General features: G+C 46.4%; 1 long non-coding RNA gene across 2 annotated transcripts; it reads right to left on the bottom strand.

The window, feature by feature from the left end:
* Positions 1 to 13561: 13561 nt before the first annotated feature.
* Positions 13562 to 89382, bottom strand: LOC146817736 (uncharacterized). 2 transcript variants are annotated; one of them, XR_014962577.1, is made up of 4 exons: positions 89293 to 89382; positions 84637 to 84723; positions 16749 to 17005; positions 13562 to 15233 (listed from the first exon to the last, which is right to left on the bottom strand). It is a non-coding gene; the product is annotated as an uncharacterized LOC146817736 (long non-coding RNA). The 2 variants fall into 2 exon arrangements; XR_014962578.1 differs by lacking the exon at positions 84637 to 84723.
* Positions 89383 to 144179: the final 54797 nt, after the last annotated feature.

A 144179-nucleotide genomic window follows, 5' to 3' on the forward strand; every position in this document is an offset into this window, starting at 1 on the left:
ACTGCAACAACTATTACTGTGGAGTATAGTTACCCTGACATGCAAGTGATACTGACACCCCTGGAGTGCACCCGCTGAGGCTAAAGAAGTCCAGGGGTAATTTACCATGGAAAAATAGTTTGGAAAAATGCCGCCTGGTAGGATCAACAACAGACGTGCACAAACCCAGGGAAAACCTCTGGTAAACTCCAATCTCACACTGCAGAAGAGACGAGGCATCACAAACGACTAATTAGGTCACCCTTTTAAATAGGAAACCCTTCACCACTTACTGATAAACCAGCAGGGAAGCTCTCTCCACTTAAACAGAAAGCACGAGGATCGCGCTGGCCCGAGGAATAACTCTTCTCCTTGGACCCGACTTGGCTGCAGAATATGTGCAGTCTAATTTCTGCTCTGGCTCGGAAACTATTTGGACCAGGGCTGCGCTGCTCGTCTGGGATATTGTGCTGCAGCTGGCACTGGGGTGAAAGGCACATTTAAAAGGCCCGCTGTACTAGGTCACATGATAAGAGAAAGAGCAGTGTTGCCATCTTGAAAGGTGTTCTTGCCTATGCATAAATATAACAGCCTGCCCTCCGAGAACAGCGCCTCTGACATCGAAGCGCCAAACAAATTACAAGCATTGGCATAGCCAATAGGTCTTGCCTTTGGGACCATGTAAGTGGTTAGCCATGCTGCACATTATCCTGGGTGCTCTGCCGTTCTGCAGAAATAGCGATCAGAGTGACGGTGTGGGACGGCTGAGAGAGGAAAGGAAATGCAGACAACGGGACGGGGACGGGAGCATGGTGAACACGGCGGGAAGGGGGGGTGGGAGCAGAGTGAACACGGCGGGAAGGGGGCAGGAGCAAAGTAGAAAACTGGAACCGGAAGTACAGCGGGAGAGGGGCGGGAGCAAAGGAAATGCAGACAACGGGACGGGGGGCGGTATCATGAGCATGAAAAAAAATTATATTCCGAATGACTTTTCTACATACATTCAAAAAATCCTTCTCTGCGGCATGTATAAAAGAGTAAAAACCGAGCAGCCCTGTGACGGCAGTCAGAGCAGGCACGGATCTGTGCACAGCTCAAGCCTCCCTGCTCTGGGTGGGTGTGCACTGGCGGTCCTTGACTAGGAGGCAGCAGTGACTGTGGCAGAGAACATCCTGCCGTGTGACGCGCCCCTAGAGCAGTCTCAGCCATCTTGAGGCACTTCGGAAGGGGTCGTTAACATGATGCAAGACTCATATTTTCCAGTCGACGGAGGCGAAATGAAAACGCCAATTAAGAACATTTAGTAACAGCAGCCTTTCCTCGCTGTTACGGCGCAGCAATCCGAGATGGCCCCGGCGTGACCTCTCCGTGCTGTTGTGCAGCGTGTGGATGTCATGCTGAAGTAGCCGAGGAACAGTGCGTACATATTAAACATGCACGCCTGCCAGATCGATGCGAGGCACTGTGTAAATGTATGTAGAATACACGAGAACGCCTGAGTGCGTTAATTAAAAAAAAAAACATGAAACTGAACGCTGTGGTTGGGAGAGTGGCTCGCAAGTACGTTAATTTAAACAAGCATTGGCCGCACGCGCGCCTCGCGCTTGAAGTTAAAAAGAAAAACAAAGCAAGCCCGGCGGAGCGTGGCGCGCGCGCTTGGGGGCGGGGGAGCGGACCCTTTGAAGTGCTCCCAAAAGGCGGATTGCATGGCGGCACGATGCGCGTGATTGTGCGCGTGCTAGCCATGCAATCCGCTTTTTGGGAGCATTTTTCAAACCCGCTTTCTATAGTCTCGGTTAGCGATCGCTTACGCGATAGCAAGGTCGAGACCTAAACAGTAGTAAGTCCAGCACTACACTCAGCTAAAAAGTAGTAGTGCAACACCCTCCCAGAGAAAACAATGGAGATCGCAGTATCAGTGGTTGGCCATGTTTAGGGGTGGACTTTCTCAAAAGTGCAGTTTGTAAATCAGACCCTATAATTTTGTGACAGCATAACTTATAATGTGTTTAATACACTTTTAAAATAATGACTTACATATTCACGGTGCTTTCTGTCACAGGCTGGGACCTCAAAGCACTATAAATACATAACTCACTATTCCTTGTTGCACCAACCAAGATTCAAATCTGTGGCTCTCTGGTCACACATAGAGACTTCTGCAGTGATCACATTACCCAATTGTGGTTTCATAAGATAAAAGAAAGGATTTCCCAAAGATTAGTTTAACTTTTAGTTTATTTTAAATTTAAGGTATGTTGGTATTTTATATGCAGTAACCTGAAAGAGCAACATAATAGTTACGGGATATTTTGATCTTTTTAGCCAGTCTCTGACCCTGCCACCACACTCAATAACCTATCTACTTCCATGGCATTCCGGATCACTGTTTCTAAGCCTTTTCCTGCACTTCAACCACTGTAAATGAAGGCAGCCTGGAAACGGGAATATAAACATGGTCACGCTTCTAGGCCATCTATATCTACAAGTACTTACAGAAGACCCCCCCTGGAGGCGTGTCCCACAGTTTCATGACCTTTGATCTAATGGCTTTATACATGTTACCCTCAAATCACATGAGATGTCAGTGGAGAGCTGTAACTCAATGACAGTCAGAAGGTTTTGTTTTAGTGAATCTGCCTGTCAGTGGTTAGTTTCTTTGCAGAGACGGGAACCATAGGCATTCAGAAAATGGCTGAAACCTGCCATTTTGGTCAGTAAATACCTTTTTCGCTGATTCAATCCAGAGTTTTCTAACCAGCTATGCAAATTCTTCAAATGGTTAGAAACATGGGACATGAGTCTCAAAGGGTCTCCTCATTTCGGAGATTGTGTCTCTAGTGCGGAGACTCCCCCCACGACTGCGGGCCTCCCCCACGAGTGCGGGGGGGCCTTTGTGAAACAGGCCCATGGGGGCTATGGTGAGTATTAATTAGAGCAAGCTATATTCATTATTTGCACAGTGACAGCTCAGTCTGTGTGACCTTGAACGCTTATGCTGCGTACCACCCAGGCATGCTGACCACAAAGGTACTTCTTACTGAACATGAGGCAGATATCCAAATGCAGGGTCGGATTGTCTGTAGAGGGCATTGGGCGTTTCCTTGGCAGGCTGGATGGGTGGGGGCCGATTTTACTGCGGTGGGAGCCGGTTTTGTTACTCAGGGTCAGTTTTGCGGAGGTGCTGATTTATCGGCCCCCAGTAACAAAAGCAACAAGCAAGCATTTCCAGCCTCCCAGGGGCATAAAGTGCTTCACTCAGGGGCAGGTCAAAGAAAATTGCCAGGGCTGCTTTGGGTTCCCAGTCAGGCCCTGTCCAAATGTAATGAATAACTTTTGGTGATTTACAGCCTGAATGTGAGTGCCCCCGTGTTGGAGAGAATATAATCCGACAGCTGTGTTTGAAAATTATCGGGTGCAATCATTGTCTCCTGTTCTGAGTGTTGCCTTGATAATGGGGCATAAAATGCGGATTTCGGTGTTTACCGCACCAAAAACTACATGTCCCATTTTTTCTGCCACTTTTTCACTTATAAAATTTTGGAAGATTTGACCTGCCAAAATTACCCGGAGTGCAAATTTTATGACACCCAGCAATTTTTGGGTGGCATATCAAACAATGCATCACTTGGTCCCTGCACAAACAGGTCTTCATGCACCGATTGAAATTAATCTGGCCCTTAGCCTTTTGGAAATTATTTTACCAACTGGAGTGACAGTGAGTCAATCACAAATTAATCAGCCCCATGTTTAATTTCTTTACTAGGAACTGACAAAGAATTATTGTCAGAAATGACGCATGTTAACATTGACTACAGATTGTCGACACTTGCTTCGGATTCTGCTACCGTCTGGGAGATTTACTCTTGGAAGGATAGCTTTGTATTTTAATTTCCAAGTCAGGTAGGTACACTTCGTCCCTCTAGCAAAGTTTCCAGACTTACTAATTAGCTAAACCAGTAGAGCAGGTAATACAAAATTACAAAGCCAAGGTTTTTAATAATCGGAATGCGGTTATATTTTTTTAATTTGGGTAGTAGGCATGTCAGTCTCCTCTGACTCCTTGATGCATTGCTCAATGCAATTCGAGAACAGTGACAATAACAAAAAGTAAAACTCCATCATGACGAATCAAATACAGGACAGAAAACAAAACTTAACAGAGAAGAAAACAATGAAACAAAGGGGAAGTGTGATAACACAAAAACAATAACATTAAACATCGCAATTATACATTAAGCACAGAATAAAAATATTCTTCCTTCACTGAAGCACCTCGATTCACTGAATCAGTTCCTCTGATAAATCAATATTGCACCTAATTAGGATATTTTAGCTTCACATAAGGTTTTGTTCAATTGTGTACTGGCTTTTCTGGATGATACCTTCCCGGCACTTCTGGGCATCCCACCCAAGAGTTGACACTGCGTGTCGTCCTGTATAATGTATCTACTTGTTTTTATCCAAATGGTATCCTCCCCTCCTAAGTCTTTTGTATACCACCCCTCAATCCTGTAAAGCATTCTGATGCCCTCACGGGTCTGGTTCGCGCTCTATAAAACTTTCAAATAAATAAAATAAAACATGCAAATTGAAATTCGGATACTCACTGCTCTAACAGAGCAGGGTCAAAATCGTCTGTGAAGTCGATACTTGATGAATGCAGATATGTCACCTTCCCTGTGCCATTAGAAACCAGTTCAATGCAGTGGAATGGCTGTGACAAGGAAGTTAGGGAAGCCAGTGAAAATCTTGCTCCCCCAACCCCCGCATTCCTTGTCAACCATGGGTCTATGCAGACCATCAGCTGACATGAGACCCGCAGCTGACATGAGTCTGTGCTCCAAAGTGCCTCTAAGAGAGCCGCTGGCAGCATGGTGCCAGCTCTATGCTCTCATATTAAGAGCAAAGAGTACAATCTTGATAGGGAACAGTAGTAAAAATGCAGAAGCTAGTGAGATTGGAGTGTGTGGTGAGAAACCAGGCATTGCTTTTTCTTAAACATTAGGGGCCAGATTTACTATTTGGGAGACGTCTGGAAGGGCTCAAAGATGATAGAATTCCGAACCCTGCAGACAGACAATCACATGCCAGGCACCGAATAGTTACGATACATAGAATTGAAACACGCCATGAAAGCACACGTGACAGCTGGAACAGAAATACCCGAAAGTGCATCATTAGAAGATAGAGAACACCTAGACCCACTCACTGAGAAGGCTACCTCCCTTATATATAAAACACGTATGAATAACGCAGCTGATCCACTAGTGACTCTGAGGGAGGCATGGGAGAATGACGTGGGGACAATAGAAGACGACGACTGGCAAGAGGCAATACAGAGCACTAGGTAGCCGTAAGAGCACAATTTCACCTCATACCACTTAGAATCCTTCACAGGTCATACACAATGAGAACCAGACAACACAGGATGAGTAAAAGAGATTCGAACATATGCATAAGAGGATGTAAAGAAGAGGATGTAAAGAAGAGGGTACTTTTTACCACATGCTGTGGGAATGCACAAGTCTGCAATGATACTGGAGCAAAATCACACAGGTGATGTCTACAGCTACGAGGCAACCAGTCTCATTAGACGCTAGAAGGCACATACTATGCATCACCGGAGAGACCAAATGGCCTCGGCATACTAGGACATGGTTGCTACTAGCTGCTGTGATTGCCAAACAGAACATTGCTAGGGCACGGGGGCACTACATCCACCCAAAGTTACTGACTGGGAGAACAATCTCGACTAGTGATGGTCAGACAAAAAAGTAGTCTATCAAAGCCAGGGACGCCCTGAGAAATGGGGTAAAATATGGAATAAGTGGATGGAATATAGAGGAATTTGAAAGGAGACATTGAATGAAAAAGAGGTTGGACATGCAAGAATAAGTGGGGGGTGCCTGGGCCTGCTCGAGGTACAATATCTACCCACATGTAAACTGCAGGGGAAGAAGCGTGTGTTAAAAATCTATTGGGTATATTATATAACCTTTAAATGTGAATACTGCATGGTGATATCTACAATGCATCTGAACTTTTAAAAAAAATATCAGGGTAGTGGAGATTTTCATTGAGAATGGTATATGAAGATTGCAGGACTACCAATTTTTGTGTGTACTTGACAGAAAGGAAATTATTGGCAAAGGTAATAGGGAAGCCTGGCAGAAGACCAAGTATTACTTAAACAAGCATTGGCATAGCCAATAGGTCTCACCTTTGGGACCTTATAAGTGTTTAGCCATGCAACAGTTGCATAACTAAATACTTATAAGGTCCCAAAAGCGAGACCTATTGGCCATGCCAAGCGGCCGTGCGACCGCAAAAGTGATCACGATCAAACATCAAAGCAACCGTGCGGCCGCGAAAGTGAAAGTAATCCCTGTCAAGCACGGCGCGCGCGCCCGCGCACATGCACTGTAGCTCTAGGCTGGCCTGGTAGCACTTTTTGGAGCCCTCTCAAAAAGTCTCGGCAGACCAACGCATGCGCTGGGTCAGGCGAGACCTAACAAACAAAATATTCAGAGGGAGTGGAAGAGAGTGTTATCGAGGGTGGTGTGAGAGTGTAGCAAGAAGATCAAATGTTTTTTGAGTATTTGTTAGAAGGGAGAGCATTGTCAAGGGTGATGGGGAAGGACAGAAGTATGGCAAGTATTTTTTTATGGTTTGGATCAGGGACAGAAATAAATGTCCTGAGTGTAGTGATGGTCATTGGCCAAACAACAACGAGGCCTGTTTCTGAGGCCTGTTGCATTGCTCCTGCACCACACAACGAGGTGTAGGAGCAACGCAAACCTTAAGACAGATTTAAAAGCCGCGCAAAGCCACTTTGCATGACTCTGAGTGGCTCCAAAAATCTGGACAAATGCATTGCAGCATAAATCACTGTGTTGTGTTACTCTGCATTGGGAAGGTATTCCATGGGTGTTGCTTGGGTGTTTCCACGCAACTCCCATGGATTTTGACACATCCCCAGATTTACAAGAACTTGGAGATGCGTCTAAATCTTACACCTTGCAGGGGAGGCGTAACAAGTAGAAATATCTAAATGTCTCCTTGTTGTTTCCTCTTTCTCTGTGTGCTGCATTTTGCACTTGAGAAAGAACAGGAATGCACTGACTTCCATTAAATAAGGCACATTCCTGCCCTTTCCCTGTCAGGCAGTGTAGCGCAGAACAGCAAGGTGACGCTGCACTACATTTCATCACAAAGCTCATAAATCAGCCCTCAGGTGTAAATGATTTTACAGCTAGTGGGAGGGTAGCTGATGGAGCTGAGTATGATTACTTACCCGGGCATAGCTTATCAATGAATTCACAAGACAATGGGAAAAGACAAAGCAGTAGGGTCATACACTTTTTTTCATTTTATTGAAGCAAAGATAGTATATAACGCAACCATACAATTAACAGTAGACGATAATAAAGAAATAACAAATGTACATTTTTCACCTAAGAAATCTCCTATATAGTTCTGTCAAAAATTAAATGTGACTAAGGTTCCTGTTATAGATTCCTGGTCCACTCTTGAAAAACTGTTTAAAGCATTCTTAAATGTATACAGACTATATAAATGCAAATAGAATGTTTTTTAAGAACCATAGCCCAGATGTACATATAACTAGTTGTAAAATATTGGTTGCAATTTGCAACCAGTGTGGTAATTTAAGAAACTACATATGTACTAATAGGTGGGTTTGCAAATTACCGATTCGTAGAGGGTCACTATTCAACCTAACTTATGAATTAATGAGGTATGTCACAAATTGTGACCAACTGTGAATCGCAGCCATTACAGGGAAGGCGGACTGCTGAGGTCAATTGACCACCATGGTTGTGATTGCTTTTAAAAAAACATATTTTTTCTTTAAATCTAACCTGGTTTCCTTAAAGGAAAATTGGGTGTATTTAAAGAAAAGAAAAAGTGAAAAGTGTAATCTTAAAAATATTTTTTCTCCATATTCACCTATGGGCCCATAAGCATGTCGGGCAGATCGCCACTGCCTGCGTGGCGGTGGCGATCCGCCCGATATTTGTGCCCGCCCGCATGCCAATTCCCCCCGCCATATTACTATGGCGGGGGGAGCCCGGCGGACGGAAAGACCGTCCGCCGGTTTTCCACCGGTAGGCAATCCACCAGATTGCCTACCAAGCAGGAAAGCAGTTTATATGGTGGCGGTGTCTGCTAGACACCGCCATCCATGTTATGATGCATACGGGGTGTTGCCGTTGCTGCCACGGAAAGGCAGGCGGTTCTCGCCATTGGGGGCCCGTAGCGGGCCCCCAGGGATTCTGGGGGTTGGGGGTGCACATGGGGGGCACCTATGGTACCCCCCTCAAGTTCCATGCACAACATGGCAGGCACTTCGCGGTGCTTGCCACGTTGTGCATGGAACTGCACGACATGCCTTTTTGGCATTGCGGCGTGACAAAGTTCGCCCGCCATCCTAATGATGCCCCTAGTTTGGAAGGGGTACCTCGGGGTCCCTTTCCTGTGTGTACATAGCTTACCACAGAGGAGGTGGTAAAATATTCATGTTTTATGTCCGGAATTTGGTTACAAAACATTAATACATAACATTTGATTCCGGTATTTGGAAGGGGCGCCCTAAATACACACCTTCAAAATACTAAATCGACATTAGGCCTTCACTATCACCTGGCAAAAGTGCCCCTCATCTCTCCATAGCTGCTCTCTCACATACATGTAATTTGTTTTAAAGCTCTGGTAAAGACTGCCTGTACTAATTCGCTCAGCTATCAACATAAAATACACATCTGTTCTTTGCAGCAGGCATATTATCCTCTGTGCTACTTTATGGCAAGTAAAAACTGCCACTAGACAAAACTCCAATCTCTCTCTGTCTCTAGCAGGAACATTAATCACAAGAGTTATCTTGACATTTCTTTTGGTGCCTGAAAGTTAGTCGCACAAGGAATTCTGCAACAATTACTTTTTAAATCATAACACACTGCCCCTTCTGAGGCCATTGCCCCACCACTCCAGGTCAGCACCCATTGCGGCCACACGGTCCTAGAGCTGGCTCTGTCCATATAATAATAATAATAATAATCTTTATTCAGCATATATAAAAAATATGACCATAAAAGATGCACGTTCATCAGCACAACACTACAGTACATTTGATCATCATATAATAAAATTAGAGAAGACAGGGAAATCAGGGCACCGCGTGAACATAAGGAGCAATGCTCAGAAGCATCTTGAAACGTTAAAAAACAATAAAAGGTGTTGCACGCACACTCCCCACTAATGCTTCAGGTACTTAAAGGTCTCCTCCTTTTATGTTCCCCTCGTGTTTCTTAGCTTTAAAGCAGATCTTAAGAAATTCGTGACACGTGATAATGTAAAAGCATCAGGGGACAGTTTTAAGAAGAATAAGGCCACCCGGGCCTGCCTAAAATGATGCTTCCTTAAAACCCCCTTAAGAAACGCTCTTCTCAGGAATGAGTAATACGGAAACAAAAGAACAAAGAGGAGGGTATCCTGTGGAGACCTATTGTTGCAGCCACATGGCCCTTTTTGTTCTGAAGGTGCCGTATACCCCGCCGGTACGGCTAGTAAGGAGTGTAACAAGTTCAGTCTGAACCGTGTGATTAAAAATCTATCATGAGCGCTGGTTAAAATAGTTAAGTACAGTTCTATACTTTGGGGCCGATTCCAATCCAAGTCGGACAGCTCTCCGAGAGCTGTCCGTAGCCTTGCCGTGCAACCGACACGTACCCGTAGCCGGTCCATCCTGTAGATGAAGTACGATGCGCATAACTGCCAAAAACACGACCGACACGTAGGATGTGATTCAAGCTTCATACTCCGTCCGAGCCGTAACCCTGAACGCCGAACCGAGTCGCCCGGAAGCAGTATCCATCGCAGTTTCCGCCCTGACAAGTACAATGCGTACTTCCTACGCACCGGATGGGTCGCCACGTACGGCACGTCACAGCATCCGGAAAACAAGCATATCAGCTACGATTCGCGCCACAACTCAATCCACGGCTACGAGACGGACCAGCTTGCAACGGGTTCGAGACGGAGCAACAAGCAGCGTGTACGACACGAACACATCATGAATCCCATCGCGCAGGTCATACCAGTACTCTACATCTATGACCGGATCAGGAACCGACGCCGACAGCGCAGACGGTAAGTCAGACACCTATCAAACAAACAAATGACACGTACCCGCAAAATGGCACACACACACAGGGGATCCACATCCTGGCTACTAACAGGCCACCATATGGGCTGTATGGCCAGCACCACTACCACACCCACTCATACGGGACCTGTTGCCCATCACCCCTGCCACCCCCACTCATAGGGGACCTGTTGCTCAGCACTACTGCCACCCCCACCCCTAGGGGACCTGTTGCCCATCACTACTACCACCCAGACCCCTAGGGCTTATGTTGCCCATCACCCCTGCCACCCCCACTCATAGGGGACCTGTTGCCCAGCACTACTGCCACCCCCACTCATGGGCACCTGTTGCCCATCACCCCTGCCACCCCCACTCATAGGGGACCTGTTGCCCAGCACTACTGCCACCCCCACCCCTAGGGCTTATGTTGCCCAGCACCCCTGCCACCCCCACTCATAGGGGACCTGTTGCCCAGCACTACTGCCACCTCCACCCTAGGGCTTATGTTGCCCATCACCCCTGCCACCCCCACTCATAGGAGACCTGTTGCCCATCACTACTGCCACCCCCACCCATAGGGGACTTGTTGCCCATCACTCCTGCCACCCCCAACCCTAGGGCTTATGTTGCTTATCACCCCTGCCACCCCCACTCAAAGGGGGTTTGTTGCCCATCACTATTGCCACCGCCAACCATAAGGGACCTATTGCCCATCACTACTGCCACCCCCACCCCTAGGGCTTATGTTGCCATCACCCATGCCACCCCCACTCATATGGGACCTGTTGCCCATCACCCCTGCCACCCCCACTCATAGGGGACCTGTTGCCCAGCACTACTGCCACCCCCACCCCTAGGGCTTATGTTGCCCATCACCCCTTCCGCCCCCACTCATAGGGGACCTGTTGCCCATCACTACTGCCACCCCCACCCATAGGATGGGTGATGCGCTACACATCCATCATACTCCAACATTATGTATGTCAGCAAAATACATCCCCCCTAACATCATGACAACAGTGTGGAGTCTGTGACAAATGCCCACAACAGTGATTATGACTTTGAACATACAATGTAGCTAACAGCACATGTGTGACCAACAAATGAGTGTTCCCTACACAAGGCAAGCATCACTATAGCACTGTGTCAATGTAAAACTAACACCCCCTCACTGTGTAGAACACAAGTTAAGTGTGGGGTCCAAACTGCAGCAGATGTTGAGCATTGTGGTGATGGGGTCTAAACCCCCCCTCATCACAGTGACCAAAAGGTAAGTGTCATCATGGTCAAAGCTGAAAATAACAAACAGCATGTATGATCCCTGCTCCCAACACATTAAACACTTCTGGGGCAAACTAGTGGTTGTGTCCCATACCCACAGAGATGTGGTGAGGCTAACAGTGCTGTGAAAGCAAAAAATATCTCGGCCATGTGCAGACAAGCACCACACATGGGGGCTGACAATGCATACAGTGTACAATGACACAAGAGCAGAAGTGACCATCACAAAGCATACACACATCTCGAAAATAGACACACCAATCAAAAGAACCTGTGTAGACTGTAGGTGTCAGCTCACAAACTCCCATTCCATGCCAGCAATGGCACCTAACAACCAGGATGAATGTGCACAATGATGTGATATGACTCACAGGGACTGCAGGGAAAATCACAGAAACAGCATCCAGACAATGGCCCACAACAGCAATAACAATGCACTGATGCAGATGCACAAACACAAACAGGCAACCTCACACTGCACATCTGACACAACATGTGTGTGTGTGTCTCAGTATCCCCACGCAAATACACAACACATGAGGGGGGCTGAACCACAGTCACACAGATGTGTGCCATACAAAAGTAAACCATCATTGGGACACCCTTAGTGGGCAATCAGGCTTTGTGAGATGAGAGGGAGCACAACAGACACATGTGACACAAGCTGGAATGAACACAAACTAACACAGCAAGAGACTGACACACAACAGCACTACCCCCAGGGACCAGACATTGGGGCGACACAAGCATGCATGACACCTCCACTGTGATGACAAAGGTAGATGTCGTACAAACTGGGAAACCCAGACATGTGTCCTGTGCCACAAACGTACATCACACCCACACAAACACAAATCACTCAGCATGGCCCGTCATCCATGGACAAACGGGAGCTAGGGGCACATCCATGCAAACATTTACATCAGTCCACCCTCAACACCACACACCCTGAACTGCAACAATGTGCATCTGTGAAGCCCACATGGAAATCTGACATTGCACATGCACCCATGATAAACACAGGAATGTTGGGAGGAACTAAGGTGCACAGACTCATCACACAAGGACAGTTTACAAGCCTTGTGAATGACAGACATACTGCACAGTATGCGGTACATGGCCATGACGTCAAAGCTCACGTAACCTTCTGAATACCTGCCACAGTCCCAGTGCAATGCAGAACCCAGGGAGAACCACAAGGCACACATGCTGACACCTGCAAACATTAGAGCCCTGAACCCGACAAGTGGGATCAGTCACACACACATACACATGTCTCAATCACTGAAAGGTACCACCTAGGGACAACTACATGATATTGCGAACAAACAAGTGCCTTGGGGAACCCTGACTGTGTCCCATCTGCGTCTGACCACATCATCACCACTCAGAACAGACAAATCCCAATGATGAACCACCAATTAACAGTAGGGAACACTGCCTGTGTATGAAAAGGGATGTGAACACACACACACATGCTCATACAACACACACCATGGACCCAGGCTATGTCACGGGACAACACATCCGTGACATAGCCTGAAGGGACCCAACTCCTGTGTAAGTCCAGCTGTGCCAAACATAGTCACAGCACGTCCCACTCATGTCAGCAGAACACTTGGTCAGTCAGCCATGTTACCACACAATGAAGGCTCTGGTCACAACAGCCTGGGTACGTGAGTCTCCCCTAAGTCATCTGCACATACTCAGCACATATGTACAGCAAGTTGCACAGAGGACCCAGTTGCTCCTATACCAATGATGCCCACACCTGTAGGTCCAGTGGAGATGCGCCCAAAGTCAGAGAAATAGACAAATTGGACAATGGGAAGCACATCATATGTGCATGGGTGTAAGCCACAGATGTGACCATGCAAATGAAATGTTCACAGATATGTTCTCAAATTGTTAATCATGACACACCCAGTTAGCTGCAAAGGATGACATGGATACCGATCAGAATAGGATACATGTCTCATGGACCACATGGAGTACCTCACATCAACACCTCAGTATTCAACATTGGAAACCAAGCATTACAGGTGCAAGGGCATGCTAAACATCATCAACCTAATGTACAGCTAAATCAAGTTCACAAGGATAAAGAAAAAAGCTTTATTCAGCAGATGAAAATTGAAACGTCCCTTCAAACAAAAGGCCAATGGCCAGTCCATCATCAAATTACAAGGAGTGAACTTGAGTGACAACTGTCACACGTTGCTTGCCTGCACTGAAAGGACAGGGGACATCACCTCGGAGGGGCATACATGGGGGCAGGCCAGGCACCGCAGGGACAGGATCAGGGCGCAGCAGAAAGAGGCAGTGAAGGGGTGGTGGATGCAGGAGAGTCAATTGCAACTACAGTGGAGCTGACTGGTGGGTGCAGTCACAACTGTGGGGCAGAAGTCAGATGGGGTGGGTGCCGGCACAACTTCAGTGGGCAGGTCAGATGGAGTGGATTGGGTCCCCACTGCAGTGCCCAAGTCAGACGGGGTGCTCGTGGACTCCACTGCAGTGCCTAAATCCATGTGAGCGGAATGGGGTCCCGGTGAATTCGGCAGGACAGAGGGGGGGACACGGTCCCCGCATCATTAGCATTAACCGTCTGACCAGTTGTGGAGGAGCAAGTAGTCTCAGCATTTTGGGGATGGGGATGGGGTATCTGTGGGTGGGGGAACCCGGGGAAGGGTGTGGCGGGGGAACCTCTGGAGTGGTGGCCTGGGGGATGGAGGATGGAGACTTTGCCTTGGAGCTGCGTGGCGGCAGTGGGTTCTTGCTCTTCTGGCTCCGGGGGGACTTGCGGGTGGGGGTCTCAGTCTGAAAGTGCCTAGGGGAGGGTGTCCGGGTGTGAGGGGCACTCCCCTCTGTGTGTGGGGACTTCCTCTTCCCCTTGTAATCTGGATCTGCTGGGTCGGTGGGGAAGAGGCCAAGGTCACAGAGGAAGAGCTTCTGGGGAGATGGGGTTGCAGGTGAGGCAAGGGAAGGGGGCTGGGAGGAAGAGGTTTCGGAGGACTGCGGAGTGGTTGGGGATGACTGTGTGTTTGTCTGCAAACCATCCCCTGTGAGTGTGGTATCAGTCCCCTGCGCTTGCTTGTGTGCACGTCTAGCCCTTGGTTTGGGTGTTTGTGTGCTGCCCGTGTCTGTGGCTTTGTGAGAATGTGCAGGTGTGTGTGTGCTTGGGATAGGTAGGTGGCTAGGAATTGTAGGTGATGCAGGGGTAGGAGGGGTGCGGGACTGTTGGAGGAGGAACACTACTGCCGTCAGGGAGGAGTCCACAGACCGATTGGTCCTCTGAAGGGCAGACATGCCCGATGAAATGCCCTCCATGAACAACACCAGTTTCGTCAACAGAGTGGTGTGTGCATGTAGGACACTCAGCATCGATGTCTGCCCTACATGGATCTGTCTAAGTAAGTCCACAGACTCCTACCTCAGGGCAGCAGGGGACACAGGGGCAGGGGGTGCGGTGCCTGGCACAAAGGAGACATGCTCCCGAACACGGGAGCCTCCACGGACCTCTGGGATGGGAGCCGATGGGAGGGTGGTGATAGTGGTGGTGGGGGCAGTGGCGGGGACAGCCTCACTAGCTGGGGTTTGGTGGCTGCTGACACCCGCCTCCACAAGGGATTCATCCTCAGAGCTGCTGTGGCCCTCAGCTGGGGGGGATGGTGCTGATGACTCCTCGGTGTGGCTCCACTCGCCCTCCATGCCACTGGGTCCCCCAACTCCTCTCCCTCTGTCCCTGTCAGGCTCTGTGGCTCCTCCTGGTCCGTGGGGCTGTCCCCTCCTGTGGTCGTGGATGTATCTGGATAGGAATAGGAAGAAAGAGAACAACATCAGTCACCCGCACTGACTGCACACACCACAGTGAGTACATAACATCACAGGGCAAACCCTGGCATCATCAGCTAATCACTGCTCAAAGTGCCAACACTGTTTAGAATAAGCCAATTGTCACTCTCAACATCAACCATGGCACACATATCCCTCCTTGACTTGCACCCATATGTCTGTTGCATGTTGGATGCTAATACCCCAATGTCCCAACATGCACCACCCACACATCAGTTGGACATGCAAGTGAACATGTAGGAGTATGTCACTATACACACAGCACATCTCTTGCCACTGACTCAGTACAGGTGTCAGATGAAGGGATGGGCAGAGACTCATTTCACATGCTTGTGATGCATGCCAGCAACACACACTATGATGTTCTCATGTCCTGATAGTCAATGCCACAATGGGGTGCATGGTGCACACTTGAACACAATGCAGGATCACTCATAGCAAATTAAATGCCATGGCACTGGCATGCCTGGAAAGTCAGTCAACACTGTCTCCTGTCACAGGGGCAGGGCATCCAGACAACAACAGTATGCACTGTGTCACAATCATAGCTCAGGGGTAAAGCAAACTCTGCGGCTGACAAGTGCACTTGCCCATCCCCTGCAAACAACATATCCAGGACCCAGAAGACCCCACATCATGCAAATCAGACATATGAGTCTCTGCAAACACAACTCCATGTACATTAGCACATCACAGTCTGCCGTGCATGTAACCCAGCTGCCTGAAGTACACAGTTGCATACACCATTGTGCGCTGTCAGATGATCACACACCTAAATGTTACACAGGTCTTGTCTCACACAGTCACATCTCAGATGTCCTGCTGACTCTCAAAACCATGGACACCCCAGTTGTACGTAACAGGAAGCCACACCATAATGACACAGAGGCAGTCACCTGAAGGCACATGTCACGAAGCACAACCTGTAAGTTGATACACAGGAGTGGGATTACAGAGTGTTTCTAAATGCCCTTGAGGAGGCATGACTGCCCAGGTCTACGTGAAACAGTGTTTGGCCCTGGACAGTAATCAGGTGGCTAAGCAAGTTGCCATACTTGATATACATACTCCTGACACCCACAAATTGGAGTCCCCTGCTGCATGGTTTTGTTTGAAATACCCCAGCCACATGTGGCGAGTCAGACCAGCAATTGTAACACATATCAAGGGCACACACAGATCACATGTCAGATAACAGGCATTGGGCAAACAATTGAACCACCCATGAAACACACAATAGAGTCACGGGAACAGATGCTGTCCAGTAGCTGAAGCATAGCTGACTGCAGGGACACAGTGCCCTAGTGACACAAGCAACAGACTGTAGGGGCCAGATGAGGAGGGTGCACCACACAATTGAGGGGCCTGAGTATTGGACTACAAGACCTACGTAATGTGGAAGTGTGACCAGGCCAAAAGACTGTAATTCTCATGTCAGACATAGTACACAGATTAGGCATGGATTTACCCCCTTCTTGCTGCTGTCTGGCCTTCAGCTGCCTATCCAGGTCGGGGAAGACCACCGCCAGTTTCCGGAGCATGTGGGGGGTCAAGGTCAAGTGCATGGAGGTGAAAGCTTCAGCTGGACCCTAGCTATCCTCCGGGTCCAGCCCGAAGGTCCTGCCACCTCTTCTGGCAGTTGCGGATCCGGCGCTTGTAGACCCCCACCGGACGAACTGCCCGGGCGATGGTCAGCCATATCTCCTGCTTCTGGTGGGCATCAACCTGTGAGGATGAGAAAGTTAAAAGTACATTAACACGCATGCCCCATATTTGTGATGCACACATTTGGATATACATGTCATCTTCACAAAGGGAAATGAGTTACACAGGCAGTGCAACCATGGGGAAGGACAAATCACCTGCCTGTCTGACATGTTAACAATGCCTGGGAAGTTTAAGCTTATACTAATGCACTTTAGCAGCAGAACACCTGTTCATTACATGTCCCTACACACTTTGGGGAATTAAAGTAGTCAGTGAGAATGCTTGCCACTGGTGTACACACTGCTAGTACTGCTAGTCAGACAACATGCACAATTAGGAAGGCAGTGGACTGCACATTCACCTGCTCCCCTGGTTTCCCTTACAGCTTGCTGTACTGTGGAAGGAGCCCGTCCAGCAGGGCCTGGTTCTCCTCCTCAGTGAAGGCTGGGGCCCTCTCCAGAGTACATGCCATTGCAGGAGCCAGAGGATGTAGAGACAGAAGCAGTGGTAGCAGGGATGTGGTCCAGGAGCATGTAGTGCAGGCAAGTGAGCTCCCTGGGGGACAGCCAGCCTTATATCTGTGCTGCAGAGGCAGAATATGTGCCATGTGTCTCAAGTGATAGGTCCAACACGGTTGCATTCTATGAATCTGGCCAATCCATGGAAAAGTACGCCTCGTACACGCCTTCCGCATCGTTCAAATCTTCACCTTCATGACACACTGGTAATTGCAACATTGTTGAAGGCATCCAACTGAATTTCCAGTGCACAACTCGTACAAGTTTTGAATCCGCATCCGTCTCCATGACAGTCCAGAGCCAATGGGTGTGCCCTGCTCGGTCAACTGACAGTACAACGCGTATTTCGAAAATACACATGCACCCGTCTCCATACGATTCAATGGCCAAGGCGTACGCCTGTCTCGGACCATGCCTGCCCGACACATATGCATGATAGTCACCCACGTCGGACCTCATTGCAGTCAATGGCAAAGCGTACGCACGGCTCGGTCATGAACCGTTCAATGTGTACGCATTGTCACCTGCGTCGGAGCTCATTGCAGTCAATGGCAAAGCATGCGCACGGCTCGGTCATGAACCGTGCAATGCGTACGCATTGTCACCCGTGTCGGACCTCATTGCAGTCAATGGCAAAGCGTACGCACGGCTCGCCGTGCAATGCGTACGCATTGTCACCCGCGTCGGACCTCATTGCAGTCAATGGCAAAGCGTACGCATGGCTCGGTCATGAACCGTGCAATGCGTACGCATTGTCACCCGCGTCGGACCTCATGGCAGTCAATGGCAAAGTGTACGCAAGGCTCGGTCATGAACCGTGCAATGCGTATGCATTGTCAACCGTGTCGGACCTCATTGGTTTGACTATTCGACGGATTCAACACACAATTACTTGCCAGGGACACCAGTGCACACTTACCACACTACAGCATTGCCCACACAGTGTCCCATGGCATGTAAGGCTGCATTCCCTGTGTGTTGGGGGGCACATTTTGTTTGTTGGGTGGCACTTTTGTTCAGACACTCCCAGGCTGTGCACGTGTACATGGGGGCAGAATCCTTGACACAGTGAGACCTGTAGCCACAATTCTGATGTTCACCCACAGTCTGTGTGCATGTTGTGTCTCAGATGTAGAAAACCAAAAAGGGGGGTTCTGGCTCGTGTGGCAGCAAGGCCAAACCAATTATAATATAGGAACAAAAAGACGAGCCAATGCTACGTGTAGATTTACCTAAAATTTTTCTGTTCCCAGAATAAAACAAGGGCCCAGACAACCAATTATTCCGTTGGATTTAATCTTGTGACTAATTTTTAGTTCACATTTAAAAACATTTTGAGTCTTAGCAATACATATACCTTACAAAAACATGAAAAGCACATAACTTAATAATGACAATATTAGAAACAATTAGACACCACTATATTCATTCAAACAATCACCCATGAGGACAACATTCATACTACTCATACTGCTCATCCAACCAAACTAACGTACAACATGAGACAAAAAATCTTCATTCAATAAATCTTTTACAAAAAAGGGCCATCGAATCAATGCTGTGCATAATAATGAAACTTAAAGCTGTTTTTTCGCACGATTGGCCGTAGCAAACACCAGGGTCTACGCGTTTCGAATCCCTTTGTTGAGGGGATTCTCGTCAGGACCAACACTTGACTGCAAATAAAGCAGAGAAACAAAAATTTACTAAGCTGGCCCACCATGTGAGTGAAAGGCCGCATTGTCGAAAAAATCTTACCTTAAACTAAGGCACAGGGAACTCTGCCCAACCCTAAAGAAAGGGAAAGCCAAAATTGTTATCTATTTCTATAGCAACACTAGTTTCAAAGAACCACTAGTCCAATGACAACCACTAATCTAAAACACCTTTCTACATCCGTTTTAACCAACATATTCACGCAACATAGAAACGACATGAATACACAGTCTAGTTTTGATTTGTCAGACTTACGGGTGTGTGGAACGGTGTCAGGGTGTCTGAAGGGATTTATTTTCAAAAAAACAGGACGACCACAGGGTGTTCCGACTGCAAATGGATACTAACGAATATCTGAAAGCATAAATGGAGGGGAATCAAGGCGCGTTCTTTCGCCTACCATGTTTAGCCTGCAGTGGTTTAAAAAGGTTGCGCAGTGTTCTCAGGGCGCTTACCTCCGGAGAAAGGAATCAATCCACTGCTCGATCGTCTCCTGCCCGTAGCAGGAGCTGGCGCGGCGTAAACTCAGTCGGCCGATTTGGAGACAGCTAAAGGAGAGAATAGGTTCCGTCAGATTACTGAATGCCTGAACGCTCCAACCGCTTGTGCGAGCTATGTTTGGAAAGCGAGGAGCGGTTACCTGCAGAGTCGGCGTGGTCCGTGTGTCTGTTCTCGGATGGTTGATCACCCATAAGGTACCTGTTTGCCTATTGGAGCACCTTTAACCCATGCGCGGGAAGCGCGGCTATGAGGCTTCTGGGATTCGTAGTCTGCCAGAAGGTGTTTAGCAGAAGCAGTTGATAGACGCGGCAAGGCTGACGCTTTTGTCTTTTGTAAAGTGCTAGTAGAACGGGATGAAGAAGTGTTTGGCTAAAATTGGTCACCAAAGCGCCATAACATGCAATATATTATATTATATTATATTACATCAGTGAAAACGGCAGAAGGCAAGTACTTACTTGCTGTTAGTTGGCAGTCATAGGTTATATATCTCAGAAAGTTCATTCAGTCCATCTACCGACGTGTTGAATTTAATAATGAGCATAGCTTCTCTCTGAAGTAATTTAGTGTCCAAGTCTCCACCTCTCTGATCTTGTTCCACTCGGGATATCACTGTCCATTTGACATCCATTTCGGTATGTTTTTGCAGCGTCCAATGATTCACCAGCGGTGCATTTGGAACATTTCTACGAATCCGGGATTTATGTTGTTGGATACGAAACCTTATCTCCTGGTTGGTTTTACCGATGTAGAGTTTATTGCATGGGCAACTGATGCCGTAGATTACGAACTTGGATTTACAATTCGTGAAACTCTCATGTTTCCAATAGATCCCTTTGTGGGCGAAAAGGTTTCCTTCAACGGTGGAATCACAGCATATGCATGTACCACATCTGTGATGGCCTTTTATGGGTGGTAGGCCCAACATATTTCTTACGTCGGTACTTTTTGTGGTGGGTAGTGCAGCTCGCACTATATGGTTGGCAATATTTTTGTCTTTCCTGAATGCAAATAACGGAATCTCATTGAGTGTTTTGTCCAGGTTTTTTAACAGGTGCCAGTTTTGATTGATAATTTTCTTGAACCAATTGGATGTTGGATTGAATGTGGAGACACAAACAATTCTCTCTGTTTGTGATTTTTCACGTCTTTCCAGCAATGTTTCACGTGGTGTCCACCATGCTCTTTTTATTGCTCTTTTCAACAGTTTTTTCGGATAGCCTCTAGCCAACAAGTTGGCCTTGAGCTTCTCTGCATGACAAAAATATTCATCTTTGAAAGAGCAATTTCTGCGGATTCGCAGAAATTGCCCATAGGGCAAGTTCTCTCTTAAACTACGTGGGTGGTTGCTAGAATAATGTAGTGCTCGATTTCGGTCAGTTTCTTTCTTGTATAGCGTCGTCATGAGACGTCCATTAGTAGGGTAAACCTCAACGTCCAAGAAAGGCATTTTGGTTTTAGAACAATTCATGCTGAATTTTATATCAGGAGTCCTGTTGTTGAGCCAATTGACAAAGGATTGTAGTTTTTGCTCGTCCCCTGACCACACCATGAAAACATCGTCGATGTATCGGACCCAGCTACTGATACAATCGGCAAATGGATTGTTGTTGTGAACGAATTTGTCCTCATATTTGGACATATAGAGGACCGCTAGCTCAGGGGCAAAGGGACAGCCCATCGCCACGCCTTTTATTTGGTAGTAAAAGTCCTCTTTAAAACAAAAGTAGTTGTTCTTTAGGGCGAACGTGGCTAGCTCCATGATGAATTCTGTCGGAATTTTTTCAGGTTTGGGTCTGCTGTCTAAGAATGTTTTAATCACTGCTAGGCCTTCATCTTGCGGAATCTCCGTATACAATGATGTGACATCAAGTGTCACTAAAAATTGGGAGTCTTCTTCAAATTCCATTGTTTCAAGTTTGATTAGAAAATCGGTGGTATCCTTCAGATAAGATTTGACATCTGACATGAATGGTTTCAAGAAAAAGTCCACAAATTTTGAGATGGGCTCTGTTAGTGACTCGCAACCGGAGACTATTGGTCTCCCCGGTGGATGATGTTGATCTTTGTGTACTTTTGGGAGTACATAAAACACCGGGGTCCGGGGGTGGATATTTTTTAGGTACTCAAATTCTTTTTTGCCCAAAAATCCTTGGTCAAAGCCTTGTTGCAATATGTGAAAGAGTTTGTTTTGTAGTTCACATGTGGGATCTTTTGTTATCCTCCTGTAGCAGAATTGATTGGAAAGTTGTCTATTTACTTCGGTGGTATATCGCTCGGTTGCCCATACAACGATGGAACCCCCCTTGTCTGCTTGTTTTATTATTATTGAAGGGTCGCTTTTTAGGTCAAGTAATGCTTCTTTTTGAGCCTTGGTAATATTCGGTTTGACATATTTCTTTTTGTGTTTTTCAACTTCAGCTATTGCTGAGAGGATCACTTTTTCAAAAATAATAACCTCTTTGGGGACTTTTGATGCTGGAGGGCAGAACCTTGATTTTTTCTTTAATCCAGTTGTCTCTGTGCTAACTTGTATGGGGTTTTCCAAAAAGAAGGTTTTTAGTCGAATTTTACGGCAGAATTCGATGAACTCTGTCTTAAGTTGTACAAAGTTGGTCCCTTTAGTTGGTACGAAGGATAATCCCAGTTCTAAAATGCTGAGTTCTGCATCTGTTAAGACTTTTTCTGATAGATTAAAGATAGGTGAAACATTTAGTTTTTGTAGTTCTGACGTCTTGTTGACATTTCCCATGGTTGATTTGTGTATCTGGATCTCCCTCGAGGTTTCCGTTGACCTCTCCCTAAAAAAGGCGGTTGTTGTTGATAGTTTTGTTGTAAATTCCCTCTTCTGTTGAAGTCTGAACGGTTATTTGAATTATCTATGTCACTGCCACTGGACGATGATGTCGTGTCCGAAAAAGTGATAAAGTTGTGTCTCGATCTGCCTTGGTATTCAGGTAGAAATTTGCGTCTCAGATGTGGCTGATCAAATGTGCCCAGTGGGAGACAGTCTCCACATCCATGTGGTATATGCATCTACCTTGATGGTGTGTGTGTGTGTCTAAGAGATGAACATGTAGGGCCTGCAGGGACAACAGTGGCCACTACCTGTGGGACTCCCGCTTGCCTTGTGGTGCATACGTGATACGCCATGTCCATGTCATTGTCGATGTGGCAATACAGGGACCCTGGGTATCTGCATGGCAAAGATCTGTGATGCCTGGGAGACATCAGGTCTCACTTGTCACTGTGGTGTGTGTTTGTAACATCACAGCAGTACTTAGGTCGGGTGACACAGCCAGATGATTGGCCATTGCACTACATGGGACTCATGTGGACATGTGGAATTGAGATGTGAGGTGATGGTCATGTAGGTGACATATGTGTCCATGCCCAACAGAACACACCCCAGTACATTGTGTAATGCCATGATCTATCATGTGATATTGAGCCTGGTCATGGCCACATGGGTGGATGAACCGACAATCTTCCTTTGTTCATCTCTGTTCTGCAGGGCACCAGCTGTCCATCGACCATTCCCAGACCTTGCAACCATGCAGGAACGCGACTGCATCTGACGGTACCGCTTCACCAGGCCACTGATTGAGGAGTTGGCAGAGCAGTTGGCGCCACATCTGCTACCTGGGCGGACATACCCTACAGCACTGACCCCAGAGGTGAAGGTGATGGCAGCCCGGCACTTCTTAGCTACTGGTACTTTCCAGTACACTGTGGCTACAGCAGGTTGTATGTCACAAACGCTGTTTAGTCGGGTGCTACGCGATGTCTTGGAGGGGATGTTGCATTTCCTTGACCTGTACATCAAGTTCCCTAGCCCAGCTGAACTCACTGAAATAAAGGATGCCTTTTATACACTGGGGAGGATGCCGAACGTCATCGGATCTATTGATGGAACACATGTGGCCCTGATATCACCACAGGCACATGAGCAGGCATACCGGAACAGGAAACATTTCCACTCGATCAATGCTCTGATGGTATGTCTTGCAGACATGTCTATCACACATGTGTGTGCACGGTTCCCTGGTTCTGCGCACGATGCCTACATAATAAGGAGAAGTCGCATTGCAACGCTGATGTCACAGATGCCAGCTCAGCATGCCTGGCTTGTCGGTGTGTACTGACTGTTTATCATTGTGTGTGTTTGTCAATGTTGTATTCCGCACTCCTACAAAACTCAGCTACTTGTTCATTTTTGTGTGTGTGTAGGTGACTCCAGTAACCCAACATGCCGTGATTGCTGACACCCCTCAGAAACCCTGTGACACCAGCCGAGATGCGCTACAATGAGGCACATGGTCGGAGCAGGAGGATGATTGAGCGGACATTCGGCCTCCTGAAAAGCCGCTTTCGCTGCCTGGACAAGACCGGAGGGGCCCTCCCATATGAACCTGCAAAGGTGTGCAAAATAATCCTTGTATGCTGCATGCTACACAACATGGCAATGCGGAAGAAGGTGCCTCTCATCCAGGATGACGATGACGATGACCAACCTCTGGCACCTGTGGAGGATCCCGGCCTGGGCCATGATGCCAGTGATGATGAGGATGAGGGTGACGTCCGCTCACAGCTCATCAACAACTTCTTCACCTGAATGTGAATTTCCAGGGTTGTTATGTCAATGTATGGAGTTAGCCTGGAATCTGTTGTGGCTGCTCTGTTGCTCTCTGAGTGTGTCTGTGTGCCACTTGACTGGATGCGTGCAGTGATGTGTCCATTCAGGTGGTGTGTACTCCACAATAGGGTAATACTGCTAACTTGTTTTTGTGTAGGTTTATTGTGACATGTTTGGTGCATGTGTATTGCATTTTTCTACTGTTTTGCTGTGCTTTTGACTGTGTCTTGTGTCTGTCCTTCACAGGGTAATTTGCCTGTTGTTTGTTCAACACTGACCCCTAACTCCCAGATTCTGACACCAGTGTGGGAGTAGTCAATTGACATCAAGTGATGTGCCACACACCCCTGGACTACAATTCTCAGACACTCTGTGACCGTGTGTCCACCGTAACGTACAATTGCCTTGCAACTATTTTTGAATAAACATGTTGCTTATGTGTAATGAACCTGTTCTATGCTTTGTTAGGTGTGTTGTCTGTCTTCCCACATCTGAGTGACATTTGTTTACCTCACCTGTGGACTTGTTACCACTGACTGTGGACAGGTGTTGTGGTTGTGCATACCTATGTGTTTCAGGTCAACATCATTGTGTGTGATGAGTAACAAGGCCATGGTGAGTATGTGTTGTGTTGCCATAGTGGTGTGTCTCCCTCACGTGTGTCACATCACCATGACTCACCTGACGTTGGTCACATTGTTGCAGTATTTGGCATGCACTGTGTTGTGTAGCAGATCAACATCTCCATGACACAGGACAATTTGGAATCACACCAGAGGCAAGTATGGTGTACTGGCGATTTTAATTTTGAACATGTGTGAGGAAAGTGCACAGGATGGTAGGTGCTGTACATTGGTTTTGGAATCCAAAGTTCACATTACAGTTGGAAGTGCTGGTAGATGAAATGTCCAGAGTGAAGTCCACAGTCATCTGTTACATTGGCCCAACATGAACCCTCCATGTCATGTGGGCGAGTTGTGTGCGATTGGGCAAGGTGAACGGGTTGCGCACAAAGAACATTGTCCAGAACAGGTTTAGAGGCCCTGGGGGATGTGCTGGGACATCTGCCTCTCACATGTCCTTCTTTGGACGACCCCTCTTCTTCCTGGGGGGGATCCTCAGGTACAGGCCTCTGCGGTGCAGGGGACTTTCCGCCAGAGTCCTCCTGCCTCCCTGTGGCGCTAGCAGACATGTTGCAACAGATGTTGTGGCCACACGGGGAGGTGTGGACAGGTTTGTGTTGATCTGGCGGAGGCATTGGAGTATGTCCCGATGCACCCCAGTAAGGGCATCCCACTTGGCCTCCATACGGGCATGGTGGGCAGCCTGCTCCTGTTGCATGTCCTTGAGGATCCCCACTACCTGGCCAAATCCTCCGGTGCTCTCCCGGTACGCATCTATGATGCGTGCCAGTTGGGGGTCATCATGCCGTCCAGACCCCTCTGCAAGGCGCGCCCTCTGCCTCCCACCCCTCCCAGCACCCCTATCCACACGGGCAGGACCAGCGGCGGGACGCACAGGTGAAACTGGGACCCCTTGGGTGGTGTTGCTGGTGGTGTTTGCTGCAGCTTCCGGGGGGTCCTGTGTCCCTGTGCTGTGGGTGTTCAGTGGCCTTGGTCTGTCCGTGTTGGCGGGGGTGCCCTGTTGGTGTCCAGATGCTGGAGGCATGGGTACAGGGGGTGCAGATGTTGATGCTGCTGGTGCTGCATGATGACTCACACCGGAGGGGCCAGGTTGGTCGTCGCCATCCAAAGAGGACAGAGACAGAGTCAAACCAGAGAGCTCAGTGTCCACCAGAGTCTGGGCCTGGGAATCCACTTCATTTGGTGCTGGGTCCCCAGCACCATCTGTGTTTGGAAGAGACACACAAAGTGAGTTATGTTTCTACAGGCATCAATGGTTCACAAACATGACATTTTCTACTGTACGAACAGATGCCTGCCTGTACACTGTTTTTTTCCAGCTTGTCACGGACAGAGTTTGAGATTGTTGTTGCCCATTTCCCAGCAGGGCCTTGTGCTCCCCACAACAGAGCCCAGTGTCAGACATCTTGTCAGTCCCTTCCCACTCCCTGTGAGGCGAGCATGGTTCAGTGTATGCTTGCTGGGCCATGTGGGTGGGTGTAGATTGTCTGTGACTGCGACTCCCATTGTGTTCTTGGCTACACCCCCCTTCCCAACATGCCCATACTTCCTCCCTCTTGACTCTGCTTCCCTGTGAGGGGGTGTGATGGCAATGGCAAGATGGCTTACTGTGAAATCCTGGTGTTTGTTTGGCTACAAGTCCAAAGAGAGCTCCTGTGCTTCACACAGCAGCACCCAGTACGGGGTATCTTTTGATGATATTTCACTGAGGTGTGGGTCAATTCATTCTACCAGGTGAGTTGTGTGGAGTTTGTGTTGGGGGTGTGTGTCTCCACATGCTGGTAAGTATGGTCAGAGCTGTCAGTCCTCCTTCCCACCCGGCCAGACTTCCCATCATGAAACGTGCTTCCATTGGAGGGCGTGCAAGTTGTCTTTCAGGATGTCAGTCAGTGGTGTCCTGCTTCTGATTTGCACACATGCCCTACCAGAGCCTTGTGCGCCCCACAGCAGGACCCAGTGTTAGCCATCTTGTCAGTCATTTTCCAATCCCTGTGATGTGGGCATGTTTCAGAGAGGTCTTGATGGGCCAATCAGGAGGTGGAGCATTATCTGTGACTGCAGACCCCATCATGTTTTTGGATACACTCACTTCACCTGCATCCTCACTATTCCTTCCTGTCAGTCAGCTGCACTGTGAGGTAGCGTATTTGTGGTGGCAAACTGTTTGGCAGTCTCGACTTAGCTTTGTGCCACTGCCTTGCTCGATTTGTTTGTAGGTTGGTGCATATCATGACACAGTTCCAAGTCACTATGAGATGGCAGGTATTGTGTTTGTCTGACTGGCATACACATCTTGGGATGATTATCTATTGGTTACTGAGCCTTTGTTTGCGGTGCATGGTTTCACTGTCCCCTTGCCACACAATCTTGGGTATGTTGTTTGTGTACTCACCATGCTCTGGTATGTCTGTTAGCTCATGGATGCTCTCTGGTGGTAGGATGTCCCGCACCTTCTCCTCCCAGGTCCTGCAGTAGACTGGTTTGGCAGGAGGGCCACCGCCAGTGCACTGACTCAGGGCGTGATCTTTTTCGATGAGTTTCTTGACTCTCCTGCGCACATCAAACCACCTGTTCTGGATATCGTCCTTTGTGCGCCTTGCTGGTGCTTGAGCGTTCACCTTGTCCACAATCCTCACCCACATCTTGGTTTTCTGTGACATGGGGGTCCTTTAGACCAATGTACCAAACAAATGTGGCTCTACTCTGATGATCTCGTCTACCAGCACTTCTAACTCACTATCTGTGAACTTTGGATTCTTCTTTGCGGGCATGGTGATGGGTGGTGGTGGTGAGTGATGTGTGTGTGAGGGTACAAGTGAGGGTGGGTTGGTGTTGGTTCTGCTGGCTGTATGTGTGTGTGCTTTTGGAGGAGGTGCTGATGGTGTGTGAGTTGTGTGATGGGTGAGTTGTCAGTGTGTCTGTGGTTGCTGTGTAATGGTGTTTGCTGCTGGCTGTGTCTCTTGTTTGCAAGGGATCATGGTAGTGATTGTAGTCCTTTATATAGTTGGAGTTGTGGGTGTGTCTTTGTCCCAGGTTTTTTTATTTGATATTTATTGGCTTTATCATTGCTTGTTTTGTCCTTTTTTTGTCTCTTTTCCTTTGGGTTTTGTAGGCATGAAGGAGACGTTCATCTGACGGAAACGGATGCTGATGCTGTCTCGTGCGGGCTTCTCCGCCTCGTTCATGCTGCCTATCTTCTGTGTTTCATACGCGTTGGTCGCCGAGATCTCTATTACTTGTGGGCCCGGTTTTCTGTGCGTGTCGGTTGTGCGGCTTGTTCTCCTTGCGAGTCGGTCTTGTTTTACACGCATTGCATCATACTGCGCGGGTCGAACATCGCGGGTACGGGTCGGTCGGGTTCATTCCGGGTTTGTGTCGGTCGATTAAAATTGCGTTGGTTTTCCGTCCGGATCACTATTTTCCCTACGGCTCGATCGTACGTATTGTATTCCGTACGTGTCGGTTGGAATTCACATGCTTTGCATCGTACTGCACGGGTCGTACGGTGCCGGTCCGTGTCGGTCTGTCTCCGGTCCGGGTCCGTGTCGGTCGGTACGTTTTGCAGCCGGAATCGGAATTGGCCCCTCTGTGTTGACCTAACTAAAATGTGATTTCTGACCGTGGGCTTTTTCAGTTCATTTTCCTCCCTATGGGCCCCAATCAATTTAGAGAACTTTATCCCGTGGACTCATCTTATCCGGGCGACCGAACAGCTCTGCCCTGCCCAGCATAGTAAGGGAATCCTTTACATATTCTAACCACAGGATTTTTAGTGCATGATCCAAGGAGAGACAGTCTTGAATTACTTTCCTATTAAAACCTGTCTCCTCATTGGACCACATTTTCACCCAACACAGGAGGGGTTTCACCGCCACCAGGTCAGAAATATACTTAGACCCCAGCTCTTCATGAACAATAACCTAGGGAGTACTTTGGGGGACTCTCAGCAACCACCTAAAATACCTGTTTTCTTCATTTTGTATTTCGCTTGTCCCAGTAAAATCCCACATTTCACTTCCATATAGAATTTTTGAACTACAGAATGAGTTATACAATTTTAGGATTGTCCCCGGTGACCACTTGCCTAACCTGTGATCAAAGGCTCTGTACATATACTGAATTGCAAACCCAAATTGCAATTCTATAAAATCAACATTTGGGGCCTATTATGATGGCGGATGGATCGCCACCGCCCAGCCGGCGGTGTCGATCCGCCCGCCATCACAACTACATTTAACCCCCGCCATATTACCATGCTGGGGTATACCGTGGCGGACGGAAAGTCCACCCGGCGCTTTTCTGGCGATCGGCAATCCGCATGATTGTCGGCTGTCCGGAAAAGGCCCACAATATGGTGGCGGTGCTTTGTAGGCACTGCCATACATATTACGATGGCTGCGGTGTGAATGCCTTACCATGGCGGAGACTTTGCCATGGAAAGGCATGCAGAAAATTTCATTAGGAGGCCGTTGCAGGCCCCTGGGGGGGTGGGTGTCTGCATTGGGGATACCTATGTTACCCCCCTACATTGCCACGTGCAAGGTGGCAGGCACCGCGCAGTGCCTGTCACGTTGTGCATGGCAATGCACAACATGCCACTTTAGCATTGCGGTGGGTGCTGCTTACAGCACCGCCCGCCGCAATGTTAAAGATGCTGGATGTGACCGCTAAATGGCCTCACAGGACTGGCGAACCTCTGGCGGTCGGTCCCGTTTTCCATTACAGTGGTGGGCGGAGAAAGTCCGCCCGCCATCGTAATGGGGCCCATAGTGTTTGTACATATAAAAAAAATTGCGGTTGCATATGGCAGGATTATGCAAATCAGGCCAGATGCGACCTAAAAAATATCAGGACAAAAATATAATTGCCCAGAATATCAGAGTCCTATCTACATAATGGTAAGTACAAAAATATCGTTGTTAAAAATATCGTTGTTAAAAATATCGTTTTTTAAAATGTAGAAAACATTATGTAAAATAAAGTAAATAATACATATGGTAAAAAAATAGAATTATTAAAAAATGTTTCAAATGATAAATAATAAATATAATGTTAAAAATAATTAAACAGACATATATATAAAATGTAATATATACATATTCTTAACAATAATAAATAATTATTATGATAAATAATAAAATGTTAGAAACATTAACATTAGAAATACATTTATATATATATATATAAATATTCAATGAAAAAACCATAGGTTTCACACATGTTATAGTTAGCTGGAAATTTTACTGATAAAAAACCAATGAAATTCCCCCGTTATAGTTACTGTAGGCAACTATAACTCACGCGACCGCAATCCTCTGCTGATGCTAATACTGTATTTAGACACTTATTTGCCCATGTCTTCTTCCATTAAATTTTAGCTATACATATATTACAAATATTTTTTTTTCATAAAGACACATATGTCATCAGCAGAGGATTGCGGTCGCGTGAGTTATAGTTGCCTACAGTAACTATAACGGGGGAATTTCATTGGTTTTTTATCAGTAAAATTTCCAGCTAACTATAACATGTGTGAAACCTATGGTTTTTTCATTGAATTAGCAAGGTTTTTTAAATGCTAATTCCTAACTATAACGTGTGTGAAACCTATGGTTTTTTCAGTGAATTTGTACGGTTTTGTAAATGCTAAGTTACTTTACGCCATTCGTGGCGTGCACGCCCACTTAACGCAGTTCGTTCCGTGCGCGCACGGTGTGCTTCGCACACCGTGCGCGCACAGTGAGCACGCGGTGCGCTTCGCGCACCGCGCGCCCACTTTACGCAGTTAGTGCCGTACACGCAAGGTGGGCACGCAGTGCGCTACGCGCACCGCGTGCCCACGTTACGCACCGTGCACACATGGAGGACATATTATGCGCTTCCTTGTGATAGGTAATCTGTTAAATTTAATTTGTAAGTGATGACAATAATATGCCATGCACAGAGAGTGTTTTTTTTTTTTTTATTAAAATTTTTAGCGCACCGTACGCGTACGGTAAGCGTAATCGGCGAAATTTTCAAAAAATAAAAATTTACAGTTTTTGGCCTTGGGGGATCTTTGAGGACTCAACTAACATGGCTATGTGCATGGGCGCTGTCTAAACAGCCCCTTTATATGTTTTTTGCCTTTGTTTACAGCCCCCCCCTCAGAGTGCGAGAGAGAAAATGGCGGCCGCCGCTTCCTGGTTTCGACCGATTCGAATGTTTACTTAGATGTAACAGCCAATCAGAATCGCGCTCGCGCACGCCACCGTACGCGTACGGTAAGCTTACGGTAAGCGTACCGTAAGCTGGCTCAGATATATATATTGATTTAAAGGCTATTTTCTCAGAATCTACTGAACAGATTTACACCAAACCTACAAAAGGCACTTCCTTGACCTGAGGACTACCTCTCTGCCAAATTTCTAGTAATTCTGTTCAGCCGTTCGGGCTGTAGCCCTGTCTAAAGGTCCTATGGAAAAATGCATGGGAAAAACGCGTTTTGGGACCCCCCTTTTATCTCAGCCCCCGCTTGACGAATCCCCCCGAGACTTTCAGGGTAGGAGCGGAGCGTAGCGCCCCACCTATTTTGAAAATTTCGCGAGGATTCGTCGACCGGCGCCAAAGTTATTCCAAATAGAATGTTGCGGATTTCCTATGGAAACAGGGTCCTAACTATAACTACCTAGTGGCGACCGCCAGTAGGTAATATATATATATGTATATATATGTATTATCTACTGGCGGTCGCCAGTAGATAGTTATAGTTAGGACCGTGTTTCCTGAGAAAAAAGGGGGGTCCCAAAATGCGTTTTCCCCATGCATTTTCCCGTAGGACCTTTAGTCCGAGCTACAGCCCGAACGGCTGAACAGAATTACTTGAAATTGGGCAGAGAGGTAGTCCTCAGGTCAGGGATGTGCCTTTTGCAGGTCTGGTGTAAATCTGTTCAGTAGGTCCTGAGAAAATAGCATTTAAATCAATATATATATCTGTAAGCGCGCTCCGTGCGCTTACGGTAAGCTTACCGTACGCATACGGTGCCGTGCGCGAGCTCAATTCTGATTGGTGGTTACATGACTGTAAACATTCGAATCGGTCGAAATCAGAAAGTATCGGCCGCCATTTTCTGTCTCTCGCACTGAAAAACAAAGGTTGATAACATGAAAAGGGGGCAACGAAGAGAGTTGCAGAGTTGCGGAGTGCGCGTACGGTAAGCTTACCGTACGCGTACGGTAAAAAAAAAAAAAGAATTAACAATCACATTTAATATATAAATCTAAGGACCCCCAAGGGAGAAAAAAACAATTGATATTTTGTAAAAAATGGCGAGGCGTGCAAGGTACGAAATGCGCAACGTGGGCGCTCGGTGCGCGTAGCGGACCGAGTGCCCACAGCGCGCGCACGGTGCGCGAAGCGCACCGTGCGCGCAAAATTAAAATTAAATACATAACTTAGCATTTAAAAAACCGTACAAAATTCACTGAAAAAACCATAGGTTTCACACACGTTATAGTTAGGAATTAGCATTTAAAAAACCTTGCAAATTCACTTAAAAAACCATAGGTTTCACACAAGTTATAGTTAGCTGTACATTTCACTCGCAAAAAACCAATGAAATTCCACGTTATACTTAGATCAGATAACTATAACTTGCGCGACCGCCACTCTATCAAAAGGATGATGTCATCAGTGATCTCATGAGTGATGCCACTGACCATGTCATGAGTGATGTAATATGTGACGTCATGAGCAGTGGATTGCGGGCGCGCGAGTTATAGTTACCTGATCTAACTATAACGTGGAATTTCATTGGTTTTTTACGAGTGAAATGTACAGCTAACTATAACTTGTGTGAAACCTATGGTTTTTTAAGTGAATTTGCAAGGTTTTTAAAATGCTAATTCCTAACTATAACGTGTGTGAAACCTATGGTTTTTTCAGTGAATATATATATATACACATATATAGATATACCAATAAAATAAAATATATATATAATTATTTAAAATACATATATTTTTAAATCTTTTACAATTACATTTGACACTACATTAACAGCAACAGTAGGGAGAATGTTGGATAGCAGAGGGGATAAAATTACTATTCCCACTCCAGGGAGTGCAATAGTAGGGAAAGTGTTGGATAGCGGAGGGGAATTTACTATTCCCACTCCAGAGATAGCAACAGTAAGGAAAGTGTTGGGATATCATGAGGGTAACAATTACTATTTCCACTCCAGAGAGTGCAACAGTAGGGAAAATTTTGGATAGCGGAGTGGATAAAATTACTATCCCCTCTCCAGCGAGTGCAACAGTAGGGAAAGTGTTGGATGGCAGAGGGGAATATTTTACTATTCCCACTCCAGCACGTACAGCAGTAGGGAAAGTGTTGGATAGCGAAGGAGAATAATTTACTATTCCCTCTCAAGCAGGTAGAACTGTAGGGAAATTGTTGGATAGCGGAGTGGAATAATTTACTATTCCCACTCCAAAGAGTGCAACAGTAGGGAAAGTATTGGATAGCGGAGGGGTAACAGTTACTATTCCCACTCCTGCGAGTGCAACAGTAGGAAACGTTTTGGATAGCAGAGGGGAGTCATTTACTATTCCCACTCCAGATAGTGCAACAGTAGGGCAAGTGTTGGATAGCGGAGGGGTAAAAATTACTATTTCCACTCCAGAGAGTGCAACAGTAGAGAAAGTGTTGGATAGTGGACTGGATAAAATTACTATTCCCACTCCAGCAAACGCTACAGTAGGGAAGTGTTGGATAGCAAAGGGAAATAATTTACTATTCCCACTCCAGGGAGTGCAACAGTAAGGAAAGTCTAGGATAGCGGATAGGAATAATTTACTATTGCCACTCCAGGGTGAGCAACAGTAGGAAAAGTTTTGGATAGCGAAGGGAAATCATTTACTATTTCCACTCCAACAGCAGTGAAATTGTTGGATAGCGGAGGGGATAAAATTACTATTCCCACTCCAAGAAGTGCAACAGTAGGGAAAGTGTTGGATAGCGGAGAGGAATAATTTACCATTCCCACTCCAGCAAGTGCAACAGTAGGGAAATTGTTGGATAGCATAGGGGAATAATTTACTATTCCCACTCAAGCAAAATAATTCAAATTAATTAACAAACAATTAATTTATTCATTTTTTTTACCTCCCACCATATTCCCCTATGAATGACACCACCAATATTGTAAAACATAACATTATTAACAAAATTAATTAATTAATTAAAATAAGCACTTTAAATACAATAATACATTAATTCACACTATTAACACTATAAAACAACTTAAAAAAATATTATAATAAAAAATATATATTAAAATTAAATTACTTCCCAGCCTACTCCCCTATCAACCCACAATCCCCTCTTGAAAAAATGACACAAATAACATAATGAATAATTAATTTAAAATTACTAATAACCAATTAATAAATAATTAACAATACAATATTTATCACACTAAAAAGTATCCATTTTTAAATACATAGGGCCCGATTCACAGAATTAACTTAAGACAAAATCCTAAACTTACTACTTTTGGTATTCACAGAATGCACTTACTACTTTTGGTATTTTGGTATTCACAGAATGGATTTACGACTACTAACTTTACGTCCGCACTCGGGCCGGAAATTCCGGCCCGGAGGCGGGGCTTTCGGCCCGGAGGCGGAGCTTCCGGCCCGGAGGCGGAGCTTTTTGCCCGGAGGCGGGGCTTCCGAGCCGGAGGCGGTGCTTCCGGCCCAGAGGTGGGGATTCCGGCCATTGGCGGAGATTTAGGCATGGCCAAAATCAACACCTCTGTGCCGGAAGCTCCGCCTCTGGCCCGGAAGCCCCGCCTCTGGGCCGGAAGCCCCACCTCCGGGCCGGAATTTCCAGCCCGAGTGCGGACGTAAAGTTAGTAGTCGTAAATCCATTCTGTGAATACCAAAAGTAGTAAGTGCATTCTGTGAATACCAAAAGCAGTAAGTGCATTCTGTGAATACCAAAATGGTAGTAAGTTTAGGATTTTGTCTTAAGTTAGTTCTGTGAATCGGGCCCATAAATATCAAATAATCAAAAATATTAATTAATTAATTATAATTAAATTACTTCCCACCCTGTTCCCCTATAAACCCACAACCCGCTCCTATAAAAATAACACAATTAAGATATTTACCAATTAATTATTAATAATTAACAACCAAATAAACACTAAGGGGCCGATTCTGATCCTGTATTTTTTTTTCCCGTACGACTCTTATCCGTATTTTTTTACGTACGAATCGTACAGGTACCGTACAAACGGTGAAGTACGATTCGTACGGGAAAAATACATATGAATCGCCTCGGGAAAAGTCTACGAGACGTCCCCAGACAGTTTTACGTACGAGTCGTAAAACTGAAGTCCGAGCGCACAAGTCCGATCCTTACCGGCGTTCCGAATGCACAAGCATATGGAAAACGTCCCGTACGGAGCAAACTGTGTACGACCCCTACCCCGGGTGCACTTGTGCCTGGGGTACGAGTCGTACGGCCCCCCCTGCCCCCCGTATGTACGTGCCGTACCCCCAGCCCCCGTATGTATGCGCCGTACCCCCAGTCCCGTATGTACGTGCCGTACCCCCAGCCCCCCCGTATGTACGTGCCGTACCCCCAGCCCCCCCATATGTATGCGCCGTACACCCAGCCCCGTATGTATGCGCCGTACCCCCAGCCCCCATATGTACGCGCCGTACCCCCAGCCCCGTATGTACGCGCCGTACCCCCAGCCCCCTGTATGTAGGCGCCGTACCCCCAGCCCCGTATGTACGCACCGTACCCCCATACTTACCAGCATGTGGAGACACACACCCCCAACACAAACTCCACACAACTCACCTGGTAGAATGCATTGACCCACACCTCAGTGAAATATCATCAAAAGATACCCCGTACTGGGTGCTGCTGTGTGAAGCACAGGGGCTCTCTTTGGACTTGCCCAATTGGATCACTGACAGAATATCGACATCAAAAATGTCGAGGTACAAAAATATCAGGACAAAAATATAATTGTCCAGAATATCGAAGTCCTATCTACATAATGGTAAGTACAAAAATATCGTTGTTAAAAATATCGTTGTTAAAAATATCGTTTTTTAAAATGTATAAAAAATTATGTAAAATAAAGTAAATAATACACATGGTAAAAAAAATAGAATTATTAAAAAAAAATTAAAATAATAAATAATAAATATAATGTTAAAAATAATTAAACAGACATATATATAAAGTATAATATATACATATTCTTAACAATAATAAATAATTATTATAATAAATAATAAAATGTTAGAAACATTAAAATTACCGTACCCCCAGCCCCCCGTATGTACGCGCCATACCCCCAGCCCCCCGTATGTACGCGCCGTACACCCAGCCCCGTATGTACGCACCGTACCCCCAGCCCCCCGTATGTACGTGCCGTACCCCCAGTCCCGTATGTACGTGCCGTACCCCCAGCCCCCCCGTATGTACGCGCCATACCCCCAGCCCCCCGTATGTACGCGCCATACCACCAGCCCCGTATGTACACTGCGTACATACGGGGCTGGGGGTATGGCACGTACATACGGGGGGCTGGTGGTACGGCGCGTACATACGGGGCTGGGGGTACGGCACGTACATACGGGGGGGTGGGGGTACAGCGCATACATATGGGGGGCTGGGGGTACGGCGCGTACATACGGGGGGCTGGGGGTACGGCACGTACATACGGGGGGGCTAGGGGTACGGCACGTATATACGGGGCTGGGGGTACGGTGCGTACATACGGGGGGCAGGGGGTACGGCACGTACATACGGGGCTGGGGGTACGACGCATACATACGAGGGGCTGGGGGTATAGCACGTACATACGGGGCTGGGGGTGCGGCGCGTACATACGGGGGGGCTGGGGGTACGGCGCATACATACAGGGCTGGGGGTACGGCGTGTACATACGGGGGGCTGGGGGTACAGCGCATACATACGGGGGGCTGGGGGTACGGTCCATACATATGCAATGTTGGGGTACGCACCGTACATGATGACACGTACGATGTGGATGATGGTGTGTACAGCGCGTACCGGGCCCCCTTTTCCTCGTGCATCGCGGTGTACTTAGCTTTTCTGGCACTTTTTGGCTCCCGTAAAAATATAGCCATGCGGAGTGCTGTGGGTACGAATCGTACTTGCTGGTCCGTAAAACGCTGCCTGACTCCGTGCGGACGTCGCGCACACGCTGTCCAGGATTGGAATTGTATGTATTTTTTAGCCGTACGGTGTTTTTTACGATTCGTACGGAAATGGTATTTCTGTACGAATCTTACTTGCTGGTTTGTACGGTGGAATTCCCGGGTAAGAGTCGTACGGAGAAAACGCTCCGTACGACCATTTGTACCCTGGTTTTACAGGATCGGAATCGGCACCTAAATATTAATTGATTAATTACCACAATTAACAATATAAAATATTAAATACATAAATATGAGTTAATAAAATTTATTTATTCATTAATTATAATTAAATTACTTCCAACCCTATTCCCCTATGAATCCACAATCCACTACGGAACAAAAACGGAAAATGTAATTAAAATAAATTAATAACTTCTAAAAATTATGATTAAATGTATTTGAATTAAATTACTTTCCACCCTATTCCCCTCAAAACCCACAACCCGCTACGGAACTAAAACGCAAAATTTACTTTAAAAAAAATTAATAAATTCTAAAAACACATATATTCAAAAACAAATGCAATAATTACACACAAAAATAGAACACATACATGTAGAATACACACTAAAATACATAACACTAGGGTGCCGATTCCGATCCGGGTAAAAAAAATTGCATACGACTCGTATCCGTATATTTTCACGTACGAATCGTACAAGTACCGTACAAACTGCGAAGTACGATTCGTACGTGAAAAAATACATACGAATTGCGTCGGGAAAATGGTCCGAGAGGGAGCCGTAAATTTTTACGTCCGAATAGCGTCGGGAAATGTGTCCGATAGGGAGCCGGACATTTTTACGTGCAAATCGTAAAACAGAAGTCCGAGCGCGCAAGTACGATCCGCACCGCCCGTCCGAATACACAACCGCATGTAAAAGGCCCTGTACGGAGCGAACGCTGTAGCACACATGTACACGGGTAAACTTGTGCCCGGATATGAGTCGTACAGCCCCCCTCACCCCACACATGTCAGCACCGTACCCCCATATGTCAGCACCCTACCCCCTCCGCACCGTACCCCAACACCATAGCACAGCCCCGCACCTGTACGCGCCGCACCCCAGGCCCGTCTCCCAGCCCCGCACCTGTACGCCCCGTACCCCAGGACCATACCCCAGCCACCCACCTGTACGCGCCGCACCCCAGGCCCATCTCCCAGCCCCGTACCTGTACGCACCGTACCCCAACACCGTAGCCCAGCCCCATACCTGTACGCACTGTACCCCAACACCATAGCACAACCCCGCACCTGTACGCACCATACCCCAACACCCTAGCACATCCCCGCACCTGTACGCACTGTACCCCAACACCGTAGCACATCCCCGCACAAGTACGCACCGTACCCCAACACCGTAGCACAGCCCCGCACCTGTACGCACCGTACCCCAACACCATCTCCCAGCCCTGCACCTGTACGCCCCATACCCCTGGACCGTACCCCAGCCCCCCACCTGTACGCGTCGCGTCGCACCCCAGGTCCATCTCCCAGCCCCGTACCTGTACGCACTGTACCCCAACACCGTAGCCCAGCCCCGTACCTGTACGCACCGTACCCCAACACTGTAGCACAGCCCCGCACCTGCACGCACCGTACCCCAACACCCTAGCACATCCCCGCACCTGTACGCACCATACCCCAACACCGTAGCACAGCCCCGCACCTGTACGCACCGTAGCACAGCCCCCACCTGTACGCAACGCACCCCAGGCACGTACCCCAGCCCTGTACCTGTACGCACCGTACCCCAACACCGTACCCCAGCACCCTCACCCAGCATCGCGTATGTACGGACCTTACCTACACGAAAAATACTCGTACAGAACCAGGACACTGTAAAACAGCACAAGGAGGGTCAATTCGACTCGCACAACACCACAAAACACGTCAACATGACAAAATACATCTCTATGACTGACCTGGCACATCCAAACAGGCAAACAGAGGCCCTAAATCACAACCACCTCTTATAACAGACCCACTGCTGACAGACCCCACAGACAAACAACTGCACCTTACTTACACCTTAACTACACCTTAACTTACACACCTTCACACAACCTCATTCACAAACACCCCGTCTTCACATTCACACCCACACACCCACAACCATCCACTCCCACACCCCACACCCCACACCATGCCCACAGACAAGAATCCAAAGTTTACAAGGGCGGAGCTGGACCTCCTCGTCAACGAAGTCATCAGAGTCGAGCCACAGCTGTTTGAAACATTGGTCAGACAGACCAGCATAGCCCAAAGAACAAGCCTGTGGCAGAGGATTGTTGATAAGGTGAATGCTGTTGCGCCCATCCGAAGGACCAGGCATGAATGCCAAGCCAGGTGGCACGATCTGTGCAGGGCAGTCAAGAGGAAAATGAACGAGGAATACACCCAGAGTAACATCACTGGAGGCGGGCTGCCCCGCAGACCCATACATTACCATCCCTAGGAGGAGAAGGTGATGGCCATGCTTCCGCCGGTGGGAGTACACGGAGTCGAAGGAGTCGCAGAGCCTGGTGAGTACACAAACACTTCACGTAACATGGGGGAATGCCATCCACACCACAAATACACAAAATGCACGCAACTTCCCCCAAGCCCTCACCGCACACAACCACACTCAAAAACCACGCTCATGCCACTAACGTCTCCATGCCCCATTCACAAATAAAGGCAATGCCATGTCCCAGGCCACATCAACCACAAACCCAAGACTGGATGTCCGGGATGCTGGGAGGGTGGGGCTCACACAACACATTGTGCAACTCCGAAGCAGACACCAATGCCCTCAGCCCTTATGGCCTAGGTACATACCCATGCACCATGCCCAATGCACAGGGACTGGCAAAGTACTGACACGGTAGCTGACACTTGGCCCTGATGTATGCAGCACAAGGCCCTCCTTTGACCACTGTACACTCAAACACCAACTACACCAGCTCAGATATCTAGCACAGGCACTCAAACTCACTGTCATGCCAGCATGCACCATGAGGGGACAGACACATCACCTGGGAGACCCAATGACAAATCACACTACACCCAACAGCAGGCCCGGTCACACCCCCCCCTCACACAAACACACACCCCTGGGGCAGGCAACGGATTTACCCACTCTCACAATGGACATGTGACACAACCCAGATTAAGAGCCTGGGGGTCTGGCTGGAGCAGGACCTTTCTTTTAAAACCCACGCCAAAAAGACTGCTGGCGTGTGTTTTGGCCTGCTCCGCTCAGCCCAGAAGATTTTGCCTTTACTCCCAGTAGCCACCCGCAGGCTTCTCATCCAGGGACTTATCATCTCGCGGCTGGATTTCAGCAATGCGCTTTTCCTGGGTGCCCCGGAAGCTACCCTGAATAAACTGCAGCAAGTGCAGAATGCGGCTGCTAGGCTTCTGACGGGTCTCCCTAGGTGCCAATCTGCTCGCCCGGCGTTGAGAGCATTGCACTGGCTCCCGGTGAGGGACCGGGTGAAATTCAAATCACTTTGCATTGCCCACAAAGTTCTGCATGGGGTGGGCCCACCCATTTTGGAGGAAATGGTCCAGCCTTACAAGGCCTCTCGCTCTCTCCGCTCTGACCATCAACATCTCCTTCAGGTTGGCAGGGTGAAAAAGGCAAGAACTGGTGGCAGAAGGTTCTCTATAAATGTGGCCTCCCTGTGGAATTCATTGCCCCTCCAACTGCGCGCGGAAGCTAGTATTCTCCGTTTTCGTAAACTTTTAAAAACTTTTCTGTTTCCCGTGTAGGCCCTGTTTTTTGCAGTAGTGGTTTGTGCCGTCAAGCGCTGGGATGCCTATTTGGTAACCAGGCGCTATACAAAACTCAGAATAATAATAATAATAATAACCAGACCAATCCATCGCCAAATAAGCATCCGAGACAAAATTCTACTGGTCAAACACTCAGGAGAACATACCAATCTGTCCCCCACAACATACCCATCCCCAAGTGTACATTGAGAGGAATGCTAGGCACATCCAACTACCTGGAGGATAAGTGACAACTTGAATATGTATGAAACATGGATGTGGCATGAAACAGCATTAACATTGTCTCTCTCTCACACACAGGGCAACGTCATCGACCTCCCCCCAACAATGGGGGGGAACAATCACAGTCCCAGGCTCAGCGTGAAGATGATCCCACCGGCAGCGACGACTCTCACCACTCCGTGGATGACCCCGACCAACCTGGCCCCTCTGGTGCCCAAGCCCCTGCAGCACCTGCGTCAGGTACATCTGTGCCAACCACCACCCCCATTCCTGCCACATCCCAGGAGACACCCAGGAGCCCTGCTCGCACTGAACAACACAGCCAGTCTGACCAGGAGGGACAAGGTTCTCCGGGAACCCAGGAGGAGGCAGACAACCCAGATAATGCCATCCCTCAGGGGTCACGTAGACCCGATGTGCCCACAACGGCAGGCCAGGCTTGTGTGGGCAGGGGTGGTGGGAGTGGAGGCAGGCGAAGTCGAGAACCTGACCAGCCAGCTGAGGGAACCGGTATGTCACACATACGCCACATCCTGGACAACTACCGGCGTGACACCAGGGGCATCAGCCAGGTAGTGTCGAGCCTCACAGAGATGAAGGGGACCCTCGACGAGATAAAGAACCTGCAGGCCGAGCAACATGCCAGTCAACAACAATACCAAGGACGGATGGAGGCAAGACTGGCTGAGCTCCTGGCGGTGCAAACGGACATGGGCCGTTCACTCCGTCGGATCGCCGACAACATGGGCAACCCTCCCTGTGCCACCAGGCGAAGACCAGCACCAGCCACAGGGAGGGAGGAGGAGGAGGATTTATCCGACGGAGCGTCCCAAGCATCGTCAAGGCCTGCATCTGAGGGTCCCGCAAGGAAGGTGGGTCGTCCACGGAAAAGACCGTGAGAGTCAGAGGACCATCCACATCTCCCAGGTCACCTGGCCTGGCACCTGGCCCACTGGCGCAACAGCAGCACCTCACCCAATGACATTCTCTGCCACATGGACTTGCTGGTCACAGTCTGACCAATGATGACCAACACTGTGGTCTGGACTCTGATGACTCCAACTGACAAGGATGCCATCTCCCCCTGTGAACTTTGGATTCTATGCACCCGGTAGAGCACCTTAGTACATCTACCAAAAGACTTACCCCACCTACAAACGTGGGTACGGCCCGTAGCACTATGGTAGTGTTGCCGTAGGCGTACGCCATAGTGCTACGGGCCGTACCCGCGTGTGTACGGCCCGTAGCACTATGGTAGTGTTGGCGTAAGCGTACGCCATAGTGCTACGGGCCGTACACACGCGGGTACGGGCCGTATCACTAGAGTAGTGGTGCCCTAGGGGTACGTGTGAAACGCACCGTACCTGTGTGGGGATTTGAAAATTACAATGGGGACACATAAGGGACAAGTATTAGGGCCTACATGCATGCTGGTTGTCATGGATACCCAGTTTAAAGATCACATTATTCAATCATGTTGCCTGGAAAAGCAGTTGGCCACATTATACATTGTTGCAAAGTGGTTGTTGACTTGACATGATGCTGCAAATTTGAAAAAAATGCTAATGCTGTCACTGATGTATGTTTAAAGGGATTGGAGGAAACGTAGGATGCAAATGAGTCTGACCAATCACTCTGTACTCCTGTTACTGAAATAGCCCAGCAAGGCAGATATAAGTCAGCCAGAACCCATGAGAGGGCACTTGCCTGCACAACCTTTGATTCGACACCACTGCTGCTGCTTGTGATTCCTCTGGCACCATGTCGCGGACTGTGGAGAGGGCCCAGCCATTCACACAGGAAGAGAATGAGGCGTTGCTGGACGTCATCCTCCCACAGTTCCCCAGCCTGTATGGTAGACCAGGGGTGCAGGTGAGTGCTGACTCCGCTACCTTTGACTGTGCCCCTTCTTTTTGTGACTGGCACTTCTGGCATTGTGTCCAGGTGTGACAGACATGAAATGTTGTTTAGAGTGGGTCCCAGGGGGGGGGGAATGGCTCATGTCTGTCATGCAGAGCATGATGTGGTTCATGTGTGCACTCCTCACTTGCATTGTGCTTACTGTGACATTCACTGCATGCTACATGGCACATTCAGCATAGCTAATCCTCTTGGCCCTTCTTGTTCTATAGTCCTGAGGTGATTCAGTGTTCCCCCCGTGTGACAGGTGACTGTACCCACAGATGTGTGTGAGTTGAGTGGAGCTGTGGTGAGAGTGTCCAAATGATCTGGACATTGATGTGTGTGAATGTTCCTTGTCATGTGGGTGAGTGTCTATGTGGAGGGTTGCACCACAGCTGCATGGAGGAGGCAACAGCTCTACCCATCTGATGTGAGAAGTGATCCGTGCTGTGTGTCTGACTTGCTGGACTAGCCCCATGCCTGTGACACCCCCCAAGCAAGTGGCACATGTGCAGAGCGAGGTTTGTATCGGCTGTTGCCACTGGCAGGCGAATGATCTGTGCCTGTGTGTGTCTGTGTAGTCTGCTGATGTTGGGTCAGTGGCCTGGGGCATGTGACTGCTTGGAGGTGCTGGCCATCAGCTTTGTGTTGCTTGTGATGTACAGTGTGTGCCATGATCAGGGAGTGTGTCGCACCCCTCATGCCACCTGTGTACTTCCAATGCCATGTAGTGCATTGGGCCTTACACAGAGGCCAATGTCCCTATGACAAAGGTGCTATTATTTTGCAGCATACTATGCCCTGTTCAACAAATGAAAGATGTTCTAATGTGTGTCTCTGTGACATGGAGGAGGTGTAGTGATCTATTCTCACTTTGGCATCCTCACAGGTAACCGCCTACGAGTAGAGGAAGATATGGAAGCGGGCCGTCAGGGCCGTGATCTCCGTGGAGGGTCGCAGTCTGCGCCTGGCACAGGTGAGGAAACGCTGGCAGGACATCCGGTGCTGGACCAGGAGGATCGCCCAGGTCCTGCTGGGGGACTCACCAGAAGGCAAGAACCGCGGGCGCCGGCGCCTGACCCACCAAATGAAGCGTGTCCTGGCGGTGGTCTTCCCTGACATGGACAGGCGGTTACAGGCGAATCAGCAGCAGCAAGGGGGTAGGTACATGTGTGTTTGTTGTGTGTCACCAGCTTTGGGAAGTGCTAAGTCGCATGGATACACTGTCAGGGTTAATATGTGCATTGCATTTTCTGTTCCCCAAAGTCATCCGCTGCTGTTCTTCCTCCTTTCCCCTCCTTGACATGTGTTTCCTGGTCTGTGTGTAATCACTATTGCACATGGTTATCTAGGCTGGCAGTTAATCCAAGTGCACATTGCTGTCTGCATCATGTGGGGGTGGGGTCGGAGACCTGTGTTGTTACCTTGCCTGTGCCCTGTCCTGTTCAGTCATTTGGGGGTCCATATCAGTTGGCACTGATGCTGAGTCTCAACATAGGAGTGTGAGTGTTCAAATGAACAGACTTGCAGCATGCATGACTGATGTTGTGGCCTCAGACATGATGTGCATGAGTGGGAGATATGCATAGTGCCGGGACGGTAGCTCATGTTACAGTCAGATAATTCCAGGACCATGGAGCAGTGTGCCCACTACAGTAACCTAAGACACCCTTGCCTCGGTATCATGTGTGTCATCCAACACTGTGCCCATTCTCAATGTGTTCAGCATAGTTTTGCCTCTGTGGCATTGTTCCCTGGCCTCATTTGTATTTATCTAAAGTGTGCTACATGTGCCCATTGTACAGGCTGACCCCATTTTGCTTCTGCATCCTCACACTGGCCAGTGCCTGTGTGTCTATGTACAACAATCTGTTGAGGTTTTTTATCACAAATATGTGTTGGCTGCCTCACGAGGTGATGTGGAGTACATTTAGGATTTCCTGATGCACTTTTAAGTAAACCCAGATTGAGAGGTGTCACTTCTTGAACTGTCTCAATCACATTGTCTCAGGTATGGGGTGTTTTTGTGGGCAAGGACTACATGTCCAAACCTTATGTCTCCTTGCCAGGTCTGACCAGTGTGTGATGATTGTCTGAACAGGCACTCAACGTGCAGTGACCCAGGCATGTTGTGCAGGGTGTCATGTGTGTGCTTTGCAGCATGTGTCACAAGTTAAAAACATGTTTCCTGCTCATCCATTATTGGCATGGGTGTGTGCTCCAGATGCTATGTGGTTTGGTCTGTGTGTGCTGACATCTGTGTGGACATTCTTCGTTCACATCAGGGTGTCTCCTCAGTGCAGGTGCTCCTTATTCCAACACAATTTCAGGGCCATTTGCTAATGCATTGTCCTGTGTCTGGACATGTGTGCCACTCCACATGACAGGTAGTGTGTCAGATGTGTTGCCAACTGTGTCATCATGGTACGGATGGCCATGTGACAGGTGGCATGTTTTAAGTTGTTATTCAAGAAGTCATGTGCCCTGGCACTCACTACACTTGTCAACATGTCCCAATAGTTTATATGCTTCACTTTGATTTTTGTGAAGGACAATGATGTGCCTGCATGACAGATGTCTCCCAAGGAAGTGCACAAGTACCACTTTTACACTTTTGTGGAACACGCTGGCACAATTAGAACATGGGCACATTTCTGTCCAAAATTTGTTTAAGAATTATACATATCCATGTTCCCACAGTGTGTTAGCATTTGGATTAGTCCTTGGTTGTTGCTGATGCCAACTTACCGGTGTCAAGTCATCCCGACCACCGTGGTGCCATGTATGTGTACTTCCTGATACCACATTTCTTCTTAACATTGGCTTCTTTGCATTAGGCGGGCAGCTCATACAATGACTGTGTAAATGTAGTTTTGTGTGCATCTCCTTGTGTGACTTCTGATATTCATGCACATGTGTGTTCTGTTCCACAGGTGGGACATTCACACATTCCAAATATGTCAATTGTGTAAAGTTTTGTGCTTCCCAATGGATCAGATAGTATTACTTTTGCTTTTCTACAGTACTCACAGGTCTATGAGCGTGGGGACCCCTTCAGCATTGGCGTCTGTTATTTGGCATTGGGTGCACCAATACTATTTCATTCACAGTGACCAGGAGGTGGCATGCCATCATGGTCTGCCTGTGCTCCACTGTTCACAGACACTAGCTTCTCTGTATAATTGGATATCCAGTTATTTGCTGTGATGTCCTGATTTTCATTATTTCAGGGGGCATGTTGGGTGAACCAACTGGGGAGTGCAGGGCTTACATATGTGCTGGGTATTCTAGATGTTCCTCATGATGCTTTTCATGATTTGCACTGTGACCTATTTAGTTTGGACTCATGTGTCAGATGTACACAGGTGACTGATTATTTCCTGTCTCTTCACCTTGCCCACAGCATCATCGGGGGACACCGAGGGAGACACCTGCACGGACGTGGAGGGGGGATCCAGCACCAGTGCCACCAATCCTGGCGAGTCGGAAGCATCAAGTGGCACGGAGGGTGAGGGGAGTGCGGCGGAGGACCTGGGTAGTACCACCACCGACTACGACGCAGATGGGTCCGAGGCTGAACTCCCTGAGGGGGCGGAGGCTGCTCCAACAGCTGGCAGCAGCACTACAACTGTCACCGCCCCCTCCATTCCCATCACCGCCCTCCCAGTTGCTCCGGTCCCTTCTGTCTGTGTAGGGCAACAACGTGTCTCCTTCGTGCCAGGCACCGCACCCTGAGCAAATTCGATTTTCGATCGTATTAAGCTGCCATTTTGTGTTCCGCCGCCATTTTGTGTTGCCCTCACTCAGGCAGCACGGCGAACGAGGTCTTTTCTGCTTCTCCTGCGGCATTGTGTCAAAATAGCCTTCTGCCTCTGTTTACGAACTGGTGTCAGGGACTGGCCGAGTCCACTAATCCCTGTCTGGTTAGACTAATCCCTGTCTCAACTATCTGTTGGTTCACACTATTCTCTCCTGACTTTATCTTATCTTCTGGCCTTCGCTGTTCTCTGCTCGTATTCTCTCGTTTCACAACTGTCCTCCAAAGCACACAAATGTATCTTGCCATCTGCAAGTCAGTTGCAGACATGTTAATGAATTAACCTGTGGGGAGGGATGACACACACAGTTGGAGGAGAGGCTTCTTCGGGTTACTCGATATCTTATTTCCCAAGCTCTTTCCATTGGTAAAGCCTTGTTTTCTAACTTTTCTTATTGGCTCTTTATGTATGTATTGGGAGTGTTCTTGGTTAATCTGTATGTCATCCATGTACTACAAAAGATTGTGCGCCACGGAGTGAAGTGGCAGTCTCCTTAGAACATACCGAGTGTACTTCTGGGACAACTGTACTTAGCTGCAGCTAATAAACCTGATCTTCTACGCCCAACAGAGTGTCCTGTGTCTATGTTAAGATAAAGCAGGTGAACCTAGGAGATTAAGGCGTACCCTGCGCCGCCAGGCCCATAAGGTTCTTGTTCTTCAACTGGCGCCCAACATTGGGCGGCTTCAGAGGTAGTTGTTCTGCCTGAAGGTCGTGAGGAGCCCCGCAAGAAAATTCTGGAGGAATCGCGAACCACGTCAAGCGACCCCTGTATGTCGAAGTGGTCCGAAGGTCTTTTTCAGCGCGGTTTCTCCTTCCTGACGGCTGCTGACGACTGCTGCCCTGACTGCCGCCCTGCTTTGGCCCATTTTGGTGATGTATGGTAATGCGAGACATTAGACGGGTCTCTGTTGGCGTAAGAAGACACTTAGTTAAGTATTGGTGGTGGGTAGCTCCCACTATTTTGTTTGGTCTTTGGGTCTTTGATTCGGCTATTGCAAAAGCCGAAGCCGAGGGGTGAGTACATTTGTGCTGTGTTAATTGATTTAACCCCTTGATGTTTGTGAACAGTCCAGTGAAATAATGATGCCTGGTCTGAGTAAGTTTAGGAAGTTTTGTTGTTTTGGTTGTGAGTGGGACTCCCGGCTGGAGGACTCTTGTCCAATTCCTTCGGTTGGAACTCCCACTTATGAGCTTTATTCTAAACATGGTGTTGGCCCCATTGCCTTTAATGAGGCATGGATCCGATACACAAAGAACGATGGTGTTTTACAGTGGCCACAGAATGGTAGCTTTGAGCCTGATATATTAGATAATTTGGAAGCAATTTTGTTTAAAAGAAAAGCCCGGCCGTCAAAGTTTGACTCTTTCCGCCTCTGGCGTGAGGAAGCCAAACAGAGAGAAATTAAACAGGCAAAACGAGATAAGAAAGCACAAAGTATGACGATTATACAGGCTGCCCAGCAGGTTAAAGATAATGAGATTGATCATGAAATGGAAATTTCAGAGAGACAGCATCGTATGGCGATAGATAAATGCTATCCGATGTTGCCTACTTCCCCTCCTGATAAAAGTAGGGAACTGGAGGAAGACCCTTTGATGTCTCACCTATTGAGATTGCCTCCTCCCTATGTACAAGGTGCTAATGCACCCCCATTATTACAACCAGTTCAGCCATTAGTTGCGCCTCCGCCTGCTCCGGTTCTTCCGCATTTGCCCCTTCAAGCATTGCCACCCCCACTTCCTTTGCCACCGGTTGCTTTACCTCCATCTCTTGAACCACAATCTCCTTTGCCTTCGGCTCTTCTTATAGCTGCCAGTTCCTCTCCTATTAGTTTGCCCAATACCTTATCCCCTGTCCTTATGTCCAATTCTCCTACTGTCCGTAAACGGATCACAGACACTGTCTCTAGGTTTCTGTCTCCTTTCTTTGAGACTCTTAATATGTCTCCGGCTTTTTCTCGAAGACAGTCTCGTAGTCAGCTTCCAGGTTCCGATAAACGGGTGGTATTGGACTCTCTCGCTCGCAAATGGATCGAAAAGGGTCCCCAGTATAGTGTGAATGATATTTTGGCCACAGTCATCAGTGGGAAGCACCCACGCAGAGATATGTTTTTAATGTTATGTGTGACACTCTTGTTAAAGGATGGGAGGATATGGATTTGGGTTCAGTTCCTCAGAGTCTGTTGGATGTTCAGGCTAATTTCGATAAGGGACTCATTGTGGGTCCTGAGGTTGAGGACGCCGTAAAGACACTTGTCACTTTTAGATCCCTATTTTCCTCGCAAACTTTCCTTGACTCCGACCCTGCTGTTAGGCTGACATCCAAACATTATCCAATGAGAGAGGTTCCTCCAGTATGGAGAGAAGCGGTTCCAGCAGCGGGTGCTAATCTAGCTGTTCCCGCGCATTTCCAGCGTATATGGGTACATGTCCCCTGGAAAAGATCTGAAGTTTTGGCTCTTAAACAGTCTCTTCCAGATCCCCGTAAAAACCCTGCTGGTTATTATAAAGAGTTGTCCCAGACTGTTGATGCCTGCATTATGAATTTAGCCGATATTGATATGTTGATGGGGAATGTAGTCCCACAAGCATTATGGACTCGAATTCGGAGAGAGAATCACGCCCAAGCATTAGGTGGTGATTGGAATGCTATAATTGCCGCAGATAGAGCCCAAGTAGGTGGTGCTAAGCCTGATGCTTTGATTTCAGAACTACCTGGTAGGATTATTACTTTAATGAAAACAATGATGCCCGCCTTGCGAGGTAATTGGGATAAACTAGCTGCATGTAAACAGAAGAAAGATGAGAGTGTCTCTGATTTCTTCACTCGTTTTGAGGAGATGTTTATTGATCACAGTGGTCAGGATATGACTACAGAGGGTGGACAGCGATTATTTGTAGATAAATTCGTATTTAATTTGCTTCCCGAGCTGTCACATAAATTGAAAGACTCTGAATGTTCATGGGCTGTTTCCTCTTCTGCTCAGATATTGGCTACTGCTCAATATTATGAGAACAGGGATAAAGAGGAGAAAGATAAGCAAGAGAAAAAGACTAAAGAATTAAAAACGAAGGTTCTTCTGCAACAGGCTTATCCTCCTCGTCTTACTCAGCGTCAGTTTCACCAGCCTCCACAGTTTCAGAGGGTGTATCAAAAGCCTCAGCCTTTTATTCTGCGACCTTTATTAGGTCCTAACCAATGTGCCTATTGTAGAGAGGAGGGACATTTTAAGAATAGTTGCCCAGTTTTATTACAGCGTAGTGAAGGACTATCTGCTCCACGAGGTGGAGGTATTTATCAGTTAGCACCCAGGGGTAGAGGTCGAGGTGTGTTGACCCAAGAACAGCGTTCCCTTCCCCCTCCAAATTCTATGAACTACTTTGATCAACAAAATACTCAGTCTACACAGTATTACAATGATGACTATCATGTTGAAGGTGAAAATGAAAGCCTTCATGCTAACTAGGACAGCCATAGACAAAGTGAGGGAGTTGTATCGATTCCATTAGATCAGAGTGGACCTTATGTTAATGTCACTACAATGGGTGTTTCAGAGCCATTTCTTTTAGATACTGGTGCGATGAGAAGTTCTATCATTCACTCTAAACTCCCTGGGGCACCTTTGTGTGGCTTAACGAATGTATCAGTAGGATTTTCTGGCGCCCCAGTTCGTAATCCGGTCTCTAGCCCTCTGCCTATTTCAATTGGCCCTTATGATTTGGAAGCTCCTCTTCTTTTAACAACTGGTTGCGGCGAGAATCTGTTGGGTTTGGATCTATTGAAAAGATTGCATGCAACAATATATTGTTCTCGTTCTGGTGTACATCTTACTTTGGGGCAGAAATTGACTTCTCCAATGTATTTGTCTAAAGATAGATTCCCACCTGAATTTCTCTCTCTTCCTGCAACGCTTTGGGCTACGGGTCCAAATGATGTTGGTTGTCTTGAGATCCCACCTTATGTTGTTACTCTTAAGCCCAATGTTAAATTGCCACGCATTCCTCAATACAGAATTTCCAATGAAGGTGAAGATAATGTGGTGAAACACTGTATCATTTGCTTGATGTATAATCCGGGAAAAGGAACCCCAACTCCGGCAGGTCACTTTGCTCCCCCGACATATCCTTTTGAGGTGTTGCAAATCGACTATATTCACATGGAGCAATGCAACAATCTCAAATATGTTCTAGTAGTGGTATGTGCCTTTTCCAGATGGATAGAGGCTTACCCTCTGAAAGACAACACTGCTTTGTCTACTGCCAAGGTTCTTCTGAAGGAGTTCTTTCCTAGGTTTGGTTTGCCGCGCATTGTCTGGAGTGACAATGGGAGTGAATTTGTGGGCCAAATCATGCAAAAAGTTTGTGCAGGTCTTGGTATAAAGCAGAAGTTCCATGCGGCAAACCATCCACAGTCAGCGGGTTTGTTAGAATGTTCTTGGTTAATCTGTATGTCATCCATGTACTACAAAAGATTGTGCGCCACGGAGTGAAGTGGCAGTCTCCTAAGAACATAACGAGTGTACTTCTGGGACAACTGTACTTAGCTGCAGCTAATAAACCTGATCTTCTACGCCCAACAGAGTGTCCTGTGTCTCTGTTAAGATAAAGCAGGTAAACCTAGGAGATTAAGGCGTACCCTGCGCCGCCAGGCCCATAAGGTTCTGGTTCTTTCTTCAACCCCCTGCCCCTGTCTCCCCTGCTGCCCTCACTGCTGAGTCTGTGGACATTCAGCGGCAGTTGCAGGTTGGGCAGACATCGATCCTGACTGTCCTCCATGGCCACACCAGACTGCTGACACAGATGGTGTCGTACATGGAGGGCATGTCATCAGCGATGTCTGACCAACGGATGTTGCTGAGGTCCATGGACTCGTCACTGACGGCAGCAGTGAGTGTCCTGCAGCGCTTGCTCCCCCCACCTACCCCAGCGCCATCTACACTTCCCACTCCCATTCCTGTCCCAAGCACACACACACCTTCCCAGGCAGGCACCACACCAGACACAGGCAGCACACTAACAGGGAAGGGCAAGCGCACACCTCCTGTCACACACACTCAGGGGGAAGAAGGCACACCCACTGGGTCTAGGGCACACAGGCAGACACGCAGCCACAGTGGGAGTCCGCATGCCTCACTCCCCAGTCCCTCCAATGTCACTCCCCTCGGCTCCCCTACCCCACAGTCTGAGAAGGAGGCCTACTTGGCTGTGCTGGGCCTCAGCCCCACTGTTTCACCTGCGCGCAAACGGGCAAGGCACTCCACGAGTAGGGGAGTTGAGTCCCCCCCCGTCCACCACCTCCCCCAGTAGCGCTGCAACCCATCCCTCCGACCCCCCCTCCTTGGGGCCTGTGGTTCCTTTGGGTGCAGGGGAGACGCTGCAAGAGCTTGCGGACGTGTGCAGCACAATACTGACCTCCACCTTTGGCGCTGCCCCCCCCTGTGGTGGAGTCGTCCGTCCCTGCACCCCCAACACCTGCCCTACCCCCTCCTGTCCCTGCGGTGCCTGGTCCTTCCCCCATGATGCCCCCACCCCAGTCGATCAACCAGAGGTATCTCATGTGCAGGCAAGCTAGGGGAGACGCGTGGCCATGTGTCCCCCCCAGGACTTCGTGTCTGGACTTGCCTATGGCCTTTGTAAATAGTGTCCTTTTCTACTTTTTGTTTTCATGCTGAAGAAAGCATTTTGTTTTTACTTTGCACACGATTGCTTTTCAGGTATTGATGTTGGTGCTGATGCTCCATGAGTTGGGGTGGTGATCATGCGTTGGGTATCTGGGAAATGTAGTAGTCTGCTGCTCATGGGGTGGACCCTGGTATCTGCATGGCATCACAAGGTCTCTGCAATGATTCTTTGGTCGTGTATGCTCTTTGTGTTTTGAAACATTGTCCCAAGGAGTGTTCCTTCCTCTGTGGCACCTGACATCTTCCCTGCAGGGAGTTGCACCATTGTTGTCCTGACCTGTGTCTACATTCCCTTGGTGGCTGATGGATCCCCTCAACTATGTCCATGCCTGCTCAGCAATGTGTCCGGCTGCATCGTCTGTGCCATCCTTGGTAGTCACTGTACTTGTGTATAGAGTATGTTGCCATGCCTCCATGGGGAAATGGTCCCTTTTCCGCACTATGCATGTGTGTACTCCCAGCCTAGCACACATATGGTACTTGTTCTGCAGGGTATTTGGTCACCTGACTGACAATTGTGGGCATTGTATCTGTGGGAAGTCCACCCTATTCCTTCCATGAGAGACAACAACTTGGTGGCTGTGCCAGCACCTGTACATTCCTATCAGTCCTGGAATGTGCGTGACAGTGTGTGTTCCCTTTGGCTCTCTTAGTTTAGTGGGTTTCACATAACTATACAGTCTTGTGACATGATCTCAGTGTGTGTATTGTGCTGCATCCGCCAGGGGTGGGTATGCATGTGTCATTTGTTATCGCACCCACATGTGGTGTGTCATGCAGTGGGGGAATGACATCCATCCTCATGGGAGTGGGACACTGCTGTCAGTGATGTGTTGCTATGGCACTCTCAACATAGTCGCACATTGGGGATGCGTTCATGGACCCATGGAGTTGTGGTCATCTGAGGATGATGCACCCACCCCTCATATGTCTGGGCACTGCTGGGAGTGATATGCACCCACCCCTCATATGTCTGGGCACTGCTGAGAGGCCTTTGCACCCACCCCTCATATGTCTGGGCACTGCTGGGAGTGATATGCACCCACCCCTCATATGTCTGGGCACTGCTGGGAGGCCTCTGCACCCACCCCTCATATGTCTGGGCACTGCTGGGAGTGATATGCACCCACCCCTCATATGTCTGGGCACTGCTGGGAGGCCTCTGCACCCACCCCTCATATGTCTGGGCACTGCTGGGAGTGATATGCACCCACCCCTCATATGTCTGGGCACTGCTGGGAGTGATATGCACCCACCCCTCATATGTCTGGGCACTGCTGGGAGGCCTCTGCACCCACCCCTCATATGTCTGGGCACTGCTGGGAGTGATATGCACCCACCCCTCATATGTCTGGGCACTGCTGGGAGGCCTCTGCACCCACCCCTCATGTGTCTGGGCACTGCTGGGAGTGATATGCACCCACCCCTCATATGTCTGGGCACTGCTGGGAGGCCTCTGCACCCACCCCTCATATGTCTGGGCACTGCCGGGAGTGATATGCACCCACCCCTCATATGTCTGGGCACTGCTGGGAGGCCTCTGCACCCACCCCTCATATGTCTGGGCACTGCTGGGAGTGATATGCACCCACCCCTCATATGTCTGGGCACTGCTGGGAGGTCTCTGCACCCACCCCTCATATGTCTGGGCACCGCTGGGAGTGATATGCACCCACCCCTCACATGTCTGGGCACTGCTGGGAGTGATATGCACCCACCCCTCATATGTCTGGGCACTGCTGGGAGGCCTCTGCACCCACCCCTCATATGTCTGGGCACTGCTGGGAGGCCTCTGCACACACCCCTCATATGTCTGGGCACTGCTGGGAGTGATATGCACCCACCCCTCATATGTCTGGGCACTGCTGGGAGGCCTCTGCACCCACCCCTCATATGTCTGGGCACTGCTGGGAGTGATATACACCCACCCCTCATATGTCTGGGCACTGCTGGGAGGTCTCTGCACCCACCCCTCATATGTCTGGGCACTGCTGGGAGTGATATGCACCCACCCCTCATATGTCTGGGCACTGCTGGGAGGCCTCTGCACCCACCCCTCATATGTCTGGGCACTGCTGGGAGTGATATGCACCCACCCCTCATATGTCTGGGCACTGCTGGGAGGCCTCTGCACCCACCCCTCATATGTCTGGGCACTGCTGGGAGTGATATGCACCCACCCCTCATATGTCTGGGCACTGCTGGGAGGCCTCTGCACCCACCCCTCATATGTCTGTCCACTGCTGGGAGGCCTCTGCACCCACCCCTCATATGTCTGGGCACTGCTGGGAGTGATATGCACCCACCCCTCATATGTCTTGGCACTGCTGGGAGGCCTCTGCAGCCTGACCCACCCACCCACCCACTCGCCCCCTTGGTGCAGTACACTGCTGTCCTGTGCATACATACACACCAATATACTGCTTATATGCTGCACCAGGCCCTATGCCAACATTCGTGGCGTGTGTACGCCTTGTATACATTCTGTACTGGTGCCGTAGGGGTACGGGTGGGACAGACCCTAACCCCGCATTCATAGGGTGTACGGGCCGTACCCACGCTCTGAGGGCGTGGATGTATGGCGCGTACCCCTCCATCACCACTCCAATGGTGGTACGGGCCGTACCCACGCTCTGAGGGCGTGGGTACTGCGTGTACCCCTCCATCACCACTCCAATGGTGGTACGGGCCGTACCCACGCTCTGAGGGCGTGGATGTACGGCGCGTACCCCTCCATCACCACTCCAATGGTGGTACGGGCCTTACCCACGCTCTGAGGGCGTGGGTACGGCGTGTACCCCTCCATCACCACTCCAATGGTGGTACGGGCCGTACCCACGCTCTGAGGGCGTGGGTACGGCGCGTACCCCTCCATCACCACTCCAATGGTGGTACGAGCCGTACCCACGCTATGGGGGCGTGGGTACGGCGCATACACCTCCATCACCACTCCAATGGTGGTACGGGCCGTACCCACGCCCCCACAGCGTGGGTACGGTCCATACCACCATTGTCGTGGTGACGGGTACTCGTCCACGTCCACTTCCGTTGTTACGGTACGTAGGGAGTGGTGGACACGCCCCCCCCCCGAAGTGACCAGAGCCAGGAGGTCGTGTATGTACAGGACATATTTACAATTTAACTTGGGTGGGGGTTATGTTTCCTGCCCCTGCCCCCCCCCCCCTTTGCCCCTGGGTGTTGTTCTGACCTTCTGCGGTGTCTGCGTCGGTTTCTGTGCACCAGGTCGTAGGCTAGGAGGGCCGGGATGACACGTAGGATGGGGTCCATGGCTGTCCGTCGCGTACCAGTGCTCCTTCTTCGCTTCGTCCTCAATTTCCCGGCAGTTTTTGGCTGCCGTAAAAAATGGTCCGTGCAGAGTGACGTAGGCACGAATCGTACTTGCTGGTCCGTAAAACGCTGCCTGACTCCGTCTGGATGTCACGTACGCGATGTCCCGGATCGGAATTGTGGGTATTTTTTCGCCGCACGTACTTTTGTACGAATCGTATGGAAATGGTATTTCTGTACGATTCGTACTTGCTGGTTTGTAAGGAGGATTTCCCGGGTACGAGTCGTACGGAGAAAACGCTCCGTACGACCATTCGTACCTGGGTTTTACAGGATCGGAATCGGCACCTAAATCAAACAACGATATTTTTTACAACAATATTTTTGCTAATGGGATCAATTACTTCGATATTTTGAAAAATGATATTACTTACCTTCAACTCGATATTCTTGACAACGATATTCTGACTGTTGATATTTTTGTAGTCCAAGATTTTGGACTCGATATTACTGCTACTCGATATTTCCAACTCGATATTATGTCTGTTCACCTGTTCGATTCTGAGAATCAGGCCGTTTTGGACTGCAAAAAGACTTTGTACATCTGGCCCCATAATGTTTTCATTTTTCAAACCCTGTTGTCTGGTGAGGGCAGAATAAATCTCTCCATATTTGGGCAATAAGTGATCGGGCAACTCAGATTTAAAATATAGCTTCTCATTCAGTGTTTGCATTCCACTGCTTCTGGGTAGAGGACACCCATGGAATTTCCTCTAATGTGAAATACAAAACCTTTAGCATATAAGAATAAGACTAATACATCCCACCCTAGAAATCTTTAATGCAAGAACTTTACCATATTACGTGCATCCACGTGCCTACCATTTTGTTGCACAATGTTGCATCGATTGCTACAAGATATTGGTATCTTGCAGATTTGTTCAAATAGTAGGCAAGCAAAATCAATTAGGGTAATCAATATAGCCCAAAATATATTTATATTAATGGCTGTGAACCACGATGTGTGGTTCCAAACCAGAAGGTGGAAACAAGGGGGATAATGGTAGAAGGCCCTTATCAAAAGATGTGTATCAGAGAGGGGACGTAAGTATAGGCTGTGGCAACAGGAAAATGTCAAGCCCGGAAGGGGAAAGGACAAGCAGGTAGCAGCAAGGAGTGAGCACATAAGTGTGGAAGACGTGGTCAGCTTGGGCCGCAGCTGAAAATGGAAAACATGGAATTTGGTGTCAAGTAGGTGATGGATTAAGATGAAAAAAACTGCTGAATTGGTCAGATGATCTGCAATCAGGGCATCGAAACCCTAGCATGAGCCTGATTGAAAAATAATGTGCGCTAAGGTAAGCACTTATATCAAAGAGGGCATCAACCTATCACATTAGATTAATCCAAGCAATAGTTTAGCAAGTTACGTTCTTTTCCTGAATAAACCAATCCTTTGACACAAAATGCAGACCTTAGTATAGTGTAGGGCAGAAGTCTGCAAATGAAGTTTATATCCTTGAGGTATGTAAGCCCTCTAGGTGTAGCCTAAAAACAAAAACAAACATAATATCTCAAATTTCTTATAGACTATGGAATTGCATCTCGTTGGAACTGGCCCTTTCTGCAGGGTCATCACAGATTTTTGCCTTCCTCTGGCTTCCTTTGCTGAACTCATTTTTGTTGGCTTGTAGGATTCTGTGCATTTTTTCTCTGCTAACCAAACATAAAGGGGCCGATTCCGATCTCGCTCGGAAGGGCTCTGAACACGATCCAGATGGAAAAAGTACAAGCCGTACGCGTGTTTTCCATCTGACTTGTGCAGCTGTACGAGCGAGCAAGTACGATGCGAGCAACGCAAAATTCACCAACCGAATCGTTTCCGGGTCCGAACCGCTCCGCTCCGTACGTCTCGTCTGTAAGCAAACCGTGCCGTGCAATGGAGGCGATTTATGACCGAGCCAGTACGATGCACGATTCGGACCGCCGAATCAAGTCAGAGCCTCCGACATATAAACGCTCCGGGAAGCAGTCTTCGGGGTCCACGCCGGACCCCCCTTCAGCCGTAGCCTTACGAGTCGATCACAGATTAGACTGTATTTACAGGGCCGACTTTAGGCTGGTGGCGCCCTGTGAGACAATGTTTACTGGCGCCCCCACAATGACCACCTCCACCACGGATTCTCTCACTAGCACCCTTTAACAGTGACCAAGTCTCCATAACCACACTCTCTCAGATGCATTGAATTAGTTATATAGCGCCACTCATACCAGTGTAGGGTGTCCGAGCACTTTGCATCACACCCACATTACACAGAGACAATCAATCATATCTGTGTAAATCAGTGTATAGGAAAAGTTACATAAGCCAAAGGACTAAAAGTGTAGGAGTCACATGCCATCCGTACTGGTTGGCAGTATAGTTTAAGAGTGCTTGGTGTGGAGAAGCACAAACTCAGAGTCAAAAAACAGGAACAGCATAGTTGGGAGTTGTCTTTAATAATAAGAATCAATTTCTAGCCAAATTAAATCTTTATGCAACATTAATTAATGTTCTAATGTATACTTTGCAGTGTTTGTGCAGTTCTGAGATGAAAGTTAATAGCTCACTGTTGAATATTAGGACTTTAAGTTATAAATTGCAAGTAACAAAAGGATGTCTTGTTTAAAAGCAGTACCCAGCTGATATTTTTACATTATATGCACTCTATAATCTACTTGGTACACGTTCTTTGCAGAAGGCATATTAACACTCTGCACTAACTTCACACAAGTCAAAACCTCAACTATACAAAATGCTGATCTTTCTCCAGGAAAATAATTAATCACTCGAGTTATCTTGATGTTTTTGTGAGGCCTGGTAATTGCCGGAGGAAAGAAACGCTGCAGCAGGTGCTTCAAAAACATAATAAACTTTCAAACACAGCGCCCCCAGGAAGCCAGCACCCGGTGCGGTGGCACCGGTCGCACAGCCCTAGAGCCGGCCCTGTGTACTTACATCCCATTAGTACCAGCAGAAGCAACTACGCACATGTATAGGAACAGGATTCCATCAATGTACAAGCTGTTGTGAATTCACAATACTATTTCACAAATATTATAGCAAAATGTGCTGGAAATGACCATGATATATATTTAGGCACTCTACAATTAATTGTCGCTTGCAGAAAAGAGTACATGAAAATCCTCTATTAGTGGTGAGATAATTTTCTTTCTTATATATTAGGTACGAATAATAATAAGATGTGAATACATTCCATTTACCCTTTGAGGTAGTTTAAACATATATATAGAAGCAGAGACCTCTGGGTAGTTCTCAAGTTTAGGTGGAAAGCAGCTCCAGTACAGAGCACTCAACACCAGTGACACTCCAAATGTTCTCACCTCAAATGTCTGCTTTTCACTCAAAAGGCTTTAAGCATAGGACTAGCACAGTGCTATTCACGCCAAAACAGAAAGGGACAAAGTCTTTTGCCATTTCTACAGCAAAGTCTTTAAGCATAAGATTAGCATATATATCACCCCTGAGTAGTTATACATATATCAGTATTTCCATAGGAAGAGAGCTTTTTTCTTTGTCATTAACTTTGTTGAATCTTCCTGAAACTTTCCAAAACAAGTTCATTCATCTTAGCTCCTTCTGGGAAGTTTCAGGGTGAAATGTTATGCTGAGACTAGGAAAAAGGGGGCGGAGAGGTCCCAAAACAAAACAATACAGGAAAAACTGCTGAACAGAATTACACCAAATCTATCAGAAAGCTAGATATTTATTCAGAAAGTATGCTATTTATCTGTTTTAGACAAATTAAGGTATACAATTGTAATATCTATTGCCGTTGGACTGTGAGAAATAGGCCTTGCAGTAGTGAACAATGAATTTATCAATTTCCACTACCCGGACATGTAAAATTCAAAAGTACATGTCCTACATTTTAAATACATTGCACACTGCCCATAGGACTGCCTAGGGCCTACCTTAGGGGTGACTTATATGTAATAAAATGGGAGGTCTGCGTCTGACAAGTAGGTTAATTTGTCAGGTCGAAATGGCAGTTTAAACTGCACACACAGGCTCTGCAGTGGCTGATCTTAGCCATGTTTAATGGGCAACTGAATATAAACAAATGTATTTGTAAAGTGCACATTCACCCAGAAGGGTATCTTGGGGCTGATTAGCAGATCTTTATTGGTACCCGACTCTTTGGTACTCATTTATCCAACCTTAAAAGGTTGAAAGGCTGAGTGGACCCACTGGGATTTGAACCTGTGACCATGAGGTTGAACACAGGCCGCTACAGTGGACACATTAGTCCATGAAGCCACCAGAACCTCGTGGCACAATCACTGCTGCAGGTCCACTAGTAGCATTTAATTGACAGGCCCTGGGTACATATGTTGCTTTTTACTAGGTACTCATATGTAAATTAAATATGTCAATTGTGGATAAGCCAAAGTTTTAAAAAATTAAATGCAGAGCATATGCACTTTAACAGTGGCTGGCTAGCAGTGGTAATGTGCCCAGAGTCATTGAGCCAACAAAACAAATTCAGCAAACAGGGGAGAAGGAAGGCAAAACATTTGGGTTGACCCCGCAGAAAGGGCCATTTCCGACACCTATGAACTGTTGCATGAAATAACTGCTAGTGTTCTGCACCTCTGCTTCATCAATGCCTCTTCAGATACCTTTGCATGAGTTACTGTAACATCTTAAAGCAGAGAGGGGCACTGTAGTGGATATATCACTTCAATAAATCCGTAGGTGAGGTCACAAACCTGTAACTGAGAGATCAGTACTGGGCAGAACAATATGTTGTGTCCATCGCTGACTTTTGAGTTCTGACTTCTTGTCCCCCACACTACCTCCTGAGAAACCTGTGACTACTCATTTCCGCTACCCAGAGAGTCACAAGTGAAAAGGGGTGTAGTTGTCTCAGTTTGCACCGACGCAGTTGATTGGATCTGATGGCACCAGAAGCAAACAATCCCAACCAAGACAGTTGTAGCCCAGTGTCCCACGTGTCCCCCCTAAAAGTGGTCTGACAGCATGTAAGGCTACGTATAGGAGTACTTCAGGAGTATTACTTCGCATACTACAAAATGCCTTTGCGAATATTTGAATTAGTCTTTGAGTACTCTCCAACCAAGGAGACTGAAGAAACAATCATGTCTCCTTTGCAACAGTGGGCACAGCAATGGCGTATAAGACTGTAAAAGACCGGTCGCTCAGAATTCTTGTGGAAAATCTAAATAATGTAAGCCAATGAAGTATCACGTGAACACACTACATACCGACCACTTCTTTTTTTAGTTTTAAGTCCATGCGCTTTCCAAACTTTCACCAGTCTGCATGCATTTGCTCTTAGATGCCTCTGCTCTAACGCTGGTAATAAGATTTAAATTCGTGGAGACGGGAGCTCAAGGTCTTTGTACTCGCATATTTTTTATTTCCAGTTTATACACACACATTATGTAGACAGACGCATTAGACCCTCCTTAATATTTTATGCTGGTACTGACTGAGCAGTCCTGAAGCTCAGTGTAATGTCTTGTGGCATCATTGGACTGTGCTATACTTTGTATAATCAGCCTGGTTGTTTTTATTTTCCAGACAGAAGGTCAGCTCTATCAATTTCTGTGCAAATGTTCTCTTGGCTTTATGCCAAGATACTTGACTTTTTTGCTGTCTTATGTCAGGTGATTATGTCTCAAGATCTATTGGAAACTTGTTGTTTTGCAAGTTCTGCGGATAAGAGACAAGCAGGTTAAATATCTAATGCTTACCTTGCACCTCCTTACAGAATATTTAACTGCTTAATAAAAAGTTGGCACCATGTCTTTTCATTTTAAGTAGTTGATGTCTGCTTCGATAAGGAGCCATTACTATTCAGCTTAACCTTTGAATCTCTTTGTTACACTTCTTGTATGTTTGAAAGTGTCAACAAATATGCAAATGCAGCTTCTTTGTAAAAAATAGTTTCCATGGAATTGGTTTTGCATACAAATTACTTTCAGGTACACAATCAGGCACGAAACAGTTGCAACATTCAGAGTACATCCTATTACCTGGTAGGATTTGCAATATGATTGTGTTTCTACTTAGAAAACACGTGCCTAACATGCTGGTCCTGAGCTGTTCAAATCCGACCAGACTTTCATCATTCTCAGTTGGTGAAAGGAGTGCCAGTTAGTTGGGGTTACTCACCTTCCCTTATACAAAGCAGCTCAGACCTTCAGGAGAGAGCAGTATTCAAATACAGAATGATTATATCAGGCACGTAATGCTTATTTTCTTGTGATTCAGCAATTCCTGATGACGTCAGAATTTGAATCAAGGCGATTTCACCAATACTCGAGCTGATCGAGCAGTATTTCAGCAGCAGAAGGTGGACGCATGCCCCAGTATGATACTATTTAACTTTTCCGGCTATTGAATAAAAAGAAGTAATGTAACCCTATCTGCTGCAGCTAATGTGCTCAAAACCAAGGCATCTACAACAGAGTTTTGGATGGACGGAAGTCTCCGCTATAATAAAAAAAAAATGAATTGATGAACAGGAAATTCGTGAATAGAGATTTGTGGTTCTATACGATTATATTCCAACAGAGAGACAACTGTTCGTTAATCTCTTTGGACAGCTTCATGTCAAATAGCAAGGGGGCCTATTCGTCGAGAGCGATGCAAACCTAACTCCATATTTTTGAAGCCACACAAAGCCAGTTTGCGTGGCTCTGAAAATCTGGAGTATCGCAGCACAGTGCAAATCGCAGCATTGCATTACTCTGCCCTGGGAAGGCAATCCATGGGTGTTGCTTGGGTGTTCCCACACAACTGCCATGGATTTTGACGCATCCCAGAATTAGAAGAGCGTGTAAACCTGGGGATACGCCAAAATCTCACACCTTCGTCGGTAAGGTGTAACAAGGAGAAATATCTCTATTTCTCCTAGTTTCTTCCTCTTTGTGTGTGTGCTGCATTCCACATAGAAAGAGGGAAAAGCCTCAAAGAATAGTTTTTGTGCAGGAAGGTGCTTTTTTCTGCACAAAAACAAGCCTGCATGCAATGCAGGCACCCTCGCCCCATGGTGAAAGGGGGCCTGCTTTGGCATTAGGCTGCCAAAAGGGCACCAGGGCAAGGGAAAGGACAGAAATGCACCGTATTGCCTTAAATATGGTGCATTCCTGACCTTTCTCTGTCACACAGAACAGTACAGCACGGTGACTTACTGCGCTGCCCTGTGCGACTTTCCCTTAAATGAGCCCCCAAATCCTTTGTCTTATATTGTTGTGCAATTTCTTTCCAGGTTGTGGGGTGGAGAGTCACTGACATCTTCTAGGCACAACATCATGTGCCTAGGACAGGGCAAGGGGAGAAGCCTGGGTGCCTGAGTGAGCACCCATATATCTTTCAAGCGTGAGAGGAGTGGATCTGAAGGAGACTAAGGGCATCATTTCAATGGCAATGTAACGGTACATGTGACCGACCACCAGAGGTGCGGCGGTCCCACTATTGCAATTAGGATGCGACCGCCACCCTGGCGGTAGCATCCAGCATATATTACATTGCAGCAGGCGATGATGTGAGCAGCACCCGCCACAATGCAATATATGCATGTTGTGCATTGGCATGCACAACGTGGCAGGCACTGTGCGGTGCCTGCCACCCTGTGTATGCCAATCTAGGGGGGGTACCATAGGTACCTCCAGTGCAACCACCAACCCCCAAGGGGCCCAAAACAGGCCCCCAATGCCCATCTCCACATGCCTTTCCGAAAGGCAGGCATACTAATATGGATGGCAATGCCTGCAAGGCACCGCCACCATATTGACTCCCTTTTCCGCCCGGCCGGCAATCCGACCGCCGGAAAAGCGGCGGACGGTCTTTCCGTCCGCTGTGGTGCCTCTCGCCATACTAATATGGCGGGGGTGAACCGGGGTCATTTGGCGGGCGGATCGCCATCGCAGGGCCGGCGGTGGCGATCCGCCCGCCATCCAAATAGACCCCTAAGTTTGAGAAGGTGTGAAAGAGGGTACAAACTACAAGGAAAATGTTTTTAAATGCACACACGTTCATCACTCCATTGGTCTTGTTGAGGCAAACAATTCACTGTACAAATGAGATTGAAATTCTCAGTTTCAATGTGAATGGCATTTTAAAGCATCGCAAGCAGAATGCCCCAAGGGGCCGTTTAAGATTTCCAATTCCTTCAATAGTAGTTCACTAGGAAACTCACTGGCAAAGAGGGGCAGAGGTCATCTTCAAATGCAAGTGGATAGGGGTCTGGCACTTTCCATTAGACAAGGTATATTATCGGGACATGATCTTATTTCATTCTCATCTTTAAGCAGGTCCACAGGAAATATGTGGCAAGGAGCACCAAATTATGCAGCAGGATTGAGAAAAATATGCATCAAAGAAAAGGTAATTTATGCGGCTTTTATGTTTTGATAGTATTATTTAATTTGTTTATAGTGTTTACACTGGTAATACTGTCTGGGCAATGATTTCACCTCATTAGTACCATTTTAACGACCAAATACAGAAATGAGCAACTGAATGATGACTAGTTAGCCTTTGTTAAGGGCTTTACCTTGAGCACAAACACATATCATGTTTAGCAAGTTTTGATTTGTTTGAGCTAGATATTATTTTTGTTGTTAAAATCTGCAGATTATGCATCAGAGGATGGATTCTGTGGCAAATGCGGCAAACCCATATTCATGCGAAAAAAGTAATGGCCGCAGAATAGCTTAATTCCAGTAGCCCTGCCTTTAAGGTAGAATCGAGTCTGCAAAATCGAATCAACTGGGACATTGGTTAATTGTTAGGTGTAGGACTAGAGGGTAGTTGTTGGGATGTAAAAGTCCTCTGCATGGTAATTACGTGTACCCCTGCCCCTGACTGCCCAACTGTACTGTTGTCTGGATCCATGATGCTGTTTTGTTGTCATAGGAGAACATGGGTCATGCATGTGCATATTGACAAAGGCCTGTCTCACAGATTGTTGTCTTGTTAGACTGGGGGAGGAGCCTAAGCACTACCCTCATATTGGTGGAAGGCTAACACCTTCACCAGGAGCTAGGCAGCATGAGCGCAGTGGTGGCAGCATACTGTGTGTGATTATTGGTAGTGAACAGGACCCTTTTTCCCTTGTCACTGGAGCAATTGTTGAGGTATCCTGGGCCTTGAAAGAAAGTGAGAAGTTTGAATTGTGCTTGTTTGTAAATAGGGAGCTAATGGAGCTCCTTCAGGAGTGGTGTGATGTGAGTGCACAGTGGGAGCTTGAGAGTGATTCTGGCCAAAGAGTGCTGACTGGTCTGCAGCCTTCTGGCTAGTTTTTTGTTGATCCCAACTTAGAGAGCGTTTTCATAGTCCAACTCGCTTGTGACTGAGTGTGTATGTGACACTTTTCCAGGTGCTGATTGGGAACCATTTGAAAATCTTTCTCAGCATCTTCAAGGTATGTAAGCATTAAGCGGTGACTGCATGGACGTGGGCGGTCATCTCAAGTTTACTATCGATGATGATCTTGAGGTTCTTGCCATGAGTGATGGGGGCTGTGTCAGTCTTAGCTCTGTTGCCCACTGTAATGTGCTTTTCCCAAAGATCAAGAGTTCAGTCTTGTCAGTGATCAGATTTAGACAGTCGGTCTTCCTCCAGTGATTGATTTCAATCATGCAGTCATTGAACTTGATCCTGGTACTGGACGTCCTGTTTGTGAGGGAGAGAATGTGTTGCGTGTCATACGCGTAGGAGAGGATGTTGATATAGTGTGAGAGCGGATGATGTTGTTTAGAGGGATCATGTATGTGTTGAAGAGAGTCGGGCTCAGGGAGGAATCTTGCGGAAAGTCGTAGATGAGGTCGCGGGCTTCAGAGGTGTATGATGCCAGGCTGACTGACTAGTTCCTTCTAGTCAGGTAGGAGCAGATCCATCACACTGCTTGTCCTTGGACTATGATGTTGTACAGGCGTTGGATGAGGATGGTGTGGGAGACTATTTAAAATGCTACAGAGAGGTCCAGGAGGATGAGGGACGAAGCGAGAGACGCGCCAAAAGCTCTCTGGCAGTCCTGTTTCATGTGTGTCCTGGTAAAGCAGCGCTTGATTACCTGTCCCTGATGTAAATTGTCACTGTTTTAATTTGCTCAAAGTTACAATCGTGTTTTTAAAATTTAAACAATTGACTCACTTCCTGTTGGTTCCTGTTCGAATCACTGACCTGAACCACCACTTCCGCTTTGAACGCGGTCTAGTGCTGAGAGGGAGGGAGTTGGCAGCTGCTGCACAACAGAGCTGATTGGTTGGGGGGCGGTAGGGGACGACATTTCAGCGCGCTGGAGCCGACGCGCAGCGGGCGCGCTGCGGGCGCGCCGAAGGCGTGCCTAAGGCAAGCCCGTCTGCGCCCGTCCGCGCCCTGCCGGGACCAGGGGCCATAAACCCTGGCCCAACGTTAAAATATTCATCTAATGAGCTGTTGTCCTTCGCCACATTTATCTACCCTCTCAAACCCTCCACCCTGTCAATATTGGAAGCTGAAAACCTTCTTAGGACTCCCGCTGTAGCCCCAGTCCACTCTGTTGCTCCCTCAGTCCATCCTTCACCCAGACCAGTGAAGCCTCCGGGCCTGACAGTGGCCCTCCTGAACACAAGATCCTTGCACAAACATCGCCTTGAAATCTTTACCCTTCTTCAGGATGGCGATATTGACATTCTGTCATTGACAGAAACATGGATGGGGGATGCATCAGTCCCTGATCTCATCTCTTCCCTGCCAGGGAATTTTGATGCCTTCTGGCACAATAGGCAAGATAATAGAAGAGGTGGGGGGGTGGCGACTTTTTTAAAATCTAGTCTCAAGGCCACTATGATACTATCAGAAAGCTCGGACAACTCTGAGATCCTAGGAGTCAAGTTTATTTTTGACTCCTCTTGCTTTGTACTTCTGACAGTCTATCGCCCCCCGGACGCCTCCCCTGGTTTCTGCAATTACTTCAGCGAAACTATATCGGACCTTAGTACACGCTATCAAAAGCTTATGGTTGTGGGTGACTTTAATGTGAGTGAGTCTCAGGCCAGTCAACTTGACATGACTATGTCCAACTTAGGATTCCATCAGTTGGTAAATGGCCCCACTCACCTTAAGGGACACACCCTTGATCTGGTTTGGTCAACTAGCCAGCAAGATAGACTGTTAAATTGTCTCCCATGTGTCTGGTCGGATCATTTCCTTATCTCTTGCTGGGTTCCCTGGACTGTCCTTCCATCCGTTCACCTCCAGAATGGAGGAGAGTGCGAAGCTGGCATAGGATCAAGTCGGATAATCTTACCGATTTTTTTCAGAGACTACCCCCGCACAGGCCAGAGGAGTGCTATACTAATATCGACTTAGCTAGTCAATCTCTTAGCGATACTCTCCTATCGGCCATTGATCACCTAGCTCCAGAACGCAGGGAAAGAATAAAGTCCAAAAATAAAGGGGCCCCCTGGTTTAATGAAGCCTTACGGATACACAGACAGAGCCTGCGTAATGTTTAGAGACAGTGGAGGAGAGCATATAAGGCCTCCGACCTGATCCTCTATAAAGCTGCTCTGGCCCTCTATAAGAAAGCTATCACTTCCAGGAAAGCAGAATATTATGAGGCTCGGATTATTGATGCCCCTAACAAACAAAAGGAAACCTTCAAGATCCTAAAAGAACTTAGCAGAAAGGTCGATGTCAAGTCAACTTTAATACCTTTCGACGTTGACACCTTGCAGTCCTTCTTCCTGCAGAAAGTGATGGATATTTTGCATGAGATTAATAGATCTCCTGCGGTTGCTGCCCTGAGCAGCCAGGGACTGGCGTCCCCTCAAACTTTACCAGCTCAATTTCTTGCCCATTTTCCTCCCCTGGAATCAGAAGCTATGGCCTTCTTGATAAATGAAATAAAATCCGGCTCACCGGCTGATCCCTGTCCACCCAGGATCTTTCAGCTGGCTCGCCCAATCTTGGAATGTCAGATCCTCTCGCTTCTCAACAACTCCCTGGCCACTGGCCAGGTGCCATCTAACTTGAAGGAGGCCAGAGTTATCCCCTTACTGAAAAAGCCAGGAGCTGACAAGGCAGAACTGAAAAACTATAGGCCTATTTCACAACTCCCCTTTTTGGCTAAAGTTATGGAGCAGCATGTCCTAAAAAGCCTATCCGACTTCCTGAACAAATCCAAGCTTCTACACCCTCGTCAGGCTAGCTTCAGAGCCCATCATAGCACGGAGCTAGTCATGTTGTCTGTCCTTGATGACCTTAGATTGAATGCTGACAAGAGAGAGCCGAGCGCACTTGTGCTCTTGGACCTCTCTGCAGCATTCGATACGGTCAGCCACTCCATCTTACTGACCCGACTGATGGATCTGGGACTCAGGGGCTCAGCCCTTGACTGGCTAAAATCCTTCCTTTCTGGTCGCTCGCAAAGGGTTCATCTTGGTGATTGTTCCTCTAAGAGAGGTGACATCCCATGCGGCGTTCCCCAGGGCTCTGCGCTGTCCCCTTTGCTCTTTAATATTTATCTGCAACCCTTAGTGACTGCCCTATCCAATCTGGACTGTTGTGTCTTTAATTATGCTGACGACACTCAGCTTATTCTGAGGATTGACAATTCAGCCCATGCCCAAGAGACGGTTCAAAATATTTTAAGATTCACCACTAACTGGATGACAGTTAATTCTTTCAAAATCAACCCAGACAAAACGGAGGTTCTCGTCATCCCAACTATTAATAACTCCTGGAGTGGCCTGTTCTGGCCCAAAGAACTTGGGACTCCTCCCTGTCCATCCCCAGTCGTGAAAAGCTTGGGAATCAAGATTGATGCAGAACTTTCGCTAAGTCATCAAGTCTCCTCAGTGGTGGGCACCTGCACTGGCAACTGAGGAAGCTGGTTCCCATTCTATCATCTGAAACTCACTAACCGGCTCCAGGTGGTACAGAATGACGCTGCTAGGTTGGTTTTCAGCCTTCCTAGGAGGTCCCATGCCTCACCTCTGCTTCTTAAGCTACACTGGTTGCCCGTTAGACAACGCGCAAAATTCAAGGGCCTATGTATCGCTCATAAATCCCTCTATGGTCACGCCCCCAGCTACATTAGGGATCGCCTGGTTAAGTAAGTTCCAGGACGCTTACTCCGATCCATAGATGCTTTCCAGCTAGTCTGCCCTCGAAGCAATCTGGCCACCAAGGGTGGGCGAGCTATCTCTGTTATCTTGCCACGTCTTTGGAACCAACTGCCAGATGCTTTACGGAAAGAACCAGGCTTATTCCCTTTTCGAAAGCTACTGAAAACGCTGCTTTTTAGAGACACTTGTTAAGATCCCTGTTACCAGGACTGTCTCTGCCGGGCCATTTTTGCAAATCTCCTTCTGTCAGCGCTAAGAGACCTGCCGGTATACATGCGCTATATAAATTCCCCTACAAAATACAAAATACAAATACTTGCCTCCTCTGTCCAGAGTCATGCAGATGTCATCCATGGCAATGATGAGGGTACTTTCCTTGTTGTGTTTGGGTTTGCAACCAGACTGAGTGGTGTCAAGTAGTTGGTGGCTGTTGAGGAATTCAGTGAGTTGTCTTTGTATAGGCCTTACATTAGTCTTCTACAAAATGAAAAATAGCACTATATTGCACTACATTGTTGGTTTGGATATTAAACCAGTTTCAGAAGTAAAATTGTACTGACAAATTAAATCAGATTAGGCTATGAAACTCCTGTTTCCTATTGCTAGGTTAAGGTATCAGAGAAGGCAATTTTTAAACTTCTACTTTGTCGTTGACTGACAGGTTCGGATCATAAGAGGGATTATGAACATTTTAGATTCAATTTAACTGCCATTACCAGTTTTAAGCTTGCCCTTAAAAACCTGTGGCCATGTATAATTTAAGTGAGAAAATATATATCTTACTCGATGTTCATCCGTGGTGTGAACTAAATTGATATGATGGTTTGCCAAATATTCGAAAGGGACCATAACTCCTAGGTCCTTTATCTCAATATATCACAATGAGATAGGACTTTGCAGATAGATTCTCCTCCAAAGCTAGTGAGCTTTCCATAACAAACAACAACAGGAAGAAGGCAAAGAGGGGAAGAATCACCAATATCTCCAAGACTATCAAATCTAAGGGTCTCATTTTGATGTCGGTGGGACCGCCACTGACATCCGTCCGACCATCACATTACGATGCGGACAGTCAGACCACAGCAGTCTGGGGGACAGACCGCCACCTCCTATAGGCTCAGGGAGCCCACCGGGGGGCCGTCGGACAATAATCCCTACAATGGAGGCAGTCTGCACAGGCACCGCCGTAGGGATTAGGATGTCCATTTCACACAGCCTTTTCATGGTGGTCCCCCCGCCATGAAAATGCTGTATGAAAGGGACTTTAGGCGCCCCAAGCAGGGCACCTGTTCCCTGTGGTCCACTGCTAAGTGATAAGGGGGTACATGTGGTGCACGCCCAAACATCCATGCACTGTGTGCCAGGCACCAAATGGCACCTGGCACAAGGTGCATGTATGTTTGAAAAGGGCCTGTTTGTACTACAGCTTGTGCAGCGGCCCTTTTACTGCTGTGAAAAAGGCACATTCCACCTGTTGTGCTGGTGGTCCTATCATAATTGGGCAGGTGGGACTGCCAACTCAGTGTCAGATGGACATCTGCCCACAGCATGTCCGACCGCCATAGTAATGAGGGCCTAAATATAACACTATAGTTGCAACTTTAGATTGTTTCATTGAAAACCTGCATCACCACCCGTTTGTTATTAGATGCTCCTACCCAGACATTTGATACTTCCAGGGAATATTTCCCTTAAACGTGCACATTGGGTCCTGGACCTTCAAAGGGCTGTAGGGCATTGAAGTTGCAACTTATAGCAGCGATAAAGCAGGGAGATAGTGAGTGAATTAAAGCCTCAGGAGCGAACTATTGGAAGACTATCAATGCAGCAAAGTTAGAATGGAATTCAAGACATTAGGAAGATCTATATGACACAGCAAAATGTAGAGACTGAACACTTTTTTGGCATATAGTGTTCCACATAAATCGCAATCCAAAGGCAATGATTGGATCGTTTATTTTGAGATCGTCATAGCAAACAGCCAATAGCTGACATCACAAACACAGAAGTGAGATGTTGCCAGATAAATGGATGGTACACATTGGACACATACTTACTTTCTCCCTTCAAGAAACTGCATTAGCTATTGGAGCACAGAACAAGACCAAAGTTCTGGTTTAGATATACTCCCCATTGACCTTTTCTTCCTTAATTGGACCTTTGGTTTCCACATATAAATACCATATTCACGCAACAGCCACTGGAACACCTATCCCTGAACATTTGGAGAGGCATAGAGATAGTGTCCATACATAAGAAAGGGAGTCGTACAAAACCTGGCAATTATTGATCGATAGACCTAATCAATAACTTAAAGAAAATATTCTACAAACAGGTATTGGACAAACCTACTGCCTGGGTGACTGCAAATACCATACTGAGTCAGTCCAAGGCTGGGTTCAGACCAAAAACAAATAATATCAACCAAGATTTTAGATATCTTCTGATTAAGTGGACGATAGACAAAATCAATGGAAGCAACTTATATGTTGCATTAATTGATCTACGGGCTGTCTTTGACATTGTTGCTAGGGAGAAGCTATGGGGAAATCTATCCCTATTAGGAGTCACCTTTTAGGAATCCCCTATTGGGAATCCCATCAGACATTTTATACATAATTGGACAGCTGTATGCTGACAATTTTGCCCAAGTCTGGTGGGGCCCAAAATGGAGAGCTGACCAAAACAATATAATTTAAAAAGGTGTCTGTCAGGGCTGTCTTCTGTCACCCACACTTTTTCTCCTTTTTAAATAAACAACTGTGGGCCATATTCTCAAGGAGCTATCTCCGATTTAACGTCACTTTAGCGCAGCCAAAGTCGTGATAAATTTACCGCCCCATTCACAAGCCGGTGCAAACAGCCTACAGCACCACTTTTACGGCGTTAGCATCCGCAACAAACATCGCCACGGATGACCCCGGCAACTATCGCTAATGAGATGCAGAGTAGGCGTTCCCGAGCAAAAAGCAGTAACAACATCACTCCGCAACATTCTCAACGACCAGCCAGATCTGCGATAAGAACACAAAACAGGCAATAAGGCGCATTAGTACCAGGAAATTAACACCTGCTCAGACCTGCTGCAAAGTTGGACCTCAACCTGCACCAGACAAGGGAGCACAGCCCAGAACCACACATGAAGAACAACAGATGCCCCCGAGCAATTGAACATGCAGCACGGACACCCAAGAGGGTCACAACACCCACCGACACCACACCCAGGCCCGCAACACCCCCCCGGGCCCACCCCCAACCCCGGACAAAGAAACTGCACACCAACACCACGAATCCCAAAACAAATATTTTGCCTGATGTCGCACAAGCAGGAAAATCAACATACATGTGTGGCCAGAAAATGGAGAGTCAGTCATACCGCAATGCAATCACCAACACAAAACACCATTCAAACAAAAACCAAAACAACCATTCGGATGAGTCCTAGCGGGTCCTCACTGGGCAATCTATAGGGCACAGCCTGTAAGACAAAATCCAAGAGACGAAGGTGTGCCATACGCCCAACAATGGAAAGAGAGGGAGAGAGCGAGGAAAAGAGACGGAGTGAGATTGCACAAGCAGCGTAAGGCCTTTCGGGCACCTAGCTCCACATGCCAACATGTGCATGTGTATCGCCATCCGTATACCATGAGCCCAAGGCCTTGTCACAATCTCAGCGCAAAAGCCCCATCACATTCCGAAAACACAAGTAGTATTCAGACAAACATCAGGGATGAAAGCTCCATTGTTCCAATGCAGAAGGCGGGAGGACACCTGCATCTCTGACCTTGGTCCAGAACGTGGCTGGAACACCCTGAGAGAGATGCCATGCCAGATGCGGATGACTCCCACACCACGCATTGTGCAAATGAATCATCCGACTTATCCATCCCACACACAGAAGCCCCTGCCTGAGGTACCCCCGCATGGGATGCCCTTTACACTCACAGAAACAGCAACTCATTCTCCCCAACGTTGCACACACATTCGAATCATTACTCAGAGCTGTGGCATATCCTCCACACAACTGCCACAGTTCAGAAGAGTGCCGGTTCCACGAGACACACCAACGCAATGGCAGGCCATCCCGGGCACTTGCACAACCCCCGTCATGTGGAACAATATCGTGCACGCATGCTGCATTTACTGGGCGCACTGCCACTGGCAGTGCTGCGGATCAGTTACTTGCCTATGTCACCTGCGTCCAGCCCTGGTTCCACTGCCGAACATGCACATTGGAGTGTCCCATGGATGTCTACCTATCCAACACAACCGCAGATGAATTGGACTATGACTTGTGTCTGCACCCCGTGTTGGATCACAAACAGGAGTGTAACCGAGACAGCCGTGCATGGGATGCCTTGACATACTGCGGATGTATTGGCAGTTGTGTATGGGAGATTGCACAATTCCTCGTGTGCAGTGACCACATCGAGGCACTCTCCTATTGGGCTGTGTTGCGGATTGGTGAAACGGCGTGGACGGAGCACACCTGCCCAGACCAGTTAATGGATTGGCTCACCCTGGTGTTCCTTGAACACGACAACGAAGTACTATTGGGACACATTGCACATGAAGCTGCACAGGCATTCATGGACGAGTAACTACGTTCCTGCAGCCACATCGGATTGTCACCCACAGCACAGGTCCCAAAAACATGTTGCATTGTGGGGAATGCTCACATATTCCACCACAACAGAGGACATGTCTGCCTTCATCAGGACTCTGGATGCATGTGCGTGGAACTACGCGTGTGTACTAACCCTGGGCGTAGTTCGCAAAGTAGCACTTCGCGAAGCTACGTAAAGTTCAGTTCACACTACGCGAGCTACGCGTAGCACTTCGCGAACTGCGTAGTACCTTGTTCGCACTGTGCCAGATGTTGTTTTTAATGATTGCACAGTGCGGACAAGCAACCGGCGCTGTGCAATCATTGAAAATGGCATCTTGCACAGTGCGAGCTGTAGTTTTCTGCTGCTCGAGTAGATTTTTACTCGAGCAGCAGCTTTCTCAACGCGAACTGGTAGTTTCTCTTCGCAAGCGGTCGCGAGCATGTGCGACCACTCGCAATGAGAAACCTGACCTCCTCGCGTTGGGAATCTCGCCGGGAGGTTTATTATCCATGCTCGCGATCGCCAACTTGATGTTGCTGATCGCGAACAAGGAAAAAGTCTCGCCGGGATGTCATTTTGCTTGCTCGCGGTCGCCAACTTGACGTTGAGGACCGCGAGCAAGCAAAAAATGACCGCAGCACTACCCAACACTACGCTACGCGTGTTCGCACTGTGCTACGTGCAATTCGCGTAGTGCAAAGTAGCGCGAACTTTGCATACTACACGAGCGTAGCGTAGTGCTTTGCCCAGGCTTAGTGTGTACACACACCTGTGTAAGGTGATGCAGGTCCGTGATGGGAGCAACATAGCGTAGTTTGGCAATGTTACCAATTCGGACACACTGCTGGGGGGAGAGTACACACATGGCAATGTAGCACGACATGTAAACCTGTCGGACACTTTCACCTGATCACTGTCAGTAGAGCAGACAAACAACACACTCCGGTGGCAGAGCACTATGCAGATCCCATGGGCAGTGAGTCGTGCCACCTCACACGGGGCAATGGGCAGACACCAAACAACACATGACTCATCCAGCAAGGCAAGATGGGCTGAGACCGTTGCCATCCGTGATGATTGTTGTCCATTTTTGCCTCACCATTTTCTGAACCTCGACATATTCCCATGCTGTGTGTAAGTGTCTTAAGCATGTCCCTGCCTGTTGTGGCCGTTGCCTCGTCCGTACTGACACGCACATGCCAATAAAGTTTATGCCACTCCACTGGTGTCTAACTATGATGTGTGTTGATTAGATTGTTCACTCGTGTGCCACAATGAGCATCACGTATTTTCTCTTGTCGAAGCACACGCAAATTAACCATCAACGTCTCCTGTTACAGTAACACAACTAGATACACATTAGTGTGGGCTTCTCTTCTTCCTTTTATTTTCATGTGAATCTTCAAACTTCTTTATTCATTAACATTCTTCCACTCCCAACGCGTTTCGTCGATAGGGATTAACCCATGCGACTTCCTCAGGGCTGGAAGCAATAAATAATATACATTGGAGTATAGAAACTGACTTGTTTCATACCCAAAAGCCCACATTACTTCCATGTGCAAAGGAGAAAACATGCTGTGTGACTTCACACTATTATTATAATATCATATTTGCATATACTTGATATATTAAACAAATTGACCCATTGATTGGATATCCACTCCAAATAGTCCTCCACCATTGTAACAGTGAACACTTAGCACTTTCGTGATGGCACCATTCTCCCAACAGTGAACCACACCATATATTCATGCCTCTAAATAAATCTAATCAGTACCTTAATCTTGTGTAACTGTCTCCTATGTTCCAAAAATTACAAAAAACACCTTGTAAAAAACACTGCGGAGCACAAGAGGCAAGAATGGCGAGGAAAAACACAGCCTCTTAATAATATACACATACCTTCGTGCACTTTAACAGCATCATCAGCCGTAACTCCTTCTTAATATTCTCTTTCAGTCATCTACAATTGCCTAAAATGTAAATTATGCTCTAAATAAAACTGCACTAAAAGATACTGTATAAATCAGGCCTAAAGCCTACAAAAAACGACTAAAATGTAGTCTCACCTGCTTAATATTGACCTCTGTTCGTGACCATAAACAAATTTAATTTCGAAGCATTAATCAATTTGTCCAGACAAGTCTCTGAAGTACGGAGACCTAAAAATGATAATAAGACTCTTAGTGATATTCCTAATTGTTAACGTTACCACATGCCACTCCCAGATAACATAACAGAGAGCTCTCATAGTACTTACTATCCGCAATAACAAGGTCCCCGGATACAGGAACACTCCTCGCGTCTGATAGCGTGGCGTTTCCTACTCCCTGTTTATCCACGCCAGCAAAATAAACGAGGTGACTCATCTCCCCGTATTTTCACAAGCGCCATTTTGGATAGGTTTCAACAGCGATAAGTGAAACCAGACGAACGGCAAACTGTATCTAATTATGTGTTTCCTTTTAAATATCGGATACACAAAATACCTCACGTTTATAATCATGCCCATTACTATTCTTTGTTTAACCCCGCCATACCTTAAATTTAAATAACTCCACTCACCATATTCTCAAAGCGCCATTATGGTTAGGTCTAAAACAGTAATACCTGACATTCAAAACGGCAACCTTATCTCGTTTCAGGAATCAATAATTCTTATCGCTAAAGCAACAATTAAATATAAATGGGGTGTTTCTTACCCACAAGGGAATACAACCCAAATTACTTCTGCCAGCCGTCACATGTTGTGTGAAAATTCCCCATTCCTCAACTAGTTAAATAGACCATGTGCATCTTTCTTCACTATATCCATTTTGCTATTTGCTCATTCAGTATATCATGAACATATGTACCACTGTAGATCTTACTAGGAACTACAGTACGCCTACAGCTAGAAAATAACTACAAATGCGAGGAAAGCTCGCAGCCCCAATAAACCGACACTGAATCTGCTTTTCCTAATTTTTTCTTTACAACATCCTGACACATCCATTAGTCTCTCATTCACCTAGGAAATATTGTAACTCACGGTCATAATTGAGACCATCTTCCACGGCCCTCAAGCGCATGATCCATCTTGCCTCATGCCTCCGCAGTGCGAGTTCTCTATTCCCTCCACGCGCTTCCATCTTAACATGCTCAATACCACAAAATTGGAATGATTTATGTAAACCTTGCGATGTACAATTCTGTATATGTTCAGCAATAGGATATCTTTGATCATTGTTCTTTACAGCTCTCCAATGTTCAGCGATTCTGTCTTTAAGAGCCCTTATTGTGCTTCCCACATATATTTTCTTACACATACAGTTAATTACATATACAACAAATTTGGTGCTGCAATTAATGTTAGTCACAATATCATATATTCGTTTACCATTGTACTGAAATTGTTTTGTTTTATCTTTCGCATGTTTACACATCCCACAATGGCCACATTTAAAAAAACCCTTACTCATTTGGGTAAGCCATTGTTCCTTCTCAGCCTCTCTTGGGTAGCTTGGACTCAGAATTGTACCCAAAGTTCTCCCTCTTCTATATGTAATTTGTGGTTTGTCTGACAGAAATTCCCGTAGGGTCTTATCCGCCTTCAGGATATGCCAGTGCTTATACATACTCCTATCGAGAATTGAATTTATAGGATTATAATCCGTAATCATCCTGATCCAAATTGACTTGTTTTTAGTTTTTGGGGGTTTTAAGGTGGATGCGCGTTTTATCTTGAGAGCTCTCTGTGTAGCCACCTCTAGGTCTCTTTTGTCATAACCCCTTTGAGTAAACCTCCTTTCCATATCCTTTATACATTCCCTGAATTGGTTGTCCTCACTACAGTTACGCCGCGCCCGTAGCATTTCTCCATAGGGAATTGCCCTAATTTGATGTTTGGGATGCGCACTGCCCGCATGTAAAATAGCGTTGCAGGACGTAGGTTTACGATACATCCTGCTACAGATTTTATCATTGTCTATAAATAGTTCAACATCTAAGAATACCAAATTAGTAGAACTTACACAAGAAGTAAATCTGATATTCATAATATTGCTATTCAAGTAGTCAATAAATCCTCTTAGTTTTTCTTCCGTTCCTGTCCATATTAGAAGACAGTCATCTATATATCGTCAGATGCAGGTCCGTGATGGGAGCAACATAGCGTAGTTTGGCAATGTTACCAATTCGGACACACTGCTGGGGGGAGAGTACACACATGGCAATGTAGCACGACATGTAAACCTGTCGGACACTTTCACCTGATCACTGTCAGTAGAGCAGACAAACAACACACTCCGGTGGCAGAGCACTATGCAGATCCCATGGGCAGTGAGTCGTGCCACCTCACACGGGGCAATGGGCAGACACCAAACAACACATGACTCATCCAGCAAGGCAAGATGGGCTGAGACCGTTGCCATCCGTGATGATTGTTGTCCATTTTTGCCTCACCATTTTCTGAACCTCGACATATTCCCATGCTGTGTGTAAGTGTCTTAAGCATGTCCCTGCCTGTTGTGGCCGTTGCCTCGTCCGTACTGACACGCACATGCCAATAAAGTTTATGCCACTCCACTGGTGTCTAACTATGATGTGTGTTGATTAGATTGTTCACTCGTGTGCCACAATGAGCATCATCCCTACACAGGGAGGAACTGACTGACGCATGTGCAAGGGGGACGACTCCCTTTTGCAAGCTCCACCTCTGTGACCCAGACATTGTTTTGGGATAGTTTCTGGCTGACATGTGCATTTACGTGACTTCAGCAATGTGAGTATGGTGTCCAACCTCTGACCATATGGAGCAATGTCATGTATCACACAGATGTGTGTGAGTAGGTATGCGACGTGAAGTTCTGTTGTCACATGTGATGTAGGACACCACTCCTGGCCTGCTACCGATTTGGTCATTCCTACACACAGCCCTATTCATTACATGGATGTGTGCCTACTTTGGGGGGTTGTGAGATTGTTGTTGATGTGCAATGGGGACACAGCTAGTACTCACCTTCATGGTCATCCAATTGGCCATGTGTCTCAGGGATACACATGCGCATAGATGTCAGTTACCAGGGTGTACCTTCATGTGCAATCATTGTCCCTACATACAGCCATACTTCCATAGATGAGTGAACATAGTCATGACACATCTGTGTGATTTAGAATGTTTTATTCACATTCAGGTCATTGACAGAGCTGGAGCTGTACATGGCCATCCAAGCCCACATTACATGGAAGCCCAGTGGTGGGCAAACCAGAGTCCTTTGGGGATTGAAAAGTGATTAGGAAGAGGTGGACTGCAGTCCGCAGCAGGATTGCTGTGTAATTGTCCAACAGTGAAGATATGGCAGTCCGTGTAGGGGTCCGGGTGAATGTCGCAGTGTGTTCCGGGGTTCAGTGGGAGGTATTGTCCCAGGGCATGATGCATAGGGCAGAACCAGGCAGGAACAGGCCATTTGGTGGTGATGGATGCTACTGCCTCCTTCCTCACACAGTAATTACCATCCCCATCTTACTCCCCTGATACGGGTTCTGTGTGCGGTGTGTCCGGTGTGTGTGGCGGGGTAATGGCTGCATCACTGTGTGCCACTGACACATCAGACTGCAAAAGTGATGGGGCAGCATCACCATGTGCCACTCACACATCAGGGGTCGGAGCTGTGTCTGTCAATGTTCCTGCCTCAGTCATCTGGGACAGGCTCAATGGCAGGAATCGCAAGATGATGAACTGGAGGACATTGAAGTTCCTAGCTACTACTCGCTGGTGTCCAGCCGTGGCAGCCATACTTCCAGCCTGCATCTGCTCCATGGTCTCCATTGACCTCCGCATCTGTGCCAACTCTGTGCTGTCATCGCTGGTGCCTGTCTGACCAGACAGTTCTTGTATCCGATTAATGGCCCCAGCGAGGTCAGCCAAGGTCTGTGGTCCCTGATGGGACTCAGACACTCACGTATGGCATCGAGTTTGGCTGCCATGAGCTTGAAACCCACCTGCAGCTGTTCAGCCAACTCTACCTGGCAACCCCACACACGCTGTTGGAACTCCATGTATTGGTCAGTGGGGTTCTGGGAGACAGCTGTGGTGGTGTGTGTTTCCTGCTGTGTGGTCTGTGTAGGTGGTGGGGTCACCTTAGGGCAGCTGGCCTGCCCTGCTTCGGGGGATGGGGTGCGGAGGCTGTCCATTATTCGTTGGAGGGTGTCTTGACATATGTGCAGGTTGTCCTCTTCATCATCAATGATGGGAAGTGTGGTCTGCTATGCAGGATGTGTTGCTTGTCCCTCTGCAATGTAAAGGGGAGATGCAGGTTAACAGAGTTACACATGTATGTAGAAGATTTGCAGATGTTTATATTCAGACTGCATGCCAATGTACATTGTGACTGTTTTGTTGGAGCTGGCTATTTGATGGCAGTCAATGTGTTTTTTGACTACATGATGGATGTGTGGTAGTACCCATACATTATCATCACACAGTGTCAGGCAATGCCAGATGTGAGTGGACAGTTAATAGGCACGTGCAGAACCTGTTGTGAGTCCTGTCCTGTGGTGTTGGTGTTGCACTCTGTGCCACATTGCCGTCATTGCTGATGTTCTGTGTGTGTGTGCTGCATTGTGGGGGAGTTGCCCATGCAGCTCTGATTTCGTGTAGTCTTCTCCCTTTGTGGCGGGGTGCCTTTGAATTGTTTGCTTTTCGGGGGCTGAATTGTTTTTGACTTGGGTCATATGTGCTCTCGGACAGATTTTGTGGCCTGGTGCATTGTGCGTCTGCTGAGTGTATTGTACGGCATGGGTTGTGGGTGCACGTGGATATGTCAGAGTGTGACCTGCTCCTATAAGTATGTGATCCGCACAGGGCCACCTCCATGTCGATTCGTGGGCCATATCATGTTTTTTGGCTGCTGCCATGCTATCGGGCATGCAGTGTCACTTGCATAGTGAGTGTGGGTCACAGAGCCGCTGCTTTACTGGATTCAGCACATGTGCATGGGCCGGTTGTGATATTGGTGCTCGGAAGGGGGGCCCCTTTGTGAACATTGTAGACGGGGGCCTACTTGGTGTTTTTATGTGTGCTGCAGTGTGCCAAGGCTATCAGGGACATGTTCCATGATCATTGTGGGTGTGCAGTGTGCTACACATAATTGTGCATGTGTGCCATTGTGCCCATCTCCCCCTGTTTCCCCAGTCCCTGGTCGTTACTCACCCTGTTGCTGTTGGGTCAGGTCGTATCGAGCTGTGTCCAGGCCCCCAAATCCTGCCACCGTCTCCACTCTGCTGACTGTGGCCACCATTTCCTCCAGCTCATCCAGATCCTCGTGTGTCGCAGGACTCCCACCTCCAGTCGCCGTTGCTGCCTTCCTGTTGGCCGCGAGTTTCTGTTTGGTTTGGCTGTGCACTTCATGCCAGCGCCTCTTGACCTCCTCCATTGACTTCCTCGACACTTTGACTGCATTGACGTTGGTGACAATGGCCTGCCATATTTCCGTTTGGGTTGCCAGTGCCGCAGTGGAGGTGCCGAACAGTTGTTGATGGTGTTCAATCACGTGACGATGATCTGGTCTTCTTGCAGACTGAACCCTGTCTTCCTCTTCCTCTTCTCCTTGCCCTACCCTGAACACGGGGTTCCTGGCTGGCCCTCCGTGGGGCTTGTGGAGTTCAGCTTGTCCTCTGCACTCGATTCGGGTGCATCCATGGTGCTAGGAAGTTTGAATTGGTTTTGGTGTTTTTTTCTGTCTTTTATAGTGCATTTTCCCCCCAGACGTGTGGGATTTGCAGGCCTGTGGCTGGTTTTCGCTGATTTTTGTTCCCGATTGGCCTCATCACATGAATTTTTGCGTTCGCGTTCCGCATTTTTGCGGCATGGCGTTGATTTTAACGCTGACATTTGATGTGTTATCTGGTGGCTATCGCATGCTACCGTCGCGTTGTGAATACTTGGTTAGCACGGCGTAGTTTTCCTGCGATAGGCTGCAATGTTGAGAGTTGTGTTAAGCTACTCTTGCTGTAGTTATCACACGTTCTTGTGAATATACCCCTGTGTGTAGTATCTAATGAAATGTGAGGATGATTACCCAGTTTGGCTGGTGTGAAGGAGCCTGCATTATTATATGCAGATGTCACCTTGCTCATCTCCAAAAACAAAAAGGGTTAGAGATTTTCTCTGAAAGTTTTAAGTATTTTGTAGCACGCATAGCTTAGAAATAAATTTGCAGAAGACAAAATTCATGACATTCAAGTCACAGAAACAATTCAGTGAAAAGGCAAAATATGGTTTGGCAATAACCCTCTAGAAAGAGTAACTGAGTTTGACTATCATGATCATTAGTCTGGCTGACCCTCATGTATGGCAAGTTCAAATAGAAAAAAGCACATTAGAGCTTAAACATAGATCATACTCAATAAGTAAGTTTGCCAAATATGTAATAATTCACCAGGTATTGCTGACTCTTAAGATATACAAAGCTCTGCAGGTCTCTATGGCTCAGACCTATGGGGATATTGTAATTTAGAGAGCCTCGAGAAAGTAGAAACTAATTTCATAAGATCTTTACTGAGGTTCCCTAAGAGCTCACCACTGGTGCCAATTAGATTTGACATGGGCAAGAAACCAATTGCTCAAATTTGGCAAAATTTTGGATTGTGAGCTGCATTGCCTGGAAAATTAATAAATATCGGTTTCTTTGTTATTGCCCTTCCAAAATTCCACCCAACAAATGTGTTTACAGCCACTGCCTCCCTCACTTTATAGTATGCTCCATGGACTTTTCAGAGTTGCCAGTGACCATGACCAGCAAAACACATTATTGGGCAAAAAGCCCAGACAAAGGCATAAATAAAGCTCACACACTGCACACAGTATCATGAGGGCAAGAATAAAGGCCTTCATGAAGTACATCTGGAGGAAAAACAAATTCTTTAAAAGGTTTCATTAAATCATATTATGGCTAGATCAGTAACTCATGATATTTATGAAAACAATACCAAAAACTCCCTGAAAACACTTCTCGTAAAGTCATGTTATGCTTGCAATACAAATTCTTAAAAGCTGTGACTTTTGTTAGTTATGGTAAACTACGTAATAGTAACAACTTCAAATTACTTCTTATTATCTGACACATGACATCACATATATTAGAACATTAGAATGTTAAGCACTCCATTGCAGACAATGGAGTGCTCCGGGCAACTACAGGCCGGTAAAAGTCAGCAGAGCAACATTCTAATGTTTTTTTTTCATTACACAGCTGCTGCTGTTAACAAAGGCCTCTTGGAGCCCAAAGGGATTTAAATCCCCTCGGGCTCCGTGAGGTCTTTGTTTTATTTGTTTGAACATTCTGCCCTCTAGTGGCAGAATGTTCTAATAGCCTTATAGCCCTCCGCAGCTGGGCTATACTGGCCATTAAAGTCCGCTCCCTTGTTAAAGGCCTGAGCCGAACGCTGGTGCTGGCCTTTGATGGCCGGTATAGCCCGCTACGACGGGCTGTAACACTATATTATATGTACGCTGCCTGGTTCCAATGTTTTTTTGTCGGTTTCAGTGGTGTTTTCTTAGTGTTTTCCAAACCTTTTGAATCAGTGCTTATCAGTGTCCATTCAGCTACCTAATCTCCACAAAAGACAACAACTGTGTTTTCCAGTGTTGAAAGCACATGTTAAATTTAAAGGGGAAGACATGTAGGGCATGTAGCATCTTCCCATTGGCATTATGTCTAGTGTGTGGACTGTTTTAAGAATAGAAAGTTTGTGTATTGTACTCTCACTCATACCCACATCTCATTACCCTCTCTCACGTTTCATTACCTATCATACTCACTTTGTCAGGACTCTGTCTGGTTTACAAGGCTATTAATGGATTAGAAAAGTAAGAGTGCTACATTGAAATGTTTTAGTAAACAAGTTCCTGGAAACAGTGAGTGTCAATCATCTACTTCTTACTGGATATTATGACATTGCAGGGGGGGTCAACCCTGCAAACTGCATAGTACCTTGTGAAATCTTTAACATTTTGAATTACGCCAGATTAATTTGTAGTCCTACAGTCCAAGGCACCTAAAACGTGACAGTTTAAGCATGATGACTACTTCTTTTCTGCACTCTTTGCCTGATTACATGAAGGAGGTGCTACTATTGTGTGACCATTTGTAGCTGCTGAGTGTCCCTGTTCAATGTCTTACTTTAACTCAGTACAATATAATCCTGTAAAATAAAATCAAAGTTGCACCATTTTTTATATACAATTCAAAATTGTCCGTTCGTATTGAAAAGATAAAGTTCCTTCTTTATTAAATCTTTCTTTTTGTTGTATTACAATCCACAGCCAATGCGTTTCGTTCTTAGACAGAACTTCTTCAGGGCCGTAATTAAAAGACACATATAAAAATACATTAATCAAAAAGACTTTCATAAATACAAACTCAAATATATACATCATATGTCCTGGTATGCATGTGTACAACAACACAAAAATGTAAACATGCATCTCTAAAAAAAACTTCTTAGCCAATTAATTTATTAAAAACATATACATCAAGGCTTTCCCAAACCTAACCCGAATCTGACCTTATGAGAACTAAATCCAAAGGGGTTAAGACCCAGTAGTTAGTACCGGCAATTGTCATTTTCATTATAAACTCATTGATAGTCCATAAGGAATCTAATCCAAAAATCCATTCACATAGTATAGACAACTGTTTCTCCAGATATGTATATGATGATACATCGGCACAAGGTACCATAAATGATGGCATACAGACTTAAATGCATGTCTTATTAAAATGACAGACTTACATTTATATCCATCCAAAAAAAAAAATGTATATATGGATGAAGGAACAAACAATGACTCGGTTTGTTTAAAATCAGGTGCCACCAGGCAAAGATTAAACATGAGAAAAAAATATATATATATACTACAACCAATTCAAACGACAAACTGAACAATAAGGAGGACATACCAATTGTAGACACTTGCTAGAATGTGTCCAGTGTCCAGTGACAGTTGTACGTCAAAAGATTTTTTCTCTGAGATGGTACTCATATATCTACATAGGCGATGAGCACAAAATAACAAACAAAAGGAAGAAAGAGAGACCCACTTTAGGTCAACACCATGTTTGACAAACATTCTTTCAAAAAATCATTAATAGATCCCCAAAAATACACATTATGTTCAGACTACCTTCTCTCACTTCCGATGTTAATATTCCATTTTTCGTTAAGTATCGAAATGGTATTGCTGAACTTATTTCGTCACAGCATTAACCCCTTCAGTGCCCCGCCCTTTCCCCGTCCTGTGCCGGGCGTTGCATTAGCGGGCGGGGTTCATGACGAGACCAATGGGGGGCCTAACAATATGGGCTCGCCAATCTTTAAAGCTGGCCATCAAAGTTGTTGATACCAAAAACAAGGATATTCAACTAATTAGATTGGATTCAGATAAGCTGGGCAGTGTAGACATCTACAATGTTTATGTTCGGAGCAAGAGGAGTGGGAGGTCTGAGGTATTAGAAGCCCTGGACAGTCTTATTGACACACACTCGTCAAACAATAACATTATCATTGCGGGTGATTTTAATAGCACATTTGAACCCCTGATAAGTGATGATGAATTGTTTGGAGATGAGGAGGATCGACTATGGGGCGTCCCTAAACTAGAGCTCCCTCCCATTGCGCGCTGGACTGCTGATGCTATTGGCCTAAACGCCCTATGCTACGAAAAAGGTCTAAGAGCCCTAAATGGCAGGACCAGTGGAGATAGGAATGGTGCAAGCACATTTGACAATGGCCGACATAACAGCAGAATCGATTATGTGTTATGTAGTTTGAAGCTATGGCCATTAATTTGTGATATGATGGTGGAAGGGAGGCTCGAGAGCGACCACAACCCCTTGTGCCTAACGCATAAATGGTGGTCTCACATCAACTTGCCCGCAGGATCTCCTGTGCCCGTCCCCCCCCAGACTGTTCCCACTAACGACATGCGGAGATTAAGATGGGAAAAGGTAGCAATTAACCATCAGGCTATTGCTAGCATCAATAGTCATGTTGACTCAGCTATACTAGACATAGAGCATTGTAATACACTTAGCAATGGCTTAGACAAGGCAGAAGGAATTCATAATTCTCTTTTTGATATAATCAAGGGATATTTCCTTAAACCTGTGAAAAACAAAGGTGACAGAGCACTAAAGCCTGCTAAATGGTATAACGCCGAATGTAGGGAGTCACGACTTGCTCTGGGTAACGCTATCAAGGGAGGGCAAACAGCTTTAATTCAAGCTGCTAGGAAAAACTATAAAACTAGTATCCTCAAGGCTAAACAAGCTTGGGATGAGCACCATTGGATTGAGTTGAAGGCAGCTAGTGACAGTAGGGATTCTCGGCTGTTCTGGCACATTGTTAGATGGGGAAAATCAGGTGGCCCTGAGTCCCCTCATAACAATGTCCCTGAAGCTGAATGGATAAAATTCTTTAAAAATCAATATGCTGCTTTTAACATCTTAAACACGCACGAGACAATTAGTGTAGATCTCCCAAAAGAAAATTTCTTCTGTCCTGGTGAAATCTTGACGGCCCTTGATACGGTTGCTTGTGGTCGTGCCCCCGGCCTTGACGGAGTGCCAGCGGATTTATTTGTTAATGATAAGGAGCGTTGGTGCTTGTATATCCACCATCTTATTAATGCTATCGCTATGGGTGCATCAGTTCCAAAATCCTGGCAGGGTGCTGTAAATATTCCGGTCTTTAAGAAAGGTGATCGATCACTGCCGGGCAACTATAGGCCTATAAGCCTCATAGATACCATCCAAAAGGTAGTGGGTCGTGTGATCGTCAATAGGCTCCTGGATTGGGCGGAAGAGACCAATGCCCTTTCAACTTTCCAGGCTGGCTTTCGACGATCCACAAGTACGGTGGATCAGGTCTTTCGTTTTACCTTGATACAATGGAGGACGGTTGTGCTCGGCAAAGGAAGCCTGTATGCGGCCTTTGTCGATCTACGGGCCGCTTTTGATCTTGTCCCCCGACTAAAGCTATGGACGGTCCTTCAGAAGCAGGGCATTCCAAGCGATTTATTATCTATGATAATGAGCCTTCATGAATCCAATTATGCCAGAATCCAGTGGGGTGGTTTAGGTTCGGTAACTTCGGATTTCCCTGTTGAGAGGGGTGTCCGACAGGGTTGTTCGATGGCCCCAGTTCTTTTTACACTTTATATCAATGATGTTGTAACACGTATGACTTCTGCACAAGTGGATGCTCCTTTTTTAGATGGGATTAAAATCCCCATTTTAATGTTTGCTGATGACACGCTCATCCTAGCTAAAACCCCTAGTGGATTGCAGTGTGCTTTGTCTATCTTTGACAAATTCTGCGGTGAGTACGGACTAGAGGTAAATATTGCCAAAACCAAGTTGATGACTTTTAACCCTTATCGTAGTTCTAAGACAAAAATTACCTTAAATAATCGTCCGCTAGAGGTAGTGAACAATTTCACTTATTTGGGCATGCACATATCTAATGCGAAGAGCTGGCGACATCATATTGAAATTGCAACAATTAAACATAGGCAATTGGCCGGTGCAATTAGCTCAGAGCACAGAAAATCCCTGACTAAACCTGTAAAACCTGTTTTACAGGTCTATGAAGCAAAAGCTCTGGGTTCTGTACTCTATGGCGCAGAGCTGTGGGGTTTTGAGAAGATGGCTGCTCTCCAATCTTCAGAGAACACATTTCTTAGGGGTATAACAGGTGTTCCCAAAAGCACTCCACTGCTGCCCCTCAAGTATGATTTGGGCAGAAGAGCCATTTTAGATTTAGCGCGGCTTCGCCCAATATTGTACTGGCGCAGGTTATGGACAACTCCCGCGCTTTCTCATTATGCAGGAGGTTTTTTAGATATTATAAGAACCGATGTCCATCATAAAATTGGTTGGCTAAAAGCGCTTAGGACATCCCTGCTTGAGCTCGGTTTGAGCACACTCTGGGACGATCCTGCATGTTCTACCTTCCCTTCTAAAAGTACACTTAAGACTATCTACTGGGAGATGGTCGCCCAGCGGCATTGGAGTAGCTCCAGCACCGGTAACATGACCGGAGAGTTCCTAGAGGCCAAGATGTATCCTCATCTTGAACCTTACTGGGACATTATAACAAAGCCCAGAGACAGGAAGCTTCTCTTCCAATTGAGAGCAGGTGCACTCCCCCTCAGATCTTTGACGTCAAAGTGGGAAGTGGGATCTAGCGATGGCTGTCCTGTCTGCGGTACTAACAAAGAAACCATCGGACATTTTTTATTCTCCTGTAAAGCTTATGCTTTACCAAGGCGTATATGGCTGTCCCCGATGTGCAAAAATATAGGAACTACTAGTAGCACTGTAGCTCTACGTATTATATGCACCAGTACATTGACCTGGATTTCGGTTGCCACTGCAAAATATCTAGGATGGGCGTGGATGATTAGATTGAGACTGCTAGTCGTTTGACTATTCTCTTGAACAGGGAGAGACTGCTAGTCTTTCGACTATTCTCCCCCTTGCTATTTCTTGTATTTTATTACCTGTACTCTGTTTTTAAAATCATTGTTAATTAATTCTTTTTGTTTTTAATAATCAACATCCACTGTTATTAACGCGGAATGTTTTACCCAGGGTCTCAAACTAGTCTAATTGGTTGAAGTCAACAAACAACACCTGTCTCTAATCGACTATAACGTTTCCTTCATGGACGTAATCAAGTCAGAATCTGTTTATGTATGCATGAATCGAACTATTATTGAATTTAATCGTTTTTTAAACCTATTTTATGAAATGTATTATTGTAAATTGTATTTTGCTTTTATGAATGTTATTCGAATAAAGCATACTTTGACAGTTGACAGTTGACGAGATAGTCTCGTCATGGGCACAGCGCAACCGCGCTCCATGACGAGACCATCTCGTCATGGGCACTGAAGGAGTTAAAGTAATGGCCTCATATCTATACAGGAATTATATCTGATAGTCCCACAATGAAAACCAAACATTTATTGATGTCTGGAGATGTGGTATATCTAAAGCGAGCAAGTAAGAACAAAGCACACATGTAAGTGCATCCACTCACTTAACTTTCCTATATAACCTCATTATTCTTTCATCTTTTTATTGAAAGGTGTAGTGTGCAAAGAAACACTCAAAATATAAAGTTTCTAAGGAACCAACACCAATTATTCTATAATTAATACCCATAATGCATATTTCAGTACACGCTATATAAACACCAAGGAAATGATGAAAATGAGGTTGACAAATCAGAGAAAATAACCCCCATCCATCCAGTCAATGCAGGACCACGTCCTCAAACAGCCAGTATCAAACATGGTGGTACCAAATTAGCCTCCATCCACCCATGTTGTGGTGAAAAGTACAGATATGGCGTTTCAAATCATCTCATTACCACTGGGAAACGGCGCACACGACCCATGCAATTTACTTAGGGCATAACGCCCAGTCTCTCATTACCCATTTTCTTGTACCGTCGTTAAAACAGACACCTACCATGGTCAGTTCCTCCACCCATGGTTTAAAACACAGACCCCCTGTTCGCAGGACAATGCTGCAGCAGTATGAACTTACCCGCAGCCGCAAACAATAATCCCGACTCGGCGCCCGGCGTTCCTGATTCCCGCCCGTAGTTCGTAATATGGGATGTGGACGCCATCTTTTTGAGGGCGTGTATGTACACGTCATTATCACGCGTACGTCACATGACAATGCGTAATGACATTAATACCAGTATCGCCGCCATCTTTAAATATGCAATGTCATCGCAACCATTGTGCGTAAACAACATCTTGATCGAAATCATTCTTTAAAACATTTCATAATAATGCAAAACCATTGTTAGTGTTATAGATTCCTAAATCTAGACAACAAAACGAGATGCTAATCACGCATCCTTGTTTAACTAAATATATATGAAACGTCATCATAACGCGTACATCCCATGACAATGTGTAATAACTTCATTGCCAATATCACCGCCATCTTTAAGAATGCAACATCATCTCAGCAATTGTGTACAAACAACATCTCAATCAAAATCGCTCTATTGAATATTTTATACAAACTCAAAACATATATTAGTATTATAGATTCCTAAGTTTAGATATCAAAACAGGACCCTATTTGAGTCCTGATGTGTGAGACATAACTCTGTAAGATGTCATGATAAACATTCATATAAAAAATTATTACTACCACTCTAATCAATTATGTCCCCAACTCGATTTTTTTATATATTTATAAAGTTTCAAGAAATGATCACATGAGGTTTTATAATAACACCAATATAGACATCACCACCATCCTTGAATGTGTAACGTCGTTTCAACAATTACATATAAGCAAAATCTCCATCAAAGTCACTCTATTTCCTATTTCATGAAAATTCCAAAATAGATATTAGCATTGCAAATTCATAAGTTTAGATATCGAAACAAGATACTAATCATACAACCTTTTTTTTAATAATTGTATATAAGACGGAAACCCATAGGATGTTCCAATGAGCATCAATATAAAAAATTATTGTTACTACAAAAGGTCAGCGAGATGTAGTGGTCTCAAAACCCAATAATGTCAGCTTACTAAAGTGCAGGCAACCAATATATTCCACATCGAAAAGAACAAAATTCATGCCATCTTATGTTATAGGTAGATGAAAACATCCAATAATGTATGTTCCTTTATTAAAAAAAACGAGAAAGTTGTTCATCAAAATGAGCTTCATCAAAATACCATAATCATATCATCAAGCAATCGAAAATGACATAAGGGAAAAAAGGATGAAAGATGTCATATGCCATGATTTTTGGTTCACAAAAAATAATGCATCTCGTCATCTGTATTGTGCCCCATTTCAATACATCTTAAGCAACATATTCACTTGGCTTCTCTTTGACGTAAAGTGAGTTCCCTATTGCCACCCCGAGGGTGTGCCCGGATATGATCAATTCCATGAAACCAGATTTTTCCATTCTCACCATGGTGTTCTTTCATATGATGTGTCATGGGATATTGGAGGTCATAGTTTTTGAACGCTCGGACATGTTAATGGATCCGCAACTTTAATGGTCGCTCTGTGCTCCCAACATATATCTTATTGCAATCGCAGCCTATAATATAAACTACATAGCTGGTCTTGCAATTAATAATTTCTCTTATCTCATATTCCTTTGTGGTATTATAACGGAAACTCTTGATCTTATTTTTCCCAAAAGGACACATATTGCAGGTTGAGCATTTGGAAAAACCATTTGGAGCCATAGGAATCCATGACTTTGGAGTTAGATTTCTTGGATAACTGGGGCACAACAGTTGTCGTAACGTTTTGCCCATGCGGAATGTCACTTTAGGTGTCATAGTTATATGTTCCCTTAGGTTGGGTATTTCATATAACAAACCCCAATGTTTTCTTAAGATATTAAACAGACCAGAACTGTTATTAGTGTATTGAGTAATAAAAGCCAAATGTGATCCCTGAACCTGCTTTGTCTTTGCTTTTTGTAATGTACTAACTCTAGTTACTTTGTTGATCCTTTGATCTGCCTTATTTAAGATATCCTCAGGGTAACCCCGCGATCTGAACCTCCTTTTTACCTCACTGATATTGTCCCTAAATGTACTATCCATGCTGTAATTACGGCGGACACGGACCATCTCACCAAAAGGGATATTATTGATTACTGATTTGGGGTGTGCACTCGAGGCATGCATGCGAGTTCACAAAGTCTCTTTACGGTCTCTTTTACCTACCTGAACACTAACAACTTTGGTATGCAATTTACCATGGAATACAGCTCAACTAACATCATGTTTCTGGACATGGAATTGTATATCAAGGACGAAAAACTGAACAGTCGACTTTTTCGTAAGAGCACTTCCTGTAATTCTGTATTACATGCAGACAGCCACCACCCCACACACCAAGTCAGAGCAATCCCTTATGGTGAGTTCGTTAGAGCCAGAAGGAATTGCAGTGAAGAATCTGAATTCAAGACTTGCATCAAAGACATGAAACAGAGATTTCGAAAGAGAGGTTACTCATCCCAAACCCTCAAACGAGCTGAAAACAGGATTTCCCACATGAACCGGGGTGATACTTTACTACCTAAGAATAAAACAGTCACTGAGAACCAGAAGGTTTGCATGATTGCAGACTTTAGTGACCTTAGTCATACCCTTAGAAAAAGTCTGAATAAACATTGGGGTATCTTACAGACTGACAGTTCTTTATCAGGTTTTATTACCAATCACCCCCAAATCACCTGCAGACGGGGCAACACACTATGCACTAGATTAAGTCCTACTGTACCAAAATCTCCAAGCACACAGTCATAGCTAACCCAACACACTGTTGGTTTCCACAAGTGCGGATGCTGTGGTGTCTGCAAATGGGCTAAACACAAGACCAAGACTTTCCATAGCCACAACAATAGAACCATTCTAGTTTTTGTATGTCATATTTTCTATTTCATATCCTCAACCTATTTTTCTTTCTCCTTCCTTTTTCTATATTCTTATCATCATTTTGTATTTTCCTCATTTTTTCATTTCTTAGTTTATGATCGCAACTGATCTAATTTTCTGCTTTATATTTATCTGGCATGTGACCTTTACCCTGCCAGACTTTGTCGATTTACATCTGAATATTTTGAACTCCCCATTGCCGTGGTGGAAATTTACCTGCTAGTTCGCTTGATCCTGTTTATAATTACTCTTGATTCATCCTTACAATTTTTATAACTAGGCCATCCATTCTAAATAATTTGTCTTCCGAGTAACTTTTCTAGCACTCTGCGCGTGACTTTGTGGTTTCCGAACCTTTTTCTGAGTAATATTCTAGTTGTTGCTGTTCTTGACTTCCGGTTTACGTACCTTTTTCTTAGTTACGTTCTAGTTGTTGCTGCTCCTAACACTACATAATTACTTCCAGTTCCATGTTAAATGATACACACACGTTATAATGGGTGCCATCAGGATGCAAGATAGACTCCACTACTAAGTAAGTGCTAACTATGCCAGCTATTCCAGCACTTCCCCCCATCTTTGATTTATTAATACTTTGGACCATTATATGGAAACACACTTTGGCCAGCAACCCTAACTGGGGTTTTTTTTTTTGTTCTTCTCTTTTTTTACAGAATTATTTGATGAACACACACACGTGTTCCACTCCTTCGTTACCATCGTTGTTCGTATTTCAAATGCATCTCGGTTGATTTGACCTTTTCACTTTAGTAAGTTCAATTTGACATTTTTTGCACTATTAGACCTTTGTACCATAGAGTGTGTTGTTACCCTCCTTTCTAAAACACTATGTACATACATATTTTCTTTCAGATACACTACCCATTTGGATTATGGTTTATCCCCTACTTACGGCACCATTTTCTTGCTATTTGCTTAAACAAGGTGAGAATCTAGTTTTGTGCTTACTAATACAGACAGGTGCTTTTCTCTCTTTCCTTATGTGTTCACTGCGCGTTCTTTGCGCAGTAATTTCAGACGTTGGGCCCGATTCACAGAACTAACTTAAGACAAAATCCTAAACTTACTACCATTTTGGTATTCACAGAAGGCACTTACTCATTTTGGTATTCACAGAAGGCACTTACTCATTTCGGTATTCACAGAAGTTAGGAGTCCTAACTTTAGGACTCCTAAATGCCTTTTGTGAATACCGAAAGCCTTAGAATTTGGATTTTTCTCAGTTTAGTAGTAGTATAGTTAGGACTCCTAACTTTAGGACTCCTAAATGCCTTCTGTGAATACCGAAAGTCTTAAAATAAGGATTTTTGTCAATTTAGTAGTAGTAAAGTTAGGACTCTTAACTTTAGGACTCCTAAATGCCTTCTGTGAATACCGAAAGCCTTAAAATTAGGATTGTTCTTAGTTTAGTAGTAATATAGTTAGGACTCCTAACTTTAGGACTCCCAAATGCCTTCTGTGAATACCGAAAGTCTTAAAATAAGGATTTTTCTCAATTTAGTAGTAGTAAAGTTAGGAGTCCTAACTTTAGGACTCCTCAACTGAGAAAAATCCTAATTTGAACACTTTCGGTATTCACAGAAGGCATTTAGGAGTCCTAAAGTTAGGACTCATAACTTCTGTGAATACCGAAGTGAGTAAGTGTCTTCTGTGAATACCAAAATGAGTAAGTGCCTTCTGTGAATACGAAAATGGTAGTAAGTTTAGGATTTTGTCTTAAGTTAGTTCTGTGAATCGGGCCCGTTGTTTTTCTTGCCCCTAGCACTCCCTTTTACCGACTTTTACGAATGAGAAACGTGCTGTTTGCCGGGTTGGAATTATCAGCGGCATTCCGGTAAGGGACTTATACATCATTTTCTCTGTTACAACTGCCCTTTACTCGGTGTCTGCACCTATGGGCACCTGCCTGAATCTTTTGCATTTGCCCCCTTTTTTTTTCCAGATTACTCCACACCTACGAGATTTCTAATAGGTAGTTTTTCCTCAGACTTATTAGCACCATGGCACATATTACATAGTGTTTTGTTCACCATGGCAACGGCTCCCTATTTTTTTCTTTGTCTATTATAGACTTAGCGAGCTTTCTCAGAAATTCTTCTGTCCACCAGCCGGGTTGCAATTATCACCGGTTTTGGGTAAGAATATCTACATACTATATCTCACCATTCTTGCATTCTTTAGCTTTCTTTTAAGCCTTTTCCCTGATATATTTTTTTAATAGTGTCGCTCTACCCCTTTACTTTAGACTTCACCACGTTCACGCAACTTGCCTCCGGTACCCTCATGACCTTTTTTTTGGCATAAGATTTATAAAAAAAAAAAAAAAAAAAATTCAATCTGTTTTTTCTCTTCGACCCTCCCTTCTCTTACTCTTTGTCTCTCTTTTTTCTTTTCATCTTACGCACGATACCTCTCTGTTAGGGTTTCACCATCTGGGTACTGGAATTATCTTGTTCAGGAATTTCCTCACTGATATCTCACCACCTTTTCTTTATGCCTACCATGATGTATCGATATTATTCTTACATAAATCATGCACATTGTTCACCATGATCATCACGATGAGATCGCACTAACCTGTATATATGGACCATATGTCCCTTTATTATTGTTGATTTCTTCGGGTTTTCACGTGTGTTGGTGTGTCTACTTCTTAGGTGACAGAGAGGGGTGTTCTCTCTAGATTTTGTCACTCCATTTCATGGGCTTATACCTAGTATTTGTATCATTCCCAGCCCTGAAGAGTCGTGGGATTATTGTTTCCCTGACGAAACACGTATCAGCTGGTTGCGTTTCTCAAAGGATTAAAAGAACATTCATTACCATTGAAGAAATCTGTACATCTTGCTTTTTCTACTGCAGTATTTGCTGGTCTCATGTTGTATGTGTGCACAGGATTATATTGTACTGTTTGTTGTAGGGTCCTCCCTACACACATTAAGGGGTTACAAGAGTTTCCCCTTCCTGTTTGGCAGTTGGCACCATCTTTACTTGTTCACCCAAATAACCTATACGCATATTTGCTCAGCACTATTACTTCCTATTTACCAAAACTCTTTCACAAATTTTCTTACTTTAACTCAGTCCTGATCCTTTAACAGATATCACATTGTATTTGGAAATTGGAACCTTTGGTGTTAACATTGTAATATGGGCTCAAAAACCTCAGCCATAAAGTGAAATTGAATTAAAATCCAGGATAAGCTGAAGGTATCCCATATGATAATAGTACACCTTGAATCTTGTTGGTATTCAGCAATTTGTGTAATGTTTGCACCACTATCCCATGTGCATGGTGACAGCTCTCTTTTCACAGGCACATGTCATTACACCTTGCATTGAATAGGGTCTTGGGCAAGTGGTCTGCTATCACATCTATGTTGTTAGAAAAGGGGGTTAATGTATCAAAGGATTTTACCCATTCTGTGTCTATGGGTACATTTGGAAGTACATATTGGTCGAGATTCTTATGAGCCAGCCATTTCACCAATCAATGAAAAATTAAACACTGCCAAAAGATCAGATATGATTTTAATATTCCCAGATTCTCTAGAGTCTATAAAATAATTGGATCACACCTGAAACATACTTCTATATCCTGAACCTCTAATCAAAGTGCACAAAACTGGAGGAAGCAAATAGAAGAAAGAATATTTTACATGATATCCCTAAACAACAAAGCCCAAGCAGAATAATCGGTATTCAGTCAAAATATTGAGTTGGAAATGTCAACTTACACTAATATCGAGTTTCAAATAACGTGACACAGAAATATTGACATCAAGAATATCGTGGTGAAAAATATCGACTTTAAGGTAAGAAATATCGATGTTGTAATCACTGTTATGTATTTTAGTATATATTTTAAATGGATGTGATGTATTTGTTTTGTACAAGTATTGTGTATGTTTTTTAATATATGTGTTTATTTTTAGTAGTTCTTACATTTATTTTAATAACATTTTGGGGCTGATTCTGATTCGGGTCGGAAGGGCACCGAACGCGATCCGGCCGGAAAAACTACCAGCCGAACGCATGTTTTCCGCCCGACTCGTACAGCTGTACGAGCGAGCAAGTACGATGCGAGCTACGTGAAATTCACCGACCGAGTCGTTTCCGGGTCTGAACCGCTCCGTACGTTTCAGTCGGAAGCTAACAGTGGCGTGCAATGGATGCGATTTATGATATTGTGGGTTGTGGGGTTTATAGGGGTAAAGGGTGAGAAGTAGTTTATTTTTAATTAATTAATAAACAGTTGTTAATTAATATTAATTAATTATTTGACAATTAATGATGGTAATTGTGTAATTAAGTTTAAGTGTGGGTTGTGGGGTTTATAGGGATAATGGGTGGGAACTAAATTATTTTTAATTAATTAATTAGTTGGTCATTAATATTAATTAATTAAATTACAATTAAATATGTAAATTGCATAGTTAATTTTAGTTGCGGGTTGAAGGGTAGTGGGGAGTAATTTATTTTTAATTAGTTAATAATGCATATTAATTAATTAATTGGTAATTAATTAGGGTAATTGTTTAATTATTTTTTTTTGTGTGTGGGTTTTGGGTTTATAGGGGTGAAGGGTGGGGAGTACATTCATTTTACTTACTTTATAATTAGTTGTTAAATACTATTAGTTTTTTAATTTAATTTTCTTTAATTGTGTAATTCATTTTATTGAAGTTTAATTTTAGGTGAGGGTTGTGGGGGTTATAGGTGTAAAGGCTGGGAAGTTAATTAAATGTTATGTTTTTTAATTTGTTTTTAATTAATAATATTTGTTCAATTGAAAATTCATTATGTTAATTATGCAAATATTTTTTTTTCGATGTGGGTTGTGAGTTTTTTGGGTTGTGGGGGTTATAGGTGTAAAGGCTGGGAAGTTAATTACATTTTATGTGGTTTCATTTGTTTTTCAATTAATAATATTTATTCAATTGAAAATTAATTCCAACACTTTCCCTACTATTGGACTGACTGGAGTGAGAATTGCTTTTTTATTGTTATTATTATTTCGAATTTATACAGCGCACTATCACCTTGCAGGCATCCTGGCGCTAAGCATCAAAACTGTTTAATGTGAGCAGAAACAACAGAGCAAACAACATTATTTTAGGAGCTCGGAAATAGCCAGGTCTTTAATCTCCTCCTAAATGGGAGGAGGTCACTCACCATTCTTAACTCCAACGGAAGCACGTTCCAAAGTCTGGCAGCTATCACACTGAAGGCTATACCTCCAGATCTAGATTTCTTAAATCTAGGTACTGTAACCAGTCTGGCAGATTCAGAGCGCAAACATCTCCCTGGAATGTACCAAACAAATTTACTCTGTAAAGCGACAGGGCCAATGTCGTGCAAGGCCTTGAACACCAGGCAGAGAGATTTGAACTGGATTCTCTGTCTAATAGGGAGCCAATGCAACTTCGTCAAGGCCCGGGACGATGATGCATAACTCGGCCAGCCCAGCACCAGCTTGGCTGCTGTAGACTGGATGCGCTGCAATCTGTCTAATAGATAGTTTGAAGAACCCAGTAGCAGCGCATTACAGTAGTCCAGTCTACTTAATATAGTGCCCTGAACTACTAGAACTCGAGCCTGAGAAGGCATTAACGGCAGAATTTTTCGCAGAGTACGAATCATAGTGAAACAACTTCCTACCAATTGGTTGACCTGAGCTTCCAGCGTTAACTTGTTGTTAAATATAGCGCCCAGGTTCCACACCTTCTCCACTGGACGTAGGGTCTCAGGGAGATCAAATGGCCAGAAATTCTCCGGCAGCAACTGAGGGGCCTTCCCTGTAGAGAAATAAAGAACCTCAGTTTTTCCAGCGTTAAATTGTAGGGAGTTTAATTTCAACCAATGAGACATCGCCCTCAGACAATCATGAAACACTTCTAGTGAGGTCGCGTCATCACCCTTCATGGAGAGAATTTTTTGCATGTCATCAGCATAATTTACAGTCATAATATTATATGCCCTTATGATGGCCATCAAAGGAAGCATATAAATATTAAAAAGGATCGGGCTAATTGCAGAGCCCTGGGGGACACCATGCGTAATCTTAGAGAAGGAGGATTGATAAGGAGGCAGGGCCACTGCTTGACTCCTCCCAGCGAGAAAAGATTGAAACCAGCAGAGGGCACACCCGGTCACCCCAACCTCTTCCAGCCTCCTCAACAAAATCGCATGGTTGACCGTATCGAATGCGGCAGACAGGTCAAGCAGAACAAGAGCTACTGACCGGCCCCTGTCTGCCTGCATTCGAAGCTCGTCCAATGCGGTCACCAATGCCGTCTCCGTGCCATGCGCTGGCCGAAACCCAAATTGTACCTCCTCCAAGATAATATTCTTCTGAAGATGTTGTGAGAGGTGATTACCCACCACTCTTTCTACAATTTTAGCCGGGAACGGCAAAAGAGAGATGGGTCTGTAGTTACTAGGGCTCGCTGGGTCCAGTGTGGACTTCTTCAGCAGGGGCATCACAAGTGCCTGCTTCCACTGCGAGGGGACCACACCACTGGAAAGAGACTGATTACAAACCAGCCTAAGTATGGAAAAGAGCTCCACTTCAAATTCCTTCCAAACTCTCGGTGGCAGAGGGTCCAGCGGTGAGCCTGACATAACCCCTAAAGTGACCTTACCAAAGTCTTCTAACGAGAGGCTCGGAAATTCGGTTAAAGACTTCCCACAAGGCAGGCTCTCAGGGTGGGAAGGTGTAGTTACACCCCCTACCCATGGTCCACTTTCAGCACTAGAATGTACCGGACACACTACCTCCTGAAAGCAAGGGATTTCCCCCAAATCCGCAATAATCGTATTTATTTTGTCATAAAAATAGCTTGCCAGGCTATCGCATTATATATTTTATTGTTCTGTTAAGTGTAGTGGAAATTGTAAATTGTAGTGTTTTGTAATGTTATATTTTATGTAATGTTATATTTATTATAGATAGAATAGTAAATCTCATTTTGTGTGGTGTAAAATATTTTGTTACTGTTGTGTTGTTTTAGGTGGGAGTAATTATTTTTATATCTATTTAGTAGAAAATGTTTTCTTTTTATTGTGGTGGGAAATGTATATGTATTTATTTGAATTAGCATTAATTTATTTTATGATGCAATTTATATAATTATGTGTTTGATTTATTATAATAATAATATTATAATTAGCAATATTTGTGTTTGTTACTTTTTTAAATTAAATTGTAAAATGTGTGTGTTGTTTAATTTTTATTTTAAATCAAATGTATTTCCTTTTTTAGTATTTTCTGTTTTTGGTATATTTAAATATGTTTACATATATTTTTGATAATATTATGCTATTTAAGATTTTTTCAAGTATATTACTAATTATTAGTTTATTTGTTGTATTTCTCAAAATATACATTTAATTATATTTTTTATAAATTCAAGTTAGTATTAAATTATTTGTTTATTTTAATATTTTAAAACATATATATTTTAAAATCGATATTTAAATACAACTATATTACTGTAAACTACATTTTTTTCTCAATATTTTTGTACTTACCTGTTTAAGTATGGGGAGTCGATTTTTTTGCATTCTATATTTTTACCTCGATATTTTTTACATCTATATTTTTGTGTGTGATTTGAATAATCTTAGACCAGTCTTTCTTGGTGCTACCTTGTAAAACAAAGTTGCATTGTGTTGGCTTCTTCAAAAAGAAAGGAAAGTGACTCATTCTCAGTCACTTTACTTTCTTTGGATGGCATTTTAGTTTGTGATTGCACAGGTATTTATCAGTGTTTACATGTTTACACTGATGAGAGCTGTTTCCTTTACATTGGGGTTTTATCATTTATTACAGGTCTAAACCTAAAATAGGATAGCCTAATATATGCATGCATATACACTTATTTGTATACACAATCCTAACTAGGAAGTGTTAGAGAACTGAACAGATGGAGTAGCTCAATTATATTAGATCAATTACAAAGAAGTAGGTAACAGGTACATTCATATTCTGTGAGGTATTGTGTTCCTTCAACAGGCCAGCCTTTAGCATCTTTTTGAATTACATGACAGTTTGAGCTACCTCTATTGGAACAGTAGACAGAGAAACATTGCTTTATGTTTTTTTCAACAAGGGAATTGCTAGGCTGTCAACGTCTTGACTCCTGGTACGATTCTACTCACTTTGAGTTGTCATTTTTTTGGTAAGTAGAAGTGCCAGCTCTGATGGTGTTGCAAGTGATACAGTATTCTTAAAAATGATGCAGGCCTGGAAAGGGACCCAGTTAATTCATTTTCCATTCAGGTGTCATGGCTCAATTTATTCAGCTCCCAGATGGATGTGTAGAATGCCATCGAGGGGAGACAGAATGGTGCTTAGCCATCCAGCAAAGCCCTGTCTTCTTCCTGGTCTGAGAGGAATAGGGGTTACCCTGTTGTACTGAATATTTAAAGCAGGAATGGTTTCACATATTTTTTAAAAGGGAAATCTAGTGCCAATCTTCTTGGATTTCTCCAATATGTGTGATGGTGAACACCAGTGGTTTTACATTATCTTTAACCGAGAGGTGCAACAGTCAAGATTATTGCAAGTTAGCTAGGCTTAGTTCTGTGTTTCTTTTTACTTTTGAGAAATAAGAGGAACTCTAGGCCTGAATTCGATTTCGACAGATGGGTGACAGATATCCTGTCCGCTGCAATATAAATGTCATAATATGCTATGGATTTATGTTTCAGCCGACGGGATATCCGTAACCGTTGTGATGGAGTAACCTTCTGCCAAAATCTAAATCAGGGCCTCTGTCTTTAATGGGATCAGCTTTAGGTAGATCCTTGATATCTAGTTCCATATTACCTAAAGGAAAGTTTTGAGAACTTTTGGGCCTTTGTTCAAGAAGGCTTTGAAGACGAGTTGGGTGTCATCCGTGTATTGGTGGATTTTGATGTTGTCAGTAAGTAAATCCCTGAGAGGCTCCCTGTACAAGTTGACGATGATTTGAGAGTGTCGTGTGTGGCCGGGTTTCTGTGTGTTAATAAGAAATGTTACCTGCCATACAGGCCTGACTGCATATAAATATGGCTGTGTTTAATATTAGAGAATATGTGCAATATACAAAGGGCTCAGACAAGTGAACTCACTGTTTGAATGATAATACTAACAAATGTGTCCTCAATCTCTATGCTTTCAATTTTGAAACTCTGTGTTTTCTGACACCATTCAAACTTACAAGGCAGAGAATGGAAACCTTCCACTTCTCTGATGCATGTGTTGTAATTGTGGCTCCAAACAGCTGCTAGGGAATCTGACCTTGCAGAGATCCTCTTCAAAGCAAGAAGGATAAAGTAGCAATTGCTTCTATAGTTTCTGGATACTTCAGCAAAGAGGTATTGTTTGTACATTCTTTGTATCAAGCAGGAACTCAGCACGAAGGCCCCGTCCTTACTCCATAAGACATCATTGATGATGAAGGAATATGGAGAGGCAAGGTGAGACACATGGACTGATTGCTAAGGGAAATGCTGAAGGGCTGCATTCCTATTGGTCTCTCAGTGACACCATAAGGTATGCATGAGCTTGGCATAATTTAGCCTTAGTAAATCTATACAACCAATTACATGGCTTACAGCTTTTAAGACACTTTGGGGCTCATTAGGATGTCATGACGTCCACCACCGCAGAGCCGGCGGTGGCGACCGCCACGATATCGTAACGAGTGGAACCCCCCACCCTATTACAATGGCGGAAGGTTTTGCGGCGGACGCAAAGTACGTCCGCCGCTTTTCCGCTGGTCGGCAATCGTTACGATTGCCAGCAGGGTGGAATTGGTCCCTAATATGGTGGCGGCGCCTAGCAGGCACCGTCATCCATATTAGGCTGGTGTGATAGGAAGGCTGGTGGGAATTGCAATGGGGGCCCATTGCGGGCCCCCGGGGAGGTGGAGGGGTGGGGGGCTGCACTTATAGGTACCCCCCTCATTGCCATGCACAAGCTGGCAGCTACCGCGTATTTTTGATATCGCGGCGGCTAACAACAGCACCCGCTGCAATGTTAACAATACGGAATGCGACCGCCAGGGTGGCAGCCGCATCCTAATTGATGGTTGATTGACAGACTCTGTGACACGTGGTATTTCGCGCTCCTGACACCAGCGCTTGGTAGTGATTTTATGTTCTTGTGCGTGTGCCTGTTTTACTTTACAGGTCTCTGCCTCATTATTTGATTTAGCACCGTAGCGCCTTACCGCCTCCCCAGTGGTCCTCCCCTCAGCCCCGCCCCTGCCAGACTCCCGCTCACCTCCTCCGCGATCCTGCCCCCCTCCCCTTCATAAGGGTGAATGCTGTGGGGGAGCGTGGTGTGCTGTCCTGACCTCAGTCCAGGAAGCACTCTCCCCGGCAGCTCCGCCAGCGGATCCTCGTCTTTCAGCCCCAGCAGCAGAGTTCGAGTCTCGCGCCCGACTCTGACACAGGCTCTGTGACACGTGGTATTTCGTGCTCCTGACACCAGCGCTTGTCATTTTTTGATTTAGCACCGTAGCGCCTTACTGCCTCCCCGGTGATCCTTCCCCTCAGCCCCGCCCCCCGCCAGACTCCCACCCGCCTCCTCCGTGATACCGCCCCCCTCCCCTTCATAACGGCGACTGATGTACCAGATAGCTACAAACTAAGGAGGTTAGATCGCCCCAACCGCCCGGGTGGTGGCCTCGCCATTGCACACAAATCATCCCTCCAACTCTCCACGCCCAGCACTAACATCACTCTTCCCAACTTAGAATACCTCAACTTTCAGATCCACACCAACCCCAGGACTACGCTACGAGGCTCGCTCATCTACAGACCACCAGGACCTCGCGCCCAAGCCACTACCGCCATCACAGAACTCGCCACATCCCACGCCATCGCTTCCACAGACTACATTCTGCTCGGAGACCTAAACTTCCACCTCGACAACCACCAGGACCCCGACTCAAACGCGCTACTTGAGAATCTCTCCAACCTGGGACTCAATCAACTGGTAAACTCACCCACCCACATTGCAGGGCACACTCTGGACCCCATCTTCACTGTAGGGTCAAACATCCTTGTCACCCACACCTCCCAGCACTCCTGGACAGACCACCACGGCATTCATTTCACTTTCACTTCCAGCACCGCACCCAAACAAGCCCCACTCCCACCTCGACGAAACTGGAGTAGGATCACCGAGGACCTTCTCAACTCCACCCTCCGCCATAACCTTCCTTTAGCTGCGCCAGCCCACCACCAAACGTCCGCCAAAAGCAGCCTGGTTCACCACAGAACTCCTAGAGGAGAGACGCACCTGCAGACACCTCAAGAAAATGTGGAGGAACCAGAAGACTTCGGAAGCCCACACCTACCATGGGAGCGCCATGAAGAATTACCACCAGCTGATAAGAGACACCAAAAGAACATTCATCAGGGAAAAAATCAACGCCAACGCAGCCAACAGCAGCGAACTCTTCAAGATCATCAAGCATTTCACCAAACCCCCTGCGAAGCCTCTGACATCACACCCTCCCATGATCTCTGCGACAAGCTTAGCACCTTCTTCCACCAGAAGATCATGACCCTTTACGACAATTTCAACAAACCAACGAGTGCCTTCACCCTTACGACCACTATCTCCACCATGCCAACCATCACCACATGGGCCCCCGCCTCCGTCGAACTCATCACCACCACTATGAAGAACACTCACTCAGGAGCCCCCATGGACCCCTGCCCCCCACACATCTTCCACAGAGCCTCCACGGCCATCGCTCCAGAGCTAGCCCTCACCGTCAACTCCTCCCTGGCATTGGACACCTGCCCCAAGGACTGGAAATGCGCAGAAGTGAAGCCCCTCCTGAAAAAACCTTTGGCCGACCCTACTGACCTAAAGAACTACGGACCCATCTCCCTCCTCCCCTCAGCCCTGCCCCTGCCATACTCCCACCCGCCTCCTCCATGATACCGCCCATCTCCCTCCTCCCCTTCGCTGCCAAAGTAACTGAAAGGCTCGTTACTACTTTCATCGAGGACAACGGCATCCTGGACGCATCCCAATCCGGCTTCTGCAGCAACCACAGCACCGAGACAGCCCTGAACGCCACCGCCGACGACATCCGCATGCTGCTCGACCAGGGCCACACCGCGGCCCTCATCCTCCTGGACCTCTCTGCAGCCTTCGACACTGTCTCACACCGCACACTGACCACCAGACTCCACAACACAGGGATCCAGGGAAACGCCCTCAACTGGATCCGCTCCTTCCTCTCCCACCGAACACAGAGAGTCAGGATCCCCCCCTTTCTCTCCAAACCCACCGACATCATCTGCAGAGTTCCCCATGGTTCCTCTCTGAGCACTACCCTGTTCAACATCTACATGGCCCCCATCGCCACCATCATCAGACAGCACGGATTCAGCATCGTGTCCTACGCTGACGACACCCAACTCATCCTCTCCCTCACCAGTAACCCAGAAGACACCAGACTCAGCTTTCAGGAAGGAATGAGGAACGTGGCCAGCTGAATGAAGGACAGCTGCCTCAAACTCAACTCCGAAAAGACCGAGGTTATAATTTTCGGAACCCGCCCCTCCGCATGGAGCAACTCATGGTGGCCTCCCACCCTCGGCCCACTGCCCCCCCTACGGACCACACCCGGAACCTCGGCATAATCTTGGACTTCTCCCTCTCCATGAACCAAATCAACCCTATCTCATCCACCTGTTTCAACTGCCTCTGTATCCTGCGTAAGACGTTCAAGTGGATCCCCTCTGACTGCAGAAAGACCGTCACACACGCACTCATCACCAGCAGGCTCGACTACGGCAACGCCCTCTACGCAGGAATCAGCCGGCCCCTCAGGGCCCCATTAGGATGCGGTGTTGGGACCGCCGCCAGCAATGCGGCGGTCCCGCACCACCAATTAGGATGCAGCCGCCACCCTGGCAGTCGCCTTCCATATTGTTAACATTGCGGCAGGTGCTGCTGTGAGCAGCACCCGCCGCGATTCCAAAAATACATGTTGTGCATTGCCATGCACAACGTGGCAGGCACCGCTCGGTGCCTGCCACCTTGTGCATGGCAATGAGGGGGGTACCCAAGTGAAGCCCCCACCCCTCCACCACCCCAGGGGCCCGCAATGGGCCTCCAGAGTAATTCCTGCCAGCCTTTCAGGCCTTCACATCACACCATCCTAATATGGCTAGGCACCGCCACCATAGTAGGGGCCAATTCCGCCTGACCGGCAATCGTAACGATTGCCGACCGGCAGAAAAGCGGCGGACGCACTTTGCGTCCGCCGCAAAAACCCCCGCCATTGTAATATGGTGGGGGGTTTCACTCGTTACAATGTCGTGGCAGTCGCCACCACCGGCTCGGCGGTGGTGGACATCATGACATCCTAATGATCCCCTTTGGGTTAAGTGACATAATATCAATCCAACAAATATCAAGAACCATAATATATTGGAAATTAAATATCAAGAACAAAAATATTGACTCCATATACATAACAATAAAAATCACTAATATCGAGCTCACAGATATCTTTAAGAAAAATATCGACTTTTACATATATTGATGTAAAAAATATTGGAAACACAAATATCGTTACCTATAAAAAACAAATACCAATTAAAAAATGTTGATTACCACAATATCGACTACAGTATTATCATCAAAATAACAAATACATTCAATAAAAAAACGCCAAATTCCCTATTTTTATATAACCAATTACTTAAAAATCCTACTTATAAAAAAATTTATAATTCAAATAAAATATATTACATCACCCAAAAATTAAACATTAACCCAATAAAAATAGTACACCTAGAAAATATGCATTAAATACACCTAAAACATTATTAACTATAAACATTCAAATACAAATAACAATATAAAATATTATATCAAAACAAATAGTCACATTTAAATAAATACAATTATATATATAATACAACTAAAAGAAAACAAAAATTAGCGTTTACCAAAAAAACATTTAACTGATAAAAAAAATTACATTCTACTAAACCAGCCAATAAGATAACACTATAAACAACTTTAACCACTCAAGGTACTTAAGAAATTAAACAAACAATATAACACGCACACTAATTAAAGCAAATATTTACTCCAAAAACAACAACTGTTGTGGTCAGTGGGGTCAACCTGTACATTGCTTTTGTCAACCTCAAATCTGCCTTTTGTTTGGTTCTGAGGAGCAGGCTACGGCAGGTTTTGGATGACACGGGTATCCCCAGGAATCATTTGAGATTATTGATATGTTTACATAAGGGAAATCATGCTCAGGTCCGCTGTGTTAGATGGCACTCACCTGCTCTCCAGATTGTTCAACCTTGGCGACGATTATTCCCCAATTCCTATGGCAACTAACAGCGTGACAGTACTGAATGAACACACACTGTCAATCTGAGAGCCTCAAGAGGGAAAGGGGATTGGTGTGACAAGAGAGAGAGAGAGAGAGATGAGAAACGAACCTTCCAGGCATCTTCATTGGGGACAGGAATTCTTCTGGGAATGTCTGATAGGATCTAGGCCTTCAACCGTCTGATGTGAGTTATATTCTGTGCCTCTTGAGTACTACTTTCTTGATGCACTACTGAGGAAAACAATGTACTTATGAGCTGTCTATTAAATTCACAAGTATCAACATATAAGTATCACTTAACAATTCGAATTTTGGTACAGCCTACCTAAAGCGCATTGTAGTTAAAACATTAATAATTGGTAGTTATTCACTTGGGACTCTTGATATTTCTCTGTGTCTTTTCAACTGGTATCTACATAAATAATTCAATAAACATATCATTATAACTATTACTATAGACTTCTATTAAGCTATAAATATATATATGCACTTTGCAGAAACTTATACCTGTTTTATCAACATAGGGATGTAGAACATTACACTGCATTCATATTGTCTCTAGAAAATAGCACGGTGCTAGTACCATTCAACATAGCAAAAACGGTAACACCATAAAATACAAATTGTTCTTTAAATGGTTAAAGAGTCTATCGTTATTCAGAGTTCTCAAGATTGTTCGTAGCTGTAGTTCTTAGGTCTCGCTAGCGTAGGCTGCGCACATGCGCAGTCTCGCTGGTGAGATTTAACGTTTTTAAGTCTTTTCGGTAAAGGGCTTTAAGCCCCACCCCTCTTTTCCATTGGCTGGCATCACCGTTTATAGTAAACGGTGGCCAGCCATTCGCACAGAGCTGTTCATGACGTATTTGCTTGGCTTTTTGAGCCGTCCCATTTGGACGAGCTTGTCTACCTTCCTTGCGTCGCAAAAGGTTTCTTATCTTTAGAAACCTTTTAGCAGGCGAGGCCGTCCAAGTAGGACATCAGAAAAAGCCGAGCAAATACGTCATGGCGAGCGCTTGTTCTTATTAATACGTTGGTATACTCTCCACTGGCTTATTATGTGCATGTTCTTTTCAGTAAGATGCTTGATCTGTTTGATGAGCTGGATGGGTGTCCTTTGATGCAGTAGAATTTCGGTCTGAATGAGCAATAATATCATCATCTGATAACATCTCCTGACCAACATTGCAACTGACCTGTCTGGAAGAGACCGTAGCGCCACACTTTAACGTAAACGACAGACGCCCGTGCACAGTATGTTCGCTGGGGAGCCTTGATATTACCTGCTCAGGATTATCCCTCCTGGCAGGTTTTGCATATGCACCCTTTAAACAAATTGCTTAAAATATTGGGGGGCAGGAAGGGTCCTTCACTTCTCTCCATGGGTTTGCGTAGCGTCATTTACGTTCTGTTTACAGAGGTGGGGCTCCTCCTCTACATAGGATGTGACTGCCTCATCCTGCACGTAATGTTTACAGAGGCGCCCCCTCCCGCGTGACCCATTATTTTACACACCACAGATGGCAGACACCATCTGAAGCAGTAGATCAGTGGAGCCTTGCGCGCGCACTCCCCTCTCTGAAACGCAAGTTACATGCATAATTGATTATCTTCTAGGACGCATCCTTGGGAAAATTGGAAGTGTTCGCCTCGTTTTGCACAAGGTGCTTGAGAGGCGGGGTCTAAAGGAGTCGCATCTGTGGTGAGCTCCTTCTATTTTGACTTCCCGAGTTACCAATACCCATATTATACTTTGTGTTTCATACATTGTTTACGAATACGCAGATTACCGTGGGCTAGACTTTTTTCCTGCAGTTCATAATGTGTTCTGCTGTCATTTGTTTGGGTGAAATGTCCATATGGTAAACAGACATAATATCGAATTCAAAATATCGATAGGACAGAATATCGAGTTTTTAATATAGAATGGACAGAATATCGAATTGCCAAAATATAGTGGTGAAGAATATCGAAAATCACGTAAGAAATAAAATATCGATGTAAATAATATAGAAGTAAGTAATATCGACAGTCATAATATAGTTGTTAAAAATATCGAATTTTTTTATAGTGTTTTAAGTGTTAGTATATGTGTTAAAAGTATGTATACATTTTGGAATGTATGTTTGAATATTTTTAAAGTAATGAATTTTATGTTATTTAATTTTTGTGTAATTTAATTCCGTAGCGGGTTGTGGGTTTATAGGGGATTAGGGTGGGAAGTAATTTAATTATAGAACATTAAGGTGCCGATTCCGATCCTGTAAAACCCGGGTACGAATGGTCGTACGGAGCGTATTCTCCGTCCGACTCGTCCCCGGGTAAAAGACCTTACAAACCCACAAGTACGATTCGTACAGAAATACAATTTACGTACGAGTCGTACAAAAGACCGACCGACAAAAAAATACCCACAATTCCGATCCGGGACATCGCGTACGTGATGTCCGGACGGAGTTAGGCAGCGTTTTACGAACCAGCAAGTGCGATCTGTGCCTACGTCACTCCGCACGGCTCATATTTTATGGCAGCCAAAAACTCCCGGGAAATTGAGGACGACGCGAACAAGGAGCACCAGTACGCGACGGACAGCCATGGACCCCATCCTACGTGTCATCCCAGCCCTCATAGCTTAGGACCTTGTGTACAGAAACCGACGCAGACGCCGCAGAAGGTCAGAACAACCCCCAGGGGCAAAGGGGGGGGGGCAAGGGACAGGAAACATAACCCACACCCCAAAAAACATATATATCCTGCACATTAATTACCTCCATGGTCTGGTCACTTCGGGGGGCGTGTCCACCAATCCCACGTCCCGCCACAACGGAAGTGGACGTGGACGCGTACCCATCACCACCACAATGGTGGTATGGGACGTACCCACGCCCCCCAGAGCGTGGGTACGGTCCGTACCACCATTGCAGTGGTGATGTAGGGGTATGCGTGTACGGACCATACCCACGCCCCCCAGAGCGTGGGTACGGTCCGTACACGCGTACCCCTACATCACCACTACAATGGTGGTACGGACCATACCGACGCCCCCAGAGCGTGGGTACGGTCCGTACACGCGTACCCCTACATCACCACTACAATGGTGGTACGGGACGTACCCACGCACCTCAGAGCATGGGTACGGTCCGTACCACCATTGCAGTGGTGATGTAGGGGTACGCGTATACGAACCATACCCATGCCCCTCAGAGCGTGGCTACGGTCAGTACCACCATTGCAGTGGTGATGTAGGGGTACGCGTGTACGGACCGTACCCACGCTCTGGGGGGCATGGGTATGGTCCGTACACACGTACCCCTACATCACCACTGCAATGGTGGTACGGACCATACCCATGCCCCCCAGAGCGTGGGTACGGTCCGTACATGCGTACCCCTACATCACCACTGCAATGGTGGTACGGACCGTACCCCCGCCCCCCAGAGCGTGGGTATGGTCCGTACACGCGTACCCCTACATCACCACTACAATGGTGGTACGGGACGTACCCACCCACCTCAGAGCGTGGGTACGGTCCGTACCACCATTGTAGATGTGATGTAGGGGTACGCGTGTACGGACCGTACCCACGCTCTGGAGGGCGTGGGTACAGTCCGTACACGCGTACCCCTACATCACCATTGCAATGGTGGTACGGACCGTACCCACGCCCCCCAGAGCATGGGTACGATCCGTACACGCGTACCCCTACATCACCACTGCAATGGTGGTACGGACCCCTACATCACAACTACAATGGTGGTACGGGACGCACCCACGCACCTCAGAGCGTGGATATGGGCCGTACCACCATTGTAGAGGTGACGTAGGGGTACGCGTGGTACGGCCCGTACACACCCTATGAATGCAGGGGTACGGGCCGTACCACCCGTACCCCTACGGCCCCATTACATGATGGATACAAGGCGTACACACGCCACGAATGTTGGTTTACGGCTTAGTGCAGCACATCAGCTGTAAATTGGGTGTATGCCCAGGACAGCAGCATACCACAGCAAGGGGGCAAGGAATACCAGCAGTGGACACAGACATGTGAGGGGTAGGTACAGAGGAATACCAGCAGTGGACACAGACATGGGGATGGGTGCCTATCACTCCCAGCAGTGGACAGAGACATGGAGGTAGGTGCCTATCACTCCCAGCAGTGGACACAGACATGTGAGGGGTGGGTGCCTATCACTCCCAGCAGTGGACACAGACATGGGGGTGGGTGCAGTGGAATACCAGCAGTGGACACAGACATGGGGGTGGGTGCCTATCACTCCCAGCAGTGGACACAGACATGTGAGGGGTGGGTGCCTATCACTCCCAGCAGTGGACACAGACATGGGGGTGGGTGCAGAGGAATACCAGGAGTGGACACAGACATGGGGGTGGGTGTCTATCACTCCCAGCAGTGGACACAGACATGTGAGGGGTGGGTGCCTATCACTCCCAGCAGTGGACACAGACATGGGGGTGGGTGCAGAGGAATACCAGCAGTGGACACAGACATGGGGGTGTGTACATCCTTATCAGATGATCCCAACTCCATGGGTGTATGTACGCATCCCGATATTTGGACTATGTTGATAGTGCCATAACAACACATCACTGACAGCAGTGTCCCACTCCCATGAGGATGGATGTCTTTCCCCCACTGCATGACACACCACATGTAGGTGTGGGGACAAATCACACATGCATACCCACCCCTGGCGGATGCAGCACAATACACACACAGAGATCATGCCACAAGACTGTATGGTCATGTCAATGCCTACTAAACTAAGAGAGACAAAGGGAACACACACTGTCACGCACATCCCAGGACTGATATGAATGTACAGGTGCTGGGACAGCCACCAAGATGTTGTCTGTCATGGATCGAATAGGGTGGAGTTCCCACAGAAACAATGCCCACAATTGTGAGTCAGGTGTTCAAATACCCTTCAGAACAAGTACCATATGTGTGCTAGGCTGGGATTACACACATGCATTGTGCGGAAAAGGGACAATTTCTCCATGAAGGCATGGCAAAATACTTTATACACAAGTACAGTGAGTACCAAGGATGGCACAGACGATGCAGCCGGAGACATTGCTGAGCAGGCATGACCAGAGTTGAAGGGATCCATCACCAACAAAGGAAATGTAGACACAGGGCAACACAACAATTGTGCAACCCTCTGCAGGGGAGATGTCAGGTGCCACAGAGGAAGTAACACTCCTAGGGACAAAGTCTCCAAACACAAAGAGCAGACACGACCAAAGATTCTTTGCAGAGACCTTGTGAGGGCACGCAGATACCAGGTTCCACCCCATGAGATGCAGACTACAACATTTCCATGAAACATAACACATTCCCACAACCCCAACTCCTGGAGCCTCAGCATCAACATCAATACATGAAATGCAAGACTTTTCAAAACGGAAAAGAAAATGATTTATTCAGCATGAAAAAATAAGATGTAGTAAAGAACACTATGTACAAAGGCCAATGGCCAGTCCAGATATGAAGTCCTTGGGGGGGACACATGGCCACGAGTCTCCCCTAGCTTGCTTGCACATCAGAATCCTCTGGTTCGTCGACTGGGGGGGCATCATGTGTTGAAGGACCAGGCACCGCAGGGACAGGAGGGGGAAGGGTAGGTGTGGTGGGTACAGGGACGGACGACTCTACCACAGGGGGTGGGGCAGCACCAAAGGTTAGGCGAGCTCCGCGCTGCACACTTCTGCCAGATCTTCAAGCGTCTCCCCTGCACCCGGAGAAACAACAGGCCCCAAGGAGGAGGGGGGTCGGAGGGATGGGCTGCAGCGCTACTGGGGGAGGTGGTGGACAGGCTGGGGGACTTAACTCCCCTACCCGTGGAGTGCCTTGACCGTTTGCGGCCAGGTGATCTAGTGGGGCTGAGGCCCAGCCCAGCGAAGTAGGCCTCCTTCTCCGATTCTGGGGCCGGGGAGCCAAGGGGAGTGACATCGGAGGGACTGGGGAGTGAGTCATGTGGACAAGGACTGTGGCTGCGTGCCTGCCTGTGTGCCCCAGACCCAGTGGGTGTGCCTGCTTCCCCTTGAGTGTGCGTGTCAGAAGGTGTGCACTTGCCCTTACGTGGTGGTGTGCTGCTTGTGTCTGATGGGGTGCGTGTGTGCGGATGTCTTGGTGTGCTTGGGACAGGCATGGGTGTGGGACTTGTGGATGGTGCAGGGGTGGGGGGATGCAGCGCTGCAGGTGACTCACTGCTGCCATCAGTGATGAGTCCAGGGACCTCAGCAACATCCGTTGGTCAGACATCACTGATGACATGCCCTCCATGTACGACACCATCTGGGTCAGCAGTCTGGTGTGGCCATGGAGGACAGTCAGGATCGATGTCTGCCCAACCTGCAACTGCCGCAGAATGTCCACAGACTCGGCAGTGAGGGCAGCAGGGGGGACAGGGGCAGGGGGTGCGGTGTCTGGCAAGAAGGAGACACGGTGTTGCCTAGCACGGACAGAAGGGACCTGAGCAAGTGGGAGGGCGGTGATGTGAATGGAGGGGGCGGTGACGGATGGAGTGCTGCTGCCAGCTGTTGGAGCAGCCTCCGCACCCTCTGGGAGTTCAGCCTCGGACCCGTCAGCCTCGTAGTCAGTGTTGGTACTGGGCAGGTCCTCCGCCTCACTCCCCTCGCCCTCCGTGCCACTTGATTCCGCCGACTCCTCAGCAGTGGTGGCACCAGTGCTCGATCCCTCCTCCACGTCCGTGCCGGTGTCTCCCTCGGTGTCCTCCGATGATGCTGTGGGCAAGGTGAAGAGACAGGAAAAAATCAGTCACCTGTATACATCTGACACATGAGTCCAAACAAAATAGGCAACAGTGCATATCAGGAAAGGCATCATGAGTAACATCTAGAATACTCCCCACATATGTAAGCCTGCACTCCCCAGTTGGTTGACCAACCATGCCACTTGGAAAAAATAAAAATTAGGACACAACAGCAAATAACTTGAAATCCCAAGATCCTGAGAAGCTAGTGTCTGGGATCAGTTGAGCACAGCAAGACTATGAAGGCATGCCACCTCTTGTTCACTGTGAACCCAACAGTAATGTCGCACCCAAGGCCAAATACCACATGCCAATGCAGAAGGTGTCCCCACACTCAGAGACCTGTGAGTACTTAGGAAGCCCCAAAGAAATACATTGTGATTCCTGGAGAATCACAACCCTTTACACAATGGACATGTCTAGAATGTGTGAATGTGCCACTTTGTGAACAGAACACACATGTGTCTGTATAACAGAAGTCACACAAGGAGGCGCACACCAAACTACATGTACACAGTCATTGTCTGAGCTGCCAGACTCATTCAAATAAGCCACTGTTAGGCAGAAATGGGGTATCAGTAAGTACATATACATGGCACCACGGTGGTCTGGATGACTTGACACTCGTAAGTTGGTATCAGCAACAACCAAGGACTAACCCAAATGCAACCACACTGTGGGAACATGTATATGTATGAACTCTAAACAAGTTTTGTTCAAACTGTGCCTTACTTTAAAATGTGCCAGCGGGTCCCTGGAAAGTGTAAAGGTGGTGTCTTGTGCACTTCCTTGGGAGACATCTGTCATGCAGGCACATTATTGTCCTTCACAACAAAACAACAAGGTACTGGGGCCGTACTCACGCGTGTACGGGCAGTACACGTGTGAGTACACACGTGAGTACAGGCCGTACTCACGCGTGTACGGCCTGTACACGCATGAGTACGGCCCCTATCACAATGGCCTACTGAGGTTCTGGACTTTTAAGAGTCCAGAGGTGTCAGGGAAACAACACCCGAAGACCCCTGAGTTCCTTCCTGTCTCGGTGCACAAATAAACAGAGACGCGGGTTTCTCGATGGTGGCGTCAGAGACCAAGATTTATTTACTGCAGGGACACAGAAGTCATAGGAACCACACAGAGGCAGAATCTACGAGACTGTTCAAATTGCATTAAGTTGGTTGCTCCTTAAATACACGAAAAATGTCTTTAGGCAACATTACACGAATATTTCTCATGCCCAACCCGGTATCCCAAACAAACAGTAAAAAGACATCAAACAATAATTTGTCGTGGGTTTTCGGTATTCGATCAGGTCCCCTTGTCAGTTTTCCATTCTTTGCCCGATCCTCCCCATCATAAAAATCGTAACCTCCCCATTGTAAAAGCCCAGAAGGAGAGGAGCAGGGCCAGGTGCAAAGGATTGAAAGGTAGGATAAGGGGTGTTTATGGATCATAAACGGGCATGGCTATCGTCTTCAGCCTTTCAGTCAGGGCAACGAACACGAGAACCAGTATAGCAGGACTGGCCTTAGGCAAGGGAGGCGGCTTGATTCTGCCTAGTCATGCAGCGTCAGCCTTTCTCGGGGCTCAAGCTTACGTGTCCTTAACAAGGTGACTCTGCCGGGGTCATCGCTCGTTCATTGACTATGTGAGGGCAAGAAACAAAATGGATGCCGTAACTAAAATGGATGCCATGACTTTACCACAGAATGCCCTATTTCTCAGTGAATTCATGCTAGTTGCGTCGCGAAAACACTGTCATGCATATAATGGATCATTTGCGGTTCATTGGTACCGAAATCGTGTCAGTACTACGATACCGAATTCACGGGTTCGGATCGCTACAGAACCTCAGACCGTCCTTTTGCCCTTACATAGGCAAATAACTTACTCTATGTCAGAGTCCATTTCTATGTTCATCAAGTCACTGATATGTTGTTGAAGCATTACTCTATCCCGTGGCGTATCTCTGAAAACAGGTGGTCTCCTTACGCATGTTGAAACGCAGAGACTACATAAGGCAGGACCACACTGAATAATGAGACAGCACGAAAATAGAAATACCAACGCAACACCAATGACTATCAGAACCTTCCATCCCCACGCAGACAACAGGCTCCAGAACCATCCCATTAATGACCAGTTACCTTCCTCTACATGAATAGAGTCAGAGATTTTGTGTAACTTAGAGATGGCCTTGTATACCGTTGGCGCATTATCAGGGATAAAAACACAGCAACTCGATTGGATCATCTTACATACTCCACCTCGATCTGCAAGTAACACATCAAGGACCATACGGTTCTGTAATGTCATGAGGCGATCCGCTTGAAGCTCAGCTGTCAGGTTACTAAGGGCACCTGCAGTTTCGGTGATAGTGGATTCAACTACCCGTGTTAGTTGACGTAAGTTTCTACTGTTGGCCATAGGCCCCCAGAATGGAAGGAAACCTTTGAAGAAGTCTCCTGCTTCTTGGCCAGCAGTATCTTCTTTACTGAAAACACCTCTCACAACTCTAGTTTTGTGATAGTCCGGTGCAGCAGTGTATGTCGGAGGTAACAGTTGAGCGATATAACATGAGCCTGAGAAGTCAGCAGGCAGCCATGTGTATGCTCTATCTTGGCAAACAAAATAGGTGCCCTTAGCAGCTAAAAATGCAGGGGAAGACTGTGACGGGAAAACATATGTTTCGATACAGTCACTCTTCCCTAGTCGAGCTTTCGGATTCCTCCCATTTCCTTGCAAACAGACCTGACCTTGGTGGGGTACGACCCAGATCGGAGTCGAGCTTTTACGTTTGTTCTCACCCAGAGTAATGCCATATTCCGTAACATTCCAACCCATGTAAACTCGCAATTCATCCTTGGGAATCAACGGAGTGTTATTGACATCTCTAACCATGTCAGTGATTCCTTTTACCAAGGCTCTATTAGCAGAGTTATACCTAGTGGAACGCGGAGGTCGTGGAGGATAGGTCTCTAGGGCATAAGCGAACATGGTCTGAAATGCCCAGAATGATCCATTATAACTAAAGGGCAGAACCAGATAAGGGATGCCCTTGTCCATGGTATGTGGTATCAAACCACACACCCAGCAGTTTGTTGTGTTAACCACTAGTTGATGTTGGTGCAAGAGCTGAATGAAAGTGTTATTTATAAACTCAGAGCGTCGAGCTTGCTCGTGGGCAGGAAAAGAATGGAAAGAATGGAAAGAAACAACAGTCGGAGAAACAGGAACATGGGGAGATACTGTAGATGTAACAGGTGTAAAGATCAACTGAATACCAAAAATAATTCCGCCTACCAAAGTTATTAAAACAATTAGAAGTGTCAGAGTACATTGCATTAGAAAACATTTGCTATACAATATGTCATACAGTTTTGTCTTGTGCACATTTATGATGTTAACCCGTCGCAGTTCAGGAAGCTCCATCTTCTACAACCGTTCGCAACGGATGGTTTGTACCTGTTAAAAACTTGCCTCTGTTTACCCTGGGAGTTCCCAAAATAAACAGAAAAACCGACCTTGTGTCTGGTTCCCTGCAAATTAAAACAAGGCACACGTTACGACCCTACGGTAACCCAGACGGCAAGGTGAGAGAAACAAAAAAAACAAAAGATAAAAATTTAGAGCAAACTTCCTGACTGGATGGGATGCAATAAGATCAAAACAGTTTTCAAACAGAAAGGTAATTATGCAATGTCATTAGTTTATAACATGAGAACGTAGATTATATCTGTACTTTCCGGGTCTTGTCTGATCTTGAAATAGCTGGTCTACAGGTGCGGAAATGTTCGACTCCACAGGTGACAAATGTTCACTTTGTATAACACTTGGTCCAGGATTCGAAAGAGCGGTTCCTGTTGAGGTGTCAAAGTTCTGTGTTTCAGTTCGTGAGTCCGTTATGTACTCTGCATCACTGAAAGGGATGTGCCTAGGAACAGGTTCTGTCTCGGATACACCAAATCCCTGTCTAACCCAGTTGTCATAGGGGAGTGGGAGAGGGACACGCTTCGTATGGCTAGCGTGCACCCAATTCTTCCTTCCAGCTAGGCGTACAGCAGTTCTCGTTGTTAGGAGTACCTGGAACGGACCCACAAATCTTGGCTGGAGGTTCCGTGTTCGTTCAAAGTTCCGCACAACTACTTGGTCGCCTGGTTTCAACATGTGGCCTGGACTCTCTGGCAGTTTAGGCAAGGATTCGAATACCTGTTGATGAATAAGGCTTAGTTTAGCAGTCAGGTCATAAAGATAATCAATCAACATTGGGTATTCGATCTGTTTGAATTCCTTTGGCCTAGGGACTCCCCAAACATTAGCAGGACGACCGAACACAATCTCATATGGGCTAAGCCCTACTCGAGAGTGTACAGTCGCTCTGGTGGAGAGTAGAGCTAAAGGCAGTGCGTCTGGCCAAGATAGACCAGTGGAAGCTTGAATTTTAGCAAGTTTTAGCTTCAAGGTACCATTGTACCCTTCAACCAAACCTGCTGACTGTGGGTGATTCGCACTGTGGAATTTTTGGGTAATACCCAGACCCGTACACACACTCTTCATGACTTTCCCTACAAACTCACTTCCATTGTCCGACCAAACAATCCGTGGCATACCATACCTGGGGAAGTATTCTTTGAGGAGGATTTTGGCAGTGGACATAGCAGTGTTATCCTTTAATGGGTATGCCTCAATCCATCTTGAAAAGGCACAGACTACCACTAGGACATATTTAAGATTGTTACACCTGTCCATGTGGATAAAATCCAACTGAATCACTTCAAAGGGGCAAGAAGGGGGGGCAAAATGACCAGTTGGGGTTGGGGTTGGGGTTCCCTTGCCAGGATTATGCATCAGGCATATCATGCAGTTTTTTACCACTCTTTCCGCACACTTCGTAATTCCATCATTCTTCCATACTGGAGCTAGCATTTTACAGATCCCTTTCGAACTGATGTGCGCCGCTCCATGCGCCATCGTGACTACCGCAAGTACATACGCATCAGGTAACATCCAACGCTGCTGCTCAGACAAATCAACCCAACATCCACTTGAATCCATTTTACCCGTTTTCTCCTTCCATTCATTCTTCTCATTCTCAGTTGCTGCATTCTGGATTGCCTTCACACTTTCAATCGTATTCTCACACATCCCTGACTCAGCAATCCATCTTGCAGACGTTGCAACGTACATTCGGCTCGTCATGTTCTTGGCCGATTCTTTAGCGACCTCATCAGCGAACGCATTCCCATGGCCAACATCATCCGTAATCTTTCGATGCGCACTGCACTTCACAATCGCAACTTCATTCGGTAGGGTCAGGGATTCCAATAGATCGCTGACTAACTGTCCATGTTGGATCTTAGTCCCATGGGACGTGAGAAAACCTCTTTCTTTCCAGAGACGTCCAAAGCTATGTGCTACGCCGAAGGCGTATTGGCTATCGGTAAACACATTCACTCTCTTTCCCTCAGCTAAAACACACGCTCTTGTTAATGCAATTAATTCTGCAGCTTGGGCAGAATTCTGACTTACTCTTGCAGTCTCAACAATCGTACTCAAAGTCGTAACTGCATACGCGGCCGTCACATCACCATTCTGTAGTTTAAAACATGACCCATCGACATATAAAGTGCTGTCTGGATCTAGTAACGGAGTATCTTTTAAATCAATCCTACCTTTTGTCTCTTCCTCAGTTTTGAAACAACAATCATGGGGCTCTGAATCACTCGACTCTAGAGTAGTCGGCAACAGCGTTGCTGGATTCAATATGTTGCATCGCTTGATCTGAATGTGACTTGCCAAAAGCGTCAGCTCATAGCCTGATAGTCTAGCACTGGTGAGGTGCTGAGTTTTCGTTCGATTCATAAGTGTATCCACTGCATGTGGAACCATGACTACTAACATGTTGTTCATGACTAGTCCAGCAGACTGTCGAATAGACACTGCAGCTGCTGCTGTAGCTCTCAAACAACTTGGCAATGCTCTGGCTACCGGATCTAATGTGGATGAGAAATATGCACAAGGTCGCTGTTTGTCACCAAATTGTTGCGTTAAAACACTCAACGCACAACCTTCTCTTTCATGGACATATAAAGTAAACGGCTTACTGTAGTCAGGAGTACCCAACACAGGAGCTGAACACAGCGCATCACGTAAGTCGGAGAAGCTCTGTTGACATTCATCAGACCATGGCAAAGGGCTCGGAACACCTTTTCCAGTCAGGGCTTCCAATGGTTTTGCCATGAGGGAAAAATTTGGGATCCATTGCCTGCAGTATGACGTAATACCCAAAAACGCACGTACTTCTCTCTGTGTGCTTGGTACAGTCATCTGCGAAATTGCTTTGATTCTCTCTGGGGTCAACCTTCTTCCCTCCTTTGACAAAAGATGACCTAAGTAGGTCACTTCTTGGCAACAATATTGCAGTTTAGAAGGTGAAACCTTGTGATGTAAGTCTGACAAATGACGTAGTAAAGAAATTGTAGCTATTTTGCAGGTTTCCTTGTCATCAGCAGCCAGTAAAAGATCGTCTACGTATTGGATCAAAGCAACACCAGGAGGAAGTACAAGAGCATCTAATTGACTCTTTAATGCTTGGCAGTAAATTGAAGGGCTCTCACAATAACCTTGTGGAGCGCGCTTGAATCTGAAACTGCGACCTCCTAAGGAGAAACCAAAAATGTCTCTACTTTCCTCTGCTATTGGAATGCTGAAGAAGGCATTCTTCAAGTCGATCACTGTAAACCATGAAGCTGAGGCAGGAATCAACGTCAATAATGCAGTGATATCTGGTACCACAGGAAACTGTGGAATCACTATTTTGTTAACTTCTCTGAGGTCAATCACAAATCTGTAGATTGGAGGTTTGGAAGGGTCAGTGCGTTTTAAAATCGGCAGAACAGGACTATTGCAGACATTTCCTCTAGTTTCCTCTATTACATCTTTCTGTATTAAGTCTTTCACAATCAGCATGAGTGCACGTTCACCTTCATTCGAAATCCGATACTGTGGGATTCGTGGGAATTTAACATTTGCTTTCAGACTTACCACATAAGGGGGAATTTCCAAGAGGCCTACATCGTTAGGACCAGTTGCCCAAAGAGTATCAGGGAGAGAACGCAGCTCCGGTGGGAGCTTATCCATCGACATATACATTGGAGAGATGACTCTCTTGCCCAATGTGAGCTGTACTCCCGAAGGAGAACAGTACAGTGTCGCATGCAGGCGTTTCAACAGATCTAAACCAAGCAGATTCTCATTACAACCGGTTGTTAGAATGAGGGGTGCTTCCAGTTCGCATGACCCAACAGATATTGATAAAGGACTAGAAACAGGATTTTGAACAGGGGCGCCTGAAAAACCTACTGAAGTGTTCGTTAAGCCAGACAAAGGTGCGCCAGGGAGTTTCGCATGCATAATTGAACTTTTTGCCGCACCAGTATCCAACAGAAACGGTTCGACCACGCCTGATGTAACTACTGCGACATAGGGTCCACTCTGATCAACTGGAACTAATACTACTCCCTCTCTTTGCCTGTGGCTGTCCTAGTACTCACTTTTCTGAATCTCTTCATTATGATCATAATAATCTTCAACATGATACTGTGGAGATCTACCTGGTTGCGCAGGTTGTACATTTCGCTGATCGAAATAATTTGATGGGCGATCAGCCTGTGGTGTCATTGTACCACGTCCTCTACCTCTAGGAGCTTGCATAAACCCAATATTACTTCTCTGAGCTGGGACACCACTAGTCTGTGCGTGCAGTACCGGACACTTATTCTTATAATGACCCTCCTTTTTACAATAGGCACACTGATTCCATGCTAACTGTTGTCGGGGAAAACCATAATTAAATCTTTGGGACGTCCCTTGCTGGAATTGTGGCTGTTGCTGAAACTGGAGTCGCTGCTGTGAATCTGACTGAACTGAGCGAGGCGGGTAGGCCTGTTGCAAAAGAACTTTAGTCTTTAAATCTTTTGTTTTCTTGTCCGACTTTTCCTTCTCTTCTTTCTCTCTATTCTCGTAATACTGAGCAGTTGCAAGTATCTGTGCTGTCGTCGACACTGCCCATGCACTTTCAGAATCCTTTAACTTGTTACTAAGCTCAGGTAATAAATTAAACACGAACTTGTCGACAAACAACCTCTGGCCTCCCTCAGTACTCATATCTTGCCCACTGTGGTCTACGAAGGTCTCTTCAAATCTAGTGAAAAAGTCAGAAACGCTTTCGTCCTTCTTTTGCTTGCATGCCGATAGTTTATCCCAATTAACTCGTAACGCTGGCATCAGCGTTTTCATCAGATTAATTATTCTGCCAGGTAAGGCAGCAATCAGAGGTTCAGGTTTTGCACCGCCAACTTGTTGCCCATCTGCCGCTATAATAGCTGGCCAATCACCTCCTAAGGCGACTGGGTGGTTCTCTTGCCGAATCTTGGCCCATATAGGCTGTGGCACTACATTACCAAATAGCATTTCAATGTCTGCCAAATTCATGACGCACGCTTGAACTGTCTGCGTTAGCTCTTTGTAATAACCAGCAGGATTTTTACGCGGGTCCGGCAATGTCTATTTTACTGCTAATACTTCGGCCCGCTTCCAAGGGATGTGTATCCACACTCTCTGGAATTGTGCCGGGGCTGCTGCAATGCCCTGAGCCGCATCAGCTTGAACTGCATCACGCCATATCGGTGGAACTTCCCTCATAGGATATTGACCTCCTCTTTTCCTAGCAATCGGTGAACCATCAGGGTCCCTTGGCGTTCGAAGAGGGGAATCATCCCTATAAGCTAAAATCAGTTCTATCGCTCCCCTTATTTCTGAACCTAACACCATTCCTGCGGCAAATTTCTGCTGAACATTTATCAGATCAGAGGGGACGGAATCTAAGTCATCATCTTCCCATTCTTCACGCACAAGAGAACACATCACGTCAAAAACATAACGTTGAGTTGGTTCATTCCATTGCATAAAGGTATCCGTGCATCATACTTCACAGCTTTTGACATCCACCTAAGAGCTGTCGAATCTAACATTTCTCGTTCCTGAGGACCAGGAAGCTGTCTACGTCTCTGTATAGAGTCAGAAACGGGGGTCCCAATTAAAGACCTGTAGAGAGGAGTTAAGATATTAGTTACAGAGTCGGTTATTTTCCGACGAACGGAAAGCGGGGTCAGAATATTCACAGGGTTCGGGAGCAGGGCAGGTGAAGCAGATGAAATAGTAAAGGTGGGAGTAGCAGGTAAAGCAGTTTGCGAAACGACAGGCAAAGGCGGAACAGGCGACCCAGGAAGAGGGGGTGCTGAAGGAACATTAACCACGGGAAGGACAGGAGCTGGAATCAAGGGAAGTGGAGCAACTATTCCAGGCTGACCAGCAGCTGGCTGTACAACAGGTAGTAACTGTGGTGCTGTAATACCCTGCACATACGGTGGAGGTGAATTCAACAGGTAAGACAACAGAGGATCCTTTTCATGATCCTCTATCGGCTTAGTAGGACAAGATGGCAATACAGGGTAACATTTATCAATTGCCAAATTATATTTTCTATTCGCCATCTCCATTGCTTTCTCAGTCTCGTTGACATGCAGCTGCCTAGCAGACTCCATTAAAGTCAACCCTTTCTCTTTCTGTTCTTTCTTCGTCTTCCTAATTTCTCTCTGTTTGGCTTCTTTGCGCCATACGCGAAAAGAATCAAACATTGCCGGCCGGGCTTTTCTCTTAAACAACTTCATTTCTAGATTGTCTAGTATTTCGGTTTCAAAGCTACCATGCGGTGGCCAACTAAGGACACCATCTTTCCTGGTATAACGGACCCATACTTCATTATACGCAATAGGACCCACACCATGTTTACAATAGAGCTCATATGTAGGAGTTCCAATCGGAGGAACCGAACACGAATCCTCCAACCGGGAATCCCCGTTGCAACGTAACCAGGACAGGAAACAATTACTACTGGTAGTCATGACAAAAAAAGGACAAATTCCAACCAAAAATGCGCAGAGAACTTAGGCCTACCAAAATGAACTAATACCAAAACAAAGATTATCTAAACAAGAGCAACCAATGATAATCTGCGAATTAAACCAGAGCAACAAAGAACAACCAAACTGAGCGTGACCCACTTAATACTTAACTGAAATATGGAAGACGTCACCAAGGAGAACCCGTCTAAGTCTCGCCGTACTAAGGTCTGCACCTCGGGTCCAAGACAGGGCGACAGTCAAGGCAGCGGTCCTCTGTAGCCGTCTGGGAACGGGAACCCTCGTGGAAGAGATCGTCGGGCCACTTTTACGACATGCAGGGATCGATGAAGCGGGGTACCTCCCTCCGGAATCTTCACACGAAACTTCTCGAACTTTTCAGGCTTTGGACCGGTACCGGATGACATCGCCCCACGTTGGGCGCAAATTTGAGGTTCTGGACTTTTAAGAGTCCAGAGGTGTCAGGGAAACAACACCCGAAGACCCCTGAGTTCCTTCCTGTCTCGGTGCACAAATAAACAGAGACGCGGGTTTCTCGATGGTGGCGTCAGAGACCAAGATTTATTTACTGCAGGGACACAGAAGTCATAGGAACCACACAGAGGCAGAATCTACGAGACTGTTCAAATTGCATTAAGTTGGTTGCTCCTTAAATACACGAAAAATGTCTTTAGGCAACATTACACGAATATTTCTCATGCCCAACCCGGTATCCCAAACAAACAGTAAAAAGACATCAAACAATAATTTGTCGTGGGTTTTCGGTATTCGATCAGGTCCCCTTGTCAGTTTTCCATTCTTTGCCCGATCCTCCCCATCATAAAAATCGTAACCTCCCCATTGTAAAAGCCCAGAAGGAGAGGAGCAGGGCCAGGTGCAAAGGATTGAAAGGTAGGATAAGGGGTGTTTATGGATCATAAACGGGCATGGCTATCGTCTTCAGCCTTTCAGTCAGGGCAACGAACACGAGAACCAGTATAGCAGGACTGGCCTTAGGCAAGGGAGGCGGCTTGATTCTGCCTAGTCATGCAGCGTCAGCCTTTCTCGGGGCTCGAGCTTACGTGTCGTTAACAAGGTGACTCTGCCGGGGTCATCGCTCGTTCATTGACTATGTGAGGGCAAGAAACAAAATGGATGCCGTAACTAAAATGGATGCCATGACTTTACCACAGAATGCCCTATTTCTCAGTGAATTCATGCTAGTTGCGTAGCGAAAACACTGTCATGCATATAATGGATCATTTGCGGTTCATTGGTACCGAAATCGTGTCAGTACTACGATACCGAATTCACGGGTTCGGATCGCTACAGAACCTCACTACGGTAACACAACTATAGTGATAGGGGCCGTACTCACGCGTGTACGGCCCGTACATGCGTGAGTACGGCCCATACTCACGCGTGTATGGCCCGTACACGTGTGAGTACAGCCCCTATCACTATGGCCTACGGTAACACAACTACAGTGATAGGGGCCGTACTCACCCGTGTACAGCCCGCACACGCGTGAGTACGGGCCGTACTCATGCGTTTACGGGCCGTACACACGGCCTCAGAGCGTGTGTACTGCGTTTCACAGCTTACACTGGTGATAGGAGGTGCACACGAAAGGAATGGAGGTGTCAGACTCGCACAAGGCTGTACATCAAGTCATTGTCAGTGCAGTCCTTCATGTGCAGGGCCTAGGTGTGTCAGGGAGTGATGTGGCATCGGTCTCCCCATGTTGTGGCACAATAGATGTGTAATGAGCTGTTTACACATGTCATGTGTGATGGGGCACTACGTGGCACACTTCCCCTTCACACTTTGCACATGTGTGCATGTAGTACAAACGTGTCAAGCATTGCATCACTGGGATGGCACAGTCACCAACACCCGCAACTGTCCCCTGATGCCAGGTACACGGATAATTACACCGGACATGTGACTACCAGCGTGCCACGATGTGACTATGTCATGTGTGTATCATGTGTTCCCATGAGCTTGCAGTTGGTGTTCCGTCAACTCCATCTGCTGTTGCAGCATCCAACATGTGTCTGTGTGCATATGTGCATGGCACACAATTACGCACACCATGCCACATGTGGAATCCCACGTGACATGTGTCTGCATGCATCGAACATGGTATTGCGACCTGAAGACATATCTGCGTTGTCTCAATGTCTGGGTTATCAGCATTTGACATGTATCCCTTCATGGAAAGGTGTGTGATCTGCCCTTATTAAATGACATGTGACCTGTGCGTCTAGCTTCCTGCCAGCTGTCTGTATGAGATTACATCCTTCAAATGCAGATATGTGGATGTCTGTCACTCCTGTAATGTGTCTGGCTGTTCACTTACACTGGCACACAGCTCGTTTCATGGCATGTCACGTCGACCTTGCAAATAAACTATTGTAGCTGGCTCTTCGTAGGAGTATCACCTTGCTGGCATACGTGTGCTGGATGTATTGCACAGACCAGACTCTGTATTTAGCAGATTTGTATTAGCTGTTGAACATGTGCTCATTTCATTGACATTGGTGTTGTGATGTACTCACTCTTCGTTATTCCTTCCAAATCTCTGCAGGGCACCGCCTCTTCCCCGACCAATGCCAGATCTGGGTGCCATGCGTGAACATGACTGCATCCGAAGATACCGCTTCGCGCAAGAGTTGATTGAGCGCTTGACCACCCGGCTGGAACCACACCTCCAACCACGACACAGGTATCCTACTGCTCTGACCCCCAAGATGAAGGTGATGGCAGCCCTACATTTTTTTGCCACCGGTACCTTTCAATTCACCATAGCTGATGTCGGTGGCATGTCCCAGACAATGTTCAGCCGTGTCCTGCATTATGTTTTAAAAGCCATGTTGGAGCACCTGGATGAATTCATCCATTTTCCCACTCGTGAGCAGTTGACAGGTGTCAACGGTGAGTTCTATGCCCTGGGAGGGATGCCTCATGTAATTGGGGCCATTGATGCGACACATGTGGCTTTGGTACCACCACAGGCACAGAAGGTAGCCTTTCGGAACCGCAAACATTATCACTCTATTAATGCCCTTGTGGTGTGTCTACCTAACATGTGGATTTCCCATGTCTGTGCCCGTTTTCCAGGGTCAGCACACGATGCCTACATCATGAGGCGTAGCAGGGTGCCAGAAATGATGCTGCGGCTGCACGACGAACGAGCATGTCTTGTTGGTGGGTATACTCTGTTTGTCCTCTGTTTAGCGGTATCTTTGTATCTTACGGCATCTCCTGACCCACTTCTTCACATGATGTTTCCATGTGGGGGACTCTGGCTATCCCAACATGCCATGGCTGATGACGCCTCTCCGCAATCCCAGAACAGCCGCAGAACACCGTTACGACGCCCATGGGCAGACCAGGCGTGTGATTGAGAGGACGTTTGGACTCCTGAAGAGCCGATTCCGGTGCCTCCACAAGACCGGCGGGTCCCTCCCATATGCCCCGGTGAAGGTCTGCAAAATCTTCCTTGTGTGCTGCATGCTGCACAACATGGCAGTGGAGAAGGCAGTGCCACTCATCCTGGATCCCGATGAGCAGAAACATCCACCCGTGGAGGATGAAGGGCTTGGGCACGAGGAAAGTGAGGAGGAGGAGGAGGAGGAGGACATCCGTAGTCAGCTCATCCGCAACTTCTTCTCATAATGGTGAGTCCCTGTGTCTGAGTGTGCACGCTTGGAGCCTTGTGTGGCATGTGTTGCAATGTGTGTGTCCAGCTGACTGTGTGCTAAGTGACTTGGAGGTGTGTTCTGATGTGTCATTCAAGTGATGATGTCATTCCACGCATTTTAGCTGGGACACTGATTTGTTAAATTAGCATGGTGACAACATCATTCCTGTAGAGTACATGTCCATGTCTGCCGATAACTAGCTCTTTGCTGACTTGTGGTGTGTCTGTCATCCACAGTGTCTTGCGCCTGTCGTCTGCTCGTGTCATCGTTGGCCTCCAGCTATTCCTCATGAGTATTGCTATGTGTGCTGAATCAGCGTTCCATGCACGGACATGGTGAAAAGTCATTTTGGGTAAGGAGTGCAGCAAGGCATATTGTGGGTGGTACGTGTTTGGTTTATGTTGGGACTGCTCCTGTGCATGTTGTGTTACCATGCATACCTGTCGACTCACCATGGGGCACATGACATGTGGCATGGCTCCCATGACTTGATATTCACCCTTCCTGACAGTCATCTGTAATTTTTTTTTTAGGGAATGTGATGAAGGCATCAATGTGTGTAAAACGTCCCTCAGGAACATACGGGATGCTGATGGTGGACATAGTGTGGGACATCCCCATAAGGAGCTCAATGGTGAATTGCAGACTCTCCGTGTGGAGTAAGGGGTGTTTGGCTCACCCACTTCACTTGTGTGCCAGCTCAGTAGGATTTTACACATCTGTGTGTTGCAGGGGGTGTCCAGTGTAAGTCCCACATGGTCAGAGGAATGACCTGTGAGTCTGTTCAAAAGGATGCATTTCCCTTAGTGTGAGCCTGAGTAATAAAGGTGCTCCTCACACTCCAAGGTACCTCATCTCTGTCAATGCTGGTCTCTTGCCACTTTGCATGCGGCATCTCTGGCATAGTTGTGAAAGATTGTGCATAGGAGTCCATGTGTAGTTAAGCAACATGCATGCAGTTCCTCATGGATAATGATTTCTATTGTGCATGAAGTCCATGGTTGTGTATGTATTTTGGCATGTTGGTCCACACAATGGGCCATCAACACCTACTGAGGGTGTGTCTCCTGTGCGCAGCTTGGCCTTCAGTTCCCTGATCCGGTTTCATTAATCTTTGGTGTTTGTGCATGCATTGTCTCTGGGTGTGCCTTGTAAAACCGGACACTCCTTCCTTTACACACGCCTGTTGCAGTTGTCCTTCTGACATCCTAGTCTTTGTGTGCAAATTGTGGAATATTTCAAGGACATGCCGCCTGCTGCTGCGGACCCTGCAGCAAGGGCCCACAGAGTATCCTGATTTGGCAACACACACGCCTCAAAGATGCTCCTCACTTCCTCCCTCCACCCATTCATTTGGCTGTCCTCAGCTTGTCTATGCCACAGTTGGCGTCACGCGGTGGCAAAGGCTGGACCATCAGCACATGCAACGTGCACATTGCACGACCCTCATGTCCTTGCATAACCCACATCACACTACAGTCTGATGTAGCAGCCACGCTCCAAGCAATGTCCATCCACAAATCTACCGCCTGCTGTCAGACATACCCTAAGCGCACACACGACACGTTTGCATGCTGAGTGTGCAACTCCAACTGCCTACACAGCACTGCCATGCCTTCCAGGCCCTGTCACACCAACCAGGTCATGTCCCTCCTACTCCCCACCAGCTCTGTACCCCAGCAACGCCATGGGAGTGGAACTCAAGGCTTCTGCATGTAGTATGGTGTCGTCGTCTGGCACATGGCACAGGTATCATCTCTCAGCGTGTCAATCTACAATGTGTTCAGGACCCCCCTCTCCACCATCACATGCGCACAGCACCTCATCAGCTCAAATGCCATTGACAGCCAGGTGCTCCTCACCCTCACCAAAGACGCACACATTGCCAGTTCCATTATTCCTGAATGCATGAGATCCATTGATGAATGGCTGTACATGAGCCACCTGAGGCTGGACTTGTACAGGACTGAGGTGATCATCTGAGGATTGTCCCGTTACAGCTGGGTCAAGTGCTTGTGTCCCACCCGCAAGAGCCCTGCCCCGGCACCCAGTGGCCACACACACAAGATGGTGTGCATCATGTATTGCTCGCACACATATGCCATGTCAGTCCACAGCATCTGTATCTCATGCTGCAATGCCCTCTGCATTATGCACATGATCCACAGATAGATCCACTCCAAGGAAAGACAGACCATCCCCCATGTCCACGACAACATCCGTGTCAAATACTGCCCGGCCCTCTACGGAGCACGTACATGCAAACTCCCGGGAAACTTGTCCACATCCAGGGTGCATCTGCGCCCCAGCCACATCACCGTCCACCATAGATAGCTGCAATGGATCACTGTCTGCTGCAGGATGACCTCAACACTCCCCACCCACACTCAGGAGGCAGTCCACAACCCCGACACAAAACCAACCTTGTACGTCTTGTCATACGAGACCCCGTTGGGCCATCTCCGTGCATCCGACCTTGCCCTGGCCACCATTCTTCACATCCACCGTACTCCAGCATGCAGGACATAGTTCTCCCACCTGCCCACACATACCTGGGACTCCCTCCCCGGGTACCTCCACATGAGCCATGACCTCTACGCCTTACTGATAATCTTGCAAATAGGTCTGTCCGCACAGTATTGCAAGCCCCCCCTCAGCAGCTTGTGGCCATCACAGGTGAGGGTTCTGCTCCATGCCTGCTTTGAATGATACCTTGTGACCCATGTGTGTCCTGTACCAGACTCAGATCCCAGGGTATGGATGGCTGGAGTTAGTTCAACACTCAGGCATAGTTTGACATTTACACACACATGTGTTGTGGAATTAAGCAACATGACAGCAACGTCTCATGAACCAAATAATATTTTTATTTGCGGTGGGGTACGTGTTTTGGTAGGTGAAATTAGGTGCTCTACCGGGGGAATAGAATCCAAAGTTCACAGGGGGAGATGGTATCCTTGGCATTGGAAGTCATCAGAGTCCAGAGCACAGTGTTGGTCATCATTGGTCAGACTGTGACCAGCAAGTCCATGTGGCAGAGAATGTCATTGGATGAGGTGCTGCTGTTGCGCCAGAGGGCCAGGTGCCAGGCCAGGTTACCTGGGAAATGTTGATGGTCCGCTGACTCTCGCGGTCTTTTCGGTGGACGACCCACCTTCCTCCGGGGACCCTCAGATGCAGGCCTTGATGATGTTTGGGACGCTCCGTCGGATGAATCCTCCTCCTCCTCCTCCCTCCCTGTGGCTGGTGCTGGTCTGCGCCTGCTGTCACAGGGAGGGTTGCCCATGTTGTCGGCAATCCGACGGAGTGAATGGCTCATGTCCCTTTGCACCGCCAGGAGCTCAGCCTGTCTTGCCTCTATCCGTCCTTGGTGTTGTTGTTGACTGGCATGTTGCTCTGCCTGCATGTTCTTGATCTCATTGAGGGTCCCCTGCATCTCTGTGAGTCTTGACACTACCTGGCTGATGCCCCTGGTGTCACGCCGGTATGTGTCCAGGATGTGGCGTATGTGGGACATACCGGTTCCCTCAGCTGGCTGGTCACGTTCGCGCCTCTGCCTGCCTCCACTCCCACCACCCCTGCCCACTTGAGCCTGGCCTGCCGTTGTGGGCACATCGGGTCTACGGGACCCCTGAGGGATGGCATTTGCAGGGTTGCCTGCCTCCTCCTGGGTGCCCGGAGAACCTTGTCCCTCCTGGTCAGACTGGCTCTGTTGTTCAGTGCGAGCAGGGCTCCTGGGTGTCTCCTGGGATGTGGCAGCAATGGCGGTGGTGGTTGGCACAGATGTACCTGACGCAGGTGCTACAGGGGCTTGGACACCAGAGAGGCCAGGTTGGTCGGGGTCATCCACAGAGTGGTGAGAGTCGTCGCTGCCGGTGGGGTCATCTGCACGCCGAGCCGGGGACTGTGATTGTTCCCCCCAGTGTTGGGGGGAGATCCATGATGTTGCCCTGTGTGTGAGAGAGAGACAATGTTAATGCTGTTTCATGCGACATCCATGTTTCATACTTATTCAAGTTGTCACAGTTCCTCCAGGTAGTTGGATGTGCCTAGCATTCCTCTCAATGTCCACTTGGGGATGGGTATGTTGCAGGGGACAGATTGAGATGTTCTCCTGAGTGTTTGACCTGTAGATTTTGGCTAGGATGCTTCTTTGGCTATGGATTGGTCTTGTGTCACATGTCCATTGTGAGAGTGTGTAAATCCGTTGCCTGCTCCGGGGGTGTGTGCTTGTGTAAGGGGGGTGTGTGTGACCGGGCCTGCTGTTGGGTGTAGTGTGATTTGTCATTGGGTCTCCCAGGTGATGTGTCTGTCCGCTCATGGTGAATGCTGGCATGACAGTGAGTGTGAGTTCCTGTGCTAGTTACCTATGCTTGTGCAGTTGGTGTTTGAGTATACAGTGGTCCCAGGAAGGCCTTGTGCTGCATACAGCAGGGCCAAGTGTCAGCTACCTTGTCAGTACTTTGCCAGTCCCTGTGCATTGTGCATGGGTATGTACCTATGCCATATGGGCTGAGGGCATTGGTGTATGCTTCTCATTTTCACAATGTGTTGTGTGAGGCCCACCCTCCCAGCCTCACGGACATCCAGTCTTGGGTTTGTGGTTGGTGTAGCCTGGGACATGGCATTGGCTTGATTTGTGAATGGTGCATGGAGACGTTGGTGGCATGAGCGTGGTTTTTGAGTGTGGTTGTGTGCGGTGAGTGCTTTGGGGAAGTTGCGTGCATTTGGTGTATTTGTGGTGTGGACCCCATTGCCCACAGATTACGTAAGTTGTTTGTGTACTCACCAGGCTCTGCGACTCCTTCAACTTCGTGTACTCCCACCGGCGGAAGCAGGACCATCACCTTCTCCTCCCAGGGATGGTAGTGTACGGGTCTGTGGGGCAGCCCGCCTCCAGTGATGTTACTCTGGGCGTATTCCTCATTCATCTTCCTCTTGACTGCCCTGCGCAGATCGTACCACCTGGCTTGGCATTCATGCCTGGTCCTTCGGATGGGCGCAACAGCATTCACCTTATCGACGATCCTCTGCCACAGGCTGGTTTTTTGGGCTATGCTGGTCTGTCTGACCAATGTTCCAAACAGCTGTGGCTCGACTCTGATGACTTCGTTGACAAGGAGCCCCAGCTCCGCCGTTGTGAACTTTGGATTCTTGTCTGTGGGCATGGTGTGGGGTGTGGGTGTGGATGGTTGTGGGTGTGTGGGTGTGAATGTGACGGTGTGTGCGCGAATGTGAGTGGGGTGTTTGTGAAAGAGGTTGTGTGAAGGTGTGTGAGTTAAGGTGTAGTTAAGGGGTCAGTAAGGTGCAGTTGTTTGTGTGTGAGGTCTGGCAGCAGTGGGTCTGTTGCAAAGGCTCATGGGTTGTGTGTGTGGGCCCTTTTTATTGGTCCATTTTTGGGTGTGGCTGTGTTTGAATTTTGGTGGGTGTGTTATAAGAGGTGGTTGTGAGATTGGACCTCTGTTTGCCTGTTTGGATGTGCCAGGTCAGTCTTTGAGATGTATTTTGTCATGTAGACGTGTTTCGTGGTGTTGTGCGAGTCGAATTGACCCTCCTTGTGCTGTTTTACAGTGTCCTGGTTCTGTACGAGTATTTTTTGCGTAGGTACGGTCCGTACATACGCGATGCTGGGTGAGGGCGCTGGGGTACGGGGTTGGGGTGCTGCACGTACATGCGGTGGGGGTACGGCGCGTACAGGTGCGGGCCTGGGGCGGTGGGGGTACGGTGCGTACAGGTGCGGGCCTGGGGCTGTGGGGGTACAGCACGTACAGGTGCGGGCCTGGAGCGGTGGGGGTACGGCACGTACAGGTGTGGGCCTGGGGTACCCACGTACATGGGGGGTACGGCGCATACATGCGGGGGTACGGCGCGTACAGGTGCGGGCCTGGTGTACCCGCGTACATGGGGGGTACGATGCGTACATGCGGGGGTACGGCGCGTACTGGGGGGTTACGGCAAGTACAGGTGCGGGCCTGGGGTACAGTGCGGACAGGGGGGTGTACGGTGCTGACATATTGGGGGGCGGGGGGGCTGTACGGCTCGTACACGGGCACAAGTTTACCCATGTACATGTGTGCTACTGCGTTGGCTCCGTATGGGGCCTTTTACATGCGTTGTGTATTCGGACGGGCGGTCCGAATCGTACTTGCGCGCTCGGACTTTTGTTTTACGATTTGCACGTAAAAATGTCCGGCTCCCTCTCGTACACTTTTCACGAGGCTATTCGGACGTAAAAAATTCCAACTCCCTCTCGTAGACATTTCCCGACGCTATTCGTAGGTATTTTTCACATCCTGATGGTACTTGGCCGTTTGTACGGTACTTGTACGATTTGTACGTGAAAAAATACGGATACGAGGCGTACGCAATTTTTTTTTGCAGGATCGGAATTGGCACCTAAATAATAATTTTTAGGAATTATTAATTATTTTTAATTTAATTTTGCGTTTTACTTCTGTAGCGGGTTGTGGGTTTATAGGGGAATAGGGTGGGAAGTAATTTAATTATTAGGTAATTATTAATTGGTATTGAAAATTAATTGGTTGTTGATTAATTATTAATTGGTAAATAATTAATATTAACTGGTAATTAATTAGTATTAATTGTTTAATTGATAATTATGTTAATTGTATTAATTTATTATTTGTAGCGGGTTGTGGGTTTATAGGGGAATATGGTGGGAATTAATTTAATTGTAAATAATTAATTATTGAAATAATTTTTGTATATTGCTAATTAATTTATTCTTAATTAATTATTAATTGGTATTAATTTTATTTATTAATTTCTGTTATTGAAAATTATTTGGTTGTTAATTAATTATGAGTAGGTTATTAATAAAAAAATGGTATTTATAATAAATTAATTATTAAATATTGTGTGATTGGTAATTAATTTTAATATTTTTATTTGGTATTAATAATTTATTTATTTTTAATAAAATATTAAATTATTATTTTCCCTACTATTGCACTCACTGGAGTGGGAATAATAATTTTTACCCTTACGGTATCCAACGCTTACCCTAGAGTTGCAGTCACTGGAGTGGGAATAGTACATTTTACCCTCCCGCTATCCAACGCTTTCCCTACTGTTGCACTCTCTGGAGTGGGAATAGTAATTTTTACCCCTACGCTATCCAACGCTTTCTCTACTGTTGCACTCTTTGGAGTGGGAATAGTAATTTTTACCCCTGCGCTATACAACGCTTTCCCTACTGTTGCACTCTTTGGAGTGGGAATAGTAATTTTTACCCTCCCGCTATCCAACGCTTTCCCTACTGTTGCACTCTCTGGAGTGGGAATAGTAATTTTTACCCCTACGCTATCCAACGCTTACCCTACAGTTGCACTCACTGGAGTGGGAATAGTAATTTTTACCACTACGCTATCCAACGCTTTCCCTACTGTTGCACTCTTTGGAGTGGGAATAGTAATTTTTACCCCTACGCTATCCAACGCTTTCCCTACTGTTGCACTCTCTGGAGTGGGAATAGTAATTTGTACCCCTAGGCTATCCAACGCTTTCCCTACTGTTGCACTCTCTGGAGTGGGAATAGTAATTGTTTGCCCTACTCTATCCAACGCTTTCCCTACTGTTGCACTCTTTGGAGTGGGAATAGTAATTTTTACCCCTACGCTATCCAATGCTTTCCCTACTGTTGAACTCACTGGAGTGGGAATAGTAAATTTTACCCTCCCGCTATCCAACGCTTTCCCTACTGTTGCACTCTCTGGAGTGTGAATATTAATTTTTACCCCTACGCTATCCAATGCTTTCCCTTTTATTACACTGTCTGGAGTGGGAATACTAATTTTTACCCTCCCGCTATCCAACGCTTTCCCTACTGTTGCACTCTCTGTAGTGGGAATAGTCATTTTTACCCTCCCGCTATCCAACGTTTTCCCTACTATTGCACTTACTGGAGTGGTAATAGTAAATTTTACCCGCCCGCTATCCTACGCAAAAAATGTTGCATTTTTTAAATAAATATTACGTCAATATATGTATTATTATTTTTTATTACTTACATTAATTATTTATTAATTTTAAAGTAATTTAAGTATTTGTAAGTATGTTTCAGTTAATTATATGTTTTATTTCATCAATTTTACATCAATTTTAAGACATTTAAAAAAATTCGATATTGTGACTAACTATATTTTTTACAATGATATTTAGGATTCTATATTTTTGTACTTGCCTGTTTGGAGATAGGGCTTCGATATTTTGGCATTGTATATTTTTCCTTCGATTTTTTGGCAATTCGATATTCTTCTTCTCGATATTTCGTCAGTGATCCGTCCATATAAACTTGACTTGGAAACAGCACGCATATAGGCCATTCTGACTGGTGAAAAGTAGCTTTCTAGTCATACCAGGCTTTTAGAAGAGGTGGCTGGTTTATCATGCTCAATTACATTGTTTTTAGTGAGTGATGGCTATCTTGCAACACGTTATTTGGTACAATATGTAGGCATTTGCAGAAAATGTGGGGGTAGCTAAATATTGCTTTGTGAAGCGAAGTGTATCCGATCCTTGTGTAATATTCATTTTACATTTCACTGGGGAAAGCACTATCATGGCACGCAGAATTTGAAGAAGAAACAAATACAATAATATTATGAATACAATGAACAAAGGCACACACACTGTTGGCTGAAGTCGTAATTAGACGAAAGTGCACCGTGAATTTTAATAAGCTGCTTAACGGAAACGACTAGCATGATTGGTTAACTGATGGCTGTGAACGTGTGCCTATTTCTCTATTTTGCATTGGTAGTTTGTGTTTCTAGGTTTAATATAGATGCACTCAATATTGTGCATCTCCGCCAGAGGAGATGCTCAAAATGTGCGCAGGCCTACAATGCATGCAGCCTTTCCCTTTCCGATGCATAATACAGTTTTTTAGAAATGCTTGCTGCCCTAATTTCTGACTCAAATGACATTTCTTTTTTTGCTTAATAATATAGCAAATAGGTTGCCCATTGTGGTATTGGAGAAACCCATTGTCTTTAAACGTGCTGGTATATTTGTCTTTGCATAACAATTAATTTGCACTCTTTTTACGGGAGACTTTTCGTTATAAAGTTAATTTTTTGCGATTGATAAATATAACCCCTTTTGTGGTGGTTGTTTTGGTTCTCCTTGCCACAGAGGACGCAGTGCTTTAGTGCACTCTAAATATTTGCGCGTTTCCGCCTTTATCGTGTTGTCTGCGAGTGCCCGAGGCAACCTTGAAATAGTTTAGCTACAAGCTTCCCCATTCAGTAACTCGTTTCCCAGCTCGTTTCTAAGGTCTTGGTCTCTGCTGTTCTGTATTACAGATTTGCGATATACACTACTTAAAAAGTAGGAAAATTGTACACCCTGCTTCCACTAGTAAATAACAATAAACACAATGGAGCAAAATAATATTCGTATTGTGGGAGTTACAAACATTAAATATGTTTGTGCATCTAAATGGGATATAAACAGTAAGTATCTCCATGGTAGGGGCTAATAAGACAATTAAGAAGTTGAAATTTGTTAATTACTTTTTGTTGCTTAATTCTACCTTTTGGTACTTTCTAAAACTGTACTTATAATTTATGAGCCTACAACGGCAAATCCAGATTGCTACTTCTATTTAGAAAGAAAGAAAAAAGACTCCAGCGAGTAAAGAGCGAGATAGTTAATCCTTTCTTGTAACGCATGCACACGAAATGGGTCAACTGCACAGATGTAGCCAGCACCCAAAATGGGCCTGCAATGTATGAGGATACAAAGGCCTGTTGGCAACATACGTTAATAAAATAATTTTATATATATTTAGGGCTTAATGGATGCACTACGCTAGTTTGAAAAAAACAATCCTGCATTTAAGTAGTTAACCTTTACTTCAGTGGTACAGTCCTCTATTTGTGAAATTAGGTGGTTGCAGATGCTGGAAGGAGCACCAACAGAGTGGACAGGTCAGGATGCAAAAGCAGAAAACTCATAAAGAGACACGTAAATGCTGGTCAGGTAGCATGCTGTGTGAAGCATAGCATTGTAGTGCACATGTTTTAAGCTACACCCTTAATTACTTAGGCCATGAAAAGCACACTAGGAAGACAACTGGAAAACACATGCACTCTTGTGGAATGCTTAAACAAAAGAAAAAAGTAGTGGCTGAAAAATGAGCAGTGGAAGGACACAAGTCATGTGTCCATACTCCAGGAGAGGGACAAACACAAGAGGAGGTAGGAAAGCCAGACACGCAAATAAATAATAAGCAAAAAAATGAGAGTGACAATAAAGCCAACCAAAAAATTGTAAGTAATGAGTGGACTCTAAGCCCCCTGTAAGCCAATAATATGTCTTGCAACATACATCACATGCCCTGTCTCATAGGCTCGACCTAAAGACGGATTCAAAAGGCTGTGGCCTACCGAGTAAATGCCCAATGGGGTAAATAGTCCAGGCCTGTTCTTGTGCGTTTCTTTAAGGGCTTCAACTGGAGACTGGACTTGTCATGCTCAGTTGTATTACTTGTAAAGCTTTGATGGTACAGACCCAAGTTACAAAAGACCTGGAATTATATATAGGGGCCAGTAATGCTGCTGCCTGTCTCACTGAAAATTACGAGGTCCACAGATTTACCTTGGACCTTTCATGTACTTCCTGGATACTTATGCTGCTGAAATCGATGAGGGAGTTGTTGTAGTGAATGGGTATTCACTGCAGTATTCAGACTAAGATTTACTACTAACAGTGGTAATTTCTCATTACTTAGGAGATTCCCAGGGTTCGACTCTTACCCCTGTTAATTCTGCACTCCCATAGTTAAAGGGACCTCCTGTATCATTAACTCTGGTGGTGTGGAATTACTGTCTTCCACAGAGAACTGTAGCACCCTTTTTTCTCAGTCTGTGATAGAGCACCTTACCAGAATAATTCTGTTTCTCTTCTCTCACATTCAGAGATCAGAGATTTCTTTCTTTTCTTTGTGAGAAGCTGTGGGGGTCCCAACCTTATTTAATTTGCTTTCGCTGTATTAACCCATTTTTCATTAGTTATTTCGTTTTTTGCTTTTGTTTTCTATGCATTTGCAATACACAACATAAATTAAACCAGAAATGTGTTTTGTGTTCAGGCGTCCCTCCTTAACATACATATCACAGGGCAATAGTGCTGCAGTACGAGCATTAAAAATGCAATAGGTCTTGCCTTTCATTAAGTTAAAGCCATTTGCTTTGCTATACAATAACATTAGCAAAGCAAATGGCTTTGACTTAATCAAAGGTGAGACCTATTGCATTTGCAATGCTTGTTCTGATTGTCCTCGTGTTTCTTGATATTATGGTTGAGCTTTCACCGTAATTGCTTATTGTCTATGCGAAAGGCTAAATGAAATATGCAGAGTTCCAAATGTCTTTATCAAACGGCTCTTTGTTCCAATATGCGTTTTTTTCCATACAATAAGCAAGATTTCACTCACTGCGGTTGTTGAAATAACTTGGGTTGCCTTTGCTTTATTGATTCTCCTTTTGCTTGTCTCTTACAGGAATTCCGGTACCAGGAATCAGGAAGGAAGAGGATCCGTCTCGACTGGCTGCGCACTGAAGACGAGGCAGCTCCAGGAAGACGAGAAGCCAGGGGAGGACACCGAGAGAGTGGGAAGACAGGAGAGGACTAAGGACCGGAAGAAACTGGAGACAGGTAAATTCAGGAGATAAACGATGCCAAGCCACGAGTGCTAGCGGGAGCGGTTTAAATACCCTCGCTTGCTTCAGGCATTTGAATACAAGTTGACAACACGTTTTACCGCTTGCCGGTTAACATGTGCTTGCATAATTTTACAGTTTGCAGTTTAGCATGTGCTTATGCTAATTCACACGTGTGAGGGAAAAATAGGAATGTGAAGACTTCTGCTGCTTCCATATTGTATTCATGAATCATTATACATTTTTGAATGTGCATTTGTATACAGTATAACTTATTAAATATACAATTTACTCTTGGAAGGCAAATAGTCAATGCACTTTGACTTCAGAAGGCATAATACCACTTTGGATGGGATTAAGTAAGGTGGGCATGAGTGAGAGAAAACACACCTGTAACATTCTGGGGAACTCATGGTCAGGTGACTGAGAGTTTTTCAATCAACAACGGTGTTTGCCAAGGTTTCGTATTGGTTCCCACCTTGTTTTCATTATTTTTTGATAACGTTGTTTGGCACCTTTCCTCTTTTTCAATCATTGCACCATTCCTGAAAAAACACCAATATTGCTATTCGCGGACTGCACTCTATTGTTATCAAAGACCCCAAATGGCCTTCAATGAGCAGTAACCCTTTTTAGGAATTTTGCATCTCCTGGAGTGTAGAAATAAACTCTTCACAGACCAAACTTATGGCTTTTAACAAACATATATTGTTCAGAGAAAGCCAGGAGCTGGGAGGTGTATTCCTTAAAAGTGTTGAGGCATTTAGTTATTTAGTCTAATCAAAGGGGGAGATCAGGGGCGCTTAAAGATACAGCGAACGAGCCCCAAGGAATACGTATAGAAGAAGGAGTATGCAGTTCCTGTGGGGGAAGGAGGAGGAGGAGGCTCGGTTGGTCAACACCCCTACCCTAAAGTGGAGACAGGGCGTCTCCCAAAATTGAAAAGTGGGGCCCTCACACACCCAGTTGGGTGTCATGCTTCATCATAGGTCTTGCTCCTCGTAACACCAGATGCGACTCTATTGCACATGTTATGGACATGTCCAACCCTCTCTCTATACTGGACAAAAGTGGTAGATACAGTAAATGAAGCTACCTGGGTGAGCACATTTGGTCACACCCAAAAGCTGAATACAGTGGGCCCGATTCACAGAACTAACTTAAGACAAAATCCTAAACTTACTACTTTTGGTAGTCACAGAAGGCATTTAGTAGTAGTAAAGTTAGGATTTTGTCTTAAGTCTGTCTTAAGTCTGTCTTAAGTCTGTCCTAAGCTTGCCTTAATTCTGAGCATCTGACCTGTGAGCACTGTGGAGCACTAACGGGCTTGCTGAGTAGCCCTGTGCTATGGTATACCTATATGTGGTGTCGCAGTCTAGTCGTTGAGCACCACGCCATGTACCGCTATGCCTAGCGGGAGAGGCGAGGACAGACAGTATGCAATGAGGCACTGGAAGCAGCGGTTGCCCTGCTCTTCTTCTCCGGTATAAAGAAGTGTTACAATTCTACTAAGTGGTCTTGCGCTTTATTCTGGGGAAGGTCTAGACTCCACAAACTGGCGATGAGTCGGACGAACCTCGATTCCAGCGTGCAAGGCACTACGAGCCGTGACGAGCGCCTCCCAAGCAGTACGTACGGGGTGCTCCTGCAACCCTGATCGTCAAACCAAAATCAGTCAGAGAGGGAGTGCGGCGGTGTAGCTGTTGGTGATGGGAATTCCTCTGTGGTCTCCCTTCCATGCGCAGCACCGCTTCCACAGTTGATGGGCCTCCAGCTACCGCCCACAGCAAGTTGAAGTCCGCGCCCAGGCCTCACGTCGGATAGGGGGCACGACAAGTTGGCAGCCATCTTTGACACTAAGAAGGTCGGCCAGCTCATACGCACGTGTATGTGACACGCTTTCTGCACGTCCAGCATCTCAACGATCCGGGCCATAAATCAGCTACTGCACATCACAACGGCACACAGCCACAGCCACAGTCCTAAGGGCAGTCGACCTCCTTGATAACCCTGTGGTGTGTCCTGATCCTATACTCCTGTGGGGACATGCACACCATTTCTCTCACAGCTACAAGCAGTCCTGTGAGCACGGGGATTGGCTGTGAAGCATACTCTTCTCACGCCAGCAGTTTTCACTCATCAACAGCTGCCTGTCAGTCACAATGTGTGCCCAAACCTTCTGATTAACGAACCCTGTTCCGTTCCCCCCGAAACCAGGGGAACCGGCAATGAAGTGGGCCGACTGGAAGTGTTACTTCCTCAACTACTTGTCTGCCCTAGAGGATGAGGGAGAGGAGGAGTTCTCAAGTAAACGCAGGAAGAAAATTCTCTTACACAACCTGGGCCTGGAAGGGTTGAGAGTCTAAGAGGGTATGGTAAAAAAAAAAGGTGCACAGATGATGCGGATGTATTCCAGCATACCTTTGACGATTTAGACAGCCACTATCAATCTGCCATTTGCACTGCCAGAGACAGACACAATTTTTTTCAGCGGAAACAAAGTGACACGGAGACAGTAGAAGACTATGTAGCAGCGCTAAAAAAACTGTCAGTGAACTGCAAATTTGGCAATCTTCATGACGAATTCGAGCGTGACCAAATTATAATGCACACAGTGAACACTAGTGTTCAAGAGAAGTTGTGGGTTAGTGGGGACGCGCCCCGGTCGAAATCATAGCTATTGTCAAATTGCCAGAACTATCCAAACGATGTGCCGTTGCGGCTAAGAAGGAGGCTGACAGCAGATCTACCGTATGCAAAGTGAGCGACAAACACGTTTCCAGTGACAAGCAAAGCCCGAGCTCAGGGCAGAAGTATGGTAGGAGGCCTATGAATAAGCATACCCAACCCATCAGACAAAGTAGTGATAAAAAAGTTTGTTGCTACAGATGTCGTAGTCAGTCCCACATGGCAAATGATAAGAGGTGCCCTGCCTTCCATGTAAAATGCTCCTATTGTGGGGTGGTGGGACACTTTGATAAGGTCTGCAGACAGAAACCCAGCAATGCCACTGTTAAATGTGTCCTGTATGAATCAGAAGTAGAAGAGGGGGAGGGTGACGTTGACGATGATTGTATTCTATGCATTGAGGAACATGAAATGGGCATTGATTGTAATAGCCGGAAAAAACCCTCCTGTACGTTGACCACTGGATGTGTGCAGATTTCTATGGTAGTGGACTCAGGGTCCCCGTACACTATAATCCAAAGGGATATCTAGGACAGGGACTTGGCTGAGTCTATAGGAAGTCACCTACACCCCACTTATGTACATCCCGTCACCTTCGCGTGAGAAAAATTCCCCATGGTGGAGTTCCGACAATTGAGATTTGAATTCAAGGGGAGGGAAACCACTGGCAAATTATACGTTATAGAAAAGGGGCCTTCTGTCCTTGGATGGGCTGACCAAGGGGCGTTAGGCATCAAACTCAACCCCGGTGGAGAAACACAAGTACTCATGACGGATAACCCAACCCTATCGGCAGGCTCCACATTACAAGCAGAATTTCCAGAGGTCTTTGCCGGAGAAATAGGGAAACTTTCAAAATTCACGCACAAGATACTGCTCAAAGAAGGTGCTGTACCAGCAAGCCATAAAGTTCGGAACATTCCCTTCAACTGTCGGGAAGCAGTGCAACTTGAACTGAAGCGCTTGGAAGACAACAGCATCATAGAGCGTATCGAGAGCGCGGAATGGTTGTCGCCCTTGGTCGTAGCACGGAAACCAAGTGGGAAGGCGCCCCTCAGCATAGACCTCAGGGAATTGAACAAGAACATACTAGTGGATAAATTCCCGCTTCCAAGAATCAACAAACTATTGGCCCAGACCAAGGGAGTCAAGTGGTTCTCCGCGATAGACCTCACAGCGGGGTACCACCAAATATCGCTTCACCCTTCATGCAGGAAGCTGCCGTCCTTCATCACTCCATTCAGCTGCTACAGATTTCGGTGCATGCCATTTGGCTTGGCGTCCGCCGCTGCCGTATTTCAAAAATTGATGCACAGGTTATTCAAGGATCACAGCCGCGTTTTATACTTCCAAGACGATATCCTCGTCATGGGAAAGACGAAAGCGGAGCACGATGGCAAACTGAGAACAGCATTACCGAGATTGTCAGCAAATGGCCTCACAGCAGAACTGGAGAAGTGCAGATTCAGCCTCCAAACTGTCACCTACCTAGGGCACGAGATCAGCGACAAAGGAATTTCTCCAAAGAAGGCGAACGTCGAGTCCATCATGTCCGCACCCAAGCCACGCAACAAGGATGAAGTCCGCTCCTTTCTAAGGTTAGCGGAATTTTACAGCAAGTTCGTCAGGAATTTCGCCACTAAAACACACAGGAGGCACCAAATATTGAAAGAAAAGAACAGTTTCAGTTGGATGTTGGAGTCTGACAGGGAATTTGAGACCATCAAGAAAGACATTTGCGACGCCATTCCCCTGCAAGGATTCGACAGCTCCACTCCAAGCGTACTGACAACGGATGCCAGCGAGAAGGGTTTAGGGGCAAGTTCGTCAGGAATTTCGCCACTAAAACACACAGGAGGTGCCAAATATTGAAAGAAAAGAACAGTTTCAGTTAGATGTCGGAGTCTGACAGGGAATTTGAGACCATCAAGAAAGACATTTGCGACGCCATTCCCCTGCAAGGATTCGACAGCTCCACTTCAAGCGTACTGACAACGGATGCCAGCGAGAAGGGTTCAGGGGCTGGCCTGTCCCAACGTTCCACGGACAGCACAGAAACCACCATAGGTTTTGCCTCACATTCCCTCGCACCTAATGAGAAGTTCAGCTTCATCGAAAAGGAAATGTTGGCGCCCATTTGGGCCATGGAAAAATTTCAGCAGTACCTATGAGGTTCCCGTTTCATGCTCAGAACAGACCATAAACCATTGTTTAAAGTCCTCACGTCCAGTGGTCACGCCACGGCTCCTCCACGCATCGCTAAGATGACACTCAGACTATGACACAGAACAAAGTGGCAGATTAACTAAGTCGTTTGGCCGCTATGGAGGAGGCACTCACCCGCGGTGAGTGGGACGAGTACAATGTCACATTTACTACCGACCAAGAGGACATTATCAGTGCACAGGATTGGGAGACCGCCTATGACAAGGATTCTGTACTTTCGCAAGTGAAAACATGTGTCAAACAAGGATGGCCTGGGAAGAGACACATGGAAGACGACCTCAGAAAATATTGGGAGGTAAGTGATGAACTGTCCATCAGTGACAACACCATCTTTTTGCTCAGAGGAGACAAAGTAGTCCACCCGAGGGATTTAGTGGACCGCATCCTCAGCATAATGCAAGAAGGACACCTAGAGATTGTGAAATTAAAGAGGAGAGTGAAACAGTTGTACTGGTGGCCAGCCGTCGACACCATGGTGGAGAAGTACGTCAGAGCGTGTGAGCATTGCACCAACGCAGACAAATCACTG

The sequence above is a fragment of the Triturus cristatus genome, chromosome 6, assembly GCF_964204655.1.
Source record: "Triturus cristatus chromosome 6, aTriCri1.1, whole genome shotgun sequence".
Classification (NCBI taxonomy): domain Eukaryota; kingdom Metazoa; phylum Chordata; class Amphibia; order Caudata; family Salamandridae; genus Triturus; species Triturus cristatus.